General features: G+C 37.1%; 4 protein-coding genes across 7 annotated transcripts; all 4 read left to right on the top strand.

The window, feature by feature from the left end:
- Positions 1–36,330: 36,330 nt before the first annotated feature.
- LOC306855197 (extracellular sulfatase Sulf-2-like) lies at positions 36,331–41,454 on the top strand (the record flags this gene model as incomplete). Its single annotated transcript, XM_079393685.1, has 8 exons — positions 36,331–36,418; positions 36,804–37,043; positions 37,929–38,080; positions 38,550–38,719; positions 39,792–39,942; positions 40,507–40,682; positions 40,769–40,897; positions 41,394–41,454. Exons 2-8 carry the CDS (start codon positions 36,809–36,811, stop codon positions 41,452–41,454), a joined length of 1,074 nt encoding a protein of 357 aa, XP_079249811.1. The 5' UTR covers positions 36,331–36,418; positions 36,804–36,808.
- A 9,278-nt stretch (positions 41,455–50,732) lies between these two features.
- LOC306855171 (rho GTPase-activating protein 39-like) lies at positions 50,733–85,497 on the top strand. Its single transcript, XM_079393649.1, has 10 exons — positions 50,733–51,113; positions 61,157–61,624; positions 74,109–75,405; positions 79,064–79,688; positions 80,384–80,476; positions 82,450–82,523; positions 82,609–82,808; positions 83,623–83,714; positions 83,831–84,000; positions 84,105–85,497. Exons 1-10 carry the CDS (start codon positions 51,100–51,102, stop codon positions 84,297–84,299), a joined length of 3,228 nt encoding a protein of 1,075 aa, XP_079249775.1. The 5' UTR covers positions 50,733–51,099; the 3' UTR covers positions 84,300–85,497.
- Positions 85,498–86,007: 510 nt separating this feature from the next.
- On the top strand, positions 86,008–99,071 carry LOC306855174 (PHD finger protein 20-like). Its single transcript, XM_079393652.1, has 18 exons — positions 86,008–86,154; positions 89,529–89,622; positions 89,718–89,889; positions 90,626–90,710; positions 90,816–90,892; positions 90,992–91,496; positions 93,253–93,309; positions 93,394–93,537; positions 93,624–93,674; positions 93,759–94,169; positions 94,292–94,390; positions 94,532–94,713; positions 95,065–95,164; positions 95,334–95,538; positions 95,631–96,003; positions 96,862–97,015; positions 97,143–98,437; positions 98,805–99,071. The coding sequence occupies exons 2-17, from the start codon at positions 89,540–89,542 to the stop codon at positions 97,283–97,285; spliced, it is 2,841 nt and encodes a 946-aa protein (XP_079249778.1). The 5' UTR covers positions 86,008–86,154; positions 89,529–89,539; the 3' UTR covers positions 97,286–98,437; positions 98,805–99,071.
- A 219-nt stretch (positions 99,072–99,290) lies between these two features.
- On the top strand, positions 99,291–141,929 carry LOC306855185 (protein NDRG3-like). 4 transcript variants are annotated; one of them, XM_079393670.1, is made up of 17 exons: positions 99,298–99,407; positions 114,392–114,463; positions 118,416–118,448; positions 131,671–131,776; positions 131,855–131,975; positions 133,732–133,794; positions 134,030–134,090; positions 135,279–135,365; positions 135,486–135,542; positions 135,667–135,770; positions 135,855–135,920; positions 136,011–136,062; positions 136,149–136,196; positions 136,306–136,341; positions 136,475–136,526; positions 140,028–140,066; positions 140,885–141,929. In XM_079393670.1, exons 2-17 carry the CDS (start codon positions 114,407–114,409, stop codon positions 141,049–141,051), a joined length of 1,149 nt encoding a protein of 382 aa, XP_079249796.1. In that variant the 5' UTR covers positions 99,298–99,407; positions 114,392–114,406; the 3' UTR covers positions 141,052–141,929. The 4 variants fall into 4 exon arrangements, with proteins under 4 accessions (XP_079249797.1, XP_079249796.1, XP_079249799.1 ...); XM_079393671.1 differs by lacking the exon at positions 140,028–140,066 and having other exon boundaries at positions 99,291–99,407; positions 140,885–141,928; XM_079393672.1 differs by lacking the exons at positions 99,298–99,407; positions 114,392–114,463; positions 118,416–118,448 and adding an exon at positions 126,052–126,409.
- The last annotated feature ends 2,250 nt before the right edge of the window (positions 141,930–144,179 follow it).

Raw genomic sequence — 144,179 nt, 5'->3', positions numbered from 1 at the left:
ATTATTATTATTATTAGAAAAAGATTGAAGAGTTAGCTGTATCGTTGGCACTTGATCACAACGCAGACCTTTTGCAAACTCTTTATTTGATATTTAAATGAAATTTAGTCAGTTTTTTTTATGTTAATTTTCCCACAAAACAGAGAGAAAACTTTTGACGGCAATAGTTTCATTTTCATTAGAGATGCTGCCTGCAGCTACTGAGATATACTCTATGCATGGAAGGGGGTGGATGAGTGATTAGATGTCCTCTTCCTCCGATCGTTTGTGCCTCCGTGCAAATAAATAACCTGCGAACGCAAATAAACAGAGGCATCCATCATGAAAGCGTCCCAAAGACAGTGACTGATTTCTGTGCGAGGCTCCTGAGGGAACAGGATACGTGACATGGGCACTTTTATTGTGAGAAACGGCAGCTGCCAGTGCACCAGTATGCACATGAGTGACATTATCACTGAGATGCTCGAGATGCCTGCACTGGATGAGTGAGCAGGCAAGTGTGTGGTTTCTGCTGGTGTTTTGTTTATCGTTTCACGTAACGTGACTGTGTTGATGAACAACATGATTAGATGTTTTCTTTAAAAAAAGTGTGTCCTTGGGAATTAATATGGGCTTAAACATTGAGATTGTCGCAAAGAGACTACATGTTTTTCTAGTATGTGTGTGCTAAAGTCACAATTGCTAAGGTGTTCTGACTGAGTGTTCTTTTTACCACATGGACTATTAGGCATTTGGAAGAGTGTTCTGGGACATTGCTAGTGTGTTCTGGGTGTTGGTAAAGAGAGCAATAGTCGGATCCAGAAGCAAAAATCCCATTCATTTTGACAGGGAATGTGATTTTTAATGAAAACTTGTTAACTGTTCAACAGCAGAATTCCAGGTGAAAACTACATTACACATGATTTGCAATATAATAATGTTGAAAGAGTTGTGACATTTATCCCCTAAGTTGTTTCAAACCTGTATGAACTTTTTTTTTGTTCTTTTTCTTTTTTACACAAAAGAAGATATTTTGAAGAATCTTGATAATCAAACAGTTGCAGGTAGCCATCAACTTCCATTGTATTTTTTTCCCATGCTGTAGATGTCAGTGGGGAGCAGCAACTTGAAGGCAGTTTTATGTATATTGTCTTATACCTTTTGTCTTTTATCCAATTTTCAAATACTTCATATCAAAGTTTGTAATGTGATTCATCTCGTAGCTGGTTTGTTCATGGCTTATAACTCTGAATAGCCCTTTTTTTAAAAATCCCTATGGGACAAATCAATGAGGAAAAAATACTTTGTGAACCAAGGTCGCTGAAAAGTGGACAAGCACTGTTGCACTCTATAGCTAAGTTTTTGCCAAGTCGAAAGAGCCCACACTAAGTCTCATACATAATGGCCTCTTCATTGCAAATTTTTAAATAGTTTAATTATCCAAAATGTGAAAACTGTAAGATTAGAACAGCACATATCTTGTCAGTAAGCCACATAATAGAAAGTCTAGTCTAATTAACTTGATTTCTACTCAGCATCACTGCAAATTGTTGATTCCTGTATGAAAAAAATGTCACTTTGGTTGAAAGATTTAATTGAATTATAATTTAAATATTTATTCATTTAAATACATTTAAATATTTGTATTCATTTTTTAAACATTTGAATAATTCTATTATTAACTTACTTATTTACTCTTCTAAGTTCATCTGTATGCATCTAATTGTGTCCCACAATTTTTTTCACAGTTGTTTCTTTGAGCACTCAACTTTGCAGTTTGTTCGTTCCCCTGTTAACAGCCCTCTGCTCTCCAGTGCTTCTGATGCCAGCCCAATAAATACTGTCTCTGTACCCGGCGATCCAGTCCCCTGCCCTCCTGCTCTAAGATTGATCCCTTATCCCCACCCCTTCTTTTCTCTCGTCGCTGCCAGACCCGCAGCTTTAGAACCCATGTGAATAGGTGAAACTCTGAGGCTCCAACAGATGGCCAGAGCTGCCCTGATTCAGTCACACTGCTGCCGGATGAATACCAGCTCAGAGAGCCCAGAAAGAGTGGAAAAAACAGAGTTCGAGGAGAGCAAGAGAGTGATAGAGTTTCCCCCATGTGTGTGGGAGAATAAGGGGAAACAGGGATGTGTTAATATGCATGAGGGGAAGAGTAACTGAGAGAGCGAGGGAAAGGGAGACAACAAGAGAGAGGAGTGGATGATATTGAATTGTAGATTGAGGGACTTCTTTCCCTCCCGCCCTCTTTTATTTATCTGCTATGGAACCACGCCTCCTTCCTTTCACCTCTCCGTGTGTCTTTATCAGGGGACCGGCTATGAGAGAGCCCACTTGTACGGCTGGCAGAGGGGGAGTCGAGTCAGAGGTGGTCTGGCGAGGACCGAACAGGTGACGGATCATCATATCCCTGACTTTAACGTCTCCTGTAGTTGCTCTGTTCTTCAGGAGGGATTCAGAGGTGGGCATTAGTGAGGTACGTGCCTTTGTCCCTAATTATTGCTTTGTAGCACTACCTCTGTCAGACTGGCACCAGTAATGGATGCACAGGTATATTCCTCCATTGTTAAAGCAGATTATAATTTTCCATGCTCTCCAGATTGTAATAATTTTTCTTGAATGGTTATAAAATGCCTAAATTCATGTCTTTTAAAGCCCAAATCATTGGCATTGGGAGATTCAGATAGTTGTCTGTTGTGATTCTTGGATTTCTTTCCATTTATTAAACAATTTTGAATTTTGTTTCTTCTAGTCTTCTCAGACTCTTCGTGTTGGTGGCTTATAGTTCTTGGTTTTTCATATTTCAGATGTTTGTCCCTCATACTAGCAGTCGCTTACAATGCTTGAGTCGGGTTTGTGCGTGATTTTGGCCCTTTTAAGGGCTTTAACAAGAGTCTGTCGTCACCCTTTTAAAATACTACATGACTCACGTTACATTTTTGATGGTGAAGAACTGCTCTCTGGGTCAAGTAGGTCTCTGGAAGCAAGTGATGTTTGGAGGGATTCGCTGGCTAAAATATGCATCAGTGAGTGTGCGCTTGTGTTTGCTGTGTGAGGCTATGAGTTAATGACAAAGGTGATGGGGGCTGAGAGATCTGTGCCTTAGTCATTCATTATTTAATGTTCACTCTGTCTCCGCTCAGCCCCATAACAACTGGCCTCCTTTTTCCTCTTCTGCTGTCTGAACCAGAACTGTGGACCAGGTCCTATCAGACCTGTACAAATGAGTTCACATGGTCAGTGTCATATTTGCTTCTTTGATTAGTGACCTAGAAATAGTGCTGAATTAAAAAAAAAAAAATTCAGTTTACATCTTGAATCTCAGATTTAGTGGTCTCTGGTTTTTGGACCCTCTATACAATGCCTCCACTGCATATTCTTTCTTTTTTCAAAGATTTCATAAAAGTAGATCAGCAGTAACTTTAGAGCTGAGTGAAACTGCTCATTTGGGACCTCTGTCTGACAGCACAAAAAAAAAAAAAAGGAATTTGATCTCAATTTTCAAATTCCTGAGTGGGAGCTATTTAGGGTTCATTTGCATATGTCCGTCCTGGCCTCAATAGGTCTCTTGTATGTTGCGATGATTTTATCCAATTTACAAGTTAGAAACCACCTATTTTTGCATTCCTTTGTCTACATGTAACAATATAAGTTTCCATATGGTTGGTTTTGGCATGAAAGACCACATAATGGACTTATGTCATACAGTAGCTTCATTGATTTTATGTAAGGTACAACCCAGTGTCATGAGAAGTCACAATACTAACCAAAATGGTAAATGGATATACATTTCAAATTAAACTATGAAACCCCACTCCTAACCAAATCTTATATCTAACCATTATTGTAAAATCACTCTGATTATTTTTTTCTTGATTGTTCATAATTTTTTTCGTAAACTTATAGAGCCCAATGCATTACTGTTGTGATAGTCAGGCGGTTATTTGTTGTGATTCTTGGATTTCTTTCCATTTATTAAACCTTTTTAGGTTTATTTCTCCTAGTCTTCTCAAACTCTCATGTTGGTGTCGGGTTAAGTCATCATAATTGTACATCCCAACTTACGGTATAATATTTCACCATTTTTGTCAATTTCAAACTTAAACCTAACCATAATTTCTCACTCCTAACCAAATCTGTAATTTAACCATGATTGTAATTGGAAAACCCTATTAAAATTATGTTTTCGTATGATTCAGGTCACACAATATCATATGATTTTGTAATCACTTGTAATGAGTGTGTTAGCAGCGTTTGAGCTTGTAATTGACAGAAAGAACAGATTTGACACACATCAGTAAGGAATCATTGACTTTTCTCAAGGTTAAACCATCAAATCGCTGAGAAGTTGAGTTGTATTGGCACTTTTTAATCTCTAGAGTAAGTTCAGGTTTGATATTTAACCATAAATATTTTTTGATATTTTGAGAACGGAGTCGGATGTTGTGGTCAAATGAGCTCTGTAGATCGATAAATGCAAGACTTAAATAAAATGATGATAAACAGTGAACGAGGTTGTGCACACATTATTTATCTACTTATATATTATCACAAAAATGAGCAAGATTAAATGGGATGTGTAAAATGTTTTCTTTTTGTTTTCCTCATTTCTCTCAACATCTTTTATGAAAACCATCCACCACACCCCTGAACATCCGAGTGATTTTTTTTTTTTTTTTTATCAAAAAGTCTGGACGCTAGACAAATCTGAACCAGCCTAGAGCACGTCTATGTGAGACACAAGGTCTCATTTTCATGAGCAGCTGAGAGCAAAACAAGGCCTGATATGAATCTAAAGTATAATTTGAGCCTGGTGCCCACCGTCTTACATGTTAATGCTGACTGGAAGTCTTTGATGAGTGATTTGGAGTACAGCACCTCTGGCGGTGCCCTCTGAGGCAGTGAATGCATTACAGAGCTGTGCCAAGATACGGCAGGTGTCCAGCCGAGATCTGTAATTACATTCTGCCAAGGATATGGAGAACATCAATCTTAGATCCGAATCAGAATTTGTAATCAAATGCGCTTGTTATTTTATTTTTATTTCAGTCAAGATCAAAAGTGTATTTACTTCACTAATCAGATAACTGGTAAATGTTTTCAATTGCTTTTTGAATGATAATATGCCATTGCTATAATATTACCTGTTTCATTATTCATCACTCAGACTCCTCCCACTGTAGACCACACCTCTCTCCCAGAAGCCATGAACATTCAGCACTAGAATCCATCTCCCATCTCATATAACACAAACATCTGTCACAACAGCAGTAAGTGACTCATTGGTGCTTAGATGAAATGAGTATGTTGGAAAATGGATGTGGGAGTTTAGGTTTCAGGCGCCCTTGTAAGAGAGAGTTTAACCTCAAAATGAGACGTCGCTCCAAACCTGTATGACTTTCTTTATTTTGCAGATAACAAAAGATGTTGTGAAGAATGTTCCAGTTGTTTTTGTCCATGCAATGGAAGCCATTGGGCTTCAAAACATCATTAGACCCCCACTAAAGGGGTAGTTTACACAAAAATGAAAATTCTGTGATTAATTACTCACCCTCAAGTCGTTCCAAATACGTAAGATCTTCGCTCATCTTCGGAACACAAATTAAGATATTTTTGATTAAATCCGAGAGCTTTCTGACCCTGCATAGACGGCAATGCAACTGACATGTTCAAGGCCCAGAAAGGTAATAAGTACATTGTTAAAATAGTCTAATCTTAATTTTATAAAGCTGCAGGAATACTTTTTGTGCGCAAAGAAAACAAAATCAACGACTTGATTCAATGATTTCTTCTCTTCCGTGTTAGTCTCCGCTGTTTGTTCACAAGAGTACCACAAAGAAATGTCAAGTAACACATGGAATTAAACATGAAATTTTGAAGTAGAAAGATTGAAATAGTATTTTATTGCGAAACCAATAACCTTTTTTTTACAACTTAATTTGAAAAATCACTTTTTATAGTGAATGCTAATAAAGATACAAGACAGACTAATTTCTTTTACGAGGATGTAGGAACGTGCTTGGCCATTGACCATCTTCAGGTGTTTTGAATTGATTTTAGCAGGAATAGGGAAGCGGTGGAGGTAATAAGCAGCGATGTGATGTGGAAGTACTTGGGAAAGTTTAATAGAGGTGCTGCAGCATTCAGGATGAGCTGCCGAGGTTTGATTACATACCCTGGGAAACAATTGTGACAGTCATTGGGACTAATGGTGAACTGCACACCAAAGGAAATTACAGTGATCTTAAAGTGATCAGAAGCACTTACGGGCAAACAGAGACTCTGTATATGAGAATATATAGAGTTTTCCGAGTGATGTTATCGATATTCATTGAGTACTGTTTTTAAAACATTGTTCATATACTCGACATATAAAACTGTGTATTTTTGCTAATTTTTAAAATGCCCCCCCACCCCCCATTTTTGCCGTTCTCCTCAGTCACGTACCCTCAGGATTCTCCCAACTGAGTTTTATAGGGTCTCAGACTTCAGCTCACATCTATCCATTAGTCTCTCTGGCTTTCTCTCGCATGCTGTATCTATCTATCTCTCACTCCCTCAGGAGCTCAGCAGGCTTTGTGGCTGCTTATTAACTTTTATGGAAATATAGATTTCTGAAATTGGATTTTCCCAACTCACTAAAGAAAGCAGATTAGCTGGCTACTCTTACATGCACCAGTGTTTTTTTCTGGCCAGAAATTTAACTTGAATGTTTGAATGTGGACAATTAGTTTAGATGGCAGGTTTATCTGTCTCTTTCTAGTAGTTTTTTCCCCCTTCTCTTGTAGAATCAAATCACAATAGCCTGTGGAAGCTGTAAGTTTAGATGAGCACTTTGTCTTTATTTGTGAATGGGGATCAAACTCAGTGTTTGTTGTTCTCAAAACAAAAATTTACATGGACTGAGGGGCATTTTACATTACACAGTTATTGTGCATTTAAAAAATATATATATTGTGAACTTATTGTATATTTCTGGAATATACTTGCTTTATACTTTCACAGTTATCTTACACAGTTAAAATGAATACCACCCCCAGTACTGTTTATGAATGATTATATTATTTCTGTTCTATAACATATAACAATGCTGATGTAGACTGCAAATTACAATCAGACATCAGAGTCAATAATTACTGTTTAATCTATTAACAACCTGTCAAATGTTCAGTGTGGTGATTAGAAAGATACAAAATAGCTGTATAGAAACCCCCAAAAATCAGGGGGGCACTGCACTAACTCAAGGGAGCTTCTTCGTAGGCACACATCAAGATTTTAATTGGGTAAATGAAAGGCTTCTGGAATAGACTGAGAGAGATCTGGACCAGACGGAATCAAGCAAACATGGCCTGAGGGCCAGTCTGCACCAGAACTGATCTGAAATCACTGATAAAGCTCCCATTGCATAGGCTACATATTTCTCATAAATTAGAACTAATGAGTTGGTGATGTGCACATTTCTGACATTAATACTTAAAATTAAAACTTATTATTGGCCTTTTCCCAAGTTTTTATATCTGATACTGATATTTTACTGCCAATATATTACTGCACTATATTTTTTTTAAGGCATGGGTTATATTTAGAACATAAATTTGATACAAGGCCCAAGTTAAATGGTTTGTGTTATTAATTGCATTGTGTTGAGTTATTAATCAAACTAGGCCTACTCTGAAATATTGCAGAAAATATTCTAGTTTAGCTCAGCAAATAGTGTCCTAAATGTGTTTGTGTGCGAAAGTGCTTAATATTTAGATGTACGTCCTCCTGTATTGTCTCCTTAGTGTTACTTTCACTATAATTGCTTGTGGGTGGCAGCGCGGTTAAGCCTGATTTGGGACTGGATTGTTGCCTAGTTTCTGCACAGCCCCAGAACAGAAATAGAACTGGGCCTATTAGTTTTTATCTTGCCATGTATCCTGCAGTGAGTCAAACAAACAGCCCATTACACAGTTAGCTGTGCTCTGAGTAATGATGCACAGCCCTCATAAGAACCCAGGTTCAGGAGCATCTCTGCCCGTCATGTCATTTTGAGTCCTCGTTTATATTAAATGGCTGCCAGAGTCACTAATAGCCACCTAGACAGTGGGAGACAGAGAAGATCAGTAGCGCAGCATCCTGTGATCTCATGTCTTCATGAGTGTATGAAGTAATGCAGTTTTCATGAGCTTTCATGAGAGATCTGGCCTCTGGACATAATCAAGACCAAACCAAAGACTAATGCATTTTCTGTTCTGTGCATAATTACATCCATGTCTGGGGTGTTGATCTTGTGGTGGAGCGCTGACAAATCACACCCTAGAGGTTTAGCGCAATTTTAATGAATTGTAAGAATCGACATAGCTGTCCATCAGCAGATTTGAGGCTTTGATTACTTTGTGTACTAAAAGGCAAGGCAAGGCAAGGCAAGTTTATTTATATAGCACATTTCATACACAGTGGTAATTCAAAGTGCTTTACATAAAAGAAAGTGAAATAGACATTAAAATCAATAAAAACATGGAAATAAGAATAATAAAAACAAGGAATTTTAAAATGATATAGAAAATGATTTAAAATAAATTTAAAGAAAATGATTATACATAAAATGTATTGCAGTCAGTTCGGACATATAGCACAGTGCTCATTCAAATGCACAGTTAAACAGGTGAGTTTTGAGTCTTGATTTAAATGTAGCTAAAGGGCTTTTGCTTGGTTATATTACAGGAAGCAGATATATATTCAGTTATTCTGTTTGAGGCATGATCATATACTTCAAAAGAAAGTGTTTATACTTCACCTCTCGTCCCTTTTCAGGATCTTTTTTTAATTTGCCTTTGGAGCAGCAAGATAAAACAGCCTCTACTACCTGGAAGAAAGTGAAAAACTCTTCAAAGACATAGTGGAAATGTTGATATATATTTATTATTTTTTTTAGATGTCCAACAAGCTCTTGAAGTTTCTTATTCTTGCACATTATTGCATAAAATCCTTTGGTCTTCCTAAGTCTCTCCCCATAAAACCTTCCTATTTACATAATGGGCACAAGTAGTGGCTGACGAAAAGTTTCAAAGGGGATTTCTTTTGGCTCATGGGGGTGTATTTATTCTTAATGGAGTCAATTTTAAAAATCTGTAAAAATAATACTAATGTGTGATATTAGAATACATACTAAATAATTGTTTGTAAATTATAAATAAAAATTATAATAATGTAAACTTGAAAAGCCATAAGCTTGCATCTCATTTTTTTTTCTTTTTTTTTTCTTATTGGGGTCAGTAAAAAAAAAAAAAAATATATATATATATAAGTAAAAAAGATTTTTTATGTTTTTGAAAGCAGTCCCTTATATTACCCAAGGTTGCATCTATTTGGGTAAAAACAGTTATTTTGTTAAATATTGTAAAATTCTTATTTTAAAACTTTTAGATTTTTTAGCAGCTAGAACTCCATTCATCAGTGTCAAATGATCCTTCAGAATTCATTCTGATATGCTGATTAAGGAAAAAATCTTATGCTGTCATAATGTTAAAAACAGTTGTGCTGCTTTATTATTTTTGTGGAAACCTTTCTTCATTATTCTTTGATTAATAGGAAGTTAAAAAGAACAGCATTTATTTGAATTATTTAAATCTTTTCTTTTGTAACCTTGTAAATGTATTTACTGCCACTTTTGGTCAATTTAATGCATCCTTGCTGAATAAAAGTATTAATATCTTATAAAATCTTACTGAACCCAAACATTTGAATAGTAGTGTACATATTAAAAACCCCGATCTAGGCACACCAGGGAGATCCCCCCTGCAATCTAATTAGGAGTCAGATATTAGAACAGTGAGCTGTGTGCCGGGATAATTGATCCTTTCCACTAGATGCACACAAAACAAGCAGACAGCAGGAGATACCCAGCTTTGTCAACACTGGGCGATGTGCCTGCTTTTTAAAAAAGGCGCCCCAATGAAGCTACGTAGATTGTGCCAACAGACATCCCTCGCACAAAGGTACACCACATGCATCCAAGTGTGTATGGGGATGAATGAATAACCTCCTGTTTGAATGAGTGGGTTAGCCTGGCATGTCAGTGGGAAATCATATGCGCTTTTTCTTCCCGCACATTTTGGCTCTCATCAGAGAAACAGTCTGTCTCTCTCTCCTCCGGCAAAAACGCTCAAACCCTGATAATTACCCTCTTCCTTTGAGAGTTATCAAAATGGACAACTCTCCCGCTGCTTTGCTAATTACTTTAATAGGTTTAGATAGAGATTAGCAACAAACTAGAAGATGTGTGATGTTGATAGTAAGTGAATAATTCCTCTTAACTTTCTTTAATTTTAAAATTCAATCTTGTTTATTATATTTATACATTCTATCTTAAGTCTGCTGTATTTATGGTATCATCCATGTTGGGAATGGGACCACAGAACATCAGCTCATGAGCATTCAGGGTCATTAACTGACCCCTGTTGCTGTCCACTGACCCTAATGTCGAAGCCATGACTATGTGTCTGTAGAGTCATTCACAATTTATGGCCTGTTTTATAGAGGTTGGGTCAGACTCAGTCTCTCATCAAGTACCTTCAGCTTTGTGTAGCCCTTTCCACCCTGAAGCAGATTCCACCCGAGCCTCACAATTAGTAGTGGTAACCACCTGCGCTGGTCTATTTGTGAATGTAACGACCATTGTGATCAACAGGAAAGTAAATGGAGGGGAAAAGCAGTGGAAATTGTGGGAATGGTAATAGTCCTTTTTATGGATTACAGATTACGATCATCAAAGGGGCAGCTGAGAAGGTCCAGTCTCGCCACAGGGTAAAAGACGCATACACTGGCCCCAATGACAGCGTCATTAATGAAATGGGCTTTAGTGACGCCACATTAATGGCCAGTTATCAAATGGAGGGAAAAGGGGGGTATTGTAACCAGATACCACCATGTAATGATTAGGTACTGTATTAGCTAAATGTATATACAGTATGTGGGAACTGTGTAATACCACCTTGGGAAACTGCATATTTTCCCAACCTAGTTCCATTTTTGATTCATTGGCAGATGTTTTTTGTTTTTAAAACTAAAACAGTTTACATAGCATTTAAACGGATAGTTCGCCCAAAAATAAAAAAAATCTATCATTAGTTACTCACCCTCATGTCGTTCCAAACCCATAAAACCTTTGTTAATCTTCGGAACACAGATTAAGATATTTTTTATGAAATCCGAGAGCTTGCTTACCCTGCATAGACAGCAATGCAACTGACATGTTCAAGGCCCAAAAAGGTAGTAAGCACATCGTTAAAATAATCTATTTGACATCAGTGGTTCAACATAATTTTATGAAGCTATGAGAACTTTTTGTGTGCAAAGAAAACTATTTATTTTCTTCTGTGTCAGTATTCGACGCACGTTTACGACTGAATGTATGAATGAATGAATGAATATCTTTATTGTCATTGTACTATTACAACAAAATTTAATGCAATTGTTTGGGTGCATAGTGTAACGAGAAAAAAAAAATCAATAATCTCTAATAAATAGTCAGATGAGAGGATCTGCAACAGCATTACACACAGAAGACGTCTCACATTCAACAGTCGGTTACAAGACTCATAGGAGTACCACGACTACCTTTCTGGGCCTTGAACGTGTCAGTTGCTGTCTATGTAGGGTCAGAAAGCTCTCGAATTTCAGAAATATCTTAATTTGTCTCGAGTGAAGATGAACGAAGGTCTTACGGGTTTGCAACGACATGAGGGTGAGTAATTAATGATAGAAATTTCATTTTTGGGTGAACTATCCCTTTAAGGTGTACAGTTTATCCCTTCAGTGAAAATGGCCATTGATCTTGATGTTGCTAATGCCATGCTCTGTTGATCTACTGTTTGAGCAACTACTATGTTTGGAATGCTATGTTTATTAAGTTTTGACCTGCATGTCTTGTCATTGATTCTTGTGAATTAGCTTTAGAGGGGATTTTAGGATCAAAGGCATGGTAACATCAAAAAGATCATTAAACAGCTGTGACAGCAGGTGACCTGAGACTTAACTGTCACCTTGACATTCTTTTACCTGTATATTGTTCACAAGTTGTTGATTCTCATCTCTGATGTGTGGCTTACCAGTGAGATCTGTTGGAATTACTGGAATTAAAGGAGCCACTGACATTTATTCTTTAGTCAAAGTGACATTTATTTATTTATTTGTTTGTTTTGTGCTAATTCTGAGAGTAAATCTGTGGATTTAAATATGGTAAAATGTGTTAAATGGAGCTGAGAATAGTTTTATTGGTCGCTGAAATCATTATGAAAGTAACCACATTTTTTTAAGAAACCTACACAAAGCAGGCAGAGCATTTATAGAATTCTATGATTGACAGGAGGGTTTGAGTCTGAATAAATCTGTGGGTGCCAGTCATGGGTTGTTGGTGATATGATTAAAGAGATTCATGCACAATTAAAACACAATGTGACAGAAATGAGACGATGATTTTCTCCAGCTGTTTTATCAATTTGGCACTTGTGTCTGACAGTGGGTGATTTATTTTTGTTAAATGTGTGTTTATGGTTATGTGAGTGTGAGAAACTGCTTTCGATATGGACTACTCATTATTAGGTCCAAATTCAGCAGGACAGGAACGAATGATGATAAGAACTGTCCGGGAATGCATTTTTAGTACTTTCTTAATCAGAGGCTCTGATGTCATATTAAATAAACTATTTCCAGCGAGTTAGTTAAAGATGGTTCAAATTTATTCCACTTTGTGTAGCTTTTCAATTCTTAGCATTGTTTTGATGTGGTGTTCTTTTACTTATTGGGAAAAAATTCTTATTTATGACCTACAATACTTGAAAATTTCAAGGTCCATATTTCATAACTGTTTAATACTTCATTAGCTGTTTCTTTTCCCATATAGACAATCAAAGCAGTTTATGTCTGAAGATTTCTTATGAAGACTCAGGTCAGTGTGCTGGGCATCGGACCTTGTCTAATTCCTCTTTTTAAGTTCCCATCCATCCCTGCTGTTCTTAAAGCCCTTTGTTTGTTTTTGGCAATGAGGCCTGTAACATGTATAGATTTTGGAGGGGCTACCGCTAAGCCTGCTAATCTAACCACAAAGAGAAGGAAGGGAGAAGGAGACGAGGATTAGGATGAGGAAAGTCAGAAAGGGAAAATACCAACCAGCCGCACATCCCCAGGGACAATCTCCAACGAAGATTAGAAAATCCCCACAGTGGCCACACTGACAGTGGGAAGACCTTTCGAATTACTGCTAATGTTCATGTGCAGGAATCCACAGGGGTCAGAGATGTTGGATGTGATAATTACACTTTCTGCTGTGAAGAAAAGTGCTCCTTTGTAGGTAGAAGATAGGGTTAGTGAATGGTGGCAATTGGGTTTATTATGGTTTTGAAAATATACCTATTGTTTGTTTTTAGTTTTATTTCATTATTTATTTGGATTTACAATTCCAATTTAATTTGAGTTTTTGCATAGTTTAATTTCTTTACATTCTTGTGGTGAAAAGGGAATCTTTCATGCAACTGGTTTGTTCAAAATGTTGATAGGAACTAAATAAGTGACCATCTTTATGAGCGAGTCAACCAAATAATTTAAAAACACTTACTAATATAGAAACACCACTACTTTTTGTTGCTTAGAGATATGCAAAAGTTAATTTTTATAACAAAATACTTTTATTCAAATACCAAAAAAGTGCAATATACTCTCTTATTTTTTTTATGGCATTGTCATAAAATGTTTCTGCTATTTTTATTTGAGATTATTTGATTTGATTCGATTTTTCTCTTGTTGGACTTCGTTCTCTATTATAACTATTTTAATTTTAGTGAATTACATTTTATTTATTTTTTTATTGTTATGCTTGTTATTTCTGCTTGAGTCACTCACTGAGTGACCATAAAGATTTATGTGTTTCTTTGTATTCACCACTGAGCCAGTTTACTGAAATAAGAAACCAATATTGTCTGTAATCATCATTAAGTCAGGGCCATTACCCTTCCCCTCTCCCCCAAGGCATTTAGAGGAGACAAGAAAAATTTCAAGTAATTAAAAGCGAATGAATGACGTGAACTGGCATCCTGTAGCGTGGCAGAGAGCAGATTGTATGGAAAGCTGATACTAATCATTGGACACAAACAAACAAATCTTACTACAGACTCAAAGTAGATGTTTCACAGATAAAAACATAAAAATAAATGTTATGTCCTTGGATATGCTATTCCTGGTTTTATATGGATATATTCATAGTAGCCTACTTGTGGTTTTAATGTGATGAATATTTTGATGATCAGCATGGTCCTGCTCTTAGTTGCCCTTAAGGACCGAGGTACACTTCTCCTTCTACATTAGAATATGCAAATGAAGTAACTAGTAGTTTTCACTCAATCTCTTTCTTTTGTCAGAAGCGGATGAGTGGGACCAGTGCTCCCAGGAGTAATCCTAAAAGATTTTCCTGGTGGTTAGCAGTGGAAAAACACTTTGTTGCGGTTGAAACATTTACTAGTTGCTTAAGACCCAGATATACAGGTTCCACATGAAACCCTCAGAGGCTCAATCACAGCACTGCTGATAGTTTGTACAGTTGGGCCAAACAATTCCGAGGCAACCAGGGAATAGAATTCTCTTTTGCATTTGCTGGTTTAATCCAATATTGTGCTAACCATTTTTTTTTCTTTGGTGGGTTTGTCCCCCTTTTACTTCAACTCAAGCTCTATGAACTCCAAACATTCCCTGTGTGTTTAGGCCTGAATTGGATTTTGAATCCCAGATTTACCTCTTCGATCTCAGACTTTTGGACCCCACTGTATACGGCTCCTCTGTCCTTCTGTCACAGGACAGACGGAGGGTGGTAAAGTCACCAGGATGACCCCCACAAATATCCCCCACTGGCCACAGTGCTCAGGACCACCACGCTTGCCTAGTGAATGCCATATGGTTGCCGACAGATACGAAGGACGGGGACTGGATTCCTTTGCTCCTGATGGCAGGAGGACTGCACATATCATTTGTTAATCAGTCGCAGGTTAGACACTGCAATTAGTAAGGGCAACAACAATTATTAGTACCTAGGGCTCCTATCTAGTTTTTTGTGATATTTAGCCTTATAATAGCAACAGTGCACGCATTTCAAACCACATTCATTTAAATTCAGCTAAAAATAATTCTATAATGCATTTGAAGCCTTGCTTCTTTTTCCTTCCTTTTGTTCTTTGTTCTGAAAATTGTGTCAGTGTCATTTGTCTTTAGAGGAAGCACCAAAACATGGCTTTTGATCTGTGTGTTAGTAGCTGATTGCTACATTAACAAGCAGATGATTGTGATCATTAAGGGTTATTCTGACCTTTCTTTGGTGTTGTTTGAAGCTGAAACAGAAAAGGCTCATCATAAACTCAACTCGGATATCATTTAAAAGAAGCTCAACTAGATGAAAGTGATACATTTTTAAAACTTCTATGTGCTTATACAGAACTTCTATTAAATTAATATTCTGGATTTAAAATACAAATGACAACATTTTTTTGGCACCAAAAATTATTCCAACCAATAATTCCCTTGTTTTCTTTTCTTTTCTTTAAGAAAATTTAATTAACGGTGATTCAGTTAAAATGGAAGTGAATGGGGCAGAAAATTTAATAAGCACTTTTTGTTAATATTTTGTGGCTTTACTATAGAGTATTTTAGCATTTATTACCATTTTAAAGAAAAGTATAAATATATATAATATACATATTTGGTAATCCACATTATGCCACAGTGTTGCTGATTGCTCTTAATTTAAACCTGAAATACTAGAGAAAATAGGTACTTTAGCCATCCTCCGTCTATTGTTTCTCACTTGAGTTGAGTTGCTCTCTCATTAGGGCCCAAGCCAGTAAGGCGCAGGGCCCTATTGTTCTTCTAAGGATTATTAGGGCCCAAGCCAGTAAGGCGCAGGGCCCTATTGTTCTTCTAAGGATTATTATTAGGGCCCAAGCCAGTAAGGCGCAGGGCCCTATTGTTCCCCTAAGGATTATTATTTTTTTTTTTTTTTTTTTTTTTTTTATTATTTTTTATTTCGACTATCCGGGTACTTTTGGGGGCCTTAACGTGCCCGAAAACTCTCGAAAATTGGCACGCACATTGGAACCTGCGGCCATTAGGACGCCGCTGAGGCTGGGACCCGGGCGTGGCACAGGGGCTCTACGGCGCCCCCTGGAAAATTGTCAGAAAACTTGATGTATAGCTCACACATACTTGCACGTATTCATATGAAACTCGGTACACATATAGAACTCATTGAGCTGAACAACTTTCACGCTGCATGTCTTAGGCTCCGCCCAACAGGAAGTCGGCTATTCAGGGCTGTTTAAAAAGCGCATGCTCTGGAATTTGATATACTCCTCTGAGGATTTCCATACGATTGCCACCAAACTAGGTGAACATGATCTCAAGACATTGGGGACGCTAAATTGCGAAGATATTTTTGATATGTCGAACGGTTTGCCCGTGGCGAGGCGATGAAGTTATGGCGAAAAATGAGACCCAGGAAATGCCTAATAACGTCCACATACATTGTATGATGTAGATCAAACTTCAGTGATTTGTTCGTTGTATGATGCCGATCGGATAGATGTGACTATTATGACTGAAAGTTATAGCGCCACCAACTGGCTGCAGGAAGTGTGTCGTTTTCAAAATGCTTTGAATTCAGCATCTTCTTTTACCTCGATTTGCTTCAAACTTCACCAGAATAATGTCAAAACACGGCCGATGTAAAACTGTGAAGGGAATATTGATATCTAAAATTATGTTGCCATGGCAACGTGTCAAAGTTGAAAATTCGTTTCTGGTGATTTTGAGGCAGATAACATGTTTAGAATGTCATGAAACTCAACACACATATCAGTATTAATGATAGTTAGACACTGGAAAAAGCTCATAAACGGGCGTGGAAGAGACACTCTATAGCGCCACCTTTTGTCAAAAATGAGGGGGTTAGTTTTAGCTACAGACACCAAACTCGGTATATAAATTGTTCTAATTAATCCGGACAACTTTCTAATTTACAGTCATTAGCTACGACCAACAGGAAGTCGGCTATATTTATTTTAATGTGGGTTTTTTTTAAAAACGGGCTGTAAACAAATTAATACTCCTCCAAGCAGAAACACGGAAATCACACCAAACATTTTTTATCATGATGCCAAAATACTGAAGATGCTAAATTGCGGACGGATTTAGGATATCTTGAACGATGATTTAATGGCAATTTATTAAAGTTACAGTAAAAAAGATAATTTTTTTTTTTTTTATCTTTTAAGAGCAGCTTCCAAACACTTCATAAAAAATTACATACACAGAACAATACAGTCTGAGGATATGTGATTAATTTCATGAATTTACAATACACTATGCTTAGGAGAAAATTTAAAAACTATCAGAGAGCTCTTAGACTGCTGAGTGAGAGCTCCCTGCCAGCCTGCAGCTGAGTGAGGGGTGGGGGTGGGGTGGGGTGTGAGTGACTGTGTGAGTGACTGTGTGGATTGAGGAGCTGGGTGAGAGAGAGAAAGAGAGAGAGGGTCTGTTTTTTAAAATCTTTAAAAAATGCTTATAAATCATTAAATAAGGTCTCAATTCTTAACATTAGGAAATGCATTAATTAACGTGAACTAACAATGAAAAATATATTTTTACAGCATGTTAATTCTTCCATGATAGTATGAACTAACAAAGAACAATTTTTTTAAAGCATTTATTAATCTTTTTAATGTTAGAAAAATAGTCATGTTCAAAAGATAAACTTTAAAATGTAATAATATATTAACACATTTTGGAATTAATATTGATCAACATTAAATGGTATATAATTATTAATGTTTATATATATATAATGATAGCTACAGACACCAAACTCGGTACATAAATTGTTCTTATTAATCCGGACAACTTTCTAATTTACAGTCATTAGCTACGACCAACAGGAAGTCGGCTATATTTATTTTAATGTGGGTTTTGTTTTTAAACAGGCTGTAAACAAATTCATACTCCTCCAAACAGAAACACGTAAATCACACCAAACATTTTTTCTTATGATGCCAAAATACTGAAGATGCTAAATTGCGGACGGATTTAGGATATCTTGAACGATGATTTAATGGCAATTTATTAAAGTTACAGTAAAAAAGAGAAAACTTTTCTTTTCTTTTTTTCTTTTAAGAGCAGCTTCCAAACACTTCATAAAAAATTACATACACAGAACAATACAGTCTGAGGATATGTGATTAATTTCATGAATTTACAATACACTATGCTTAGGAGAAAATTTAAAAACTATCAGAGTTCTCCTGTCTCTGTGCTTCTAATGTTTGCGGTAGGTGACTGGGTGAGTGACTGACTGTGTGAGTTCAGTGAGTGTGGAGGGGGAGAGAGAGAGAGACAGGGTCTGTTTAAACATCTCAATAAAATCCTTAAAAAATGCTTATAAAGCATTAAAGGTTTTGATAACACTTTATAATTAAGTCTCATTTGTTAACAGTAGGGAATGCATTAATTAACATGAACTAACAATGAAATATATATTTTACAGTATGTTAATTCTTCATTGATAGTATGAACTTACAATGAACTAACAATGAACAAAATATTTTTTATATTAGAAAAATAGTCATGTTCAAAAGATAAAACTTTAAAATTTAATAATATATTAACACATTTTGGAATTGATTTTGATCAACATTAAATGGTATATATTTATTAATGATGTAAATTAACAACAGTTAAATAATGTTGTTTTTTAACATTGGTTAATTCACAAATAACATTAAATATTAACAATATATTTTTTACTTTATTAATTTGTGTTAGAAAAAAATTATTCATGTTAGTTAATGGAAAAATAAATCATTAAAAAATGCTTATAAATCATTAAAACCTTTGGTAACTATAATAATTTCTCATTTGTTAGCATTAGTAAATGCATTAACTAACATCAACTACCAATGAAAAATATATTTTCACAGAATTTAAAGTTTTATATGTTGTTCTGTGTGTGTGTGTGTTTCACAGAGTTGATGGTTTGGATTAACCCTTTAATTGCCGTATCCCTTAAAACCAAACTGCCAGAGGGTTACTGTAATGCGTGTGCTCGCTGGGCACCGTTTTATCGATGCCACCAGGGTGGCGTATGCTGACGGCTTGGGCCCGTCATCGCTGCTCGCAGCTATATTTTTTTTTATTTTTTTTTTTTTTTTTTTTTTTATTTTTTATTTCAATCATCCGGGCACTTTTGGGGGCCTTAACGTGCCCGAAAACTCTCGAAAATTGGCACGCACATTGGAACCTGCGGCCATTAGGACGCCGCTGAGGCTGGGACCCGGGCGTGGCACAGGGGCTCTACGGCGCCCCCTGGAAAATTGTCAGAAAACTTGATGTATAGCTCACACATACTTGCACGTATTCATATGAAACTCGGTACACATATAGAACTCATTGAGCTGAACAACTTTCACGCAGCATGTCTTAGGCTCCGCCCAACAGGAAGTCGGCTATTCAGGGCTGTTTAAAAAGCGCATGCTCTGGAATTTGATATACTCCTCTGAGGATTTCCATACGATTGCCACCAAACTCGGTGAACATGATCTCAGGACATTGGGGACGCTAAATTGCGAAGATATTTTTGATATGTCGAACGGTTTGCCCGTGGCGAGGCGATGAAGTTATGGCGAAAAATGAGACCCAGGAAATGCCTAATAACGTCCACATACATTGTATGATGTAGATCAAACTTCAGTGATTTGTTCTTTGTATGATGCCGATCGGATAGATGTGACTATTATGACTGAAAGTTATAGCGCCACCAACTGGCTGCAGGAAGTGTGTCGTTTTCAAAATGCTTTGAATTCAGCATCTTATTTTTACTCGATTTGCTTCAAACTTCACCAGAATAATGTCAAAACACGGCCGATGTAAAACTGTGAAGGGAAGATTGATATCTAAAATTATGTTGCCATGGCAACGTGTCAAAGTTGAAAATTCGTTTCTGGTGATTTTGAGGCAGATAACATGTTTAGAATGTCATGAAACTCAACACACATATGAGTATTAATGATAGTTAGACACTGGAAAAAGCTCATATACGGGCGTGGAAGAGGCACTCTATAGCGCCACCTTTTGTCAAAAATGAGGGGGTTAGTTTTAGCTACAGACCCCAAACTCGGTACATAAATTGTTCTAATTAATCCGGACAACTTTCTAATTTACAGTCATTAGCTACGACCAACAGGAAGTCGGCTATATTTATTTTAATGTGGGTTTTTTTTAAAAACGGGCTGTAAACAAATTAATACTCCTCCAAGCAGAAACACGGAAATCACACCAAACATTTTTTATCATGATGCCAAAATACTGAAGATGCTAAATTGCGGACGGATTTAGGATATCTTGAACGATGATTTAATGGCAATTTATTAAAGTTACAGTAAAAAAGATCATTTCTTTTTTTTTTTTATCTTTTAAGAGCAGCTTCCAAACACTTCATAAAAAATTACATACACAGAACAATACAGTCTGAGGATATGTGATTAATTTTATGAATTTACAATACACTATGCAGAGGAGAAAATTTGAAAACTATCAGAGAGTTAGACTTAGACTGCTTCTGAGTGAGAGATCCCTGTCAGCCTGCAGCTGAGTGAGGGGTGGGGGTGGGGTGGGGTGTGAGTGACTGTGTGAGTGACTGTGTGGATTGAGCCAGTGGGTGAGAGAGAGAAAGAGAGAGAGAGGGTCTGTTTTTTTAAATCTTTAAAAAATGCTTATAAATCATTAAAGATTTTGATAACACTTTATAATAAGGTCTCAATTCTTAACATTAGGAAATGCATTAATTAACGTGAACTAACAATGAAAAATATATTTTTACAGCATGTTAATTCTTCCATGATAGTATGAACTAACAAAGAACAATTTTTTTAAAGCATTTATTAATCTTTTTAATGTTAGAAAATTAGTCATGTTCAAAAGATAAACTTTAAAATGTAATAATATATAAACACATTTTGGAATTAATATTGATCAACATTAAATGGTATATAATTATTAATGATTATATATATATATATATATATATATATATATATATATATATATATATATATATATATATATATATATATATAATGATAGCTACAGACACCAAACTCGGTACATAAATTGTTCTTATTAATCCGGACAACTTTCTAATTTACAGTCATTAGCTACGACCAACAGGAAATCGGCTATTTTTTTTTTTTATGTGTTTTTTTTTTTTTTAAACGGGCTGTAAACAAATTCATACTCCTTCAAGCAGAAACCAAAAATTCACACCAAACATTTTTTCACATGCTTCCAAGATACTGAAGATGCTACATTGCGGACTGATTTAGGATATCTTGAACGGTGATTTAATGGCAATTTATTAAAGTTACAGTAAAAAAGAACACTTTTTTTTTTTATCTTTAAAGAGCAGCTTCCAAACACTTCATAAAAAATTACATACACAGAACAAGACAGTCTGAGATATGTGATTAATTTCATGAATTTACAATACACTATGGAGAGCAGAAAATTAAAACTATCAGAGTTCTCCTGTCTCTGTGCTTCTAATGTGTGCGGTGGGTGACTGGGTGGGTGACTGACTGTGTGAGTTCAGTGAGTGTGGAGGGGGAGAGAGAGAGAGAGAGAGAGAGAGGGTCTGTTTAAACTTCTCAATAAAATCCTTAAAAAATGCTTATAAAGCATTAAAGGTTTTGATAACACTTTATAATTAAGTCTCTTTTGTTAACAGTAGGGAATGCATTAATTAACATGAACTAACAATGAAAAATATATTTTTTACAGCATGTTAATTCTTCATTGATAGTATGAACTTACAATGAACAAAATATTTTTAATATTAGAAAAATAGTCATGTTCAAAAGATAAAACTTTAAAATGTAATAATATATTAACACATTTTGGAATTGATTTTGATCAACATTAAATGGTATATATTTATTAATGATGTAAATTAACAACAGTTAAATAATGTTGTTTTTAACATTGGTTAATTCACAAATAACATTAAATATTAACAATATATGTTTTACTTTATTCATTTGTGTTAGAATAAATTATTCATGTTAGTTAATGGAAAAATAAATCATTAAAAAATGCTTATAAATCATTAAAACCTTTGGTAACTATAATAATTTCTCATTTGTTAGCATTAGTAAATGCATTAACTAACATCAACTACCAATGAAAAATATATTTTCACAGAATTTAAAGTTTTATATGTTGTTCTGTGTGTGTGTGTTTCACAGAGTTGATGGTTTGGAATAACCCTTTAATTGCCGTATCCCTTAAAACCAAACTGCCAGAGGGTTACTGTAATGTGTGTGCTCGCTGGGCACCGTTTTATCGATGCCACCGGGGTGGCGTATGCTGACGGCTTGGGCCCGTCATCGCTGCTCGCAGCTATATTTAGGGCCCAAGCCAGTAAGGCGCAGGGCCCTATTGTTCTTCTAAGGATTATTATTTTTTTTTTTTTTTTTTTTTTTTTTTTTTTTTTTTTATTTCAATCATCCGGGCACTTTTGGGGGCCTTAACGTGCCCGAAAACTCTCGAAAATTGGCACGCACATTGGAACCTGCGGCCATTAGGACGCCGCTGAGGCTGGGACCCGGGCGTGGCACAGGGGCTCTACGGCGCCCCCTGGAAAATTGTCAGAAAACTTGATGTATAGCTCACACATACTTGCACGTATTCATATGAAACTCGGTACACATATAGAACTCATTGAGCTGAACAACTTCCGCGCAGCATGTCATAGGCTCCGCCCAACAGGAAGTCGGCTATTCAGGGCTGTTTAAAAAGCGCATGCTCTGGAATTTGATATACTCCTCTGAGGATTTCCATACGATTGCCACCAAACTCGGTGAACATGATCTCAAGACATTGGGGACGCTAAATTGCGAAGATATTTTTGATATGTCGAACGGTTTGCCCGTGGCGAGGCGATGAAGTTATGGCGAAAAATGAGACCCAGGAAATGCCTAATAACGTCCACATACATTGTATGATGTAGATCAAACTTCAGTGATTTGTTCTTTGTATGATGCCGATCGGATAGATGTGACTATTATGACTGAAAGTTATAGCGCCACCAACTGGCTGCAGGAAGTGTGTCGTTTTCAAAATGCTTTGAATTCAGCATCTTATTTTTACTCGATTTGCTTCAAACTTCACCAGAATAATGTCAAAACACGGCCGATGTAAAACTGTGAAGGGAAGATTGATATCTAAAATTATGTTGCCATGGCAACGTGTCAAAGTTGAAAATTCGTTTCTGGTGATTTTGAGGCAGATAACATGTTTAGAATGTCATGAAACTCAACACACATATGAGTATTAATGATAGTTAGACACTGGAAAAAGCTCATATACGGGCGTGGAAGAGGCACTCTATAGCGCCACCTTTTGTCAAAAATGAGGGGGTTAGTTTTAGCTACAGACCCCAAACTCGGTACATAAATTGTTCTAATTAATCCGGACAACTTTCTAATTTACAGTCATTAGCTACGACCAACAGGAAGTCGGCTATATTTATTTTAATGTGGGTTTTTTTTAAAAACGGGCTGTAAACAAATTAATACTCCTCCAAGCAGAAACACGGAAATCACACCAAACATTTTTTATCATGATGCCAAAATACTGAAGATGCTAAATTGCGGACGGATTTAGGATATCTTGAACGATGATTTAATGGCAATTTATTAAAGTTACAGTAAAAAAGATAATTTCTTTTTTTTTTTTATCTTTTAAGAGCAGCTTCCAAACACTTCATAAAAAATTACATACACAGAACAATACAGTCTGAGGATATGTGATTAATTTTATGAATTTACAATACACTATGCAGAGGAGAAAATTTTAAAACTATCAGAGAGTTAGACTTAGACTGCTTCTGAGTGAGAGGTCCTGTCAGCCTGCAGCTGAGTGAGGGGTGGGGGTGGGGTGGGGTGTGAGTGACTGTGTGAGTGACTGTGTGGATTGAGCCAGTGGGTGAGAGAGAGAAAGAGAGAGAGAGGGTCTGTTTTTTTAAATCTTTAAAAAATGCTTATAAATCATTAAAGATTTTGATAACACTTTATAATAAGGTCTCAATTCTTAACATTAGGAAATGCATTAATTAACGTGAACTAACAATGAAAAATATATTTTTACAGCATGTTAATTCTTCCATGATAGTATGAACTAACAAAGAACAATTTTTTTAAAGCATTTATTAATCTTTTTAATGTTAGAAAATTAGTCATGTTCAAAAGATAAACTTTAAAATGTAATAATATATAAACACATTTTGGAATTAATATTGATCAACATTAAATGGTATATAATTATTAATGATTATATATATAATGATAGCTACAGACACCAAACTCGGTACATAAATTGTTCTTATTAATCCGGACAACTTTCTAATTTACAGTCATTAGCTACGACCAACAGGAAATCGGCTATTTTTTTTTTTTATGTGTTTTTTTTTTTTTTAAACGGGCTGTAAACAAATTCATACTCCTTCAAGCAGAAACCAAAAATTCACACCAAACATTTTTTCACATGCTTCCAAGATACTGAAGATGCTACATTGTGGACTGATTTAGGATATCTTGAACGGTGATTTAATGGCAATTTATTAAAGTTACAGTAAAAAAGAACACTTTTTTTTTTTATCTTTAAAGAGCAGCTTCCAAACACTTCATAAAAAATTACATACACAGAACAAGACAGTCTGAGATATGTGATTAATTTCATGAATTTACAATACACTATGGAGAGCAGAAAATTAAAACTATCAGAGTTCTCCTGTCTCTGTGCTTCTAATGTGTGCGGTGGGTGACTGGGTGGGTGACTGACTGTGTGAGTTCAGTGAGTGTGGAGGGGGAGAGAGAGAGAGAGAGAGAGGGTCTGTTTAAACTTCTCAATAAAATCCTTAAAAAATGCTTATAAAGCATTAAAGATTTTGATAACACTTTATAATTAAGTCTCTTTTGTTAACAGTAGGGAATGCATTAATTAACATGAACTAACAATGAAAAATATATTTTTTACAGCATGTTAATTCTTCATTGATAGTATGAACTTACAATGAACAAAATATTTTTAATATTAGAAAAATAGTCATGTTCAAAAGATAAAACTTTAAAATGTAATAATATATTAACACATTTTGGAATTGATTTTGATAAACATTAAATGGTATATATTTATTAATGATGTAAATTAACAACAGTTAAATAATGTTGTTTTTAACATTGGTTAATTCACAAATAACATTAAATATTAACAATATATGTTTTACTTTATTCATTTGTGTTAGAATAAATTATTCATGTTAGTTAATGGAAAAATAAATCATTAAAAAATGCTTATAAATCATTAAAACCTTTGGTAACTATAATAATTTCTCATTTGTTAGCATTAGTAAATGCATTAACTAACATCAACTACCAATGAAAAATATATTTTCACAGAATTTAAAGTTTTATATGTTGTTCTGTGTGTGTGTGTTTCACAGAGTTGATGGTTTGGAATAACCCTTTAATTGCCGTATCCCTTAAAACCAAACTGCCAGAGGGTTACTGTAATGTGTGTGCTCGCTGGGCACCGTTTTATCGATGCCACCGGGATGGCGTATGCTGACGGCTTGGGCCCGTCATCGCTGCTCGCAGCTATATTGAATCATTGTTCCCCTATGAATTTTTTTTTTATTTCAACTATCCGGGGGGTTTTGGGGGCCTTAACGTGCCCGAAAACTCTTGAAAATTGGCATGCACGTTGGAACCTGCGGCCGTTAGGACGCCGCTGAGGCTGGGACCCGGGCGTGGCACAGGGGCTCTACGGCGCCCCCTGCAAAATTGTCAGAAAGCTTGATGTATAGCTCACACATACTTGCACGTATTCATATGAAACTCGGTACACATATAGAACTCATTGAGCTGAACAACTTTCACGCAGCATGTCATAGGCTCCGCCCAACAGGAAGTCGGCTATTCAGGGCTGTTTAAAAAGCGCATGCTCTGGAATTTGATATACTCCTCTGAGGATTTCCATACGATTGCCACCAAACTCGGTGAACATGATCTCAAGACATTGGGGACGCTAAATTGCGAAGATATATTTGATATGTCGAACGGTTTGCCCGTGGCGAGGCGATGAAGTTATGGCGAAAAATGAGACCCAGGAAATGCCTAATAACGTCCACATACATTGTATGATGTTGATCAAACTTCATTGATTTGTTCGTTTTATGATGCCGATCGGATAGAAGTGACTATTATGACTGAAAGTTATAGCGCCACCAACTGGCTGCAGGAAGTGTGTCGTTTTCAAAATGCTTTAAATTCAGCATCTTATTTTTACTCGATTTGCTTCAAACTTCACCAGAATAATGTCAAAACACGGCCGATGTAAAACTGTGAAGGGAATATTGATATCTAAAATTATGTTGCCATGGCAATGTGTCAAATTTGAAAATTCGTTTCTGGTGATTTTGAGGCAGATAACATGTTTAGAATGTCATGAAACTCAACACACATACCCATTTTAATGATAGTTAGACACTGGAAAAAGCTCATAAACGGACGTGGAAGAGGCACTCTATAGCGCCACCTTTTGTCAAAAATGGGGGGGTTAGTTTTAGCTACAGACACCAAACTCGGTACATAAATTGTTCTTATTAATCCGGACAACTTTCTAATTAACAGTCATTAGCTACGACCAACAGGACGTCGGCTATATTTATTTTAATGTGTTTTTTTTTTTTAAACGGGCTGTAAACAAATTCATACTCCTTCAAGCAGAAACACGTAAATCACACCAAACATTTTTTCTCATGATACCAAAATACTGAAGATGCTAAATTGCGGACGGATTTAGGATATCTTGAACGATGATTTAATGGCAATTTATTAAAGTTACAGTAAAAAAGAGAACTTTTTTTTTTTTTTTTTTTTTTTAAGAACAGCTTCCAAACACTTCATAAAAAATTACATACACAGAACAATACAGTCTGAGAATATGTGATTAATTTCATGAATTTACAATACACTATGCTTAGGAGAAAATTTTAAAACTATCAGAGAGTTGATATAATGCCTCTGAGTGAGAGCTCCCTGCCAGCCTGCAGCTGAGTGAGGGGTGGGGGTGGGGTGGGCTGTGAGTGACTGTGTGGATTGAGGCAGTGGGTGAGAGAAAGAAAGAGAGAGAGGGGGTCTGTTTTTTAAAATCTTTAAAAAATGCTTATAAATCATTAAAGATTTTGATGACACTTTATAATGAGGTCTCATTTCTTAACATTAGGAAATGCATTAATTAACGTGAACTAACAATGAAAAATATATTTTTACAGCATGTTAATTCTTCCATGATAGTATGAACTAACAAAGAACAATTTTTTTTAAAGCATTTATTAATCTTTTTAATGTTAGAAAAATAGTCATGTTCAAAAGATAAACTTTAAAATTTAATAATATATTAACACATTTTGGAATTAATATTGATCAACATTAAATGGTACATAATTATTAATGATTATATATATATAATGATAGCTACAGACACCAAACTCGGTACATAAATTGTTCTTATTAATCCGGACAACTTTCTAATTTACAGTCATTAGCTACGACCAACAGGAAGTCGGCTATATTTATTTTAATGTGTTTTTTTTTAAAAAAACGAGCTGTAAACAAATTCATACTCCTCCAAACAGAAACACGGAAATCACACCAAACATTTTTTCTCATGATGCCAAAATACTGAAGATGCTAAATTGCGGACGGATTTAGGATATCTTTAACGGTGTTTTAATGGCAATTTATTAAAGTTACAGAAAAAAGAGAAAACTTTTTTTTTTTATCTTTTAAGAGCAGCTTCCAAACACTTCATAAAAAATTACATACACAGAACAATACAGTCTCAGGATATGTGATTAATTTCATGAATTTACAATACACTATGCTTAGGAGAAAAATTTAAAACTTAGAGATCTCCTGTCACTGTACTTCTAATGTGTGCGGTAGGTGACTGGGTGAGTGACTGACTGTGTGAGTTCAGTGAGTGTAGAGGGGGAGAGAGAGAGAGAGAGATAGAGAGAGAGAGATAGATAGAGAGAGAGAGAGAGAGAGAGAGAGAGAGAGAGAGAGAGAGAGAGTGAGTCTGTTTAAACTTCTCAATAAAATCCTTAAAAAATGCTTATAAAGCATTACAGGTTTTGATAACACTTTATAATGAAGTCTCATTTGTTAACAGTAGGGAATGCATTAATTAACATGAACTAACAATGAAAAATATATTTTTTACAGCATGTTAATTCTTCATTGATAGTATGAACTTACAATGTTCTAACAATGAACAAAATATTTTTAATATTAGAAAAATAGTCATGCTCAAAAGATAAAACTTTAATTTTTTTTAATATTGATCACCATTAAATGGTATATAATTATTAATGATGTAAATTAACAACAGTTAAATAATGTTGTTTTTTAACATTGGTTAATTCACAAATAACATTAAATATTAACAATATATTTTTTACTTTATTTATTTGTGTTAGTAAAAATTATTCATGTTAGTTAATGGAAAAATAAATCATTAAAAAATGCTTATAAATCATTAACCTTTGGTAACTATAATAATTTCTCATTTGTTAACATTAGTAAATGCATTAACTAACATCAACTACCAATGAAAAATATATTTTGACAGAATTTAAAGTTTTATATGTTGTTCTGCGTGTCTGTGTTTCACAGAGTTGATGGTTTGGATTAACCCTTTAATTGCCGTATCCCTTAAAACCAAACTGCCAGAGGGTTACTGTATTGTGTGTGCTCGCTGGGCACCGTTTTTCGATGCCACCGGGGTGGCGTATGCACTGGCGGCTTGGGCCCGTCATCGCTGCTCGCAGCTATATTTATTTTTTTTTTTTTTTTTTTTATTTTTTTTATTTTTTTTTTTTTTTATTTCAATCATCCGGGCACTTTTGGGGGCCTTAACGTGCCCGAAAACTCTCGAAAATTGGCACGCACGTTGGAACCTGCGGCCATTAGGACGCCGCTGAGGCTGGGACCCGGGCGTGGCACAGGGGCTCTACGGCGCCCCCTGGAAAATTGTCAGAAAGCTTGATGTATAGCTCACACATACTTGCACGTATTCATATGAAACTCGGTACACATATAGAACTCATTGAGCCGAACAACTTTCACGCTGCATGTCTTAGGCTCCGCCCAACAGGAAGTCGGCTATTCAGGGCTGTTTAAAAAGCGCATGCTCTGGAATTTGATATACTCCTCTGAGGATTTCCATACGATTGCCACCAAACTCGGTGAACATGATCTCAAGACATTGGGGACGCTAAATTGCGAAGATATTTTTGATATGTCGAACGGTTTGCCCGTGGCGAGGCGATGAAGTTATGGCGAAAAATGAGACCCAGGAAATGCCTAATAACGTCCACATACATTGTATGATGTTGATCAAACTTCAGTGATTTGTTCGTTGTATGATGCCGATCGGATAGATGTGACTATAATGACTGAAAGTTATAGCGCCACCAACTGGCTGCAGGAAGTGTGTCGTTTTCAAAATGCTTTGAATTCAGCATCTTATTTTTACTCGATTTGCTTCAAACTTCACCAGAATAATGTCAAAACACGGCCGATGTAAAACTGTGAAGGCAATATTGATATCTAAACTTATGTTGCCATGGCAACGTGTCAAAGTTGAAAATTCGTTTCTGGTGATTTTGAGGCAGATAACATGTTTAGAATGTCATGAAACTCAACACACATATGAGTATTAATGATAGTTAGACACTGGAAAAAGCTCATAAACGGGCGTGGAAGAGGCACTCTATAGCGCCACCTTTTGTCAAAAATGGGGGGGTTAGTTTTAGCTACAGACACCAAACTTGGTACATAAATTGTTCTTATTAATCCGGACAACTTTCTAATTTACAGTCATTAGCTACGACCAACAGGAAGTCGGCTATATTTATTTTAATGTGGGTTTTTTTTTAAAACGGGCTGTAAACAAATTAATACTCCTCCAAGCAGAAACACGGAAATCACACGAAACATTTTTTATCATGATGCCAAAATACTGAAGATGCTAAATTGCGGACGGATTTAGGATATCTTGAACGATGATTTAATGGCAATTTATTAAAGTTACAGTAAAAAAGATAATTTTTATTTTTTTTTATCTTTTAAGAGCAGCTTCCAAACACTTCATAAAAAATTACATACACAGAACAATACAGTCTGAGAATATGTGATTAATTTCATGAATTTACAATACACTATGCTTAGGAGAAAATTTAAAAACTATCAGAGAGTTGATATAATGCTTCTGAGTGAGAGGTCCTGTCAGCCTGCAGCTGAGTGAGGGGTGGGGGTGGGGTGGGCTGTGAGTGACTGTGTGAGTGACTGTGTGGATTGAGGCAGTGGGTGAGAGAGAGAAAGAGAGAGAGAGGGTCTGTTTTTTTAAAATCTTTAAAAAATGCTTATAAATCATTAAAGATTTTGATAACACTTTATAATAAGGTCTCAATTCTTAACATTAGGAAATGCATTAATTAACGTGAACTAACAATGAAAAATATATTTTTACAGCATGTTAATTCTTCCATGATAGTATGAACTAACAAAGAACTTTTTTTTTAAAGCATTTATTAATCTTTTTAATGTTAGAAAAATAATCATGTTCAAAAGATTAACTTTAAAATGTAATAATATATAAACACATTTTGGAATTAATATTCATCAACATTAAATGGTATATAATTATTAATGATTATATATATATAATGATAGCTACAGACACCAAACTCGGTACATAAATTGTTCTTATTAATCCGGACAACTTTCTAATTTACAGTCATTAGCTACGACCAACAGGAAATCGGCTATTTTTTTTTTATGTGTTTTTTTTTTTTTTTAAACGGGCTGTAAACAAATTCATACTCCTCCCAAGCAGAAACCAACAATTCACACCAAACATTTTTTCACATGCTTCCAAGATACTGAAGATACTACATTGCGGACGGATTTAGGATATCTTGAACGGTGATTTAATGGCAATTTATTAAAGTCACAGTAAAAAATAACACTTTTCTTTTTTTTTATCTTTTAAGAGCAGCTTCAAAACACTTCATAAAAAATTACATACACAGAACAATACAGTCTGAGGATATGTTATTAATTCCATGAATTTACAATACACTATACAGAGGAGAACATTTTCAAACTTATCAGAGTTCTCCTGTCTCTGTGCTTCTAATGTGTGCGGTAGGTGACTGGGTGGGTGACTGACTGTGTGAGTTCAGTGAGTGTGGAGGGAGAGAGAGAGAGAGAGAGAGAGAGAGAGAGAGAGAGAGAGAGAGAGGGTCTGTTTAAACTTCTCAATAAAATCCTTAAAAAATGCTTATAAAGCATTAAAGGTTTTGATAACACTTTATAATTAAGTCTCATTTGTTAACAGTAGGGAATGCATTAATTAACATGAACTAACAATGAAAAATGTATTTTTTACAGCATGTTAATTCTTCATTGATAGTATGAACTTACAATGAACTAACAATGAACAAAATATTTTTAATATTAGAAAAATAGTCATGTTCAAAAAATAAAACTTTAAAATGTAATAATATATTAACACATTTTGGAATTGATTTTGATAAACATTAAATGGTATATATTTATTAATGATGTAAATTAACAACAGTTAAATAATGTTGTTTTTTAACATTGGTTAATTCACAAATAACATTAAATATTAACAATATATTTTTTACTTTATTAATTTGTGTTAGAAAAAAATATTCATGTTAGTTAATGGAAAAATAAATCATTAAAAAAAGCTTATAAATCATTAAAACCTTTGGTAACTATAATAATTTCTCATTTGTTAGCATTAGTAAATGCATTAACTAACATCAACTACCAATGAAAAATATATTTTCACAGAATTTAAAGTTTTATATGTTGTTCTGTGTGTGTGTGTTTCACTGAGTTGATGGTTTGGATTAACCCTTTAATTGCCGTATCCCTTAAAACCAAACTGCCAGAGGGTTACTGTGATGCTTGTGCTCGCTGGGCACCGTTTTATCGATGCCACCGGGGTGGCGTATGCTGACGGCTTGGGCCCGTCATCGCTGCTCGCAGCTATATTTTGCTCTTGTCAGCATAGTCGCGTGATGTGTCTCAGAGGGTTACATGTCAATGACGATTATGGGACTTAAGGTGTTGACTCTGACCACTCTAATTAGTTTAGATGTATGATTTAGAAGCTCTTTGTGTTCACACAGTGCTGACATGTAGCTTTTTGGCTGTTTATCATATTGCTGATCAAGGCAGAAACCACCAATTGCTTGTGATAATTGTATGTTCAATATTTGACGTAGGAAAATGCCCCTCTGCAACTGCTCACGCCATCATTAAAACTCACGAATCAATTGTTGTAGGTGCCATGGCCTATATGTTCCACTCCAAACGAGTAAGGAATGATGGATACTGATGTTGACCAAATCCGACGCAAGTCCGTTTGCCCACAGTCTAGCACAAAAGGGTCTGATGTACAGTATTCAACTGGAGAATCCACATATCCCCCCACCTCACTTTAAACTAGCTGGCAGATAAAGGTCTTCTCCATGAAAGAGGCTTGTCAGACCATTTGCATCTGAATGCCAACTGCTGTTGGCAAATTCAAGGAGACTTTGGAAAGTTTGCATACTGAATTGGAGGGTGGACGCAAATTCCCCAAGCCATGCCAGCATAGTTAAGAGGGCAGGAAGTAGACGGATGGTGGTACTTGAGAGGCCCAGGGCATGAACGTCGGGTCAAGTGCGCCCTATTTCACCTGTGTCCAATGGCTCTTTTTGGTTTCAGTTGTTCTGCTATGTTTAAGACCTTCCGTAAAAATCATTATTATGTTTGTCAATGAGACTGTCAGTAGTGCCTGCATTCTTACAGTTACTTTTCTTTGCTCTGATTTGTTTGATTGTTTGATGTTTATTGAAATCAACCTGCTTGTAAGACTTTTACACAGACACACACACACACACACACACACACACACAAATGCCAATTATGTCAATTATTTAGCAATTTAAAAGAAAAAAAAACTATAAATCTGTTAATATTAATCTTTATTTTTATTACCAGTAAAATTATATATTTTATGCCATTTAAAATAGTTGTACTTGTTTTAATTAGAAACCTTATACACTTATGCTAGGTTTATGCTTAAAAAAATAAAAAGGTGATAATAAACATGTGCCAGTGGGGTAAGACAAAATGAAATGAACTTGTATATCGGGATATTTGAATATTTTTGTAATGTTTTAGCTATATTTTGCTGTAATTTATATATTCAATCCTCTGTGGAACATTTTTAAGGTAATATTTTTTAATAATAATTTTAAAAATGTACTCTACATTTCATAACTAGCTCAAAATTGAGAAATGTTATTGCATTTTTCCCATACTTTTGAGTGAAATTTGATATGAATTTTAAAATTGGTTTTCTGAGGTCCAAATTGTTTTATTTTTTTCATTCTGGCATTCATTATATCCCTAGGTTTGCCACACCATATCATGTCATTTCAATTTACCATGCAAGCTGATCAAAATGCTGACAGCAGCAATAACAGGAGCTTTGCGCTAAAGGACAAGCTGGCATACAGAATGGTAGATCAGATACAGAATATCTGATACTGGCACAATTTTACCTCAAGCCCCTTGTCATAAATTATTCTCACTGGTGCAGCAGTAGTGAAGAGCCTGTAAAATCACACTAGATTGCTTGAAACGTATCTTTTCCATCACCATGCAAGTGTTTTAAAGAATCTGTAGCAATCAGTTTGTCGCAATTAACAATGTTAGCATTCCTTTTAAGGACGAAAACATCTCCTGTTTGTCCAGCTAAAGCTATTTAAGATTGAACTCTTTTCTCAAGCTGTTGTTTTTATCAATTGCCAGCAATGAGTCCTGGAGAGGGAGAAGGAGGAGAGGAGGGGGACCCGGGGTGAACAGAGCAGCCAAGAGAATTTAAAACAGGAGACCCCCAAGGTCAGACCTCATCCATTCCCCTGAGAGAGAACAAAGACGGAGGAGAGAACGGGAATTAACATGGGCTGAATGCAGCTGTGTGAGTGTTTGTGAGGGTATGAGAGGAGATGGTGGGAGAAATAGAAAGAGAAAGAATGACGAGAAGAGTGTAGATGCAGGACAGAAAGCTGTCAAGATATATAATAAGATTAAAAATACCCTTGGAGAATTTTTAGATGAGAAGCTCCAGGTATGAGCAGTGGGAGACCCTCAAGGCAACTCTTGCAGAAAGTTTTGTTTGATAGTTTGGAGGGTGAACTTTGTGCGATCACCTCTGCCCTGAAGACCGCAGGGTGCCTGGATCAACAGCACGCCTGGCCTTGACCACTCTGAGGTAAGATTATGAGACTGAGGAGGACGGGATGAATTTTAACCTCTGGAAATCACCAGAGGCTGTTGCAGCCTACGTGTTCTGAGCTTTAAGAAAATAAGCTAGCATGGAGCTTCATGAGAGTGATACTTCCATGTGGATTTGTGTTTCATGGGTTGACGCTGTGGGAGATGGGTTTCCTGTGGTCTCAAACAAACAGTAATTCCTATCTTAGCTCATGTTTCCTTCTGAATGTAACTCATCACAGTTGGTGGTGTGCTGGGTTAATGCTGTGTAAAGAAGCTACAAAATTCTCATTGTATTTGATTATCAGTTATCAGACTTTTTTGTTTGACCTCCGCAGAGGACAAAGAACAACTGCTGTGAGTTTTATTCAGTAATTCTGGTGTGTTACAGGTGGAGCGTTTTGACTGCAATTTACATCTTGTTATATGTGAAGTGCTGCTTTCACAGAGGAAAATGTCTCTCTTTGGCATTAGTGAATCACAAACAGTGGTCTATAATTGTGGTGTTTATAAAAGACAGCAATTTTACCTTTAACTTGCCAAATTAAGTGATTACACAATAAATCAGTGGTTTTCAGTTGGTTTGTTTTGATGGATATTTATGAGAAAACAGTTCAACATTTACGTAATTAAAATGCAATTAAACATAATTATGCATAAGATAGCAAAGCAAATATATTAATTTAAAAAATTCAACAGAATGCATTCTATATAATTTATATGTAACGTCAAAGGCTGTGTGATGAATTAAAATGTTTTTAATGACAATTATTCTGTCATTTGAAAACTTTTTAAATGTCAAGATTTATTGTAATTTCATGTATTTAGCCAAGGGTTTATTCCCTGGTAAATAACATTTTTAACAATTGTCACTTTTCTCATTCATGTTAATAATTGTGCATATTATTAATTTCTGGCTTATTTTTCTTTTTAAAATCCCAAAGCAAAACCAGATGCACATTCCTCACGATAGTCTCTTCTACCGCATTAACTGCCCCAACTCTGGCTGTGAGGTCAGTCTAAACATGCATCTATACATTTCCATAACTAATTTGTATCAGACATCACATACCCTACCTTTTCCAATCCATTAACACCCAACTGTCTTCTCTAATAATGACCCTTTCCTCTTCTAACCTTTGGCCCGTATCATTCACCCTCCTTTTGGCCTGTAGCCTGCTGTCATTAGCATCCACACCAGCTGCCATGTGTTCAACCGAGCCGATCGTTACACTTCAGGAATGAGACGATCTCTTTGCATCATTAATGATTAATTAATGCCAAGCGTCATAAATAAGATCATTTATATGGACAAGCTCCTCAGTTACTCTGCCAGTGGTGACCAAAACCCCAAAGGAATAGAAGTGGAGGGTCATTTGAGAAGGAGTGTGTGTGTATGTGCCACTGTCAGTAATGCCAGTTTAAGTTAATGCTATATATCTGTTTTTTTTCTTTTATTAATAGAAATGTCAAAATAACAGCATTTAACTGAAATAGAAATCTTTTGTAATATTATGTCTTTACTGTCACTTTTGATCTGTTTATTTATAAAAGTGTACTGTACTATGAAAACAAAATTTCCTCTCCAAGTCAAATAGACCATATATTGTGAAACCAAGCTGGTTTAATATTAAATGGACCTTGGGTGGTCCCTAAATAGTCCCAGTAAAAATTCCACTTAGTCTTGTTTTGTTCTCCAGGTTGAGAAGAAACTGTGATCTTGCTATCAAGAGTGGGAGGTGGAAGACAGGTTAAAGTCATGGCAGTTGGGTGGAGACCGGCCACCCTTCTCCTTGTCTTCATCCTGACGTTCTTCTGCCCCTCGGATGAAACCATGCACCTCTCTGGCCAGAGACTGCGGTCTCGTCTTCAGAGGGATCGCCGAAACGTTCGTCCAAACATCATTCTCATTCTTACTGATGACCAGGACATTGAACTCGGTGCGTTGCCCATCTGTGTTTCTCTGTATGTGGGTGTGTTTTGTGTTTGATTGTGAGTATGTGAGTTTATAGTATGATTTGCAATTCATTATCATATAATTTTATTCTTTTCTTAGCATAAGAGCATCTTACACACTCAGTCCAGTAGCATAGGCCAACTGCTGAGGTCCATTGTGCCAAACATGCTGTTTTTCTACTCGTTTTTTGGCACTTTAATCACTGAAGTGGCAACATAATGGCCTTGCTGCTGGTCTTTGTTCAGGTTTTTCATTCAAACCCTTTTAGGGAGGAAATTTATGGTCAAGCATCTGTTACATAAAACAATCTGGATCTCTGTCTCTCTCTTTTTTTTGAATCTACATATATTCCCCATTTTTCCCTAAAGGCTCAATGCAGGCCATGAACAAAACAAAGCGCGTAATGATGCAGGGAGGCACTCACTTCTCCAATGCATTTGCCACCACTCCGATGTGCTGCCCTTCTCGATCTTCCATCCTGACTGGGAAATATGTGCACAACCACCATACCTACACCAACAATGAGAACTGCTCATCACCGTCCTGGCAGGCCCACCATGAACCTCACACTTTTGCTGTTCACCTCAACAATTCAGGCTACAGGACGGGTAAGTAGGCAGTATGTATTTGTGTGCATTTTTCAACACTGAACTACATTCACAAACTGCTTTCGGTCAAAGCATTAGTTCATCCAAAAATGAAAATTTGCTGGAATTTTACTCACTCTTAGGCAATCCAAAATGCAGATGAGTTTTCTTCATCAGAACAGATGTGGAGAAGTGTATCATTACATCACTTTCTCAGCAATGAATCCTCTGCAGTGAATAGGTGCTGTCAGATTAAGAGTCCAAACAGCTAATTAAAAATATTTTAATAGTACAAAATGAATCCACATAACTCCAGTCCATCAATTAATGTCTTGTCAAACAAAAAACTGTTTATAAGAAATAAATCCATCATTATGGCATTTTAAATTGAAATGTTCTGGCCAAAATACCTAATTCATAACGCCTTCTACAATGAAAAAGACCTATTTGCTTAGAACTGTTTTCACTGTTTTCGCTTGTAAACGTTGCTTGATTGGTGAATATTTCTCTCCTGATCCAGACAAGCTGAATTTTTCACTGGAGAAAGCTGTATTTTGGATAGAGAACTCATATTTTAGCCAGAACCAACAGTTTGAAGATAAAAAATGTCTTGATGGATTTGTTTATTACAAAGATGGAGCTCTTCACTTCTCCATATATTGAGGAAATGGTGTCGAGTGGATTACTTGTAGACTATTGTAATGTTTTAACAGCTGTTTGGACTCTCATTCTGACGGTACTTATTCACTCATTGGTGAGCAAGTAGTGCAATGCTAAATTTCTCCAAATCTGTTCTTATGATTGAGTCATTTTTCAGCCACTTTTAATTTTGGGGTGAATTGTTCCTGTCTGACATTTTGTGCTTCTGGCATTTTCTGATCTCAAAATAATCGTTTCCTGTTACAGCCTTCTTTGGCAAGTACCTGAATGAGTACAATGGCTCTTATGTGCCTCCTGGTTGGAGAGAATGGGTAGCACTGGTGAAGAACTCTCGCTTCTACAACTACACACTGTGCCGGAACGGTATCCGAGAAAAGCATGGCACAGAGTATCCAAAGGTTGTCTGCTTTATCTTTTCAAAGAGCAAGACTGAACATTGTGTGATGAAACTAATGTATATTTCCTACAGTAGGGGATGTACTTCTGTCAGATCTGTTCTGCTCATTCACAATATTTACCCAACATATTAAGGGTTGCACAATGTATTAGCAAAATATCATATGTCGACCATATCAATTGCCCACAAAAATAATACTGTTTTCAACATTTATAATGATAATAAATGTTTCTTGAGCACCAAGTCAACATATTAGAATGAATTCTGAAGGATCATGTTGCACTGAAGACTGGAGTAATGACTTCTGAAAAATCAGCATTGCAATCACAGAAATAAATTATATCTTAAAATGTATAAAAATTAAAAACCTCAAATTTTCAATTGCAATAATATTTCACAATATTCCTGTTTTATTGTATTTTTGATCAAATGAATGCAGCCTTGGCAGACTAATGTTGTTTCTTTTTCAGGACTATCTCACTGATGTAATCACAAACGACAGCATCAATTACTTTCGTATGTCAAAGAGAATGTACCCACACAGGCCTGTGATGATGGTCCTGAGCCACGCTGCCCCTCATGGGCCGGAGGATGCAGCACCTCAGTACAGCAGCGCCTTCCCCAATGCATCTCAACACATGTAAGACTCTGTTTCTCTTCATCTTTCTTTCTCTCTCTCACACACACACACTAATTCTCAGTCTGCATGAACAGCTTTATGTGGTCTCATAAATCTCATTCAGTATAAATTTTTCAGTCTTCAGCACTTTATCAAATGTTCTCATGCCGTTCTCATGCCGTTTGTCACATAAAAATGTTTTATATGACCGCCCAATAAATAATGCTCAATTTATAGTACTGTAGCCACTACTCTCATTTCACACTAGCTACTTTTAATGAACCAACTCTTATGACTTACTTGGTCTTGGTTTATTGCAGGAACAGAGGTTTGATTTATGTATTCTGTGTACAGAAATTGTTTCCATAGCGCCTCCGGCAAATGAGTTTACATACTAGGCTCAAGAGAGATATACAGTGCAATTATTATAATATCATGATTATTCGTTGCATAAGTGTTCATTCTTAGGTCCCATTAGAGGTATAAACCCCATGGCTGGTGTATGTACTGTTATTTTTGTTTGCTTTGTGGTTTGCATTTGATTACTCTGCAACTTTTATATTTCATAAAAGTTCTACATTAGCATATGACTTTATTGAAACACAAGCCCAATTACAAGTTTACTGTTAATTTTTGTTTTATGATTATTTTTAGTTGCTCATTCTTAAAGCTGCAGCTGGTATGTGCATGCAACTTGCAACTGCAAATCGGATATTCACAAACCAAAAGATGACAATGCATTGGCTTATTAAAATATGAAACAGGACTTCAGAATTCAGCACAATATACTTCAGAATTCAGCACAATGCACAATTTTGCAACAATGACATTTTCAATCCGCAACACCATGATATTCCTCTGCAATGTTATTCAGCAGGTTTAGCACCATGAAGCAGCACACAATGCATTACACACAAAGCTTTGCCATTCACAGATGTTTTTACCCTCAAGATATGCACAGAAATTTGGACTGTGACTCCAAATTCCCTTGGCAACAATGTTAAGTTTTATTTATTGACTGTAAAGTGTATAAATTTTTTTTTAAATCTTTCAGTGTCACAGGTTTTAACAATTCTGAAAATGTCCCGCACAGAACCCCAAGCTACAACCATGCCCCAAACCCAGACAAGCACTGGATCCTGCGGTACACAGGACCCATGAAGCCTGTGCACATGCAGTTCACCAATATGTTGCACAGAAGGAGGCTGCAGACCCTGCTTTCAGTGGATGACAGCATTGAGAAGGTTACAGATCATGCTAACTTAACAATATAGCACATATGCAAAAAAAATTTCCATTGCTTGTATGTCTTTGGCATTGTGGCATTCTAAGAGTGCTGGCACTACACCATTAGTAGTGCAAATGTTTCAGTGTCTCTGCAGTTTCTGCAGTTTATATCATTACACTAGTAGGTGACTCACTGCAAGTGAGTCATTTGAATAATTTGTTCAAAAACAGATTTATTCAGAAACAAGAAGCAAGAAGTGACTGTCTTTATGAGTGAGTCAATAAATAATCACAGGAATAAATACTGCTTTAAAATATATTAATACAGAGCACGGCTATTTTAATTTATAATAATATTAAAATATATATTTTTTATAAATTAAAGGCATAAGCCACTTATTTCAAAAACATAAAAAAATCTTACCAACCAAAACTTGAATTGTAGTGTAAGTAATGTAAAGAATAATTGACGACGAGCCATAGAATTATTAGAAAATTGAGGTGGTAATGTAGAAAAAAGTAGAAATGTAAAAAAACTAAACTAGATATTGTAAAATGCTGTTCCTGTTTTTTCCCCACAGGTTTACAATATGTTGGTGGAAACTGGGGAGCTGGATAACACCTACATCATTTACATGTCTGATCATGGCTATCACATTGGCCAGTTTGGATTGGTCAAGGGCAAATCAATGCCATATGAATTTGACATTCGAATCCCCTTCTACTTGAGAGGCCCTAATGTGGATGCGGGTGCCATGTTAGTCAAAGATGTTAAGCTCACAACTTCACAGTGAAATGCTAAAAATAACACATTGTTGATTCCATGTTCGTGATCTCCTGCAGTAATCCTCACATGGTCCTGAACATTGACCTTGCCCCTACCTTACTGGACATGGCCGGAGTGGATATTCCCTTGGACATGGATGGCAAGTCCATCCTCAAGCTGTTAGAAAAAGAAAGACCAGTCAACAGGTACTCACTGAATTATGCCAGATAATTACACTTGTCTTCTGTAGAGCTGCATTTTAGCTGAATTGAATTTGTTCCATAATTGATGAATTTTGCAACTTTTGATGAATTTCTGAAAATTGATTAATTTTGGCCTTCTGTAGAGCAGCTTATAACTGAACGTTTTATAATTTATGAACTTTACACAGTGATTGAACTGAACTGAACCAGCGCTGAACTGACTTGAGCTGAATGACACTATTGTCTTTTTAGAGGTGCTTTACAGCAGAATTTGAATTGGTTTCATATTTAAAGAAGTTAATTGATTGTTATTTTCCTGTTTATTACTATGAAGTTGCTTTAAAACAATCTGTACTGTATAAAGCATTTTATATATATATATATATATATATATATATATATATATATATAAGTGATTTAAGCTACACAAACATGAACATTTAATTCTAACCATTCAAAATCCCAGACTTTTGTCTTCATATTCTTTCAGTTTTACCAGGTTTCATTCCTACAAGAAGGCGAAAGTGTGGAGGGATTCATTCCTGGTGGAGAGGGGGTGAGTACATTTGATCAGGCCAGATGAACCCATGCATTTTTAATTGATCGCCGTATCACAAACTCTTACACTGTATCGCTCCGACAAAAGATTTTTAACCCCAGAAATTGATTAGACATGGCTCCATTAGAGAGGCACCAGATGGCACACTGACATCGGACACATCTGCATGTTTCAAATAGGGGCTGTATCTAATTCTTTGCTGTTTTTGGGAGGCAACCTGATGTGATCTCTTTCCGATCTACAGCAAGCCTCTGCATAAGCTAGCAGATGGCAAAGAAGTGGAACAGAATTCGCTGCCAAAGTATCAACGGGTCAGAGACCTGTGTCAAAGAGCTGAATACCAGACACCCTGTGAGCAACCAGGCCAGGTAAATATGCACTTTCAATTACACTGCATATTCCCCTACTATTTCCAGTGATTTCCCTGCTGTTTAGTGCTTTCTAACTAACCGCTCCTCCTCTGTGCAGAAGTGGCAGTGCATTGAGGGTCCGACTGGCATGCCGAGGCTGTATAAGTGTAAAGGGATGGCAGGTCTCTATGCACCTCGTGCTTTGGGTCTGATGACTGCCAACAGGGGACAGATCAATGGAGCTCGTTCCACATCGTACCACTGTGATTGTGAGCCCACCACACCTGTCAAGAGGAAGAAGGCACTCACTAAAAAGAGTGAGTCATTCAATAGTTTCACACATTTGGTCCCGAGAGTGTCAGACTGTTCTTGCTTGGTTAGTGGTTAAATCGCAAGAAGGCTGTTTTTTTGTTTTCAGAAAATTTCCTATTATTATTTAAATTTTTTTGGTGGATGAATATAAGTGAATCAACATAGTTAAGTCAAAATGTAAAATGGTTAGTTCGAAGGTGGCTTATAATGCCTAAAGAAAGATCTGTTTGGGATCTGTTATTTCTCACCGAGACAATTGCTAATCTGGTGCAGGAAACCCTGGAAGTATGTGATTTGAAATGTATAGTTAATGGGTTAATTTCATGCTTTTAAGAGCTCCCCAAAAACAACATCTACTCTACTATACTAAAATTTGTTTTTATAAACCACCAATTAAAAGTTTGGTATCAGTAAGATTTTGTTTGTGTGTGTGAAGAAAGAAATTAATACGTTTCAGCAAGGATTAAACTGACCAAAAGTGACATTTATAATTTTACAAAAGATGTATCAGTTTCCACAAAAATATTAAGCAGCATTATTGTTTTCAACATTGAAAATAATAAGAAATATTTCTTGAGCACTAAATCAGCATATTTCTGAATGATTAAAATTAATTCTGAAGGATCATGAGACACTGAAGACTGGAGAAATGGCTGCTGAAATTTCAGCTTTGCCATCACATAAATTATATTTTAAAATGCATTCAGATAGAAAAGAGTTATTTTAGATAATTATATTGTACAATATTTATTCTCTTTGTAATATTTTCTTTTTTCTTTCTTTCTATGGGATAAAAAGGAAATATTACCACTATATATATATATATATATATATATATATGTATGCAAGCACCTATTCTTTTCGCTACAAATGTCTCCATCTGGTGGTTGAATATGTTCAAATGCATGCATAAATGATATTGGTGTGAGAGCAGTTTGAGAAATATTTCTATAGTAACGTTCTGTAAGCAATATGTCAATGTTAATTCCAGAGTTGAAGACCAAGAAGAGTTTGCCGCGTAATCGTTGGGCTCGTTCTGTCTCTTCTCACTTGGACTCAGATGTCTATACTCTGGACCTGGAGAAAGGCTACCAGCCCCTCAACCTCAACACCAGCCTCATGCTAGGCAGAAAGCAGGCAGTGTATGGAGAGAATGTAGAATATAGCGGAATGGGACCCACAGACAACAACTTCAACTCCCTCAAGCCACCTGCTGCTCTTAAAGTCACCTACAGGTACAACACAGATAGTCTATTATTGTGTATGACTACAATGAGTGATAATCTAATAACCATACCTTACTTATATAACCTTACTTGTTTTAAACCTAGATAGACAACTGAAAGATGAACTTTACTTTTTTGTTTAGATGCTCAATACTGATGAACGACACCGTCAGGTGTGATGGTGGATTATATAAATCTCTACAAGCATGGAAAGATCACAAACTACACATTGAGCATGAGGTACGATTATGAAGTTGTTCTTAAACAATTTGAATAAAAACAAACAACCATGATTTTACTATTAAATACTTTTTGCTCTTCGAATAGATAGAGACATTGCAGACCAAAATAAAGAATCTCAGAGAGGTGAAAGGACATCTAAAGCAGGTTCGACCGAAAGAGTGTGAATGCAACCAAAACATGTAAGCCTCCACCTTTACATAAAAAAGGTTTTCATGCTTTCATTAAGTGCTGGCTTGATCACACATTTGACATAATTGTTTAATGTTTTCTTTAAAGGTATCAACACAACAATAGGGCACTGTTCAAACTCAAATCAGGCCGGATGGATTCTGTCGAGTAGGTTTTCATTCATCATCTGTCAGAAAGCTGAAGGAAGGCACATTAACGCCTTATCACTAATGTTGCAATCTACAGTTGATAGTTGATTACTGTTGATAGTGAAGATATCTGTTCTTTTAATCTAGTAGAATGACCTCCAAAGATAAGAAACAGTGGCTGATGAAAGAGCAGAAACGCAGGAAAAAGCTGAGGAAGCTCCTGAAGCGTCTCCGTAATAATGACACTTGCAGCATGCCTGGCCTCACCTGCTTCACCCATGATAACCAGCACTGGCAGACCGCGCCCTTCTGGACAAGTACTGCAGAGCATAGGATTTCACATCAGTGTTTTTTCATACATCACACAAAACCGTATTTAATATGTTTGCCAAATTAATTAATGATGTGATTTCACTTATATTATCTTTTTGTGTTGTCAGTGGGTCCATTTTGTGCTTGCACCAGTGCCAACAATAACACTTACTGGTGTCTGAGGACTATCAATGAGACACACAACTTCCTATTTTGTGAGTTTGCCACTGGCTTCCTAGAGTATTTTGATCTGAACACAGACCCTTATCAGGTAGGTCTCTTTTAGACTTGAAATAATCATGGGGACTCCTCTATGGAGTCAATTTAATGCCACCTATATATGCAAAAGAATAAAGTTTTGCAAAAGAAAATAAAGTTTTGCAAAAGAAAAATAAAGATTGCAAAATAAAAATAAAGTATTGAGAGAAAAAATTCAGTTTTGCAAACAGAAATAAAGAATCACAACAATTAAGAAATAATTAATTGCAAAAATCAATGACGGTTGTAAAAGAAGCTAATGAACTTGGATCCTATTTTATCTCTGCAGCACATTTTCCATGCTCACACCTACTAATTCATTTACAACGCTCCATTTATTTTGCGTTTCAGTCAAGCATGAGGTCGCGATACCATTTTCCCTTTGCGCTTCACTTTTCTTAGCGTTTCACTTCATGGCACTGTTTTGACGTGGGGGTGGAGTCAAGAAACTGGGGCATGTTCAGAAGGCCTGGGCACGCCCACCACGAAGCCACGTCATTAGCTGGAGATGCAGATTGCAACAGGTTCGAAAGTTAGCATGGCAGAGCAGAGGCCTGTGGGTGGATTCCAGGTATGTAAAGTTGGTTGTTTCATTTTATTTCACTAACATTAAAATGTATGTTGTTTTGTTAACTAAATGTGATTACTATTAACGTCATCTGCCAAAGTTTAAGAAGTTAGAGATCAGTTACTCGCGCATGTGAACGAATATGCACGTGTTTATACTGTTGATGGATTATGTTGTTTACTTTTATTGATTATGATGTTCTTACACTACAAAGTAGGCAAAATATGTTATATTGTGTCTCTTCAAATAGCAAAACAGCTAAAACCAGGAAATGATTGCATTTTTCAGAAAATTGTCTGGTCACCCTAGTAACAAGCAATGTACTCCATCAATTATTACCTAGTGAAGGACAGGCTGATTTTGTCTACATTATGTTGTATGCATGAGTAGGCTTATGCCTAATAAAACCACCGCTTAAACTGATCTCTAACTTCTTAAACTTTGGCAAACGGCGTTAATAGTAATCACATTTAGTTAACAAAACAACATACATTTTAATGTTAGTGAAATAAAAGGAAACAATCAACTTTACATACCTGGAATCCACCTGCAGGTTTCTGCTCTGCCATGCTGACTTTCAAACCTGTTACGATCTGCGCTTCCAGATAATGACGTGGCTTCGCGGTGGGCGTGCCCAGGCCTTCTGAACATGCCCCAGTTTCTTGACTCCACCCCCAAGTCAAAACAGTTCCATGAAGTGAAACGCACAGAAAAGTGAAGCGCAAAGGGAAAATGGTATCGCGACCTCATGCTTGACTGAAACGTAAAATAAATGGAGCGTTGCAAATGAATTAGTAGGTGTGAGCATGGAAAATATGTGTTGCAGAGATAAAATAGGATCAAAGTTCATAAATAATTGCAAAAATTAAGATATAATTCAAGAAGCTTGTTTGCGCAAAACTTAATTTGTTCTCCCAGTACTTATTTTATTTTGCAATCTTTATTTTTGTTTGCAAAACTATTTTTTTTTGCTGAATACCTTATTTAACTTTATTCTTTTGCAGATATATGTGGCATTAAATTGACTCCATAGACCCCCATCATTTCCACTTTTGTTATTTTCTGTGCAGCTGATAAATGCTGTGAGCACACTTGATCATGATGCAGTGAATCACATGCACCAGCAGCTCATGAAACTGCGCAGCTGCAAAGGTCACAAAGAGTGCAATCAGGAGACAGGTGAGTCATGCCACGTGATGAATGTTTTGGCATTGATGTTGCATTTCAACATAATACCTGTAAACACAATCTATAACCCAATGACACATTATCTCTTATAGGTGGTAAAGAAAGAAACTCTTTGTACGATTACAGGTATGGCTTCATTCCTGTTTTAATGGCTAACTAAAATGGATTATTAATAAGTGTGTGTGTGTGTGTGTGTGTGTGTGTACAACTGTTCTGAAGTGATAAGTGGTAAGATTTTTTTTTAAAGACAGTAATTCATATATTCAGCAAGAGAACATGAAATTGACCAGTAACCGTAAAGACATTTATAATGTTACAAACTATTTCTATTTCATAAATAAAATAAAGCTCTTTCTATTCAGCAAAGTATCATGGTCTCCAAAAAATATGAAGCAGCACAACTGTTTTATTATCTGGAATAACTGGAATATAAATATTTCTTAAGCAACAATCAGCATATTAAAATAGTTTCTGAAGGATCACACTGAAGACTGGAGTAATGACTGCTGAACATTCAGCTTTGACATCACAGAAATAAATTATATTTTAAAATGTAATAAAATAGACCAGTTATTTCAAATTGTAATAATATTTCACAATATACTGTTTTTACTGTATTTTTGATCAAATAAATCCAACCTTGGTAAACTAAAGAAACCTTTAAAAAAATAATAATCTTGTGTGTTTGTGTTATCATTACAATAATTTTTAATTATTATAAAGTATATAACTATTAAATGTAATAATATTAATATATACTACTAATAAATAAAAATATCTACACACACACAGAGACACACACACATGCTTATATTTATTACTGTTATAAAGATTAGATATTTTTATCTCATCTATTTCTTATCTTTGTTGTGTGTGTTTGTGTTTTTGCTGGCGTGGGGTGCTGTGTGTGTGTGCGCTCCACATGCTTCAGGCCTCTTCATCGTCGAAAGAGGCCAAAAGTGAAGAAACCATCCTCCAAATCAATGTGAGTTTGTTGTACACACCATCTGCTTAATATAATTCAGCCAGCCAGTTATCAGCCCTAATCCTCAGTAGCCCTCTTCCCTCTGTCACACAGTGTATGTTCATGCTGTCCCTCGCCACATGAGCAGCTTTTTAATTTCTTCTGACATTCCTTTAGATGCGCACGTGACGACAAGAGTCCTACATTACTGATAAAAAAGTGTGCTAACATAATACAGAATGGTGCAGAGCGTCCCACTGCCATAATTACACATTGTCCTCATTTTGTACTTGACTTTCTTTTGTCTTTATGTTGTCCATATTCTGCTGAAACCTGAAGTTCCGTTCTCAGAACTAAGATTTGTTATTGTTTGTTTACTCAGGGGCCAAATTTGGGAAGGATGGGTAGGTTAGATCTGTCTCTACTATCCACTGTGAAGGATGCGCAGAGGTGAGGAATGTGAACCGATGAACTCCTGACCCAAGGACAGAAAGTAAACTCTGCAGTCGTCTAGCTATAATGAAGTGTGGAGTTGTATCGGTGTGACCATCTCAGTTTCTCTCTCAATGCAGTTCATTAATGTTTCTATTCACATTTTTTTGATTTGCTACATTTTTTGTGAACTTTTTAATGAAAGACTTCCATCATGAAAACTTTTTACCATAATGGGCTTCGATGGAGATAGGCAAATCTCTGTCCAATCAAGCATGTAACATTTTGTGGCTAAGATCGATCACCTTCACTGCTCTCATACAACGAGAAAACTCACATCGCTCATCATCAAGATATGAACCTGTCATCTATTTTTCAGTAAACGCACTACTTTATCATTTCTGTAAGACTGTGGGACTCTGATAATGTGTTAAACGCAGAGCCAGTGTGCTCTGACTTCTCTGCTGCTGTGGATATTGTAATATTACTCTCAAAGTGAAAACCCCAATGAAATGTCATAATACTTTACACATGTTGTGCTATAATGATGTTAATGTCACCTGCAACCTATGTGATTCTCTTCATGGAAATATTACTTTTTGAAACATGGTGCTACTGTAAGTTAACATTTGGAACTGAATGCTGCATAGTGTGTATTTGAATGTATGTGCAATTAATGTAAATATTAGAATATTTTTACCAGACTGAACATACGGGAGTTTGTCTCTGTGAAAGGAGAGCACCCTCAGTCTAACAAAGGTTTTACGTTTATTTGAATGCACTTATTAATAACATACTAAACAGTGTTTGAGTAGTGTGTCATAATAGTTATGAAATTTCAAATATTTGTGTAGTTGTCAACCAATTCCTTACTTTTTGCTGTTTTCCTTTGCCTTGAAATTTGGAAAACTATGAGGGTGTAGTAGTTGGTGAATAAAGTGTTAAATACCCATGTGTACTTTTTATATTCCCCATAAATACACTGAACAAAATTATAAAACAACACTTTTGTTTTTGCCCCCATTTTTCATGAGCTGAACTCAAAGATTTAAGACTTTTTCTATGTACACAAAAGGCCTATTTCTCTCAAATATTGTTCGCAAATCTGTCTAAATCTGTGTTAGTGAGCACTTCTCTTTTGCCGAGATAATCCATCCACCTCACAGGTGTGGCATATCAACATGCTGATTAGACAGAATGATTATTGCACAGGTGTGCCTTAGGCTGGCCACAATAAAAGGCCACTGTAAAATGTGCAGTTTTACTGTATTGGGGGGTCCGAAAACCAATCAGTATCTGGTGTGACCACCATTTGCCTCACGCGGTGTGACCACCATTTGCCTCACGCAGTGCAACACATCTCCTTCGCATAGAGTTGATCAGGTTGTCCACTCCTCTTCAATGGCTGTGCGAAGTTGCTGGATATTGGCAGGAACTGGAACACGCTGTCGTATACGCCGATCCAGAGCATCCCAAACATGTTCAATGGGTGACATGTCCGGTGAGTATGCTGGCCATGCAAGAACTGGGATGTTTTCAGCTTCCAGGAATTGTGTATTATCATGCTGCAACATGAGGTGATGGTCATGGATGAATGGCACAACAATGGGCCTCAGGATCTGATCACAGTATCTCTGTGCATTCAAAATGCCATCAATAAAATGCACCTGTGTTCGTTGTCCATAACATACGCCTGCCCATACCATAACCCCACCGCTACCATGGGCCACTCAATCCATAACATTGACATCAGCAAACCGCTCACCCAGACGACGCCATACACGCTGTCTGCCATCTGCCCTGTACAGTGAAAACCGTGATTCGTCCGTGAAGAGAACACCTCTCCAAAGTGCCAGATGCCATCGAATGTGAGCATTTGCCCATTCAAGTCAGTTACGATGACGAACTGCAGTCAGGTCAAGACCCCGATGAGGACGACCAGCATGCAGATGAGCTTCCCTGAGATGGTTTCTGACAGAAATTCTTTGGTTATGCAAACCGATTGTTACAGCAGCTGTCCGGGTGGATGGTCTCAGACGATCTTGGAGGTGAAGATGCTGGATGTGGAGGTCCTGGGCTGGTGTGGTTACACGTGGTCTGCGGTTGTGAGGCCGGTTGGATGTACTGTCAAGTTCTCTGAAATGCCTTTGGAGACGGCTTATAGTAGAGAAATTAACATTCAATTCACGGGCAACAGCTCTGGTGGACATTCCTGCAGTCAGCATGCCAATTGCACGCTTCCTCAAAACTTGCGACATCTGTGGCATTGTGCTGTGTGATAAAACTGCACATTTTAGAGTAGCCTTTTATTGTGGCCAGCCTAAGGCACACCTGTGCAATAATCATTCTGTCTAATCAGCATGTTGATATGCCACATCTGTGAGGTGGATGGATTATCTCGGCAAAGGAGAAGTGCTCACTAACACAGATTTAGACAAATTTGTGAACAATATTTGAGAGAAATAGGCCTTTTGGGTACATAGAAAAAGTCTTAGATCTTTGAGTTAAGATCATGAAAAATGGGGGCAAAAACAAAAGTGTTGTTTTATAATTTTGTTCAGTGAATATATATTTTTTTCTAGAAAGAACACAAAAACTTAAAAACAACTTAAACAGAAATTTGGTAAAACAACAACTAAAACCAGCCTAAAACTAGTTTACTGCTCTGTACCTCTCCGCCAGGTTGGCCTCGCTGTTGGCTGTTTAAACCAGTTATTTTGAGCAGTGTTATGAATTTTCTGACGCTATAGATTTCTGTGGGTGTGGATCTCTCTATAAATGGATTATATATGTGGATACTATTCTTACGACTTCTTTTACCCTGCTACCAAACTAAATAAATAAATCACATTTTACAGCCAGACTGACGGGAGGCCATTAGATAATCAGCTAAATCAGCTAAACACCAGCTAAATCTAGCTTGGCTAGGCTGGGAGACCAGATAGACAGCCTAAGCCTAAACCTAAACCATCATGCACACATTGTGTATTTTAAGCAGTGTAGCTGTAGCATCACTGAAAAACATTTCAGTGTGTGCTCCTCGTTTACAACATGTTACCTTGTTCGCCAGCAGGTGGCGCTATTTGAATAATCCGATATAAATCCCTTCAGGCAATCAAACATTTGAATCCAACTCAACCTGAATTTGCACCTGTCGTGTAGTATAATCCAACACCTAAACTCTCCAAAGCATGTAGTTGGTTTTACTAAAGTTGTTGGGCGTCACAATTACTCAGTGTATAGCAAACCGTTGTGACTCTATCTGTGTGTGTAGGGGGTGGAGAGAGAGAGAGAGAGAGAGAGGTGCCCACGAGACACCCCCAGCCACCCAGCTCACGCGCGCGCAGCAGCATTTGGGACTCTATGCACATCACGAAGCTCTCGCAGGACGTCCGACAGACCTAGGAGATAAAGTTTTACCGTCTTTACCCACTCACTTTATACTTTTGGTGGTATAACCGTACAATGTGAGGAGAATGGCTGGGACAAGGTAAGTTTCAGTCCTTTTTTTTTTTTAAAGAAAATTATGCAAGTTTTGACACGAAGGGTTAGCGCGGTGTCTCTTAAACGTTAGCCGCTCAACTAGTTTAGCTCTGTAATTGAATTATTACTTTACAGTATACTTCAAATTGCTATTTAAGTCGCCTATAAGACAGTATGAGGGAAAATATGGCGATTGTGTGAATGAAGCGATGATTTTCCCACGACTTCACGACTCACGAGGGTTCAGTCTTATGTGATATTTTGCTCAGTTTGCTGTCGTGTCATAAATCAGCATCTATGCTGGAGGCCAACTTATGTATTTGATTTGATTTAACTTCTACTGTAAACACTGGCTCACAGGAACCCGACGATCTTTGGCTGTTTGGACTAGTATTTCAATCACTGAAATCTCAGGCTGGTCTCATCTGATGCATGAAAAGGTTAAACTACTGCACAGTTCGCTGATCTTGACACATTTAATAAAACAGGTTTCACAACTTTGCCCGACATTAGTTTTTAAAATAGCAATATTTCCGTTTTTGACTTAATCACACCATTACCTCTTTTTAAGCTATATGTCAGATATTTAAATAAATAATTCAGGTACTTCATCCTGAAGGTCTTCTAATATTTCACTTGCTTTGAGTTCAATAACATCACACAGGCTCTGGTGAGACTTTTAAAAAAGTTTTGTACATAATTGTAAGTTAAATAATTTTGTTTACATTTTTTCAGCCACAACCATGATGTTTAGGAACCATCATTAAAAAAAATGTTTGGGATTGTTAGACAAATTAATTTTAGTCAACAAGGTGACATTTAATGTTTTTTATTAAATAGTTCAAGGTAATTGTGTGATTTTTCTTTCACAATCATATTAACGCCTTTTATGAAGATTTTTATTTTTATTTTATGAAGATATTTTTAGATAATTTCTGTCATTTTAAGAGTAGCAGGTCAGTGGCACCAGAGAAAAATTAGTAATCTGATACACAAATGCTAGGAAAAATATTTTGTCAGTATTGAATTATATTCTGTGTGGTTGTGGTGACAATTCAATAGATGCTGCTTAAAATTCGAAACCATCCTGTATGCTCAATTAATTCATACACTAAAGTGTGGGATTTGTCAATATTTATAATAAATATGTATGGCATAATGGCTCATTCTTTTTTAATCTGAGTGTGTTAACAAATGCACATATTGTTTTATAATTATCATTTATTATATTATAATTCCTTGATATGTAAACTATATTTTTTCGATTTTGTGTCCCATTTTGTTCCAATACAGAAAAATCAGTGTTGTATGAGATAGTGAATCTGGTCTAATTCAAAAGTGTTATATTCAAAGCTTCTTAATATCGGCTGATGGTTACAGGAAACCAACAGAACCCTCTTTGATATCCCACAAAACCTTTACTGTGGTTAGACACACTGAAGTCACATAATGTGAGCTGGGGACACATGTTGTGTTTACTGGTGCTGCACTGTCAGAAAGACACAGAGCATCTGTTAAGCACAGGCTTACAGATGTACGAATTAATTAAATTCATTAAATAAAAATGTAGTCGACCCTCTTTTTCCACCCTGAGCTTGATTATGACACAGATGCTGAAGTGTAAATAGATGAAAAGAGGTGGTTGAAAGACTTTAACTGTTTGATGTAACACACTACCAAGCTTTGATCAGCCATATTATTGATGGCTCTCTGTTCCTCTTTCCAAGTTCCGTGTTCAGAAGCTGAACAAGGGGCATGACATTAGACACTTGATGCTTTTTGAAGCCACGTCTCTGTACACTGAAGTTTGAAGCTTGTTTAAAATGCTTCAGATGGTGTTGTAGATTTGCACTACTCTCTAATGTGATTAGAGACCGTTGATGGGCACTTTTGTGGTCTGTTCCAGCTTTTCAGTTCCAGCTAGTGAGTGTAAATGTATGTTTTTGACAACCTGAGGTTTATCTTTGATCCAGAATGGGATCTCACAATAGGATGTTTTTCCCCTGTTTACATGTCTGGTACACAATAGTGTGCAGACAAAAGGGAGGACGTAGTATTGTGACAGCAGTTTAGCACCAGTGCTTTAACAAGACCTTTGAGCTCAATGTGAAAAGCATCCAATGGCTCATCTCCAGCGCTCTGCCTGAGGGTGTGCCTCGCAGGCCAATGAGTTGCTTTTCTGTTCCAGTTTTGTTTGTTTTTTAGTCAAGATGTAGTCAGATGATGATGCTTTTCTTTTGTATCAATGATACACAGTCAATCAGTGCGTCACAAATAGTTATGTGGTTTTTAAAATAATACAGTGAATTTCGGCTGTTATCTGTCACAGTTTCTTTTTGTTGGTCTGGCAAAGACATTGACACTGCATCACTTTTGAAGGTGCATTCATTTTAATAGAATTAAGCACAATTTTTTTTTTCAAAACAGACTAGTTGCCTTAAGTTGGCATTTTGTGGAAATTCATCCTATCCTATTGATTAGGACACAAACCCATTTTTGGGTTGAGTGATATTTTTTTTCTGGTGACGTATACGAGACTTTTGCAATCATTTAGTCCACTAAAAGCCCTTTCTTCCAGTCTGTCAAATTCACATTCAGAATGGCCTCCAATTAAAAACTGATGCATAGACCACATCCCCACCCTCTTTTTTTCCCATGTCCCTATTATAATATTATTTTGATATAGATCAAGCACAGATAAGCCACTGTTTACAAGTAAAAACAGTCCAAAACTGTTCTAAACAAATATGTTTGATGTGGGAGGACAAGAAGGGATGGATTTTTTCATCATTTCATTCAAAACCAGCCTGTATGCATGTTGACTGCTTTACCTGCCAGCATTAATGGGCCAACAAATAACTATAGGATTAACAGTCAAATTATTTGATCAGAGTCTTTTGAAACACATTTATTGTTATTAGTGCTATTTGAATTGTTTTATTGGTATTCTTATGTCTCATCTCCTGTGTTTGTTCAGCATGGGGCACTTAAAATGCAGCTGTTGACCCCACCTTGACAATTTACACCATTAATGTGCTAATCTTTTGCAAAACTTCAGGCCTTTTGGCAGAAAGCATTATTTTTATCTTGTCCTTACTAGGACCTCCCTACCAACAAACGATAACAACAACTCAATCAGTTGGGCATTCGGGGCTCCAATTCCCATCTCCTAGGAGCTCGCTTTGACAACATTGTCCTTTGAGGTGGTTAGGTGACCCCTGACCCTCCTCCCACCCAGTCACCCAGCATGACCCTCAACACTGAGAGAAAATTTGATGTGTTGAATTTGATATTTTTAAACACTCAGAGTAGATGGTAGAGTTTAACTTGTTGCCTGTATGACTCTTGCCGGATACGTTATGATAAAGTCATCATGTACAGCAGGAATGGTCAGCTCAGGGAACAGTTAATCTCTTTTTATCTTACTGAATCTTTACAGTTGCCTCTGTATTTCAGAATGAGATGTTCATTCAAAAGAAGTATTGATACTGACGTTGACAGCTGGTAGTAGACAAGCGACTCTGTATTTAAGCGCATATCTATGCTGCTAACTTCAGTGTGTATTACCCCCACACACATGTCCATTCACGTCTCACTGTTGCTGTCAGTTTGCTCGTTTGTCCTGAATAAGGCCTTTGGCGTTGTGTGTGAGCGCATGCCTGCAAGTCAGATTTGTCCCCTCTAGAAAGAGGATTTATTGTTTTGCTAACACAGTTGCTGTTTGGCAGTTACAGACTTCCCGCCTGGAACTTCCAGTTTCCGGCAGCAGTGTCCACTGAGACAGGAAGTAGATCAGCAGCAGTGTGGACAAAAAAGCCATATAGCACATATAGGCAATGCATCATCCCAATGAGGTCAACTTTTCTTTCTTTATTTAGAAAGAATTCCCGGAAAGGGGGTTGTAGTTCAGCATCTCAGACCCTTATCCTTACCCCAAAGCCACACACCCCCGTTAAAGCACGACTCTCATTCTGATTGGGCGCTGGTGTCGTGAGAGCTTTAATTGTAAAGGGGGTTGTTTCAAATGAATAGAGGCTGATGGTTGAGCTAACAATGCTCTCCATTGTCATGTGCCCATTATCCATTAGTAATGGGTGGAATTCTCACGTATTGTCATGCATATGATACTGACTTACTACAATTTGGTTAGACAAGTTTGATGCCCTCCTTCTCTGAACCACAATACTTGAGGACTAACTGCTTTAGCTATCATCGTCTCAGGAAAGGCAAGGGAAATTAGCCTTATGATTTCCACATTTACACCGCATACAAATTTTAAGATTCTAAAACAAAATGAATTTACTTTAATTATTTGAAAATTACTCGCTTAAATAAAAATGATAAAATAGGTGAATTTTTATTTCATGCCACCTTTAAACATGTTTAGATATTTTTGGCAAATAAGATTTATTTTTTTGCATAACTTTAGGAGTTTCAGCATCTCATGATTATAAACAAGAATTGTAGGTGAGTCATACCTGTATCTGTGGGTTTTCTAACATCGCACGTCTTGACAAGCTGTCAGTGTTCAAAAGTGTTCAACAACTTTCAGATCTGTACACACTGGAATCTGTGCCGCTGTATTAAAAGTTCAGTTGTCACTACCTGAATTTTTTCATTTGAAATGTTGTTTTTTATGTAAATTTGTAATGCAATTATCACTTCTGTAAATAACCAGCTGGAGTTACATCTGTGTCTAGCTGCAGTGTGTACTTGACCATTGAAATTCGCACTGAATAGATCTATTTAATTAATCCAGATATTATCATTTGGATTTAAATAAAACCTTAAATAGATTATATAAATACTTAAAATCAGGGCTCTAGACTCATTCTTCCCTCTGGTCGCACTTTTGCGACTAACTTTCTCAGTTGGTCGCACGAGCACATAATTTGGTCGCAATTATTATTATTTTTTTATATAACATTTGATTAATCATTGCATGCTGATGAACTTTCATCATAGTTTATAGTTATATGGTAACGAAAGTGTTCAGCATTCAACCCGTTTTTTTTAATCAGTATTATTTGTGATTTAAATTTTGTGAACAGGAATTCCTTTTTCATGCGCTTTCAAATTTGCGATCTTGGTGTCACGTTTTACAAGAAAAGATAATTGTCTGTTTTGCTTACATCTATACACCTTTCACTTTTTAAGACTAAAGCAAAAGATGGATTCATTGTTATTCTTAATTAAAAAGCACAACTACAAGAAAACAGTAGGCTGCAATGACAAACTGTCTTACATAATGTTTATTAGCGAAACGCATGGCATAGGACACATCACATGCTGTATTATATACCGACTAATAAATTACAGAATGTTTAGCAAACACTGAGGAATCAAATAAATAATATAAAAAAAATTAAGGAAAGCCTCCATAGCGTAACGTGAGGTAAACAGCAAAGATAAGTTTTTCAAAACAAAAAGAAAAGTAAAACTAAACTGGCTGTCACTGACAGGACTTGCATGTTTTTTTCTACAAGAATACCAGCATGTTTATCTTCTCTGGTTTAAGAAGTGGTCTTTTATTTTAGTTTGAAAACCAAATCCTCCGTTGCACTCAGTCCGCTGCGTGCACCTTCGCGACGCAGCGAGTATAAACCAGGTGCTGACGCAGCGAGTATACCATTAAACCAGGCTCTACACCTGAAGCACTCGTGCTGAAAGCGCCTCTCTTCACGTGATCAGTGACATCTAACTCCTGTATGAAGCAGACGCTTTGGAGCAGCGCAGACCATGCACTCGCAATTTGGTCACAGTCTAGAGCCCTGCTTTAAATACATGAAATTTCTTATTTAAAAATCTCAGTAAGAAACTTTCAAACAAACAGCTGCCATAGGTTGTATTTGTAACCATTTTTAGCTCTAGCTTGACCTAATTGACCACTTAAGAGCACCACCATAAAATAATGCTGAAGGGATAGGGATAGGCTTATTTTCTTATTTCTCATTCTATTGAATGCTGAATGCCAGTAGTTTTATGTTACTTTTAATGTAAATAAAAGTATTTTTCCATATCAAGTTCTGTTCAGTATGATTTAACCATGTCTATTTAATATTATTCTTCTCGTCTTTATCACAACCATTCCTGTAACCAGTCTGTTAACACAAGGCCAGCTATATCAGTCCTGATGAGTTACCCCCAAAGATAAATGAAGCCAGTATAGGTCTGTATAGCCAGGCAGAATAAAAGTGAAACAGATGGGAGCAGTTGTACCATGACCTCTGCTGATGGAGGCCTAGTCTGCTCTTTAAGATGTGTCAAACCAACCTGCACCTTTATTCATTACTGTGTATCAACCACATAGGAACTAAACCCTGTGTTTAGTATAGGATAAATGAAGCATTTGCATGCAACATGGAAGGAATAGAAGAAAAAGTATCCATCCATTTTCATTCAGCTATTGTCATTCAAATATGTGTGAGTACAGTTTATGCATCTAACTTTTCCTAGTATCACTGGAATGAGTTACCTTACTTAACAGAGCCACAGAATTCTTTTGACAGGTGCAGCAGTTTGTTTTTTGTTTGAATAAACGTGTGCACTGCACGCTCTTCTCTATTGAAGAGGCAGGGCAGTGTCCTTCCATGTGTGTTGTTTGTGGAGCTACGCCTATTGTTTGCTTATGTGTGTACTCAGCTGACACTTTGTGCATTTGTGTTTGAGAGTGACACAGCATGTTTTCTGTACTCAAATGCAACAAATTTAAATTAATTGTAGGCCATATGTTTGAAATAGTTTAAGAGGTGAATACTGATTTAAGGTTAAACAAATTGATACGTTTTAGTATATCAAAGCAAGTAAAAACTTTTTTCTTGCCACACCTCAGGAACTATATTTCAGGTAGTTACATAACCCCACCTGTCACACAATTTGCATGCCATTCCACCATATTGAATGACATTACATCACCTAAACCCCCTTTCATCGGTTATTATAAGGATATTCTTTTTTGGTAAATAATCCTTCACAGGAACAGTTTATTTGGAGTGGCTATGTTACGCACTTTCAGCTAGTAAGATTTCTAATAAGGTGTCTAAGTCAGAGGCAGGTTCTTTTTTTAAACACTTTGGCTTGGCATGGCCAAAGCTGTCAAGTGTCAAACTCAGAATAGTATGTTATTGTTTGGCCTGGCGTTCAACTTTATGAGGAGTAATTGGCAGCTAAAAGACTTTGGCACAGAGTTTTTTCTTACTTTAAGAGTGGTCTCGGGTAGTCTAAATCAGAAACACCTAAGGTGGAATTTCAAAATTGCGGGCTAAAAAAAAAAGCACTGAATAAAAACGGCATTTGGCCTCGTTTTGGAACAATGGATTTAGTCCATTATGTTTTTGTAATTCTTTGCTTGGAGACCAGCCATTTTACAGTTATTTTTAAACAATGGTGCAGATTTCTACACTTCAGGAATTTGAAAAATGATTTCATTGTTTTATGTATTAGGAAATTAATTGACATATTATTAGACACTTTCTAAAAATATTTCTCCATATAGAACTAGGGTTAAAAAGAGGGTGTCTCTTTTTGGTGGTGTTACTAAATGGATTTCTAGAATAACTGCTGGTAGAGAATAGCTTTTGTAGAACCTGAGTTAAGAGTTAATATTTTTAACTTGATAAATTTATTACAGATAGGAGGGTAACAGGATACCTACTTATTTTTGCACAAAAGGATATTCTATCATGAAAAAAAACCCATCAAACAACATGAATTCTTTCTATTATTAATTTTAGAGTTTTGATTTTATTCTGTTGAGTTTATTTTTATTAAAGGATGGAGTTTTTTCTCTATGCATGTCAAAAAAACTCAACTCTTATATATGTGCTTCTTGTGTATTTAACCAATAAATACCAAAGGAGACCATTCAACCACATGCCTGTCTGTTTGATTTTCACAGTGGTCTTGGCAGTCAACCCTAATGCTTTCTTATGCAACTTTTCACATTCTATCCATTTAATTTTTTCACATGTACGCAAATCTGTTTTCTTGATAATATAATGGCAAACATTTGAGTTTGATGAAGAGGAATTTAGTCTTGAGGATTCTTTTGCAGAAACCGAGACGGTGCGAATGAGTGAGAAAAAGGTGGGTGGAGTTCAGCTATCAACACACAAAGGCCTCCAGTTTAACTGCTCTTCAATTACACAGCTCCCACCCATAAAGCTCTTGATCTGGTTGCGAGAAATAGTTTGTGCAGAATATAGACACTACAGGACAGGATTCTTCGTGATCAGTAGCATTGCCAGCTTTACCCATAATTAATTTTTTCAAATTGTCAAATGTGCACGCACCCTTAGGATTAATGCATCAACACAAAACCAATGCATTTCCTCGGGTCAAACGCTGTTTCCCTCAAGGCAAGGCTCAAATATTTAATGGTGATAATGAAGGTAAAATTAAATGATTGGTATATTTGAGACAGATGGTGTCCCAGCATGTCTCTGCTGAGACTCAGTCAGGTCTGTTGCTTTGCATTTCCCAGCTTACCTGGCACCATTTGGTCTCTCATGGCCACTATATATCTACATTTGTTTTTATGAAGATGCAATGGTATATTAAAAGATTTGGCACTTGTTGCTTTTTCAAATGTAAAAACCAGAGTAATAAAGAGAGTTGGACTGCTTTGTGTTACATTTCGAGCACCTTTGAACAGGGGGGCTGACTATTTCTGATCCTGAGCCACAGCTTGAGTTGAAGCCCAGGGAACAAAAGGACATATGGCTGTGACAACGCGCAAGTACACTGTTCACTATCTGACCAGTGGTATAGAGGACACGTAGCAGGAGAGAAAGAACACACTTGTTGTGGTGTGGAAACTGGGCAAACGTTGAAATGCCTCACTGGAGTATCATCAGACCATGCTAAACAGCTGAAGAATTGATAGGATAATTTACAGTAGCTGTGTCTGCGCATCTATACATCTGAGACATCATATCGTCTCTTGTTATTTTCTAGTATGTAAGTGTCTGTTTAGTTTACTAAGGCTTAAACCACATAAGATAAATATCAGTATTTTGATTCTCAGATTGAGTCATAGCAAGCCGTTCGCTGGTTTAGGTGGCAGAAGTAATCTCGCCGCCCGGCTTCCCACATGACTTAAATTAGCACACTTAAGATTCTCTGCATTAGGAAAATAGATAAAAAGAAACATAATAGGTTTCTCAGAGGGGCAACATGACCCAAATTAGCTGCATTAGAGTATTTTTTGTTGTTTACGCCTCCCATCAGATGTCACTTTCTCCATGGAGTGTCCTGGTGTGATATAATTAATAGTATAATTGGAGATGTTCAGCATGGTCAGAATTTTTGTTACAAAGATTAAACGTGAATAGATTAAATGTTCACAGTAATATCAATAGTATGTACTTGGAAAACAAAAGGAATAAGTCTGCATGAAATTAAATTTTTCTATGATATAAGTCACTGTGCTTGGTTACAGGTTTTGTGTAATGTCAAGGGTCTGGTCAAACATGTTTTTAAACTTTCTACATCTTAGTGTCTATGTGTGTGATTCCAAGATGATTGCATGGTCTTTAGTCCCGCCTTTTTTCCAATCCTTCTGTAAATATTTTAACGTAGTGAGTCACGTGACACACTAAGATGACTTAAAGAGCTCAGACCATGACAAGCGCATCTACTACCAGATGGGAGACCTGACTTGTCTCCCGATGCCCTGTGTGTGTGTGTATGGGAATACATGCTTTCCAGCTCACAACTTTGTTTCCTCGGCTGTATCTGCAGATAGGATTAAGGGTGTGCTGAGCCAGCATTTCTGGGCATGCACTCTCACACATGGCGAATCTCTCCGTGGCTTTGGCCTAATTCCCTTGTTAACACATCCATCAGATTACATTTAAGAGATTGACCAAGAAGTACCGCCTTTAATTTATAACAGTGCAGCTGTGCCATTTTGTTGAGTTGATTTGATTTACTAGAATTCCAATGTACCATATTTTGTTTGGAAAACAATCACACAATAAATAAGTTTTGCTTTTTTGCATACTAAAATGAAATATTTAAATGATGATAATTCTCTCTCTTTCTCCTCAGCGCTGATTGGGTGGAAATCCTTGAGCCTCGTTCGCAAGAGCGCATGTACGTAAATCTGGCCACGGGGGAGTGTGGCTGGGACCCACCCACCGATGTGCCCGTCCGCCAGGCTGATGGCAACCAGTGGTGGGAGCTCTTTGACCTCCAGAGCAACAGGTTTTACTACTACAACTCTGCTGGCCGCATGACCGTGTGGCACAGACCTCAGGGTGCAGATATTGTCCCTCTGTCTCAGCTCCAGGCCATGAAACGCAGCACTGCGTCTGAGCGCAAGGCTGATGGAGGTACTAGGGAAAGGCAACATGGAACTCAGTCCACAGGGATTCAAGATAGACGCACCCCTCTACCACCTATGGAGCCCTACACTAAAGAGCCAGAATGTGCCGGCAAAGAGCCTAAACAACAAGAAATGGACAACAGACAGAAACCAGACATCCACAGCGTCGATAGCAGCAAAGACTCAATCAGGTAGGGCTCTAGGCTTTCTCCGCATGTTATCTTGAGTCTAGCCATTATGGTTCCTCAGAAATAACTGGCATTAACTAGAGACCAATTATCTTCAACTGCTGGAATATCAATCTGATTTTCCCTGAAATTAAAGAACCTTCTGGGCTCAACTGGCAGCACTTGTGGCATACTGTTGATTACAAAAAAAAAAAGAAAAAAAAAGTAAACTCAAATTCAATTAAAAAAAAAAAAAACAAGGTTACGTTGAAGCATGGAAGGAAATGGGGCCAATTTTGAATAAAACCAAAAAGTGATTTTAAATAATTTTTGCATTTGTAGGGATTATGCGTGGTTATTATGACAACAAAGTTGTAACACTGAAAAGCTTGAGCACACTTCATGGTAACACATGTTGTTAATGTTCTGTGGCTATACTATTGAATTTGTACTTTTTACAGATTGGTCCTATTCACGCTGAGCACATTTTTTTTAAAGTAAAGTAGGCAAAAGTGGGAATTTTAATCAACATTATGGCACAAATGCTCTCGATTGAGCTAACCATTTACTGAACCCAGAATATTCCTTTAGCATTTGTTGCTGCACTCATTGTGTTTGTCATGTAATCGTAAGGCAGTTATTTAGATAAATTGCTTCCAAATGTGAAAAGTTGATATTTCCTCATAACCCTTATTATCGAGTTCTTTATGAGAGTTAGTTTGTTTCTTCCCAGACCCATCAAACCACCGTCATAACCAGATTCCAGTCATGCCAGCTCTGTTTCACCTGGCACTGGGCTTTGTCTCTGTTATTTCAGTGCCTTATGCTTTATCCAACTACAATCCTTTGGCCATTCATTCTTTCCTAAAACAATCTCTGGGCCCACCAGATGAAAGCTGCTGGGGTCGGGGCCCTGGGAGAGCCAAACCATTGTGGTTCGAAAGTGGCTGGACTTTCCCTTTTTTCCGCAAAGAAAAGCGCTCTTGAGGCCATGGTATACATTATCCAGCATATACAGTGGTTCTTTCTATTTCAGGGAGATGTTTAGCAGGGCACTCGTTCTTTCAAATCCACCCATGGAAAAAGAGTTAATGGAGTCCAATATTTTAACTGCGGGATCCCACTGTAGCTTTGGAGGATTTTGAAATATTGTGGCTGCTTGTGGCACGAGCTACTTGGTGAGTGGTGAGTGCAGTGAAGAGCTGTCGTCTTTCTTTGCTTTAGACACGCATGACTGCTGTCTCTGAGAGGGCCAACATTTTTTACTTTTTTGTAAAACTAGAAGGGCAACAAATTTTTGACCTTTAGGTAAAACTAGAAGGCCAACAAACCACTCATCTCCCACCTCCTGGCCTCCAATGTGTTTCAAACCTCTCAAGCAACCGTACGGCTCTCTTGGGAACCCCACACGTCTAAGCCTCCTTACGGATGACTCACATTTTTCAAAGGTCATACGATGTGTCCAAAACAATGGACAGCTGTGTGTGAGAGAATCAGAGACCATAACTATAGCTTTATGAGTGCATTGTGCCTAATTTAGCAGTATGATAATATCTTAGTTGTTTTCAAATAACTTTTGTGGGTTGTGTGTAGGGCTGGGAGACACATTGAATATTCATGATACAGTATATGCCACTGTTCAAAAGATTTTTTATCTTTTGAAAGAAATTCATTTAATTCAGCAGGGATGTAAAAAAATGATCAAAAGTGACATTTATAATGTTACAAAAAAAGTATTTCAAATGAATGCTGTTTAACAAAAAAAAAAAAATCCTGAAAAATATGTCACGGTTTCCACAAAAATAATAAGCAGCAGGAATAAATTTTATTTTAAAATATATTCAAATTAGGGCTGTGTATTGGCAAGAATCTGGCGATACGATACGTATCACGAACAGGGGTTGCGATACGATATATTGCGATACTGTTAGCAAGGCGATATATTGGTATATTTCTTATTTTAGGAATAGGATATATATTTTTTAGTAAAGCTGTCACTAAGAACACACCACCAAATGCAAACGTTAGCAAAAAATAAATAAGTAAAAATAGTTTAACCAGAACACACCGCAGAACACACTGGGATCTGCATTTGCAATAAACAGTCCCTATAACATTCAACATTACCGAACCACTTTTTGTGCAGTACGAGTAAAGGGGGAAATATTCAAGTGCTTGCATGATTCTTTAGTTAAATGTATGTAGAAAATGTATTTTATAAAAAGATAAAAATATATATTTATAGACTCTACTTTAAAGGTTCACAGTTTAAGTTTACAATTGTGACATACAATGTCATAACATTTGATCTGAACAAAAAATGACATCTGCTTAATATCAATGAAAAATAAGTGCTTGCAGGATTCCTAAAGAAAAGAAAACAATTGTAAAACAATCAAATAAATACAGATGTTAAACATTCTCAGAACTTTTCAACTTGGATTTCACAGGTTTTTCAGTTTGTATTTATGTTTCGCGTGGAATCACCGAGACCGCGACGTGAGCACCGTCCCAACTGCACAAAACACTCCTGAATTACGAGAGAAAGCTGCAGCTGCACAACGACTCTACCGCCCGCCGCGCCCCGCGCAAAGGCTCTTCAACACGGGACGCGGCAAGCAGAAGAACCGAGGTTGCGCTCGCACCGCGGTCCCGGGGCGGACATTACCACAAAAGCCCAAATGGCGCCACACTTCAGCTTTGTACATCGAAACGAGAACTGGAACAATTCTTTCATCCTCCATTACTGGCAGCGAACTATATTAACGCTAACATTAGTGGAGTGCCCTGATGCTAGTATTTCCTGTCACTGTTTAAGTTCAGAGATGAAGACTAGCCAGGGCCGGCGCTCCGCACACGCACATCACGCACTGCGCGTAGGGCACCAAGTGCTTGGGGGGGGGCACCAAAAAATCTGGGTCGTGAAAATATCATCACAATATAGGCTACTAGTATAAATAACAAATAAAATATTTCTAGCATGTTAATATACAAAAGCAATACAAAAGTAATATAGGCCTAGACCAAATTAGTCGAGAAAAAGGTGAATCTCTGTGCCAGTCTCCCTCTGGTGCCCCGCCTTCCCCACCTCCCAGTGGTCTGTTCAATTATGCTTCAATCAATTTCAAATTTGGCCGACACCGACCTCAGACATGGCCTCGAAAAGGCACCAAGAGTCGGGGGCGGAAAAAAGAAGAGACAGCGGGATGATGCTCGCGCGTCGCTTGCAGGTAAGACAATGTTTTAAATAAAAATGTTAGTTTTGTGCGTGTAGTATGCATGTCCAGGGGCGTCGGCGCGTCCGCGTCGCTAGTAGTGCAAAAGATCCGGGGCTTTAGCCCTGCATGTTGAGTCTTTTATTTTAACGGGGTCCGGGGGTTTCTCCCCCGGGAAATTTTGAAACTTGGGCTGTTAAAGATGCAGTTTGTTTGAGAAGAAAGGAAGGCCAATCGTTGGGGTCCTCATCGTCATATTTTAATGACAAATAAAGCTAATTTTCCCCCTAGGTAGGCTATACGTTACAGATGTGTGTGCATATAGCTATTAGTGCAGAACGTTCCCTATTGTAATTTCTTCGCTTCAATATAATGCCTATCTGCCTCTTGGTAAGGTGAACTTTAGAAAAACCCTGCAACTGAACGTGATGTGATTTTGCCAAATTAGACCGCTTAGATAAAGTTTTTTCGTTGTTGTTCTATGCGGTCATTTTCAAGAGGTTCGGCCAAGGGCGACATCTGTTGGTGAAACTGAAATTAGAAAAAAAAAACCCACAATCTCAGTGTTTGTATATTTTCATATTCACAGAGTTGTCAAATTATTAGGGCTGGGAAAAGATTAATCTCGATTAATCGCATCCAAAATAAAAGTTTGTGTCTACATGATGTGCGTGTACTGTGTATAATTATTTTGTATATAGAAATTATATATACAAAATAATTATACAAAATTATATATACAAAATAATTATACAAAAATTTTTTTTCAAAGCTCAAACTCATCAAAACGTACCTGCGTTCATCAATGGGGCAGGAACGTTTAAGTGGTCTGGCTGTCATCAGCATCAATGGGGACGTGGCTCAGAAACTGTCATATGATGACCTGATAGCTGATTTTGCAGCTAGGAAATGTAGGCGTGTGCCTCTGTAGGGCCTCTGACAACTGATGGTAGTGAAAATGTTTAATATAGTTCTATAGAATAGCAGAATGGTCTCTTTATAGAGATGTAGTCCCTCTGTTGAGTAAATTCTACTGTGCAGTTATGTATGGTTATTTGCAGTTTAAAATGTGCACTTTAAAATTCATACTTCATAAAATTCATACACTTATACTGTTATTTGCACTTTAAACTTTTTTTGCACTTTTAACTTTCTGTGTTTACATTGTTCTGTTCCAATTATTTATTTGCAGCAGTTATTTTGGAAGTAAAGAGAACCTAACTAAGAAATTCTGAATGGTAGTTATTTCTTTGGTGGTGGTGGGGGGGGCACCGCCAAGCGTTTGTGCTTAGGGCACCCAAATGGCTAGCGCCGGCCCTGAGACTAGCGGTCGGCATATGAACTCAAAACGAAACAACTGCCATGAATCTTGTATGATTTTTAAAAAAAAAATTTTTTTAAATATCGATATTTCGTTTGGGAGAATCGATACAGTATCGCCAAACAAAATATCGCGCTACTAAAACAGCCTTGGTGAGGGTTATTTAAAAAAAAATAATAATAATAATCTTACCGACCTGTCATTTTGAGGGCAACAAAATCAGACTGCTTTTTATTTTTGTATTGTTGTTTATTGTTGTTGGATATAAATAATGTCATTTAATGTCATACAAAGCGTTGCATGTCTAGGTTATTTATACCTAAGCATTTTACTGTTTTTAATTCTCACACTATATACATTTGGTTTAGGGATGTGCAACAGCGATCGAGTACTCGGCCGTGACAGCGATGATCAATCATGAAAACGATGATTGTGGAAAAAAAATTCTGATTGGTTATAGCAGCACTTTGGGCGGCACCCTGAGCTCTGATTGTTTAGCTTGAAACAGCATGCGGTTCAACGTAGCTACAGACGTGAGAAGAGAGAGAAGCTTGGCTTTGAAGTCACGTAGTGATGTCTGGGTTAGCTACATACACATCTGATTAATCTAATATAGGATGCGTTGGGATATTAACATTTATTTATATGCAGCTGAATGCGCTGCATATTAACTTACCAGTGTTTAGTTTCATGCTCAAATGCAATGCCCGATATTGAGTTATTTGAGACGGTCATATTGCGTTTAGATGTTTCTTTTTCAAAAATACTGATCCTGTAAAAAAAATGTCGTACTTCGTATGGCTTCGAAAACACGCAGGCGATTTTAGTAATCACTTGATAATGTAGATGAAAATATAGCACAAACCTGCCAGAAACATTAATGACATAAGCATTATAATGAGAACTTTATAGAATGTGAATTGTGAAATCTATAGTGAATTCTGTCCTTGCCCATGTTTCAGTGCGCTGTTGAAAGCGTGTCAAGGCGGGAGCTCTCGCTCTCTCTCACTCGTGCACGCACGTAACTTAAAGCTCACTGGCATATGCATCCTTTTGTGCAGATACAAGTTGTAATGTTACGTTTATGTTATGTATCTAAGTTATCTAATTAATATCATAGGAAGTGTCATCGAACAGGTTTCAGTTTATTGGCATAAAGTCAGCTTCACCTCAGGCAGCTATTCTTTTTTAGATGCTTCTTTTTTAATATTGCGGCATCATAATCTAACATCTAATCATGTGTTCATGTTTTCATAGACATGTTTTCATGTAAAAATTTTATTTTTAACATTCATTTTCATAATAGTCTTCAGATATTTTCATTATCTCCATTACGGCCATGCCCCTCCCCCAGAGTACTCTTTTTTTTTTTTTTAAACCTATCGATGATCGAAATAAGAAATTGCCAAAAATGGCCATCCCTAATTTGGTTTTTGTGGAAGTTTAATTGAAATTGTTTCCTCTGCTGAAAAATATTGAGATATAGTTATATTCGCACAGCCCTAGCTGACTTGCAGAAATCATAACACAGGCATATATTTCTGGCTAATGAAGGTTTCAAATTATATTCTATGAAAAACAGATTATTTAGGTATATTCCACCCATGGAAAGAAGCTATTTTTGCTCTTACCGTCCATGTTTGCTTACACCAGAATAAAGCTGTATAATTATTATTGATCTGTTGTGGCACGTTCTTTTATTACTGTTTCATGCCTCAAGGGGAAGGAGTCTCCAATAACGATTTCTGTTGTTTGTCCATCTAAAAATAAAAGCTAGGGAGTGGTCATAAAATATCAGCCTGACAATGATCCAAACAGCACCATCTGTGTTATCATATGGCGTGTGTGGTACAAGCAGCTTCCCCTGATTGATGAACAAAGTACTAAATCTGGTGGTCATCACACCGCCCCTCCAAGACACAGTCATAGTACAGACAAGCAGAGTTCGACTCTAGTCAGAGAGAACTCTGTAAACATGCTAACTAACCCCTGTAAACAAACACTTGCACACTGGCACACACATACAATGTGGTCCTGTTTAAATGATGGATGGCTGGCTGGGACGGGGGTGTTTCTGTGAAAGTTATTAAGTGTGAAGAAACAGGAAGCTTACTTTTTCCACATCTGCACTAGAGATCACAAGGGTTTATTTAACAGTGTTTGTGTTATCTAGCATTCAGCCGTTTAGTAGGTTACCATGGCGAGAAGATTGGAGATTAGAGGACACCTCTGTGCTTCCTTTGCTGTGTGACGCAATGGTGTAACGTAACCCAGGGATGACCTGGGGAAGTTGTGAAGGGGTCATGAAATTCTTTTGTCCTGCAGGCGGACCCCAGGCCGAGTGGCTGCTATTGGAAGACAAGGGTTTTAGTTAAGCACGCCAATCCCTGAAGACCAGCTGTTAGGGTTTCCCATAGCATGAATTGGAGTAGGATCTGAGACATTAAATGAACACCCAGCCTAATACAACCTTGTCTTTGTGGACAAATGATTTAACAGACTTTGCTTTGAAGGAATTCAGTCAGATGTGAATAGTATTGATATTTAGAGTTAAAGACAGATACCTTGTGATTGTGTGCTTTTCAGACTGAAATTATTCAGGGATGCAGTTGATGATAACTGTGACAATGTTGCATGCCATAACATAGATAACATGTGTCATTATAATAATTGTATTTTTGGGGATTTCTCAGAAGAGGCTGGAAACCGCTGTGTAACGGCTTGGTTAGATACCAAAAGTGAAAGCTGTAAAAGAGAAACATGCCAGTCATGTGCTCATACTTTCACTTGTGTCATGCTCACAAGGTTTATTTGAATGTCTGGGAGTTAATAAATAGCTAAGATTGCAAAAGACTTTTCAAATGAATTATTAAGACATGGATATCTGATGCTATCGCTCATGTTTGGAGTGGAAAGGTCACCATTAATATCCCAAGGGAGTATCGCTACAGGGGCATCTCGTATTTCAGAAATCATTTGGCCTTTCTCATGCTTTTACCTTTAAATGGTCATAAACATTGAGATTCCTTAAAGACACACCAAAGCTACTCAGTCGGGCTCAGTTAAATCATTTGCACTCCATGTCACACATGTTTTGTGTGTTACCTCAGTCCTTTACTCTGAAAACTAGATTAGTGGCCTAACACAGATCGTCTATGAAAGTGGAGCAATTTCAACCGTCTTTTGTTTTATTTTAGTCGTGCCTTTGGTGTTGCTTAAAATACATTGAGAACAGACTGCTGCCTTGATCCGCTGGCTTCACTTTAAACACAGAGAGACGCAGAAAGTCTGGTGCAGGCCTAGAGATTCTCTAAACTGGAACAACCTTTTGATTTGCTGAATTTCTTTACCTTTATGGTTCTTCTAGTTGACCAAAACTGCGACTCTCAACTGACTTCTCAACCATATTAAAAGTATTCTAAACTAATTTTCAAATTTTTTGGCCACACTTTTGTGGGCGTGAGAGAAGAGGCGTTTTCCACAGCTGTAACCAGAGCTGTGAATTCTCATGCTATCTGATTTCATATCAACAGATGTAGATTAGTGCTGAGATTCCAGAGCCATCTCATTGTCCATATGCTGAGCCAGCCCCCCTTAGACTGCCTTTTATGGGGGTTACAGAGAGCCGAGTGTACAGCATTAGCTCGGTGTGAAACATACAATATAAATGTTTCAGAATAAACCATAGTATTTCTCAAAGTAAATCCAAGTACTGGGAGTATTGCAAAATTGTGTTGATGTCGTGGGACTCCTAGCGATTCCCACCCTGTTAGTGGTCTGGCTTTATTGCAATTAATAATTTGAATTATCTGCTTAAGTTGTTATTAAGTCTTTTGAGAGCAGGGTGTGGAAGGAGAGGATGGGCCGGTCACGTGTGCGGTATGTGAAGAAGCTAGACTCACTGGCTCAGTAATGAGAGGTGTTCAGCTGTCCACAAACAGCTGAGTCCTCTAGACCTTAGTACACATCAGGTTTTAGTCAAATTAATCATTTTGATGAAATAATATATGTGAAATAGAAAGAATGCATCCTTATTTCTAATACACATTCAGTACAGTTCAAAAGCATGGATTAGCAAGGATGCATTCAACTGATCAACATTCTGTTCTTTTGAACTCTCTATTCATCAACAAAATTAAATGCTTCAAAATTGAAAAAATAAGATATTTAAAATGTTAATATTTTAGAATAGTACTGTTTTGACTGTATTTTGATTAATGCTCTATCAAAAAAAAACAAAAAAAACTTACAGAACCCAGACTTTTGAATGGCATATATGAGTGTATGTTTATGTTGCTTAGCTTTTTGCATCTGTTGAGAAGATGATTGTCAACTCTGAGTCATGCTTCAGATTTTTGCTATAGGCCACATTTCCTCTTCCTGTCCACATGATGAATATAGCCCATTATGTCAGTTTTTTCCTCTTTAGTTGGGGAAGAGTTTTTAGACACATTGTCTTGATATGTTTTCCGATACTGATGGAAAGTCCAATGCATTCATAAATATAATGAGGTTAGACACATTTCACCCGGCAAAACTCTTAATCTCTTGCCTCTGCTAGGATTATTAGACACCAGACAGCCTGGGACAAATTGATCCTCCCTGACTAGTTAACCTTATTTTCCTCCTTGCCAAATTAAATTATCCAAAGCGGCTCTACAGGATTCTAACTCGCTTTCTAGTAATGCTGGCCTTCTTTTTCTTCATGACTGCATTAATAAAATGTGTGCTTGAACTGTGTCATCTGTAAATTGTCATAAGTACATAGGTTTAATGAATTAATAATCAATAAGATCTAAGTAATCTTGCCAAAGAAAAATGCTGAATTATTTTAACTTTTGAAAAGACATTTCTTTTGTGATACCTTGATATTTTAGGTTGTCTTTCGTTCAGTCTTTTTGGTAGCAGCCACACTCCCTACCCACAAGGATCTTATTATGGAATGTTATGGTAAGAAAACCATTGTCATGGCGCTTAACAACCACGCATTGTACCGCTATTTAAACAATCCCGATGACTTTGAGTGATCAGTGGAAGGAATGCCAACGTTGTGTCTAATACCAACCAAAGCAGCCTCCCATGACTTATCTCACTCTCTCTCAGTTTCTCTCTTCCTCTCTCATGTTACTTGTTTTTGTTCTTTTGTTCTTCACATTAATGGTCACACAGTACTTTTTTACAGAGAGTACGTTTAGGCCTAAATACAAAGGACACCTCGTGTGTTGGTGCTATACTCTAGTCATGGTTGCTGTAGTTATTTATTATTTTTTGGGAAAAATTAAAGAAATATTTTATAGATTTGGTCATTATTCAGTAAGCAAAAAATGCAAAAGTTTAATTTGCTTGCATAGTTATCTGCCAACATTAGATATGTTCAGATATCCATGTCTGTGTAAGCTAATTGATATATTGTATAATTGTTGACAAATTATTGTAATTATGTTATTCATTCAGGCCATGTTCTCATGTTAAATGAAGATTTGAAAGAGAGTTTCCCCTCATTTCTAGAAAAAAACTACTAGAAACTACTTGTGTTTTCAATCAGTATTGTCCATTTTAACACATTTAAATGTTTGGGGTCAGTATAGGGAATTAATAGTTTTATTCCGCAAGGATGCATTAATTTATCGAAAGTGTCGAAAGTATTAATTTATGTGAAAGTGTAATTTGAAAGTACAGACCTTTATAATGTTACAAAAGATTTCTATTACAAATAAATGCTGTCCTTTTTAACTTTCTGTTCATCAAGAAATTCTACAAAACGATAAGTAGCACAACACATGATAAAAAGAAATGTTTCTACTACTTGAAAAGCTGCTTTGAAACAACATGTATCATGAAATGCGCTATGCAAATAAACATGAATTGAATTTTTTGAGGCGCAAATCAGCGTATTTGCAGACTGGAGTAATGATGCTGAAAATTCAGCTTTGCCGTCAGTAATAAATTACATCTAAAAAATGTATTAAAATAGAAAGTAGTTATTTTAAATTGTAATAACGTCTCACAATATTACTGTTTTTTAGACTGTATTTTTGATCAAATATGCAGCCTTGTTGAGCATAGGAGACAAAATCTTTCCCACCTCAAACTTTTGAACAGTAGTGTACATGAAATTATTGTTTGCATTTCTGAAGAACGTATTACAAGTGAAACAGTAAATTTGGTGCTAAATTTATATCTGCATTGGTATTTTCTCTTTGTGCTGTGTAGTTTGTCCTTTGAACTCATACACAGTCATTCCCTGTGGCAGGAAATTGAGCTGCCTGCTTGCTCACATCGGCAGAACTCGTGAAACAACAACACATTGAATCTGTGGGCCTTACATAAACATCTCTTCTGGATGTTCAGTGTCACATCCTGGAGACCCAAATCTACATTAGTGTTTTTGGTGTTGCATACCCAACATTCAAGCAAACCAAAAATGTTATGTCATTGTGTCATGCCAGACGCAGAAGGCTGAATTTCACAGGAAAGAGCAGCTACTTGTTTACAGTCTTGTCTTTGGTGGGTAACACTTCTACAGCAACATCCCCTCCATCACCACCTTGAGAAAATCCACACCATCTAAACACTCACACTCTGTGAATCAAGTGTCAAGTCTCTCTATCAGTGTGACAGACTTTGAACATTGTTGATTGTCATGTTGTCACGTCAGACAGTCTTTACAATGGCCTTGGGGCTCTGCCAGATGGCTTGCTTCCAGTCTTCACATGTGCTGTACCTGTCTGGTATCTCAAATGGTTGTGTTTATCTTCAAATGTGTGAAATTATTGAGAAGAAAAGGGTCTAATTCTAATGGCAGAAAATGCCTCAGTGGACGGAAGAGTAGGGAAGTGCTTGCATCACAGCGATATACCTTTGTTGTTTTGAAATGCAACAGCTGATTATAACAGTCACTTCAGTGGTTGTAAAAGTGTTAACTTACAGTCTGATACAACTCTCTTAACTCTTACCACTTTGATGGGATATATCTGTTTTGTTTATATTAATGGAGAGGTGTAAGAGGAAGTGTTCATTTGAGAAGTGACTCATCAGAAATCCCCAGAGGAGGACGCTTAAGCGTTTTTATCAGAGGTTTTTTGGGGGTTTTATTGTGGTGTCCAGTTGTGTACATAAAAGCCCTGTGAAAGCATTTCACTCGTACACATCTTTCAATATAGGACAGAAATTAATCTCTTTACACAATAACGGTAAATCAAGTATTTAATTCTCTCTTAGCTTGATTTCTTATTATATTTGTATTATTAAGGATATGATTTTATGGTTAGGGATCATCTATATGTGAATGACTTTCTGTTTTTTTAACTAACACTTCTGTTCAGTTTTCACTATGTATTTGATAAACATTTGGCATCTAATTACTATTAAAATGCATATTGTTTTATTTTGGAGTTTAATAAGTAAAAATTAACCACTGTGGAGCAATTAGAAAGCCATGTTGGGCTGGGAATAGTGCTTTTAGTCTTAAGTATGAACCACTGTTTAGCACTGCTGAGGCTGTGGACATTGTTCGGTTTACAAGCAGCAGCAGATTGGCGTAGTGACAATAACATGTTGTTGGCAAACTCTCAAACAAGAACAATTAAAGGAACTGCATTCATTTTCACCACAAAACTGTTTTAAACTCAAACATTGTAGTGCTTTAAAATGTATTTCTGTTGAGCAATCATGGTTTTGTTTTCCTGACAATGGCACTGTGGGTGTTTAGACATTTTATACTTTTAACAGACCCTTAGTTTCCCTAAATTGCTGAGAATTTAGCTCAACTTGTCTGGATGATTAAGGCATGGGTGAAGATTGCAGCTTTGGACTTGTTAAAGGTGTCATAAAGATGATTGGTTTTGGCTTCATAGATTTGATTATTTGCTACCGCTTCTGTAGATTTGTGTTGCCTGTGCCTCATTTTCTTTCTGTATTTTTGGCCTTCTGTATATTGAAAAACTAAAATGCATTTTACTTCTTACAACAGGGAAGAGCAAAGAGACACATCTCAAAGGTGGCAGCCCTCTCCTGGATCCAAAGCCGCCATGTTGGTAAAGGTCAGCAGCATTGGCAGAAGCCAGACAAGAGGAACCAGCGGAACTGCTTCCCTTCATCTCCCACAGAGCAAAGCCAGTGACCATAGTGCCTGCACACTTAATCCTGGTAGTGTCAAATCTGTTTCAGGCTACATGCTGTCACCACAGGCTTACAAAACCACACCAGGAGGAAAAATAGCAGCAGACTCCAGGCAGGCCCACCACTTGAGGAAGGCGAGCAACGGCAGCTTCTGCCTGGTGACCCCTGAGGATTTGACAGCATCTCTACGGCCACTTTCTAACTCACCTAGGCCAATATCTCCTCAGTATGGAGCAACCGCACGCCTCTACGATGATCCATCATCTGATTGCCCCATTTACGATGAGCCTCCAGTAGATATGGAGGTTGAAGGTGCTCACTTACATAACGGCCCATCTAGACACAGTCTCCAGAAGATGAAGCTTCTCCAGCACCTGGGTCAATCTCACAGCAGTTCCAGACACAAGAGGAACCCATCAGACTATAGTCCAGCAGGCTTAGAGTGTATCAAGCACATGGTGAATGTAGACCCCAAGCAAGGGCTTCTTTCCATCTCACCAGTCCCCTCTCCCATCCCCTCTCCAACCTCTGCATCCGAATCTCTGCTTCTCCCGACAAGGGGGCTTCAGAAGGAGCCCGCCAGCCTGGAGAAGAAGCAGTCATGGAGGATCCTAGAAGCAAGTGTTCTCAGAGCCATGGAAGTGCACCACAGCCGGCAGGGCAGCCAAGGATCTCAGGACTATTCAACACCACCACCTCCCGCCATTAGCTATCAAGACTCAGGTTACTCAACCGGCCCATCTCCAAGTCTGCAGAGGAAAAGCAGGAGGAGGATGGGTGCCGGGGCCCAGGGCCGACCCGGATCTGTGGGCAGCACTGGGGAACTCACAGCCCTGAACGAGCGTCTGATGGAAGAGATGAGGGAGGCGGTTAGTCGCTCGAACACCATGCGAGAGACCAAAGCTAGTCTGGACTCTGAGATGTCGGAGAGCTCTTCCTCCCAGCGCACACACAGTGTGGGACGGTGCTCCTCCAGGGAGGACATTGCATCTAGCAGCAGGTCACTTAGCAGGACAAGTAACCTTCCCAGTATGGCATTCACACCTCTGGAGATTCCGGGACGACAGAAGAGGACTTATGAAAAGGTGGACACGCTTGAGAAGAGTATGACTTTGTCCTCACCTGAGATTACTGGACCCCCTTCACAGGTACTACATACAAGTTCAGTTTAATATTCCTTTGGTACAAATGGCTTGTTAACCCTTTAACAGTGAGGTTCAGTTCATTAACATTAGTTGGGTATCATGAATCAACAGTAATTTTACAGCAGTTTTTAATCTCGGTTAACGTGATAGTCCATCTAAACTGAAAATTATTTTTTACTCACAAAAAAAAAGAAGATATTTTTAAGACCTGTTTGTCTGAACAATGCAACTAAATGGGGTCCAAAACAACGAGCCCCACTGACATTGTATGGACAAAAAAAAACATATCTAAAATGAACAATAGTATATTTATAAATCAAATACATTAATGTTAACAAATAAAATCTTATTTAATAATAAAAAAAAAAGATTTAAAATCTTATTCTAAAATGTTACAGGTGACCTTCCGGTAAACTATTACTTTCTTATTATGAGCTTAAAATTTACAAGCCTATTTATTTTATAGAGATTTGCAGTTTCTTATAAAATATGTGTATGAACTTTTGGCACAGTCTATTTTCCACAGATCTTGAGTTTCAGCATCCTTAAAAACCAGACGTCGTATTTGTTTAATCTCCATGTGGGACTGTTGGGAGAGAGCTTGGTTTGGTTGAAGTTTTTCATGCCTGTCTGATTTTTTTCCCCATGGTCTTTATTAGAAACAGATTATTACTCTACCCATTATAACATAATACTGATGTAAAATATCAATCCTGTTATTTTATTCTAAATCATAAATTGCAATGAGGCAACAACATCTTTCTCTTGGGTCTTCAGCACTCCAGTCAGGCAAGTTAGAGGCTATTCCCCGGCTACACATGATTCTAGTTAAGGGCAATGATCACTCAAAGGAACGGTTACTGCCGCTCTGATCCGTAGCAAAGCTGTAATCTGTCCACCCTCAGTGATGAATTCTATCTGCATTGTTCCACAGCCAGGTGCCCAGAGGACTGTACTTTCTCAAATGCCTTCAAGAATTAACTACTTGGGTTTCGATCCAAATAAGCTCTGGAAACATGAAAGGGACTATTTTAAGGCTTTGAGACTTACAGGTGCACTATTTTAAGGCTTTGAGACTTACAGGTGCTGATCATTGCAAATGTTTTCTTTACCTATTTAAAAAGAGGTGATGATATCTACTCCCGTCGTGCCCACCCCTTCCCCTCCTGCCGTCCTCTCGTACGAATCCAGCAGTGGTCTGCCATGGTAATGGGTGAAATGCCAGAATGTAGCAGAGCTGCAAAACACGACGCCTATTGAGCAGGAAGGATGGCTACTGTGGCCCATATGGTAGCATTGCTGACACAGACGGGACAGTTGGGTCCCGGACAGGCGTGGTCACTGTACAGACCAATTGTGTGTCTGCGGTGCAGCCGATAGGGGTTTGGTACCTGCTGGGGATTGTTCCATAAACTGATGACATCATAGGTCACCTCATTCCCTGGTGTATAAGCCATTTCACCACACTGGCATTTCAATGTGCTAATTCCCCAATTATTGGCAGATGAGGTGAATAAACTGGAAAAAAAATCTGAAAAAAAGAAGTAATATACAACATACTTTTGTTAATTTAAATGGAGCCAAAATAAAATGAAATATAAATATTAGATGAAAAACCTTCAAGTTGTTCAAGTACTTAAATCACTTAAGCTGAAAAAAAAATTAAAGCTAAATATGTCTATATAAATATGATAAAAACATGTCACAAAATTGAGAATATAAACATAAAAAACAATTCAACATTAAAAAATTGCATTTAAATAATACTAAAACACAGTGGGTTTTTTTTTTCTAACCTGAACTTTGCCTTGCTTGAATAACCTCTATGAATTATGTCATTTTTACCCATATACAGTGCCCTCCAAAAGTATTGGAACAGTAAAGACAAAATTGCTCTGTTGGCTGTGGAGTCAAGACATTTACAAATATGATTAAAAGATGAATATGATACAAAACTACAGAATGTCACATCTGATGTGAGCATAAGTTGCCTCACAGGTCTTTCTAAGTGATCAGCTGTGTCCTGTTGCATTAATTCTTCAGATATTAAAAGCAGGGAATGTGTCGTATCAGTTATATCCATTACTTCTGCATTCTGAATCTTGCATTCGATGATGACACACACAGACCAGGATGAAGACGAGGGAGCTGACTTTGAGAGAAAATCAAGCAATTTGGATGCTAAAAGAAAAGAGGAAGTCAGTTAGAGCTATAGCAAAAACAAAGGGCATGGAGAAATCAAGAGTTTGGAAACCACCAGCGACACCAGCAACCAACAACGACCTGATCGGCTGAGAAAACAACAGTAGTTGATGACAGACAAATCATAAAAGCTGTGAAAATTAAACCTAAAACACATGTCTGTAAAATCACCAACAACTTCCAGAAAGTTGGGATGATGCTCTGACAATCTACTGTCTTCAGGAAACTTTGACACAGAATTACAGATGCTACACAGCAAGATGCAAACCTCTGACCAGCACCAAAAATAGAAAGGCAAGAGTAGAGTTTGCAAAAAAGCACAAAGGTGAGCCAGAAGAGTTTTAGAACTGTGTTTATGGACCGATGAGACAAAGATGAACCTTTATCTAAGTGATGGGAAAGCAAAAATGTGAAGAGAAAAAAGGGAACTGCAATGATCCAATATTATCCCTACCAATATTCAAGAAAATGCCACCAGATTCATTGGGAAGTGCTTCATATTGCATCAGGACAATGACCCAAAACACCTGCCAGTTCAGTCAAGGAATTTATAAGGGCAAAGAAATGGAAAGTCTTAGTTTGCCCAAGTCAATCTCCAGATTTAAATCCGATTGAACATGAATTTCACCAGCTGGAGAGGAGAGTAAAGGCACAAACTCCCCAAAACAAGCAACAATTGGAATTGGCTGCATCAAAGGCTGGGAAAAGCATTTCAAAGGATGAGACCAAGAGTCTGGTGATGTCAATGGATCTCAAACTCACTGCTGTGATTGTGTGCAAGGGATCTGCAACTAAATAATAGCTTTTAATCTTTTATATCTGCCTTATGTTCAACTGTCCCAATACTTATGCTCACATCAATGAGTGGGATGAACTCTAAAAGTGCTGTTCTTTTTATTTGGTAAAACATGTATGTGTTAAAACAGCTAATAATAAAATGTGACATTCTGTAATTTTGTCTCATATTCATCTTTTAATCATATTTGTAAATGTCTTGACTCCACAGCCAACAGAGCAATTTTGTCTTTACTGTTGCAATACTTATGGAGGGCACTGTATATAAAAGTATAAAAATGAGGTTGGCACATGTGTTGTGTCTGGTGTTTGTAACAGGAATAAAACTTTCAATATAGCGAGAGAGGCAATGACTGCATAAGGGACCTCCTTACAGGACATAATTCCTCTAGGGATCAAAATGAGGCCATTGCTGGATTTGCACTATTTTTTAGACATGGAAGGAGAAACGACTTACTGTAGAAGGACTTTTTATGTCAGCGATTGGTCCTGCTTCATCTATAGAGGATTGGAATTCTATATCTATAGTATTTGATGGAGTTTATAGTGTTTTTTGTGTGAATTTACAAGTTTAAGTGCTGAAGTACAAAAACAAAGTAGCTGTGTATAAATAGATGTTTTATGAATGCTTTTGTGTTTTCACCCTGTTTCTCTTCTCCTATAGGCGGGAACTCTGGAGCCAACGGTTCAGCTGGACAGTAGAAAGAAAGGTATGGTAGATAACCGTACGGGCTCACTCGGCCCTCATCGCCACGTAGCCAGCGACTCCAATTTGCAGGCAGGTGGTGGTGGAGCTTACCAGCTTTCCTATGCCACCCTCCGTCAACCCCCACCCCCAGATACCAACATGGCTGACTGGGCCAGCAAGCACCTGAACATGCACACCCAGGGCCTGTTCCGCCGCCGAGTTTCCATCGCCAACATGATGTCCTGGAACCGCGGCTCCATCAAGAAGCCTATGCTGATGACAAACGACCGCACTGTACGCAAAGAAGCCTGCGAGATGTTTAAGCTCGTCCAGGCGTACATGGGTGACCGGCCCTCACGGCTGGACCGGCGCCACGCTGCTCTCCTCATTGTCACCAAGTGCTGGGGCATGCAAGGCCTGAGGGACGAGCTCTATGTCCAACTCGTGAGGCAGACCACAGGCAACACAAGCCCACGCAGCCTGGCAGCAGGCTGGGAGCTCATGGCTGTGTGCCTTGCCTTCTTCGCTCCTTCACCCAAGTTCTGCTGCTACCTGGAAGGCTACATTCAGCGACACATGGAGCCAGCCAATGACAAGAAAAGTGAGTTTGTCAATAAATTTTTTAAAAAGACTTACACTAGGCTTATAGGGTGTGTGTTTTTTTTTCCAAATCAGCAAAAAGCTGTTTAGACAGGACACATTCTTGTGCTCTGAAACAACTGAATGAAACTGAAGGCCTCGAGACATTTTTAAAATATTTCTCGCCTTAAAAATGCAAAGAACACATCCTGTGTGAAAGACCTTAGGGGCCAACCTCAGACAGATCCATTACAAACACACCAACTCGATTACAAAATGGATTGCTATGGTCTAATAATAGGCTTTTTGTTCAAACAACATATTGACATGTAAAGCCACTTTTTGTATTGCTTTAGTTGTTTTTATATTTAATAATAATTTATATAAAGGCATTTATTCATTTTACAAAAGATTTAAATAAATGCTGTTCTTTTTAACTTTCTATTCATCCTGAAAAAAATGTTTTCAACATTGATAATAATAAAAAAAGTTTTTTTAGAACATCAGATCAGCATATTAGAATGCTTTGACATCACAGAAATAAATTACATTTTAAAATATATTAAAACAGAAACAGATATTTATTCCATAACAGCGTGTATACATGTAATGAATTTCTTTTTTTTTTTTTTTTACTATTTTAGTTATCAAATGACAACACCTTTTTATATATGGATTATTTAATAGGTTGTTTTGCTTTTTGTGTTTTCATTGCAGTAACCCAGTACATATTGGACCAGCAGGATATTAAGAAGAAGAACTCAAAGTCAAGGAAGAAGAGAAAACAGAACTCAGAGGATGAAACAGAAGGTAGGGGTATTTTTAAACGGGATGATTCCATATCTGAGACACTTTGGAACAATAAAAGAGTAAACTGACCTTTAAATTCACTTTGTTAACTTTGTTGAAGTTTAACGTAATGGATCAACCAGAGATTTACTGCACCACTATGAAATACACAGAAGGAGAATCATATGTTGGTATGCAGGCCTCTGTAGAGATATATTGAGTGATTTTCATTGTCATGTGTAGCTGCATCAATTATTTGCCATGTCAATAAAACGATGTTAATTAGCACGTTTGGGCAGGATGCATCACGTGTGCTTATCAGTAAATGACAGTGCCCCCATATGGTGATTCTCTGACCTTGTGACTGTTACCACAATGAGTGGTCCGGATGATCTCATCAAATTTCTGCCTACACATAACCATAGTATTGACCGCAGTGAGGATCCCTTACACTAGGTCTCACTGCCTGCAGGCATGGCATAACAGTGACTCACAGCCGCTGCTGCAGACCTATTCATGAGCCATCTCTAGTCACAAGCCCATTAGACCAGCACCAGCTACTGGCCACTTGAAGGAGCAGGATATGGCTCATATGCCTGGCCTGGCCTGCATTGTTTTTGAGTCACTTAGTTGGATCTGATGGGAAGATGTCCAGATGAGTGGGTCGACTTCACAGATACTGCTGCAGCTGGGTGTGAGTCACAATGGGGGATTCTTGAGGTTGGATCTGGTCTAAATTTGCAAGGCCGGCTCAGCTGAAGAGTTTATTGGGATGTTAAGTTGGAAGCCCTGATGACGGAGCCATTGTAAAACAGGAATTTACACATCTCCCTGACATAGGGAGTCACCACAAAGATCTGTGTGGTCTCATTTGTGGCCCCTGAATAGATTGTTGTTTCCTCTGGATTTCCTTCACTTTATTGTTGCCTTTCATTTCAAATGAGTGCAAGCTGTTGTTTCAAAGTCAGACCACCAGCACTTATTCAGTCATGCAAAATATCAGAATCAGTCTGCATGTATGAATGCAGCGGAATCTGTATGTTTACCCTGTAAATGAACTGTTTAGGTTCAGGAATCCAGGGGGAAAAAAAGAGATCAAGGGCAAATTTATCATGCACTATCTCTCATTAGACATAATTGCAGTCTGGTGCACGGAAATTAACAAGAGGTTGTGTCAACATGCATGTGTGTCACCTGTTTGCCATAAATCTGAAGAGGTGTCAAGTAGAGGCACATTCCAGAGAAGATGCTTTTTATTGCCGCACCGATTTTTACCATCTGGCTCCTTTAGTTAAGATTCGCAAAGCCTATATTAGAAATGCCCCCTATGGATTTTACTTTGGAGTTATGAAGCTCTCTTGAAACCAGAGGAATCCTTGTGGTTTCTCTAAAATGCTAAGCATAGGCTGCTATAAATTCTGCATTGCTGGATGTACAATAAATCCCAGTGATTCTACAAGCCTGGAGTTTGTTTTACAATCTGACATCAAGTGATTTCTGGGAATATCATTTATTTCCAACTAGTGGAAAATGTTCTGCGATGTGTACTTTTATAGTCCTAATGTCCTTGGCTCTTACATAACAGAAGTACTAGACAGCACATTGATGAAACGCAGCCTAGTAGAAAACCCTGTTTATTTCGTCTCCTCTAGTTCACATGTTGATCTGATGAGTCACTACAAACAGAATGTGCTGGCTGGATTTCATCCTCCACACTTTTGACACAACTAAATCGTCATTTTTCATTCATTGTTAAAAATCATTTTGAAGTGCTTCACTCCCCACGTGCTGCTGTGATCCCATGATCGTTGATTCCATGTCAACTATTATGGAGCAATTTAGCTGTTCCAGACAAAGAAAAGTGACTCAGTTCTCAAAGCCTTTACCTTGTAAAACAGGTTTTTGATGCATTAGATGTAAATCTGTCAGCGATTAGACTGTGCAGGTCCTGTGTCTAAGAATAGTAGTAATCACTCGTGTCTTTTTGCCTCCAGCTCTCCCCGTCAGCACATATGCCAAGTACTGCTACCGTAAGCTCCAGAAAGTGGCGGTCACTGGAGGGAAAAAGGTGAGTTTTGATCAAATACACTGAAGGAGAATCAGGTGTTTAAGAAAGAGAAAAATAAGTAGTGTTTTCTGTGTTTCCCATAAAGGGTCTGCGTAAGCCCAGTTTGGAGGAGGTAGACCACAGTCGGCGTGCCATCATGACCCCTTCCCTGTTTGGCAGCTCTCTAGAGGAAGTGATGGAGCGGCAGAGTGAACTCTTCCCAGACAGGAAGTTGCCATGGGTGCAAGTGCAGCTGTCTCAGTATGTGCTAGCTCTGGGCGGAGCGCAGACTGAAGGCATATTCAGGTAAAACCTGCTCAAATTCCTGCTAATTAGGCAGAATAGAAGAGCAGACTGTGTTTTACTATATGAGTGTGCTGACAAGTACATAATTTAAAATTGCGAAGCTACTAATTTTAACTAAATTTTTCATAATATGACTTTAGAACAGGTGTTTTCTAATAGCATAGCTTTTCCAGTCACAAGATAAATTTTGTAGCCTGTTAACAAGGAGCAGTGTGACTTGACAAAACACTAAACTAGCTTATTGACATATGCAGCTCATAGGTTCAAATATTAACATGCTAACTGAACTGATTCAATTCCACTGTTCAAATATTTGTAGGATTTTCCTTACTGTTTTTGAAAGAAGATTTATATTCACCAAGGCTGCATTTATGTGATCATAAATACAGTACAGTAATATTGTGAAATGCAATTTAATATAAATGTTTTCAAAAAACATTCATCCTTCAAAAAATCTAATATGTTCTTTCAGATGAATGAATTAAGAAAAGAGCAATTCTAATATGCTGATTTTGTGCTCAAGAAACATTTCCTGTCATTTTTGAAAATGTTTGAAAGCTGTTTAACATTTTTGTGTAAACCGTGCATTATTTTTATTTGTAATGGAAAGTATGTATAAATCAGGTTCTGGTTTTATTCAAAATTGGGACCAAAAATGTCTGCTTTTAAATATCTTAGGAATATTCTCTTCAAACTCTGTAAAACATGGGGCATACATTGTTCCTTAACTCACTATCACTTGCGCAGACTTAACTATGGTGTGTTGTCTCCCTCTGGTGGTCCTCGAGTGTAATGTTACAGTCTCGTCCTGCAGAGTTCCTGGTGACATTGATGAAGTTAATGCACTGAAGCTTCAGGTGGACCAGTGGAGGATTCCTGAAAATCTGTCAGACCCCAATGTTCCTGGTGAGTAACTATTCTCATGCATTTACAGCAATATTACATAGCCAAAGAAAATATGTACTGGCATTTCATTACCATACCAAAAATATTTAAACATCTATATCATTGTTTTTCCTCAGCCTCTCTGATCAAGCTGTGGTACCGTGAGCTGGAGGAGCCTCTCATCCCCATGAGTTTCTATAAGCAGTGTGTCAGTAACTATGATGTTCCTGTGGCAGCCATCAGCGTGGTGCAGTCGCTGCCTGAGATCAACCGACTGGTGCTGTGCTACTTCATCCACTTCCTGCAGGTATTCACAACACTCAACAAACACACACACAATAGACAGCAAATGCACAAAGATGTCTTTTGACTTATCGCACTGCTCTGACGCATTTCCCGTGTCTTCCTCAGGTTTTTGCTCAGCCTGCAAACGTTGCAGTCACTAAAATGGACGTGAACAACCTTGCTATGGTAATGGCTCCTAATTGCCTTCGGTGCCAATCGGACGACCCCCGTGTCATATTTGAGAACACCCGCAAAGAGATGTCTTTCTTGCGAATGCTCATTGTACATCTGGACACAAGCTTCATAGAGGGCATTGTTTAAAGTTCTTCCTATTTCTTATTAGCAGAACAGCAATCAGTGGTACACAACCAACCTGCTTACAAACACAGTCACAAATGACATTGTGGACAAAAATTAAAAACCTAGGACAAATGTACAATTTTAAAGATGATTGTGTTTTTTTTTTTTTTTGTTTTGTTTTTTTGAGTGGAAAACTCAAAACTGTTTCACTGTTACTTTCGTTAGTTAAGTGTGTTCTGTACAGTTTATTGAGATAAAGACTGTTGAAGTTGAAATTCAGTTCTTTGCATGCTCAAGAAAAGCATGGAAAAATGTAAATCTTCAGTTCCAATGGATTGTTAATGGTTTACATGTGTACATTGCAAGGGTCAACCTAAAAAATAACTTGCATGGATGCATTGCTTTGTGAGCACTCAAATGCAGTTTGCTTGTTTTGTATAGTAAGTCATAGTGTGAGAGGCATTAAGAAACCACTTGTTTTGTTCTCAGACAGTATCTTTGTGTATTTGTGGATTTAAAATAAAGAGATAATCTGTTATGTCGTGTACAGGACAAATGTATAAGTGTTCCTAGTTTGATCTGAAAACTTTTTAACTATAGAAAAGAGAAAAATAGGTTTAGTTAGGGTGTGAAAGTTTTCTATTTTATTTTATGTTTTGTTTTGTTTTGTTAACTATTATTATTCCCTGATAATCAGGAATGCCATTTTAATGCAAAATTGTCCCGAGTCTTGAAACGGCACATTTTTAGCTCCCATTGGAAATCTGCAGCCTCTAACATACCATTTAGATCTACTACTTTTGAGAGAGTTTGTAAATGAATATATTAAGTGATAATGGAATTAAATGCCATTATATGATGCCTGTGAAATAGCATTTGAAGAATTAAATCTTGGAAAAGAGTAAATAAAATTCACAACTTATCTAAAAAGACAGGTACCCTTTGTGTAATGTTCTTTTTGAGTTTTTGTTTGTAAATAAAGCTTGTAAATAATGCTGCTTATTTTACTGACGATACGTATAAATGGAACTGAGAGGTGGTGAGTTGTTGGAAAATAGATTTTAAAAATCAAAATACTTTTGTATTTAGTATTCTGTGCTATCGGCTGATCGTGTACGAGCAAAATATTCAATACACCTTTTGGATTGTGTATGTATTTTGTGTGAAATGGATGTTGAGGAATCTAATAAAGTTTGATAAAGATGTTACATTTATTTGTAAGAAAATATTGTAGAATGACTCTTTAAGCTATATATGTTTTTTCCTACATTATGTAAATACACTACTGTTCAAAAGTTTAGGGTATATTATTACAATTTAAAATAACTTTTCAATTTTAATATAATTTAAAATGCATTTTATTCCTGTGATGTCAAAGCTGAATTTACAGCATCATTACACCAGTTTTTAGTGTCCCATGATCCTTCAGAAATCATTCTAATATGGTCATTTGCTGCTCAAGAAACATATCTTGTGTCGAAAGCATTTGTGCATCTCAAACCGTCGAAACTATAATACAATTTTTCAGCATTCTCAGATGAACAGCCTTTATATGAAATATAAATCTTAAAAATATACATTTAACGCATCCTTGCTGAATAAAAGTATTACTTTCTTTAAAAAGCAAAATCGTACTGACCTCTCACTTTTTTAGAGGTAGTGTAATGTAATGTCTGTTTACCTCACAATGAAGCTACTAGAGGTCTTTATATAGACTCGGTGTTGACGCATGCGCGGTGGCGGTATTGTTCATACCGGTAGTCTGTGTGGAACACATTGGAAAATAGTAAGTGCGTGCCCAACGTGGTTACAATAAAAGAACCTTTAATAGATGCACGACGCGCCTTTATAGTTAAAGAGACGGATATCACAACAGGTAACTGATGTTTATAGCCTTTTATAATACTGTTTTCTCAATAGCAAGACTTTGGACGAGTACGGAATGTTTAAAGATGCTGTTTTAGAAAATTGAATGTGCAATTACAGATTTTAGGTGATGCAATCAAATAAATGTCGCAACTTGTGCGTCGGTCGGTAGATACATGTTGTGATTTACAGCTTGTATTTGTGGGAGTGGCGATGTACTCGCCCATTACTATCCATGTCATTATTTTCTTGGAGGGTGTGGAGCAGTCAGGAAGTTAATGTCTGCTTGTGTTTTCAGTAAGATGAATATTGATCCTGTAGGATTTCAAATAATCTTAAATGATGTTCTCTGTCTGCCTTTGGCTGTAGACAGGCAGAAATCTGTGATCTGGAAGTAGCAAGCAGTAGTGTAATATTGGAATATCTGGGATCTCTATTGTTTCCATTGTCAGGCATTTGGGGGCCCCTGATAAAATCATACTCTCACTTACATGACTACTCATGCAAGAGTAAATAACTAAATTAAATAGTGTTTTGTAATTTAAAATATTATGATTTATGTAATTTTGCAACAATTTAAATTGTCATTTTGATAGATCCATTCTTAATTTTTTTTGAATGTTTTTTAATACAAAAGGAATGTTGAATTTCAACTTCAACATTAAGGTTACGTAGAAATAAGAGGCTTAGCTAAGTAGGCTATTGATAATTGTTAAGTCTGTTCTTTGCAGTGTGTTTAGTGATATTTACTGCTTCTTTGCACCTACACTGTAAAGTTGAATGCTGTAGATCAGTGAAGTTAACTGGGGAAACATTTGCTGCTGCTTTGGCAGACCAAAAAAATAAAGTAAAAAAAGAAAATAATTATGATTAAAAATTATTTCAAATTAAACATTGTGATTGTTGTAATTACTGCGTATAGTTTTTCAACCGAATCACTAAAATTAATTTAATTGTTATTATTCAATTAGTCATTTTAACTATTTTAATAAAAATTTTGGTAATGTAGACTTGTAGCACGTAAAATAAATCTTTGGGTTTACTGTGAATCTCAAGCTGTATTTGATAAAGCTCTATTTAAAAGATACTTTATTTAACCCTCATCGGTAACTTGGATGTTATATTTTCCCTTTTTCATCTCATAATGTGTGTTTTCTTTTTATCCACTGTTTATAAATAGTTTGTCTGTGATTTACTGAATAGGATTTATTGTGTGAATAATATAGTAAGAAGTTGACCATTAAAGGAAAAGTAAAAAAAAATAGCTGAAAATGTACTCTCCCTCAGGCCATCCAAGATAAAGATGAGTTTTTTTCTTCATCAGAACAGATTTGGAGAAATTCAGCATTACAGGTACATCTCAAAAAATTTGAATATCGTGAAAAAGTTAATTTTTTCTTGTAACATTTCAAAAAGTGAAACTTTCATATATTTTAGATTCATTACATGTAAAGCAAAACATTTAAAAAAAATTGTTTTAATTTTGATGATTAGAGCTTACAGCTCATGAAAGTCAAAAATCAGTATATCAAAATATTAGAATATTTATATTTGAGTTTCAATAAATGACCATCCCTACAGTATAAATTCTGGGTATCTCTTGTTCTTTGAAACCACAATAATGGGGAAGACTGCTGACTTGGTAATGATCCAGAAGACGAACATTGACGCCCTCCAGAAAGAGGGTAAGTCACAGAGGGTCATTACTGAAAGGTGTGGCTGTTTACAGAGTGCTGTATCAAAGCATAGTAAACGCAAAGTTGACTGAAAGGAAGAATTTGGGTTGGAAAAGGTGCACAAGCAACAGGGATGACCGCAAGCTTGAGAATACTGTCAAGCAAAGCTGATTCAAACACTTGGGAGAGCTTCACAAGAAGTGGACTGAAGCTGGAGTCAGTGCATCAAGAGTCACCACGCTCAGACATCTTCAGGAAAAGGGCTACCAAGCCACTTCTGAACCAGAGACAACGTCAGAAGCGTCTTACCTGGGCTGTGGAGAAAAAGAACTGGACTGTTGCTCAGTGGTCCAAAGTCCTCTTTTCAGATGAAAGTAAATTTTGCATTTCATTTGGAAATCAAGGTCCCAGAGTCTGGAGGAAGAGTGGAGAGGCACAGAATCCATGTTGCTTGAAGTCCAGTGTGAAGTTTCAACAGTCAGTGATGATTTGGGCTGCCATGTCATCTGCTGGTGTTGGTCCACTGTGTTTTCTGAAGTCCACAGTCAACGCAGCCATCTACCAGGAAATTTTAGAGCACTTCATGCTTCCTACTGCTGACAAGCTTTATGGAGATGCTGATTTCATTTTCCAGCAGGATTTGGCACCTGCCCACACTGCCAAAGGTACCAAAAGCTGGTTCAATGACCATGGTGTTACTGTGCTTGATTGGCCAGCAAACTCTCCTGACCTGAACCCCATAGAGAATCTATGGGGTATTGTCAAGAGGAAGATGAGAGACACCAGACCCAACAATGCAGATGACCTGAAGGCCGCTATCAAAGCAACCTGGGCTTCCATTACACCTGAGCAGTGCCACAGGCTGATCACCTCCATGCCACGCCGCATTGATGCAGTAATTCATGCAAAAGGAGGCCCAACCAAGTATTGGGTGCATAGAAATGAACATACTTTTCAGAAGCCTGACATTTCTGTTTAAAATATATACATTTACATTACATTTATTCATTTAGCTGACGCTTCTATCCAAAGCGACTTACAATCGCTATATATGTCAGAGGTCGCACGCCTCTGGAGCAACTAGGGGTTAAGTGTCTTGCTCAGGGACACATTGGTGTCTCACAGTGGATTCGAACCCGGGTCTCTCACACCAAAGGCATGTGTCTTATCCACTGCGCCATCACCACCCCAAAATATCCTTTTTTTATTGATCTTATGTAATATTCAAATTTTCTGAGACACTGAATTTTGGGTTTTCATTATCTGTAAGCCATAATCATCAAAATTTCAAGAAATAAAGGCTTGAAATATTTCACTCTGTGTAATGAATCTATATAATATATGGGTTTCACTTTCTGAAATGAATGACAAAAAATATTGACATTTTTCATGATATTCTAATTTTTTGAGATGTACCTGTATATCACTTGCTCACCAATGGATCCTCTGAGGTGAATGGGTGCCGTCAGAATGAGAGTCCAAACAGCTGATAAAAACATTACAATAATCCAAACAAATCCAGTTTTTTAAAACGAATAAATGTATAAGGTAAATTACTAAAATGTAATTTTACTACATTTTTGAGAATTCTCTTTCTCTCATGTTAGCTCTCAAATGGTCTACTTGTAAAAACAGTAATGGCACTGACCTAATGTAAGATAATGATCACTGGGAAGTTACTAAAATGTGACTCTTTCATATTACTTAGTTGCTGACATTATGAGCAAAACGCCTCCTAACAGACGAGGAATTAAGTTTGAGGTGGGCGCTGCTCTTGAAGCACGGGACAGTCTGAAGAACTGGCAAGTGCCATTCTTTTAAAAACACTTTTTTTTTTCTTAGCCTTTCTCTCACTCTGTTTTTATAGCAAGCTCTCTCGGTGTGGTTTCACTCCCAGGTATGTTGCCAACATTGAGAAGATTGACTATGAGAACGAGAAGATCTTAATCCACTATCGCCAGTGGAGCCATCGCTACGATGAGTGGTTTGACTGGGCCAGTCCGTACCTGAGGCCCGTTGAGAGGGTTCAGCTGAGGAGAGAGGGACGGCAGGAAGACAGCTTTATCCCTGTGAGTCACAATCTGTGCTCTTTAAAAATCCCAGTATATGAAAGCTAATCTAGGATCAGCCTCATGTATAAGTCTGTTTACTGAGATGTGAAAGTGATGCTGCATCAGTCCTGTTGTCATTTTAGCTGATTATTACTGTGTGAATCATACAAGCAAATCCTAATTAACCAATATACAGTATTTTACAGATACTAGTCCAGCTGGTAATCAACCATTGCTCAATCATCTGTTTTCTATTTTAATATATCTTAAAATGTAACTTATTTCTGATCATTTTTCAGTGTTGCACGATTTTTTAGAAATCATATGCTGATAAACATTTGCTGAAAACTGCTGCTTAATATAATATTTATGGAAACTAGCCTATATTATATTTTTCATGATTCTTTGATGGATTAAAATAGAAATATTCTGTAAAATTTTAAATGTCTTTACTGTTACTTTTGATCAGTTTAATGCATCATTGCAGAGAAAAAAGTATCAATTTCTGTCAAAAAAATATTTGTTTATATTAGTTATGTGGTGCAACCAACATGCAGAAACATGGACAAAAAAACAAAACAAAACCGTAAACAGTATCATAGGACCCCTACATACCACCATGACTATGGATCAAGGTCAATAAATCCCTTACCAATCAGATAATCTGACCCTAAGTTCTCATTGGTTGAGCCACATTTAAAGCCATTAAAAAGGAATTCAGTTAATTCTGTTTTCATTCATACTTTTTTTGCAGGGATTTCATGTGAATGACAAAGTTCTTGCCAGTTGGTCCGATTGTCGATTTTATCCTGCAAAAGTCTTGGCCGTCAATAAAGATAGTAAGTAGTTTCCATAGTCATTGCATTAAACAGGTGTGTTAAATGAACAGATTCTTATCCAAATTTAAATGTAGTGATTCATATTTGATTTTATTTATCCTGCAGCATCCTACACGGTTAAGTTCTATGATGGTGTCATCCAAACAGTCAAAGGAATCCATGTGAAGCCCTTCACCAAAGAGGTTTATTTTGCATTTGTATCCCATTCATGTTGCACCTCTATTTCAGTACTCGTTTTGGCCTTCTCTCCCTTTACTCATTCTCTCATTCTCATTAAATAGAGAAGGAAACTAACTGCTAAAAATGAAGAGAAGCCCATAGTAAAAAAGACAGAAAAGGACAAGAAAATGCAGGAAGTGAATGAGGTCAATGGCGATAAACAAGCAGCAGGGCAAACTGACCGTGTTCCTGAGGAAGAGGCGAATGAGAGCTCAGATTTGGATGGAGAAGTTGAACAGAAGAAAAGCAATGGGAATGGGACATGCCTTGAAGTGGGAGATATAAGCATAAAGGAGGAATATGAGGAGAGGTGCTTGGAGCAAATAGGGCAGCACAATTACAGTAAGTCATATATGAAGAAGGTCTCAGGGCCTGAGGAGAAAGAAGAGGAAGCCGCAGTGAACATGGAGAAATCTGTGGTGTTTGACACGGGTATGAACTTTATTGAGGGGATGGTAAAGAGAAATGAAACAGAGGAAGCAGAAGTTCACGTGGAACAAAAAAAGGAGGAAATCAAAGGAAAGTGTGTTCCTCATGACAGAAAATCACGGAGACAGCGCATAAGAAGTACGTACAACTTAGATAAAAAAAATTTGACAGTAGGCAAGTGATTTTTAGGTTGATTTTCCTGGAAAATATAAATACTTCGAAAGTTGTTGTCCTTACCAACCCTACCTGGCAACAGTGGCTCAACCAATAATGTGAACTTGGGGGTGGGGCTATTGGATTGTCTGCTTAGTGGCAGGGTTTGTGTTTGGGAAACCAGTCGGAAAACCATCATTATTAACTCCATGTGTTTGGCTGCACGGATAATCAAAATAAAATTTAAATTGCAATATGACTTAGAGCAATTATCAAATCACAAAGGGTGCGATATCTGTGCAATACATGTGGCATGTGTTTCAGAGTGAAGGGCAGCACTGTGTTCTTTTACACACAAGCAGGTCATGATTCAGTGTTTTTCGGGTCTCAGTGTGCAGTAAATGCTGCTCCACACACACTGATCTCTGCATCTGCTCTGAGATTGGGTAGCATATAACAGGAATTTGTGATCCATCTTCCCAAAATTGCAATTAGAAGCTTTAAGGGCCCTTTGCTGTAACCATGTCCTATACAGTTGTTTTGATAAAAGGAAACAAGATACATTTCTAGTTTCAGCATTACTATTCTCCAGACATTCCGCTTTAAATACAATAAGTATCAGTTGTATACAAAGAGACCAACATTTGGTTTTCAAGAACTGAAAATGGGTAATATTTAACAATCTGAAAATATAACCTCATTGAGATCCCCATATCTCCAGGACTGAGCGATCTAGGGCCTTGAAAATTAAGATTCCAAAAAAAAAAAAGTTTATTAAGAAATAGAATCTAAAATTATATGGCGAGATTTATAATACTTCTTGAGTTATAGGCATGCAAACTGTGGAAAAAGAATATTTATGGCACTCAGAAATGTATGTTCAATGCAGTTGTTTTGACAGAAGGAAACAAGATGCATCTCTAGTTTCAACATTATTTGTTCTTCAAACATTCCTCTTTAGAAGAAAGGAAGTATCATATTTATGCAAAGTGACCCACATTTGGTTTTTGACCATTGAAAATGTGTACAATTTAATGATTTAACGATTTTTACTTGCATATTGAGATCCCAATATCTCTGGAACCGAACCATATAGGGCCTTAAAAATGAAGATGCCAAAAGGAAAGTTTGTCAAGACCCAATATTTAAAAGGGCATTAAGAAATCTTTAATACTTCATGAGTTATAGGCATGCAAACCTTGGGGGAAAAAAACTTGAAAAGTGCCGTTTCCTCATTTCTTAATTGTCACCATTGTCACACATCGCAACAAAGATAGCTAAAGTCAACATATTTTTACCAATACACCTACCAATCTCTGTGTAAAAATAACTTTATGATGCTGCCCCTGTAATTTGGCTCTGAATCTCAGATGAAAATTGCCATTTTGACCCCCCTCTACAAAACAGTGGATTACTCAGTAAATGTTCATCCATGACAATTAATATTTTGGCTTTCATCACGTTTATCTTTCTTCAGAAAAAATATTAGCAAGGTCAAAAATTTGAGCCTGAGAAGTTTCTGAAATTTGGTTGATTTGAGACTGAATGATTCGACACTTTACCTATAGTAAAATATTATATATTGTATTATATAATATATTATATTTTATTTAAAAAATATATGATTTGATTTAAAAAAAAAAAAAAATGTAATGTTTAAAATAATTATCTTTTTAACTTGACATTGTGTTGTGTTTGTCATGATAGCTGTACATTTTCATTTTAATTGTATTTTTTCTAGGGAAGAGGAGACTTTCAATGGCACGAAGGAGCTCCAAAAAAAGCAAGACTGATTCAGGTTTGATTATGTGATTGTTACGTAAAAATGTGTTTACCGATGCCATAATGTTAGATTTCCTCATTATTTATCTCTTTCCTCCAGAAAAAAGTTTACATAATGATTGCAAGCCCACATTTGCATCCACCAATCAAGGAAAAGGATCAGACCCTTTACATCTAACGCAATCATCCAATGAAACAGCAGTACCTAAGGCTCAATGCCAATCAGAAACCTTTAAGCCTACAGGTGAGATCTCATCTGTACAACACATATATGCTGAAATAACACCTCGTTCATTATGATCAATGTTTTTTTTTCTTTTTTTTTTGTAGCAGTCAGAAAACAAGCTTTCCGCAACCCCAACCGATTCAGCAGAGAGCCATGTGAGTAATGATCAAATTCACAGATTCATGATTCATCACAATGATCTTGAATTATTGACTGAATGTATCATCTAATTATCTCAGTATACAGAGTCATCAGAAACCAGCCTCCACCGGTGCTCTCTATCAACTTGGACCATAATCCATATAAATGCAGCGCTCCTGGCTGTGCGAAGTCTTTCCGCAAAGCAAAACTCCTGCACTATCATATGAAGTACTACCATGGAGATGACCGTCTGCTTGAACTGGACCAGACCAGGGCAATGGATAATCACACCACACTTAATAATCAGGGTAGCCCTAAGAAGAGGTGCATTACATCGCATGAGTTTGCGCAGATGACTGTGAAGAGACGCTCTCTAGTTCCCCCTGTTGTCAGTGCACAGAGTTACCAACGGTGGCCTTCACAGAAGAACAAGACCAGAGACAATCAGCTAGACAGCAACATGCATAGATACTTCAACAAGGAAAGAGACAAGAGGTTTATGGAAATGGGTATGGCTGGTGGCTAGAATTTAAATAGTATTTCACTGAAAACATGTGGGATTTATAGTGTTATTCCTTGTTTTTCTTTGAAACATGACATAATCTAAGCTTGTTTTTTTTTTCCTTTGTAGAAGGTGTGAAGGAACGTGACAGGCTAAAAGAAAAACAAACTAGAGACTTCCTGCGAATAAAGTTGAAGGAAAAGAAAAAGATGAGAAAAACCACATCAGGTGAAGAAAATTGGCTTCTATTTACCCACAATGCAATGTGGTATTGAAGCGTTGTTTTCTGAGTGATGATGAATCTTTATTCCTTTATATCAGATTTTTCCCCCCTCATAACTCAAGTAATTTTTGGTCGTATGTTTCCAGATGAGGATAGCATTTCTGACTGGTCCTCTGACAGCTGTGGATGGAGTGAAGATGAAATGGGGGCAGATTTGGAAGTCATTGCCTCACCTCTCAGCTGTAGCTCTGTTGCCTCCACTACAGGAAGTCGGGAAACTGTCCGCTGTGTGTGTGAAGTGGAAGAGGAAAATGACTTCATGTTACAGGTGATCATTAATTTGGCCCGTACAATGCCATTCAACGGTTAGAGGTCAGTGTTGTTTTTTTTAAAGATGGGAATAATTTTATTCAGCAAGGATGCATTAAATTGGTCTTGGAATTCTATTCTATAATAGATAGATATTGATAATAACAGGAAATTTTTCTTGAACACCAAGTCAGCATATCAGAATGATTTCTGAAGGATCATGTGACACTGAAGACTGGAGTAATGGTGCTGAAAATTCAGCTTTGCCATCACAAGAATAAATTACATTTTTAAAATATATTAAATTTTTTTCATTTTTCTCTCTTAATTAACAACCATCATGTTTGCTGCTTTTTCTCTTGCACCCCAGTGTGAAGAGTGTCTGTACTGGCAGCATGGAACCTGTATGGGCCTCCTGGAAGAGAATGTTCCAGAACGATACGCTTGCTTCATTTGCCGGGATTCTCCAGGTTTGGCAGTGATGCATGTTTTAGTGTTAATTTCTGAATGTAACCCTAATTTAGAGCTTAGGTTGAGTAGTGACTTAGCTTTTTGTCAATTCCTATTTTCATGCTGGGAAATCTTCATCATTTTCAGTTTAATTTCAGTTTACCGGTGTATTTGTTTGTGTGCATCCAGGGCAGATCAGAGGTCAGAGACAGAGCCTGCGGTACTGGTATGACAGGGACTGGCTTAGCACCGGCCATATGTACGGCCTCTCTTTCCTGGAGAACTACTCCCATCAGAACAGCAAGAAGATTGCAGCCACTCATCAGCTGTTAGGGGACGTTCAGCATGTGGTGGAAGTCCTCAATGGCCTGCAGCTCAAAATCAGTGTGCTACAGTGAGTGATCCTGCTTTATCTCTGTTTGAACCCATAAGACAAATGTTATTTGAAAGGCCTCATGAAAAGGGTGTAATACCATTTTACTGCAGGAGCCAAAGTCACCCAGACCTCAAGTTGTGGCAGCAGCCATGGAAGTTGACTGAGAAATCCAGGATGAAAAGCATGGCTCTTCCAGACACAAAAACAGTTTCTGCATCAGCATCCTTAGAAGCCATTCAACGTAAAGAGCCCTTGACTTCATCCTTCCAGGATTACATCAGCAGTGAGCATTGCTACCAAAAGCCACAAACACTATACCAGGTATTGGAGCCGAGGCTGGTGCTGAAGCCACGGGTGGAGTCAGTGCTGGAAGACAGATTGCACAACACTGAGACAGTGCTGAAGAATGAACAACACTATAATGGAGAGATCCAACCAGCTCTACTGAAGACATCTAGTACTCAGCTTTTGAACCATAGCAAGGTAAGGGTCACATCAAATGAGGTTAATATGACGTTAATATCACTGACCAATACTGTGCAATAGGAATAGAAATATGCCATTTTTTCTGTGTAATGATGTGGATATGTGTTGTTGTTAAGGTCCAAAATGACAGAAATGCACAATAAGAGTATCATAAAAATAGTCAATCAAAATCTAGAGTTTTGTGTGATGACCAGATGGAAATTTGTCCATAACAATATGGCTCATTTAGACCGAGCAGGTTTGATGTCAATCATCAAGGTTTTATTTTGAGCTATTCCTTTAATGATTTACAGCTAACTTTGTACTTAGTGTACTTTAAAATGTGTCTGTTCAAAAGTTTGGGGTCAAGATTTTTTAAAAGATATTAATATTTTAATTCAGCAATGACACGTTAAATTGATATTAAATTGATCAAACATTACAGACATTTATAATGTCTTCAATTAAACAGTTTTTTAACTATCGTTGATCAAAGAATCCCCAAAAAAAGTATTACGGTTCCCACAATAGTAAGCAGCAAAATTGTTTCGAACATTGATAATAAGAAATGTTTCTTGAGCACCAAATTGGTATGTTAGAATGATTTCTGAAGGATCATGTGACACTGAAGACTGGAGTAATAGCTGGTAAAAATTCAGTTTTGCCATCACAGGAATAAAATCCCTTTTAAAACATATTAGTTATTTAATTTAAAGTAATTGCATTTTTTTGATTAAATAAATGCAGCCTTGGTGAGCACAACACTTTAAAAAATCTTACCAGCAAAAATCTTACCAACCTCAAACCTTTGAACGGCAGTGTAGACTGACTGTTTTATGTTTTGGTGACTGGTGAATGTTACTTTATTGCACGTAGGATGCAGGAGAGAAGTGTGAGGTGGGTGCTGATGGAGGTGGGTTTAAGGGCGGAGCTCAGCAGCAGCAGTGGAGGATCAATCTGCTGGAGCATATCGAGACTGTACAAGAAGAGGTTACTCACAGGATGGACTTCATCGAAAGGGAGCTTGATGGTGTGTCAGAGGGTTTCAGAGGGCTGGATTTATGTTTTGCTATTTTTCATGCGGTGATTTGTATTATGGGAATGTTTCATGTATACTATAACTATATATTGATTCCTAAACATTGTTCCTTTTTCAGTGCTTGAAAACTGGCTGGACTGCACGGGTGAGCTGGAGCCTCCAGAGCCGCTGGACCGTCTCCCTGAACTCAAGCACAGCATCAAACAGCTGCTGAATGAAATGGGAAAGGTGCAGCAGATCGCTCTAACTTGTGCCACATGAGGGCGTCCGGGCATATTTCACTACCATCACAGGATTACCTCAGCTTGATACATTCCTTAACCAGGCCAGGAACCAAAGAGCCTAAAGAATAAACTGAGAACATGTGAAACTGAACATGCTGTTTGTTATTACAGAGTCTGTGATTCAGACTGTGGATGTGGAATTAAGACTGTATTTTACAAAACTTTATCACCTCACTTATCCTTTTCACAACAAATGTAATCTGCTTTTCATCCTTTGTTTCACAAAAAGGAAACATACAACAAAATATGTTGCTAAAAAGTTTACAAGATATGTCTTTGGCATTTAACAATGCACAGCATGCACCAATTTCTAATATTTTTACACTAAGTCATTAGGAAATTTAACACATGCAAATACCAGAAAACATATTTTTTCTTTCCAGAGATTTTTGGTTATTTAGAGTTATGTTTAAGCTAAAAACCTACTTGAAGAGTCAAAAACAGATCCATCCTGTGCTCTTTAAAAGGCTGGTAATCCTTAAAAGGGACATCAGATGCCCATTTTCCACAAGTTAGTATGATTGTTTAGGGTCTTTATGAAATGTCTGTAACATACTTTGTTTAAAATTCCTCAATGGTCGTGTAAAACAGCACCCTTTTTTACCTTGTCCAAAACCGCTCTGTTGACACCAACCCATCACGGTGTATGTCTCATCAAATGATAGCAAGCTACTGATCACTTCTCTCTTTTTTGTGAATCGCTACCTCGTACTCTGTATATGGCTCGGAGGTGGTCTTATACAAATAGCTAGCTATCTATGCAGAAACTGGCTGCAAATTGAAACAGCTCATTGCTTGTCAGTTTCAGACTCAGACAGCTCATAACAAACTGGCTAGGCGTTTTCTTCTCAACTTTTCTGAGCTGGCAGATATGCCAGAAACCTAACTAAATGCAAAAAAATATAAAAAAGAAGTGAAAATGTCATCCGATGTCCCCTTAACCTCTATTTAAGAGGTTGGGTTTGAAGTAAAATACACAATGAAACAGTTGATTGTGTTCTACATTGTATTTAAAGGATCAAATGTTTAGAATGTTAAAAGGTTTTTTGAACATTGCATATTTATTTCTGAACAACTGTGAAAATAATTACTGTAATCATCAGTAGTTTGCTAGTCCTTTAACCTTCATGCAGCAAATGTGACCCTGGACCACAAAACCAGTCTTAAGTCCCTGGGGTATATTTATAGCAATAGCCAAAAATACATTGTATGGGTCAAAATTATTGATTTTTCTTTTATGCCAAAAATCATTAGGATATTAAGAAGAGATCATGTTCCATGAAGATATTGAGTAAATTTCTTACCATAAATATATCAAAATTTCATTTTTGATTAGTAATATGCATTGCTAAGAACTTCATTTCGACAACTTTAAAGGCGATTTTCTCAATATTTAGATTTTCAAATAGTTGTATCTCGGCCAAATATTGTCCGATCCTAACAAACCATACATCAATTTCGAAAAATTTACACTTAAGACTGGTTTTGTGGTCCAGGGTCACAAATGTGATCAGTGTCAACACTTCCTTATGGATTAGCCATAAAATCTTAGATTTTTAACAAAAGACTAAACCGCATAAAAACAATCCGGATGCATTTCAGTATTGGAATTCTAATTATTCAATGAAATATTAAATATATGCATATTGGTTATTATCTTGATTAGCATTTAATGTGTATATTCAAAGTCTGTCATTATGTACACAACAGTATTCCCCTTTATGATGGAGATTGGCTTGTTACAATAAAAGCACGTTGTATGTATACAGTATGTGTAGCCTATACTTGGTCTGCTGTGTGATTTTATTTAGAATCAGAATGAGCTTTACTGCCAAGTATATTTACACGCACAAGATATTTGAAAAAATAATATATATATAAAGTGACTTGATATCATAGATAACCTCACGAGGGCGATAAATCGCGTATGAGGGGGGTCTTCCAAACGCGTCGAGTGTAATGTGGGTAGCCCATAAGACCCCGCCCACCGAGTGACGGAGAAACACGGCTGGAGGAGCCTGCGAGCCTCCGTTCACTTCAACATCTTTGTGGTGGATTTTCAAGAGTCAGCTTCAAATACTGTACCTCAAGACTGACTGGTGAGTTAATTGCCTAATTTTAGAACTAAACTAGTACGATTTGTTGTAGGAATATGAAAAAAAAAAAAAAAAAAACCCGATGGGAATTATGTGACAATTTATAGTGATAGTATTGGTTATCTTCTCTACAGGAACAATGTAATTCTATTTAAAATGGCTCCATGTTTCTAAACTGCCAGGAGCCACAATAACGTCGATTTCCAACACAACAGCCGCTGAATAAGACAGAAATGGGGAAAAAACGCACGCACATTTTGATTTATTATAGATCGATTTTTTTATCCTTATCTCACACATCCTACACCATAGAAACTTTGTACATCATTAGATGTGATGGTTTTTAATTCAGCGCATTTTAGTCCATTCGTCGCTGCAGATGTTTCATAGTTTTCATAGATGGTTCTTCTCATGTAGATAAAGAGGGCCAGCTGCATCCTACATTCAGTCTCTTCAATATGATTTGTCTTTGTCTACAATATATATAGCAGTTAAAATGAAAGAACGTTTTGCTGTTGTAGTGTATCTGAATTTATGCTTTTCCTAAATTATTTACGTCGGTCTAACTTTGATTTGTGATGGCATCAAGTCCTGTTTCTTCATTTTAACCCTTATGTATAACATTCCCGTATTTTTCAATAGATTAGCCCTTCTAATATGACGCCTATATTTCAAAGACGTACTATAAAGTGACAGATTTTTGGGGTAACAGTTAGTTTCGATCGTATATGACACAACTTCCGGCGTGACAAATGACATTGTCCTCGGTCACCTGCTCATGGGAAGGTCGCAATGCTGAGGATGTGCTCGCAGGTGTGCGGTTTAAGACAGGGTGCACTACACACTGTTGATACAACAAACGGACACCACTAACCTGTTGTCATCAACACAGGGCTCCAAAGAGACCCCTCAGAGTCTTTTCACTGAAATCTGTTTGTCGTACATACATTGACAGTGTTTGTTATTATAGTATACAGTCAGCTTTAACAGACCAGCCTGTTTATTTCAATAGAAATCCTAGTATCACCCTGGTTCACAAACAGGCATTTCACATGGGAAATTTTATATTTTGTTAGATGCAATTAATGATGAGACACTGCTCACGTGAAAAGCTAGTTTTTTGTTGTTTTGCTAGTTTTTATGGAAAGTTAACGACTGAGTTAAGACCTTTCTTGTTCATTACCATCCCCAAATAATCAGTGCATCACACAGGAAATGTACTTCATGTGAATCAGAATGCTTCTTATTCTGATTTCAGACTTTAAAAGCGAATGCATTAGCTCATTTAATTTTAAATACACTTTAAAGTCTCTGTTTTCATTTCCCTTGTTTTTAAAAATGTTCAATTGGTGTGTTTCCTATTGTTTGAAACATTAAGTTAACATTTTTACTTCTCTATGAAGTACATTTTTTATATGTAAAGCTAGAGAGAGAGAGTTGGTGTGTTCCTATGAGTAGATAGATAGATGTCAGGGAATCCTGGGGCTCCTGGGAGCAGCAAGCTTTAATTAAGCTATGCTTCAGTTCAATTGAGTGTGCTCACAATCTCAATAACCCTGCTGATCTGGACTGTGGACTGGCATGAGGGCAAATGAGTATAGCCCATATTACTATGGTATATATCCATCTTGGTATATAGTGCATTAGACTACAGTTGTTGCCCTTTAATGGTCTCTTGTGTCCTTTTTGGGGTTGTGATCACTAAAAACTATTGATGAGCAGGAAAGAGGTTTTTAATTTTAAGAAAATGTAACATTGCGAGTAAAACATCTCTTAAAGATACTAAGCAGTAATGTCCCTCTGCAGTCCTCAGCATCTTCTGTAAAGCACCTGGTGCAGGTGGAGCAATATCACAGGTGTCAGGCTGTTGGTTGTGTGATGTGGACAGATTCCAAGCTGCTCCTCCAGCCTTTCTTTCACTGCGTGTGCAAGACCAAAGGGACAGTCTGTAGTCCTTAATGAGCTATTTGAAAGCAGATTTTGATACCAAGCAAAATTTGTCAAATAAAATCGGCTTAATGCACTTTTTTTGTAATATGAGTTTATCTAATATGTAAGATATTTTGTTAAATATATTTGTTTAATGGAAATGCCCTTTTTAGTAAAAAATCTGAATATTATTGGAATATATCATGATGCAGAATGCTATTTCCATATACCATGGTATTTACACTACCGTTCAGAAGTTTAAGATTAAAGTGTAAAATAGTTTGTAAAGAAATTGTTACTTTTATACAGCAACAATGCATTTAATTGATAAAAAGTGAAGTAAAGAGAAGACATCTAATGTTTAAAAAAAGAATTCTACTTCAACTAAATGCTGTTCTTTTGAATGCTGTCCTGTTCATCAGTGAATCCTGGAGAAAATAAAAAAATGTAATGGTTTCCACAACAATATTAAGTGAGTAATAGCTGCTGAAAATTCAGCTTTGACTTTACAGAAGTAAATTGCACTTTTTAAATTAGAATGGAAAACAGTACTTTTAAATTGTAATAATTTATAATTCGTTACTTTTATGTTAGTAATTTGTTTTTACTCTATTTTTGATACAGACTTTTTCTGTCAAAAACATGAATATATCGCACCGACTCCAAATATTTTAATGGTAGTGTTCATAGTATTCCAAGGTCTTTTAAACAAAAACTTTGGTACTGTTTGCATTAAAATAATACGTTTTTTATTTAGTAAAATTGGAGGTAGTTACTTAACCTTACAGACTGGAGCGTTTACTGAAAAACAGGTTGGTTGTTTTACATAGAACAACTGCTGCATAGTGAATGGCATATTTGATGTTCTGGAGCATTTGTTCCCATGAGTGTCCTTCTTTAAGTGCATTCTAGTGAAGAGAGAACGGCTCGTAAACAAACGTCAGTCTGATTTGTTTAGCGATTCAGTAGTGGGATTTTAAAGGCTTTCAGTAGATCTATTGCACTGCTCTCTCCCTGCTTCAACCTTTATTTGTCCAAAACACTGTGAAACTGGTTTCGGCATAGGGCGCCTGTTGTTAGCATGACTGAAGCTTTGTGAGTTCCCTGTGACCTTAATTTTTAGATTCTGCTGTTGCTATGTGGTGCACTTGCTTTTTTTTCATTTTCAGATGTGCACGTTGTTAATCAGCTCAAACCCATCTAATATCTGACCTACCAAAGCAAATCATCCCTGTGCTGGATCTCAGAGCTCTCTTAATCAATTTCACCAGTTCGAGTTTGTCTTATTAGCATTTAAGGTCATTCGTTGTGGCTTGTCGCATGGACCATGTGGGTTTCATGTGGTTGTCCTGGACCGTGGCCAGCCCACTAAAACCTGTGTCTTTGGTTTTGTGCCATATCTCCTACTTTTTCCTCCCCCCATTTTCACCTTGACAGCTGTGCTTCTGCCTGATGGCTCAATATCAGGCCGGCCTGCTGAGATCTCGGTCAATTCCATCAAAATGATCATCAGATTTCACACTGACCTTGCACTTTTTCAGATCACAGTAGAGGCTCTTATTTTAATTGCTCAGTGTGTCTTCATGCAGTTCTTGAATTTTAATCCTGAGCAATAGTTTGCACTGGATCCCTAAGGAGTCAGGCCTCTTAAAAGCAAAACATATAACAATCCTTTTGTAAGCACAACAGTATTAGTTCTGCTTTTACAAAAAATGTTTTTTACATGAGCCTGAATGTGAAAGTTTAGTGCCTTATTAGCTTTTTGCCCTAAAATCCCTATTGTGTTATTAACAGTATAAGTAGTACTACCACTCAAAAGTTCAGGGTCAGTAAGATTTTTTTTTTAAATTAATTATTTTTTTTTTATAGCAAGAACGCATTAAAGCGGATATGCATTTTTTACAATTATTTTATAATGTTACCTGTGGTGTGCTTATAATCTTAGTATGTTTTTTTTTTCGTTCAAATTTAGAAATAAATAGTGATTTACTACCCTAAATTTAGCCCTCTGATTTGAGCACTCAGTCTGCTGTGAGACTTCAATATAAACACCCACTGCTATGATTGACTTTGCATATGAAATGAGCATTACATGTGTAACACCCTCTAAAACTTTCACTTTGTTTTTACTGTAACAGCTGTTAAGATTAATATTAGGGGTGCTCCGATGGATCAGGTACCGATCATTATCGGCCGATAATCGCTTGGGGATGTTTGATCGGCGGTCTCTAAAAACGCCGATCTAAAAAAAAAACGATGTCAAGCTGATGACGTGCCTGCTTTGAGAGATTTGGCATGACGCAGCGGCACCGTCTCAGTCTCTGTTTGGCGAGGGTGAAATAATTATAATGCTGTAGGTGAGGTACAATTCATATTTCTTCATTAAATAACTTATAAAGTAATTTGAAAACCTTATGTGAAACGTAATTTCACAAACAGCGTGAGTGAATCACCGCGCACGCTTTCTCTTTCCTTCTCAAAATGCGCAAACAGCTTCAAATCAAATCGCGTCTGCACTATAAGCGAGTTGCACACTGAACAGTTGACAGGAATTGTCACTTGCACAATCGAGGCAGGGTCGCGTCATCACTATAGTTTATAAATTGCATTTCTTTTTAATTCTTGCCAATGTTTAAACCATTCAGCGCACGCACACACACTCACACATAACGCCAGGATCACAGCTGTATGAGGTGCGTATTTTTTCCACGCTCATCATAGCGGATTAGAGCGTTCACACTGCACACTGCTGCGGTCCGGCTTTCCAGGAGCGGTGCTTCTGCAGCAGTGCAGAGATCGTTTCCACTGCACTCGCTGAATTAAAGTAACAGCACATTGTTTGCAGTAAATATGAACATGGATTGACACGAAAATGCAGTAATAACACCATAAATGCATATAATTAAAGTCTACTTTGTTTCACAGTTAACACATTGGGCTTTTTAGCTAGGTTTAAAGGGAAAGAGCACTTTTAGATAAACAAGGCAATAATAAATGGTACTCGTGGAGGTAGAAAAACAAAGTTCTTTATGAACCGCAGGATTGCTTGTAATAAAGATTTAAATGCAAAAGGAAAGGCAGTTGAGCTGACTGTTTCTGTCAATGGTAAGTTTGTGATAACGTAAGAAAAGTAGTTTAAGGCCTGGTTTCACAGACAGGGTTTAGACTAAGCCAGGATTAGGCCATAGTTCAATTAGGACATTTAAGTAATTTTTATAAACATACTTCGAAAAAAAAAACATTACTGGTGTCAGGGGCATAAATTTCGTGGGATAATATACAGTACATAAAATTTCTCAAGAGCAGTTTTTGAAGGGGACACAAGTAACAGCTAAATTTGTTCTTGTAAGGATATACACAGAGGAAAGCTACTACTATTAGTGTAGCAGGGAGACTAAGGCGTTATTTTAATGACAAATGTCGAGACCGCATTGTAGCGCGAAAGCAAATTAAAATAATGCGTGAGCGGGCTCTCAGAAACACGTTGCTCTCGCATAGAGAAAATAATCACTTCATCCGATTTTTAAGTGAATAAAATAGCCAATTGACAGCCTTACTTACTAGAGTTCGACAACTATTGAGACTTATTATCTCTTGACTTGTATGTGTGATATAAAAGAGGAAAGCATTTGGACCAAAGCACTGTGAGGCAAAGGAGGGGGAGACTCAAAATGTTGAAACTTAAAACACATTTTTGACCCGTTTGCGTTTGTGTTGTTTTACTACTTACACAATTATTTTAAGTATAAAACATTATTTATAATACACAGCGTGCTTTTTAAATCATATTTTTAGGGGGAACAACCCTCAGATGGGGGGGGGGGGGGGTCTTATTCATTTTTAATATTCTATTTCTTGAGGTTTTATAATTTTTTTGCACTAAAAAGTCTTTTTTTTCCTAAAGGTAGGACTACTATTTTGATTGTTGGATAGATATGAGTTGTTCAGAACACACCTACATGATTACATATGATGATGATGCACCCTAAACTATTGACCCCAAACTTTAAACTGTGTATATTGCCTAAACACGAATCCTCTCCGACCACCAGCTTTCAAATTAAAATCTAACTGCCACTTTTCATGGCCCAGTCAACTGATAAACAAAAGTAAGTCCTGCCCTACTTTGTTGTCTTGTTGATTGTCCTGTTTCACTCTGAAATACAAACACATACCTTGGTCAAAGACCTTGTTAAGGCATTTTACAAAACTTTTTAGGGTTAATGGATCAATTTAAGATAGAAGTAAAGAGTCATGTTGTTCAGATGAGAATCTAACTTGTTTCTTGAGCACATTCCCCGGCCCTGCTGAAGACAGGTGGGATTTCCCTTTAGACTGTGCTGCTAATGCAGGTTCTCTTAAATACATTTAGCTCTGGCTCCACATTTACATTTTATTTATGGCTCTGTGAGCTGTTGCAGAAAGTCATTTACCCAGCTCGCATCTTGTCCGGATAGGTGGGAAATTTATGTCATTCTCAAACCAGATTCATTTGTTAACATCCATCTAATGCAGCCCATGCTTTGCTTCGTGCATCTTTGGGGGATCTGGCACCCTTACGAGGGTTACTGTGATAAATTATGAATTATTTCCTTTATGAAAGAATGTAAATGAAATATATAGAATATAAATGATTATATATTTGCTTGATTATACATTTTAGAGATGGATTAAAAATTAAACATCCATCTGTTTGACTTGAACCTATTTTAAATCCTTGTGCTTTCAGCACACAAACAGAGGCCACAGTTTCTAAGAATTCAATCACATCTCTTCAAAGTCATGTGATGTATTTGTGAACTCAAAAACAGACCAGAGACATTTGCATTCTGTAATAGGATTGTTTTGATGCCACATATGTCCCCAAATAAACGTAAAACATTACTAGGGTAGGTTTACATGCTGTCTACAAAAAAACATACAGTAAGAATAAGCATGCTAACCTCTTGAATTCATGGTGCCTGGGAAGACTTTTTTTTAAGTATTTTTATCTAGGAGCTTGCAAAGACTTAAATTAGAAAAACATTGTATTGGTAACATATTGGTTATTGCCCCCCCCCCCCCCTGTATATTTAAATGTGCATGCTTCTTTACTATACTTCTACTTTTAGAATACTTTTGATATACATTTTTTAGCAAATTTTAAAACGAATATCCATTTTTCATTGCATCCCTTATTGTAATGCATCATCAATAGTGGTTCGCTGCTGTAAGTTAGGATGGATTGTTTTCAGCTGTGAACTTTATACTGATGCTCACTAAAAGCTCCTGTGTGAAACTGCCTTGAAAATGTAAGTGTGTGTATGGAAGGCATAAGATGCTTTTACTGATGATGCCAACAAATGGTAAGCTTTAAATCAATACAGTGAGTGGCTTCCTGTTCTAATAAGGTTAAATACTGTGACTCTTCAGGAATAATGCACTCCTTTCAAAGCATTCTGGGAACTCTAAGAAGGGTTTCGCTATAGCCTGTATTATACAGGTATATGAAATGAAAGACAGTTTGATTGTGTGTGCAAGCTTAAGAGAGTTTTCTGAGAACACTTCTAGAAAAGGCAGACAAGTCCTCATATACCCTTATATGTATGCAAGTCCTCACTTCTCCAGAAATGACAGCAAGGAAGTGGCTTAATGTATAAGGCAAAAGCCAAAGTATGATGGATGCGATTCTGGGAGCCTGTGACGGTGTGCGTCAGCATGCAGGGTGTCCCTCAGCCTTTAGTGTATGAAACGAGAGAGATGGAAGTCCTTTTTTGGCAGAGAGTCTAGTGAATTGGCTGCACTCTGCCACAACAAGAGCTTTTGGTGTACGTGTCTCCCTGTCACGTACACAACTGCTTATGAGGGGTTTCCCTTAATTCAGTTAGTGATAGGCTCTGTCCCAAATGGCACCCTAAACCCTCACGGTCTTCCTCAGAGTCCACACTTTCGTGATGTAATGCCACTTTGACTGCCGGGTAGAAGTCGGCTGCGTAACTCGCAGGCTTGCGAGCTCAGTAGAAGTATGCATCGAGGGCGCATAGCGGCCACAAAGGGGGCGCTCGCGAGCACCCTTCTGAACGCTAAAATGATGAATGGGACACCCTACGGTCTCGTGGACTTAACGGATACGTGCATGCAGTGGCCATTGTAAGTCCTCAAGACCGAAAGTGCACATGAAGTGTGCCATTTGGGACAGGGCCATAGAGGGAGCCACAGAGATGGAGACCAAAGCAGAAGTACAGCTTGATGACATTACCTTTAAAGGGCACCTATTATGCCCCTTTTTACAATGTAATATAAGTCTCAGGTGTCCCCAGAATGTGTCTGTGAAGTTTCAGCTCAAAATACCACACAGATCATTTATTATATCATTTTGAAAATGCCTATTTTGAGTGGAAGCAGAAACACTCTGTATTAGAACATGTCTCTTTAAATGCAAATGAGCTGCTGCTCCCTGCCCTATTTTCCAGAATAGAGAAGTGCCTTCACAGCCTGTAACTGCCAAAAAAGCATCTATTTGGTTTTGATTATCATGTCTATCGCACTGAAATCACGCCTTTTAAAGCCATATTAGTTTAAACTTCTGATAGACGTTTTCTGAGTGCAAACATCCGTAGCACGCGTACAGAAAGTGGCTGCAGTACTAAAGTACAGAGTACTAAAGTTCTCTTTCACACACGAGTTTATGTTAAAAACACACACAAGTTAAAAAACAGTCGGTTATGTTTATGAAGGTAAACAAATCTCTGGGAAAGAAATTGCATGTTTATATTAGATCTGTGTATTAAGTGACATCAGCATAATATACAGTACCTATACTGCTGTCTATGCTATTAATATGACCCAAAGAATAAATAAAAGCAGAGAATCACTTACTGCTCTGGACTGAATAACGTCTATAGCCTTAAAAAGAAGATATTTATTACTTGAATGCTGCTTTTAAATGCTCTAGCCTGAAGATAAACAGGGCAGATTGTGTGCGGCTCACTCAGGGCGGTGTCTCGGCTAGATTACGGCAGTGTCAATCGATCAATAGTAGGTGGGGCTTGTAAATTGTGATGTCACACTTTACGGATTCTGTGATCAGCTTGCTCTGAGATGCTGCTAATGATATATGGAGATTTAAAAAAAAAAAAAGAGCAGGTTGATTTTTATCATTATAGAGTGGTTGTGTGCACACACACATTTATGTCCAAACAACATGTGAAAGTGAATTTTGCATAATAGGTGCGGCTATTGTGTCCCTCAGCTTCCCACTCTCTTTGAGGGAGATTGAGAGAACATGATTGGACTGGTTTAAATTCAACATATGAGGATGCATGGAAGTGGTCTGTGGTGATGCCTGAGCATCAGAATGACCTTCCACGTTAAAAAGAGGTTGAATAGTAACCAATTTATGAAGCATGTGCTGTTGATGTTACTGCATGATTTGAGTTCTGTTACAAACTTGATTTTCACCACAGGGGGACTTTAAGTATTATTTATTTATTTGTTAAATATATTTAGGTTCATTTTTCAGAAGGCAAAAAACCCATTGTTTTCTGTATGTGAATACTTTGGCTCTCCAGAATGTTGGATGTTCCTGTTAATAAATGATTCACCAAAGTTTATTGAAGTCAGTTGTGTGACGCCAACTGGACAGAACTTAACCTATGCAGAAGAGAGGGCACAGACCATCTGTCCACATCTGTGGACACTCCTTACTGTTGACTCATGGGCTGTTTATAGCTTCAAGGTGAAAAAGAGAGTGTGAGAAAGAGAGAGAGAGATAGATGGGCAGACAAGAGTAGAAGTGCTTTGTGATGGCCATCAATCTTTCAGCAGTGTTTGCTGACAGCATTCGTGCCAGCTCCTCTTGTTATTTCACTTAGTATATGTTTGCAGGTGTGTGTAAGAGGTTATCAGATGTGTGGGGGCACAATTTCTAGACATCCTCCAAGGAATAGTTCCAAATAAATCAACATGTGAAGACATCTGTACAAGGAAAAATTATGAATATAATATATAAATCTCTATCTAAAAATGCAAAAACATTCTGTAATGTTGTAGGGCTAAATAATATCTTTAGTAATTAATATTACATAATTGTTAAATAATTAAATTATTATTAAAATTGAACTTTAAAATAAAAAAGTACTGATTTATCTTATATTCCAGGTTATATGCACCTAAACATCAAGATGAAATACAAATTGCCCATGCATTAATGCACGTTTTTGGTCTTATTGTGAATGATTTATTAGTGCATGTTATTAAGGTTGCTATACAATATTAAACTTAGAATGGTCTGTGTTACAGCCAAGATTTTTTTTTTCCATTATATAACGCATTTACTCAGGAATAGCATCTTTTGGAAATATGTGTTGCAAACATTATTCCTATTGACTTGTGGCATACAGTCGACTATTTAAAATAATCCAGATGCATTTCTCCATAAACGTCTTATAAGAATGAAGAGAGATGAATGGAAAAGGCCCTCAAGGGTGTACAAGGTTGTGTGTGGGTGGGCTGATGTGTCCTATAGGGCCTCCTTATCCATATGTGACTTATTAACAGGGTTTGGGGAGCGTGACTAGTGAACATGCTTCCAGCAATATTATAGTGAAACAGTTTAATGAAAATTTAAATACAGATGATTACTCTTAGCTTGTCGGGGCTAAAAGATGATTTTTTGAAAACAATTTAGCTGTGCAATTGATTCAGCAATGCTCTATTTGACTCCTAGCTCTCATTTGATCTGGTATTTTTTTGTTCGCAGCTGTGTAGATACACATTTGCACGGACAAATCTGAGTGAAATAGGAGGCAGGAACCCTGGGAAGTGTTTTTACATGAGTCACATTTCTTCGGACGGCATAGTTATGCAATACACATGGGAAGATGGTGAATCAGGATTTTTGCTGTGGGTTTACTTACAGTAAAGTTTACAATTATACTCAGAAAAGCCCTGATGTCATGTGAGGAATAAAGTAAATGAAGAACTGTGGTGTCTGAGAGTCTCAGTTAATGCCTCGGTCTGCTGTTCTGAGTCTTCATTACTCCTTCCCATCCCTTCAGGATCCCTCTCTGAAAATAAACATCAGCCCTTTTGTTTCTATGGCAACAGTTTTACACTTCACTGAATGCTCAACTAGAGTGGGTGAAAACTGAAGATGACATTGATTGCAGTCGATAGTTTTGATGAGGAAGTTAATTTGGGTTAGTGAAGCAAGACATATGACATTAATCTCTGCAGTGTTCTAATATGTGTATGACTCTGTTTGATAATTCCAGCTGGAGTCTTACTGGATTACAATCAGATGCCATGATTGCAGTTTGGCCTTTGCCCTCGGCCTAGTTTCATGAACCGTGTGCGGAAGTGGAGAGCAATACGGCAAATCTTTACAGACACACTGAACATTTGTTGTTTTCTTTTTGTGTTACTCCTTGTTTAAATATTATTTAATGCCCTTCATCCGGATTTGCTGCTGGGATTGCGGAGATATCCACCCCTGAGCTTTCACTTCTTAATTTGTACTAGTAGTTTCCTTGCTTTTTACGTAATACAAGTTTGCTTTCATGCTGCTGTGGTCTTTCATTGATGAAAGGCACTGACCTTTTGGAATAAGAGAAGCTGCTTTACAACTTTTACAACTATTTTGAACTATTTTACTCATTATTGTATGTGCAGCTTTTTATGAATATGCTTTATTTGAAGACATGGATTTTTATACTTTTAAAAACTTATTTGTCAAACCAAATATCAAATTGAAACAAAGTACTAAAAGCAAAAAGTTGTTTGAAAATGTTGAAATGTTCACAGAATGGAAAATGTAACCTAAATATTCGGGCTGGGTAAAAAATATTGAATTCTCGATTTAATTGATTCTCATTTTTAAGGAACAGTATCGATTCTTAAATCCCAAGAATCGATTGGTCTGGCTTGTTTTCACGTAATGAACAGAACATTGTAGCGCCCATCGTATCCAAAAAATCACAATAAGCTTTGTATTTTGTTACTTTTGATATGAAACAAAGTGTTAGATTTCAAGTTCTGTACATTTTATTATAGTATTCAAACAATAAATACCGTTTTGGTGCTTAATTTGGAGTGACAGATTGCTGTAGCGCCACACAGAGAAGCGGCAGCGCAAAATACACGTTAACTTACCGTCTCCTCCGCTGTAACTAGTTACAGCACAAAATAAACAGGAATCAACATCCTAAGGTAGGCTATGTTAAAAAAAAGAGTACTTGCCAGAATCCGCATCTTGTCTTATGTAATCGCTCAATCAGTGTTTCAGCCGCGCAAAGACGTCAATATAACGGCTTGTTAACAATGTTACGCAACGCCACATTTACCTCAGAAAGAACATATTTGGTACATAAACACATTAGTTAGCTAGAAAAATTATACTAGAGGAGCATTTTGCTAAATATATGTACCATAATATATTCATTATAATTTTTACTGTTCTTCAATGTTTAATTTGTTTGAATAAATCCGTCAGGTTGTTATGACAGCCACCATTTACATGTTTATGTTTTAAAGGTGCCATGGAATGCATTGATAAAATATTTTAAATTGTTCTCTGATATCTACATAGAAGGTATGTGGCTTAGGTAAGGGCAAAAATTCTCCAGAAACGGTTTTAAATGTCCATTTACAACCCTAGCATTTCTCTCTAGAATGAAATGGTCTGTTATTCCCTTATTTGGAAGGGTCATGAATAATAATGTTGAGCTCTGCTCTTATTGGCTGTTTCACAGTGCAGCTCATTTCAGTAGCTCACAGGAAGGAAACACAGGGAAAATATATATTTCAGTACTTTCTGGCGCAGTTATATCGTTGGGTAATTATACTGTAAATAAAATGCGGGCATCAGGGAGCCGCTATTAATATGCTGGGCATTGAAACTGCTTTGGAATGCATGATTGCTTTTTACTTTCACTTTCGCGATCGCACTTACTCTGTTTATACTATGGAGCGGCAGTACTTACCACACATTTTACAAGATGCTTGTCAGTGGTGCTCAGGATCTGTAAATCATTCGCCATCATCCTCAGTCATCTCTCCTTACTCTGTTTATATGGTAAGTGAAATCTTATGTACTGTAATGTAACAGGCTACCGCTAGCAAGCAGCTAACCATGTCCCTTTAGTGGCTCGCGTTATTTTATTAGAACGCGTTATTTGTTTTCCGTGCCTTTCTAATTACAGACACCAACCCATCCTTGCAATTCACATCCCCTGCACAGCCTGGAACATAAAATTTATTTCCATGATCTGCCATTTTCGCTGTTGTCCTCTCTGGTTTCTTCACAATACCGGAACTTCCAGTCCCGCCATGGCCTCCCGAGTTCCCAGTCCCGCCAGGGCCTCCCGAGTCCCCAGTCCTGCCATGGCCTCCCGAGTCCCCTGTCCCGCCATGGCTCCCGGAACGGGCACCGCTCTGGAGGCCTGTAGCCCTGCCCCCTGATCCCTGGAGGCCTCCAGAGGGGGCGTAATGTCAGACAGTGTCTCGTGTTTCCCCTCCTCTCGTGCCCATATTTGGTGTTCCTGTCCTCGTTCCCTTTAGTTATCAGTTCATTAGTTCCAGGTGTGTTGTTAACTATCTAGTTTAGTCTGTCCTTTATAAGCCCTGTGTTTCCCTGCCTCTGTGTGCTGTCTGAAAGTGTCATTCTGTGTTCGTCTTGCCTGTACTCCACGTCTCACGAAGGATTACCGTTTGTGAAGAACTTCTTGTCTTCTCGTTCCCTTCCTCGGACGAAGCGTGACAACAGCAAAGACATTTATAAGTTTTATATTTGAAGTGCTGTTATTTTCAGCTTTCTGTTCATCAAAGAATCCTGAAAAAAATGTATCACAGTTTTCGCAACAATATTAAGCAGTTTTCAACACCGATATTAATGGTAGAATGATTTCTCTAGGATCATGTGACACTGAAGAATTTCAGTGAAAAAAGTTTTTAAAGTGTAATAATATTGCGCAATACTATTGTTTTTACTGTATTTTTCATGTAGCTCTGGTGAACATAGAGACTCCTTTAAAAAATATTTAAAAAATCTATGGCTGAATCTTAATTTAAATGTTTTAAAACTGCATGTCGTCATATCAGGTCTGGCTAATCTGATGGTAGGCCTATTTCCTATGTATCAGTCACGTTTGGTCCCGTCCCAAGGTCAGGATGATTGTGACAGTTGACAGATGAAGCGAGTGGAAGTGGGTTAAGCCACGTCAGCATGTCATTCCACTATACAACATGAGCTCAGCAGATCTCTCTTGGCACCTCATTCATACCAACTGTCACATCTCTGTAGCATCTATGTCAGTGTTTTATCCTATTCGTATGCAAGCCAAAAATTTGATCATACATAATATTTCTGTTGGTCTCACCTTGAATAAACATTGAACAATATCATAAAGTATGGCTTTGTTTGCTTAGTCACAGCTGTCTGTGCAAATAATCATTCCTGTCTCAGTCCTTGTAATGAAAACAGGAAGCGATTTTGCTGCAAGAATGATAAATAGAAACTGATTATTTAAATACATTGTGCATGTTTGCTTATTGTTCAGCCTTGAGAATGTTAATCGCAGACCGGAATCATGCAACATTTATATATTAGCTAGCTAGCAAACTATACCCTTTCATCAAAACATCACTGTTCCCAAGGCAACTAAAAGAGCAGATTTAATTGTACAGACATTTCCTTTGGTGCTCAGCTTTCATTACCTACTTTGTTTACTGAGTGTGTGTGTAACTAAAGGCTGTTGATCCCCAATCTCAGGTCTTCCAGGTTAATTAAAAATAAAAAGGGTGACTACACTTACGGTTGATTACAAGTGAGGAAATTATTAGAACTCTGCTAAATGCCTTGCAAAGCGTGTTTTATTAATAGAAATTCAATACAAGGCCTCTGTATTCACTTGGTGAGGTCTGTTGCAAATGTGACGCGGTGTGAGATTTGTCTGGCAAAGTTGGACTTTAGTAGACTAAATTAGATTCAATTGAAACCATGTACACATTGATTTTTATTTATAATAAGAAATAGTTGATCATGACGTGAGTGTTTCCCAAATGTTCATATTTTTTTGTAGTGCAGACAGACAGAGATGGATGAGCTACAAGATGTTCAGCTGACTGAGATCAAGCCTCTGCTGACCTACAAGGTAAGATAAACCAGAAACATCCGGCTCATATGCAGATACACACACTAGCATGCTTGCATACTTATACATTAACAAGCTATACAGGTGCATCTAAAACAATTAGAATATCGTGAAAAAGTTCTTTTTGTTTGGTCACTTATTTCAAAAAGGGAAACTTTCATATTTTCTAGATTTATTACATGTGAAGTAAAACATTTCAAAAATAATTTCACAGAATCAAAGCTGCTTGAAGTCCAGTGTGAAGTTTCTGAAGTCAGTGATGATTTGGGGTGCTGTGACGTCTGCTGGTGTTGGTCCATTGTGTTTTATCAAGTCCAAAGTCAATGCTCTTGCAAATGCCATGTTTTATATACCCTAGACGTAAAAAGTTTTTTAATATAAATTTTAGAATAATAGTACATAAATGATGGAACTTGAGATATGGTAATATAAACAATTAAAAAAATTATTCTTTCAGGTACTGAGACAAAATCTTATTAATTTATTTACTTGCCTTGCAAATATGTGGTGGCAAAAAAATTAAATAAATAATAATAATAATTTAAGCTGACCAATTCTTGACCAAAATAATAAACAAGCAATAATAGCTAGAAATCATACAACTATAACATAACTCTATTGCAGGTTTTTTGTTTTGTAATTTCCAACCCAATCTTCAAATATTACAGTCAATTTTTATAAATCTTATATGTCTTAGATATTTAGTTTAAATCAGCAGAATTTGCAGCCAGACCTTGAGTCGTTGTTGATATATATACCAATAAATGTATGAGGAGCAAAAAAAAGCCTATAGACACCACAGAGCTCATCACTAGTTACACAGTGTAAACCTCACATCAAGTCTCAGAACTCATGTTATACGTCTATGCCACATGAAAACACTCTCACACACGTCTTCCCTCAATGGCTCCTTGTGTTCGAGATCTGGGATTTTCTGTATCCGAAGCAAAGTTCCTCTCTACCCCTGTGTCTGTCTTTACTTCATCGAACTGAATAATTCATGTGGGAGTTACTGTAGCAAGAGAAATGAATGGAGATGGAAAAGAGGTGGATGGGGTGGAATATTAGTGAAATGGTTTAAAGAGAAAGAGGAAAAGTGGAAGAACAAAATTGAAAGGACAGGGGTAGAAAAAGATAGGATGAGTGGGGTTGAGGTGCAAAAAAATTCTGCACAATTAAAGATATTTGTCTTCTCCAGAGCAATTATTATTCCTCCTGCAGCCCCTGTTGGCAGGAATTTGCATCACGGGATCTGCAGGGTTTGTCAGTTTAAATTTTACCATACTTCTTTGCCACACAGCATCCATATCAGAAACACTAAAAATAGAAATGTAAATGCCATACACCCATTAACGTTGAGCAAGGCTGCCAGTATAATTCACAAGGCGAGGGACAAATGTTTTATGGGTGGCTTCCTCCCCCTTGGGACTAATGAATGGCATAAAGCATAGAGCAGGGGTTTGCAGACTGGGTTTTCAGACAGAGACCCCTCAGGAAGAGGTTTATTTATATATATATATATATTCCTGGTTTCTACATTTAACAGAACACAAATAGAAGGTAGAAAAAGGTAGTGTCAACTAAATAGAAAATATTTGTAATGTCTATTTTTATATTTTGAGATAATGTTTAGACAAGGGGTTATTATAGTTAACTAAAACAGAAAGTAAAACTAAAACCATAAAAAAAACATTTTCTTAAACATTAACTGAAATAAAATATATTTCAACTACAGGTCCTTTTCAAAAAATTAGCATATTGTGATAAAGTTCATTATTTTCTGTAATGTACTGATAAACATTAGACTTTCATATATTTTGGATTAATTACAACACAACTGAAGTAGTTCAAGCCTTTTATTGTTTTAATATTGATGATTTTGGCATACAGCTCATGAAAACCCAAAATTCCTATCTCAAAAAATTAGCATATTTCATCCGACCAATAAAAGAAAAGTGTTTTTAATACAAAAAAAGTCAACCTTCAAATAATTATGTTCAGTTATGCACTCAATACTTGGTCGGGAATCCTTTTGCAGAAATGACTGCTTCAATGCGGCGTGGCATGGAGGCAATCAGCCTGTGGCACTGCTGAGGTGTTATGGAGGCCCAGGATGCTTCGATAGCGGCCTTAAGCTCATCCAGAGTGTTGGGTCTTGCGTCTCTCAACTTTCTCTTCACAATATCCCACAGATTCTCTATGGGGTTCAGGTCAGGAGAGTTGGCAGGCCAATTGAGCACAGTAATACCATGGTCAGTAAACCATTTACCAGTGGTTTTGGCACTGTGAGCAGGTGCCAGGTCGTGCTGAAAAATGAAATCTTCATCTCCATAAAGCTTTTCAGCAGATGGAAGCATGAAGTGCTCTAAAATCTCCTGATAGCTAGCTGCATTGACCCTGCCCTTGATAAAACACAGTGGACCAACACCAGCAGCTGACATGGCACCCCAGACCATCACTGACTGTGGGTACTTGACACTGGACTTCAGGCATTTTGGCATTTCCCTCTCCCCAGTCTTCCTCCAGACTCTGGCACCTTGATTTCCGAATGACATGCAAAATTCGCAGTGCTGCTTCTCTGTAGCCCAGGTCAGGCGCTTCTGCCGCTGTTTCTGGTTCAAAAGTGGCTTGAGCTGGGGAATGCGGCACCTGTAGCCCATTTCCTGCACACGCCTGTACACGGTGGCTCTGGATGTTTCTACTCCAGACTCCGTCCACTGCTCCCGCAGGTCCCCCAAGGTCTGGAATCGGTCCTTCTCCACAATCTTCCTCAGGGTCCGGTCACCTCTTCTCGTTGTGCTGCGTTTTCTGCCACACTTTTTCCTTCCCACAGACTTCCCACTGAGGTGCCTTGATACAGCACTCTGGGAACAGCCTATTCGTTCAGAAATTTCTTTCTGTGTCTTACCCTCTTGCTTGAGGGTGTCAATGATGGCCTTCTGGACAGCAGTCAGGTCGGCAGTCTTACCCATGATTGCGGTTTTGAGTAATGAACCAGGCTGGGAGTTTTTAAAAGCCTCAGGAATCTTTTGCAGGTGTTTAGAGTTAATTAGTTGATTCAGATGATTAGGTTAATAGCTCGTTTAGAGAACCTTTTCAAGATATGCTAATTTTTTGAGATAGGAATTTTGGGTTTTCATGAGCTGTATGCCAAAATTATCAATATTAAAGCAATAAAAGGCTTGAACTACTTCAGTTGTGTTGTAATGAATCTAAAATATATGAAAGTCTAATGTTTATCAGTACATTACAGAAAATAATGAACTTTATCACAATATGCTAATTTTTTTAAAAGGACCTGTAGTTTCCAAGGCAGCATTTCTCATTTTAACTCTGTTTAACTTGATGTACTTAAATAATTAAACCTAAAATGAAAATTGATCAAAACTATGCTGATATATACCTACATTTAAAAAGAAACTACTAAAAATGACAAAAACCGAATAAAATGACTAAAGCTTTAACTAAAATGAAAATGGAAAATGGTTACATTACAGTTGCAGGTGGGTAATTTAATGTTGGGACTTTATCATGTATAAGTTGTTTCAAACCTGCTGTTTTTTTGTTAGTTTTTCTTGAAATTTGATAGAGTTATGCAGTTCTTGCACACAGCAGCAGTTTATAATGACATACAAATCATCCATTCACTTCGTGCACAAACTCCAAGTCTTAGTTTTCCACTTTGCAATAAAAAATAACAGCATACAGGTTTGAAATGGCATGACAACAAGTTAATTATGACAGAATTTAGATTTTTTTGATGAACCATCCTTTAAATGATTGAACTGGAGTGACTCCCTGACCTCTCACTCCACCTGGTGGTGTCAATATAAAGAGCAGCACAAGCTGAATAGAGAATAATTGATGATATGATCAGAACTGAACATTGTTAAACATTTTCATGCAAGTCAGTGAGTATAGAATAATCAAATATCATCTCTTTCTCCTACAGAATTCTCAAAACTTCCAAGACTTTGACTGTCAGGTAAGATAAGACTTATAAATATTTCCTGAGTGGGTGAGATAAAATGAGTTATTCTTAAACGCTCAGTAAGGTGTGCTAAAACAGTCAAGTGGTATGATATGAGTATTTTAAGTTGTTCAGCCTTCATATTTTAATATCAGAAGTGATATTTTGGGAAAAACGTAATATTTTGATGTTAATAAACCTGAATATGAGAATAAGATTTGATGTTACCGGGTACTCTACCTTTATCTCTCCAGGACTTTCTAAATCAGCTCCAACGGCCATAAACTGATTTTGTTTAGTTGAAATAAATCCATTTAAAAGGAAATAAGATGATCCTGGTGTTGTAATATGAGAAGGCACTCTATATTTAATGCAGCTTCCTGTAAAACATATTTGGATTATCCAGACTGATCATTATCCATTCTGCTGAGTAATGGATGATATGATTGAGGTTGACATCTTTATATATATATGTATGTATGTAGGTATGTATGTATATACATATATTATTATTATTATTATTATTATTATTTAGTCATTTAGCAGACGCTTTTATCCAAAGCGACTTACAAATGAGGACAACAGAAGCAATCAATTGTAGTATTAAAACAACTAAAAACAGATCCAAAACTAAAAGCTAAAACTTTATAAATACTACCTATACACATTTTAAAAATAAAAATGACAAATGCATACAACAAAATATCAAAACTTAACATTTAAATGAAAAAAATAAAATAAAATAAAGCTAAAAACAATTCAAAATGATTGAATAATAATGATTCTAACATAACGCTAAACCAAACACCAAAAAACCAACAACTATATATGTATATGTACAACCACACACATACATACATACATAAATACATATACAAACACATTTATAAATTCAATATATATATATATATATATATATATATATATATATATATATATATATATATAAAATTTCATTTCCATTTAGTTTGTTGAAGTATTAAAATAACTCAAATTAATTCAAACTAAAACTTAATAAAAGCACCATACAGACATAATAAATTCAGACATTATTTAACTAAAATTAAAATAGATAACAAATACAAATCACGACAGTGTAGTTTTTCAGTAATCCTAAGAAATAACACTACCAAACACACATGCTAAAAACAACAACTTAATTACACAGTTAGAAATGGTTATAAAAACTGAAACAGAAGTGAAACCAGTAGTAGAAAAGAGGAGAAATAAAAAGTGATACTTATATCCTTTGGCGGTGTCCCAGCCCGGTGCAGTCACACGGTTGAGTCGATGGTCTTTACACTCTTCGGTCATCACACGAGGAGGCCTTCACACGACAACTGCCGCAGTAAACTAAGCTTTTTTTTATAACGTTACCCATCTAACAAAATACTAACTGAACTTAGCTGGACACTCCTTATTTTTCACAACAAATGGCCAAGTAAGCGCAGACACTGACAAGATACTCGAGACAGACCGAGACCAAACGCGATACGTCTCCACACAGTAAACAAAACAAGCGTTTCCTAGCAACGACAACTGCGCTAAACACTAATAAGACAAGTACATACACTTACGAGCTACTTTTAACTTCCGCTGATAAAGACTGCTTCTCTCAAAGAGTATTTCTTTACACTGTTTTCTGCTGGCGCTTGAACAAACTTTCCTTACTTTTCCACAACAAATAGAATTTGTGAGGCTCGTCTCCTATTCTTCTTGCTAATGAGTGGTTTGCATCTTCTGGTGTAGCCTCTGTACTTTTGTTCATGAAGTCTTCTGCGAACAGTAGATTGTGATGCCTTCACTCCTGCCCTCTGGAGGTTGTTGCTGATGTCACTAACAGTTGTTTTAGGGTCTTTCTTTACAGCTGTCACAATGTTTCTGTCCTCAACTGCAGATGTTTTCCTTGATCTACCCGTTCGAGGTGTGTTACTTAGTACACCAGTGGTTTCTTTCTTCCTCATTAGATTCCAAATGGTTGTACTTGCTATTGCCAGTGTTTGTGCAATGGTTTGATTGATTGTTCATCTTCTCTCAGCTTCACAATTGCTAATTTTTTACCCATAGACACCTCTCTGGTTTTCATGTTGGTTACACATCTAACTAACTATAAATGCAGTCTGCACGGATCTGAAACTGAGCGCAGACATTCAGTGCTATTTATTGTTTGAATGATCAATTAATAGGACACACCAGGGCAACAAAACACACCTGTCAGTCACATGTTCCAATACTTTTGGTAACATGAAAAATGGGTGGGTTCAAACAAAAGGTGCTATCTTCTAAGTTGTGTATCAGATCCAGATGAAAATACCTGTAAATAAAAGCTGAAATGTTAATCTCTCATCTCATATTCATCTTTTGATGTGAAACCCAAATGTTTTCAGTCTACAGCAAAAATAAAGGAATTGGCCTTACTGTTCCAATACTTTTGGAGGGCACTGTGCATCTACACACACACACACATTTTTAGTTCACAAGTTTTTTATGTCTCTTTAGCAGTAAGAAAACCATTCTTTGTCAATCACATCCTCCTTTTTCAGTGCAGGGGTCTCAGATGAGCTAAATATAGCACCTGCAGCTGGTGACGTGATCATGCTGAGACTCACGCTTGACCTGCTTTACATTATAGTGAGTTTAGATTTCCTTACTCAGCAAGCCTCTGTACAGCAGCTCACACATATTAAGTGTGAGTCCAATGATGGGCTGACACCAGGCCAACCAATCCAATCTCACTCTAGCACTGAGTGCTGCAGAACACGTACATGTGTGTGAGGTGGATCAGGTCTGACTGCTCTCTGCTGGTTAACAGAGGTAATGCAGACTATTTTTCACAACACCATCCAATAAAGCAGCGCATGAAAGACAGTAGATAAAAGTGAAATAATCTGTTGTCCTTTTAATAGCATACAGTAAATCATTGGTCTTAAACTCAATTCCTGGAGGGCCACAGCTCTGCACAGTTTAGCTCCAACCCTAATCAAACACACCTGATCCAGCTAATCAAGCTCTTCAGGATCACTGCGGCCCTCCAGGAATTGAGTTTGAGACCACTGCAGTAAATGGTTTGCCAGTGCTTATAGTTTTTTAAAGTGAAAGTCAGATTGAACACTTATGTTTACCAATTCTATCTGATATGGCTTTGTGCAAAGCAATTCGTTGGACAAATTAGGAAGGCGACAGTTTATACTTTTTTGGTGATTTACATTTTTATTACACCTAACGTTTATGTCCCAAATGTTGTTATAAGTTTCAACATTTTAAATTTCATTTGTTTTGTTTTTTTCTTTTAGGGCTGCCATTAACGACTATTTTTATTTCGATTAATCTATTGACTAATTTATCGATTAATCGATTAATCTAAAAGATTAATTTCCCACAAAAAATCAACAATTTTATTTAAGAATATTTTATTAAACTATATTTCATTAAACCAAATGAAATCCAAATTTCTATTAAATTCTTTTTTAAAGCAAAAGTAAAGTGCAACATAGAGTGCAAGAAGCAAGTGTCCATCTCAGTCCAAATCACTGAAATCAAAGTTCAGTATTATAGTGTAAGAATGACAACATATCCACGTGTTCTAGTCTACTAATAATACAATTATAATAAAAAAAAAAAAACACACTTTTTAAAGGAGTATTTAACAGAAATATTATTTACCAGAATTTATTTAGGAGAAAACTGTAAATGTGCAGTATTTCTTAAAAAAAAGAAAGAAAAAAAATACTTTTTTTTTTTTTTTAATAAAATCAATTAATTGGAGATGCTTTTGGTTACTAAAATTTAATGGAACCATTAAAATGGAATCCAGAAAATAATGGAAAACAGAATTTGATAAAGATAAAACTGTAAAACTCAATTAATTAGACAGGCTTTTGATTAATACGATTTAAATTAACCATTAAAACGGAGTATAGAAAAATGAAAATGGAAAAAAAAAATGAATTTGGAAATAAAACTGATTTTTTAGGGCCCTATAATATTTATTTATTTATTTTTATAAATTGTTTTGGTATTAAAGATAGATGTACGTGAACAATAGCCTTTTAAATGACTTCAAATACATATATAATAGCAATGCTGCAATAATAATTAGTTCATATAAAGTATCAAAAGTAAGAAATCATATGGTTTTATTGAACAAAACTGTTAAAATACATAATGTATAATAAACAATAGAGCTAATATACATTACGCATTACAACAAAGACCTGCAGAGGGCGCCAACGACCTGGCGATTGTTGATACAGCGCATATAGCTACTGTATTACAACTGCATCGCATATAATTATTTAATTCAATCGTAGCGTTTGTGAATTCACAATTATGCTTAATTTTGATTTTTAAATGGGTTTAATAAATCATGCCACTTCCGGTATTTTGCCGGTTTGTCGACACGGGCAAAATGAAGTCAAGGATTTTTAATCAAATAGTTGAATAAAATTGACGAATCGCGACAGCCCTACTTTCTTTTGTTAAGACTGCATTGCCTTCATTGTTTAGTTAATGTTACTTCTTAAATCATTGTTTTTTGGATAGATCCAATCATTTTATACTTAACAAATGTCCAGTCTAAATCTATAAAAAAAAATATAATTCAATTATTATATGTTAAAACTATTAAAAAAGTGATAATGCAAAGAATGCTGTTTTTTTAAAGAAATTTTTTAAAAAGTTGCAAAATTCTTCTTTGGATTTTATGTGAATTTTCTAATTTATATACATGTAATTTTAGATTTGTTTGTGCTCTCTCTCTCTCTCTCTCTATATATATATATATGTACGTACCTATACGTGTGTGTGTGTATACAGTGCTTAACAAATTTATTAGCCCATCTGTCATAATAAATAGAGTTGTTTAAATAGACTTGTTTAAAACTAAAAATTGTATTGTCATTTATTAGGCAAATAACAAACTGAAACAACTAAATAGTCTTTATTCACACATAATAACCAAAACAAATTAATATTACCTTTTTTTTTTTTGGTCTTGATAACAGCTTGCATTCTTGCTGGCATTGTTTTTATGTACTTTTCCACAGTCTCTGTTGTTATTGACTTCCAAATAGTTTCTAGTTGTTCCCAAAGACATGCTTTTGATGAAACTTGTGTGCGATCTATCTTCGAATCCATTAAATCCCAACAATAATTATATTTTAGCATTAGTAGTGCTACTGTGACTAAAGAACTTACACATACTGGTAAAGTAAAGTAAAGTCGTGACGTATTGTCAAGTATGGTGACCCATACTCGAAATTGGTGCTCTGCGTTTAACCCATCCAAGTGCACACACACAGCAGTGAGTAGTGAACAAATGCACACACACACACACACACACCGTGAACACACACCCGGAGCAGTGGGCAGCCATGCTGCGGCGCCCGGGGAGCAATTGGGGGTTCGGTGCCTTGCTCAAGGGCACCTCAGTCGTGGTATTGAGGGTGGAGAGTGCGCTGTACATTCACTCCCCCCACCTACAATCCCTGCCGGCCGGGGTCTCGAACCCGCAACCTTTCGATTACGAGTCCGACTCTCTAACCATTAGGCCCGCAACCTTTCGATTATGAGTCCGACTCTCTAACCATTAGGCCACGACTGGTGTGGATTAACCATCACAGAAACATAAAAAATGATTTTGGTAATCACCAATACTGTTAGTTTAGGACAGCTGATGTGGCAAAAACCTTATCTAATAAATTTGTTAAGCACTGTATGTGTGTGTTTGTATTTTTATATATAAGGCCCCTGTTGGAGACCCTGTTTTTCCCCATGCTTTTAGCCAATTATAATAGCTAAAGCATCTGTGTGAATACTGCAAGTCATCACGACAGCTTCATCATTATTCAGAGACAATTTTGTCCCATAGAGGGCATCAGAGGCTCAGAATAAGCAAAGCCATATCCTTGACTCCAAAACAGTCTCATTAATTTACTAGAAGACATTCAAAATAATCTCAAATAGCAACAAACCACTTCCCAGGCGAAGTGGTTTGTTTATTTAGAGCATTATTTAATCTCTGATCCCCAGTTGTGACCTTCTTTCAGTCTCAGCCATCAAATAGTGATCTAAAAATGTAACCCAAATTTCTACAATCATATTGACCTCTCTCCCTTACTGTGTACGTTTTATTTCTATTATGAATTGCATGTTGTTGATTCTCAAGTTTCTTGGTAGTCAATCTTGACAGGCCTTCAGGAGTGTGTCTGTCTGTTTTGCCCTCTGGTCTGTGCATGCTTGCCTGAAGGTCACTTTGGTGCGGTGACTAACACAATCTGATTTATTATTGAAAATGCAGGTCCATCAGTATGTAATAAAACCATGTTACTTCTTAACCTTTGGGTACTTTTCTGTATGATTTTTTGTATGCAATAGATAGCAAGAGCAGTTTGTATATTTTGTTCTGTCTGTTGCATTATGCAGTATAAGTTATCTGAATAATGCATTGTAGCTTATCGCCTGATACATTAATACAAAACACAGTGTTGTATTCCAATCCACAAATGCTGAATTCCTTTGCCAGCTCCAGTTGTGTGCTTCTCAGATTGTGTTTGTCTATAGTGGCCCCTGAGGAACGACAAAGAGGCTTATTGAATGAAAAACAACGTTTCAGCCTCGTCTACTGATAAATGGAAGTAAGGCAGATCAATAACCTCTCAGAGACCAAGAGCTATAGAGAGACTGCGCATATGATATCACACTGCACCTCTGCTGGGTCACAGACGTGCAAACTGTTCTTCTGAAACCGTGGTAATTTATTGCAGTGGTAGAAAATGAAGAAATATACATTACTGTATATCCAAGGAAAGTGATAATAGGTTTAGTTCTTGTCGTTACACTGATTTGATAGCTTATTTGACTGGTGTATTGTAAATCAGTGATTTTCAACTGGTGAGTCACAATCTATAAAGGTGTACATATATATGTATATTTCAATACATAGTGTACGTGCTCGTGTGTGTGCACAATCTAAACAGGGACATTTCATAGATATTGTTTTTCTATATCTAGTTATAAATGCTATAACCTAACCCTAACAGAAAACTTGTTTACTTTATTTTTATACTCTTTTTACAATTGAAAATGTCCCTGTTTGAAGGTTTTGACATTTAGCTCACTTTTGGGTGCAAATTTAAGAATTTTTATTTTGAATATTCACACATTTATTTAAACATTTTTATATGTATATTGTTGTTATTATTCTTATATAATATTCAATATAAAATGTTTGATGTAAAAAATAAAGTATGTCCAATCAGTCTGTAAGGTATTTTGTCAATTTCATCTGTCATTTGACATCCAGAAATATAAAGAAACTGTAAGGAGATTTTGTATAGTTATGTATAATAATCAGTTGTTTTTGTTGTCTTAATTGTTTGCCAAATCAATTCAAATCAAACTGGGGAAAAATTGCTGAATCGGAGAAGTGAACTGGTTGACCCCACCCAAAAATAAATAATGAAGTGCAGTGGAGAGCATCATTCCTTCCTCGCCCTCTCGATGTCTGCCCCACCCCTCTCATCCCTGCTCCTGCCACCTCCCGCCCACCTGACTCCCTCTCGTCCAATCAGAGCGGTGCTCTTTTAGCACTGCCGTATGCATGAGCAAAACCGCAGTCACTTCTTTCTCCTCCTCACTCTATCTGCATCTCAACCATCTCTCCCTCTCTCTCTCTCTCTCTCTCTCTCTCTCTCTCTCTCTCTCTCTCTCTCTCTCTCTCTGAAAACATACCTCCTCTCTTCATTTATCTCACTCTCCCTCTCTCTCCTCTTCTGTCTCCCCTCCCTCTTGGATCTCTGCCTAGCTACTGCTCTCCCTGTCGGTTCTCCTCCATCCCTCCTTCAGCCACTCTGTGTTTCTCTCGTGGATCCTCCCATCTCTTCCTGTCTCCTCTCTGAAGCTGTCACGGTCTCGTGTGTGGAAACATGTCAACCGTTCTGGATGTGGATCAGAATGCATGCACTGGAGATGCAGTGGTGAGTGTGTATGTAAGAAAGACAGCTTCAACTGAAAGCCGAGACTGATTCCTTACTCCTGATTTCGGAGTGTTTTAGCGTTGATATTCTTGCATGTGCATGCATGTCATGGTTGATGTGTGAGCTAGTATACGTGATTCTTTTCAATGAGGGATGTGTTTTCATGCATTAGTCATGCGAGTCATGCACCTCTCGGCTTGTTTACTTACCACAGATTAAACCAGTCTGGGACTAAACTGTTAGTTACAAAGATCTTCAGTTCAGGAGTTTCAAATGTACAGGATGTATATTAAAATGATATATTGGTGAACACAAGGAATTGTCTGGCTTTTAAATATGGCACACATCCCAATGATCACCAAGCGGTCTAATAGGTCAAGCACATCAAGGACATTTGGAGCACTTAAAAAAGCATTACTGGCAGGGTGTGGTAGTGAGTATATACTGTGTGTGTTTCTAGTATGGATGTTGTGTATTAGCATCTGTGAGTGAGTGTGTGTGTGTGTGTGTGTGGGGGCATGTGTAATAGTGGTCTGTCATCAAGTTTGTGCTGTGTCATGGCTCCCAGGCTTGTGGTGTGTGATTGATGCTATTAGCTAGGAAGCAGGAGCGGGGGTTGGGGGGGGGGGGGGGGGGCAAAGGCTGAGACTGTTGGCTTGTATTCATTCATTCACCTTGGCTTAGCCTCTGTTTCTAAAGAGAAAGCTGCTTTGATTGTCCTTTCCCCATGTTTGAATGTCAGCACACAAGGATGTAACCACATATTCAGGACATGAGGGTACTAGATATAATTATTTAAGAATCAACCATTTAAAAACCCATATTTGTCCAATAGTAATTTGAAAATTGGGCAAAAGTTGTCTCCTTCAATGTCAGTGGTTGTTATAGCACTGTTTGGGTGTAAGAAACATGTTTACCTAGTTGAAAAGACCAGGCTTCTTTAACTAGACAAACCATAAATGTCTTTGGTTTTCACCAAGACTATGCTGGTTGATCAGCATATTTTGATTGTGACAAGCAGGCTGTAGATATTGCAGTGCTCTCTTGTCTGATTTTCTCTTTTGAAGAGCACAGAGAGGAAGATGATGCAAGCGTTTGATATCAGATCATATTTTAGGGCGTTTATGGTTTGCAATTAATACGTTTTAGAGTTTAGATCAGCTCCTGCTGCCGATTGTTGACCTAGTCAGGGATCATGATGACCCATCATTGTTTGTCCCTTTGAATTAGTCTTCTTTTTTCAGGCTCATTCTTATTCTGCTCCTCTTTCCAGATTCTCCCACACTTTCTAGACCCACATGCAGAGTGTAAATGTGTGTGTGTGTCTAGAAGATTGAGAGTGTGTTTGGCAGAGCGAACAGGAGAGACTTTTTTTAAAACGTTAGATTTCAGACTCTCCCACTCTCTGTCCTTGATCATTCATGTCCTCAAGAACTGAAAATTTTCAGATTTGTTCCAAAGCAACCAGTTTTAAGTCACGCACCAGTCAGTCATTCAGATAAGCATTTTTATCATTCCCTGTACAGAGATGCAAGTATTATATTAAAGACCATAAAATCATGTGACAGTTTTATTTTCCCATATTGATGTATTTGATAGTGAAGCATTGAAGTCTGAATGGGACATATTTAATGAATGCCAAATTTTAGTTATATCAGAGATATGGATTTACCTGCTAGTCAGTTGCAGGTGGTAATAAGTGGTGTGACACTCTCAAGATAGCATTTGATTGGACAAAATCTGTGCAGTGCAGGATGAGTCATCAGTATTTTTGGTTTGTCTTCCTGTAAGAGAAGGACTGTTCATTTTCTGTATATATATATATATAAATTTTGTTAATGTTAAAGTTGTGATGAAACGGAAATAGCAACAGAGATTCTCTTCCATATAGTTACTAATATATCAGTGAATCAGATATAAGTTCAATATTCTTTATTGAACTGAATGCAAACTTGCAGACATTAAGAAAGGTGTGGAGTATAACCGGACTAAATGATTAAATGAAGTCCGACTTACATTGAGAAGTCTGCCCTTTTCACCGGAAGATCCAGTCATGACTTCTTAATTAAAAATAAATATAGCATTTTTTTATGCTTGGATTAATTGTTAACAATGAGATCTATAACATGCATTTCAAAACGAGATAAATTTCCATTTCATCCCAAATTCAACAAATGAGAGGCCCATACTATTAAAGAATAGCCTTTCACAATTATGTGCCGCTTATTCACATAAAGAGCTTCAGAACAGAGGCTAATTTTTCTAATCTCAGGACTCCTTGAGTGTCCCTCTGCTGTGACTCATTCTATTATTGATGCAGAAGAAGCTGTGATGCGCACAATTCTCTCTCACACACAAGTGCTCCCTTACGTGTCTGTATATATATTTTTTATTATACTCCAACCTTGTGACGTCAGTATATACATCACTGAACATGACACTCCACCCAGGACCACCAAGAGACTTTCTGTCCCTGTGCCCTTTGTATGTATTATTCATTCATTAGTTCTTCTTCAAGGAATCTCTCCTCTTGTAGAGGAATCTCTCTGCTTTTTCAGGCATATGACTTGGTTTAGGCCTGAAAATTGGATTTAAAGGATCATATGGCAAGGAAAGGCACCATCTTGCATAGCCAGAATTTTGGTTTATGGCAATTTGCACCTTTTCTGGATAGACTGTAGGAGGAGATCACCTGGCTAATCAGTTTGCTTTGTTTTTACATTTCACCTAGGGGTGGGGTTATTTGAAATATATTATTTAAAACAATAGACAGACTCACACTGTAAAAATGGAAGAAAATGCATAGAATTTAATGAGAATATCTGTCAGTACAAATTGTGATACACAGCTTCTACATGCACTACATGTTACTGTACATGCATCAAAATAACTAAATAAATCAATCAATAATAAAATTAAAATAATAGCTAGTAACCTCTCAGGAGTTGAAGACATTTTGCTTTTTATTTTTTGTGCAATGTGACTTAGTTCAGTAACTGTTGAGACTCAGAGCTTTGCTCTGATTGAAAAGCAGAAAAGCACTCTCTGTATCTCTTGTGAGGGCTGCATTCTGTTACAGTTCTGCAAAGTCATGGTGTTGTGTTTAGCCAATCACATGGCAGCAACTCAGTGCATTTAGGCATCTAGATGTGGTGAAGACGACTTGCTGAAGTTCAAACCGAGCATCAGAATGGAGAAGAAAGAGGATTTAAGTGACTTTGAACGTGGAATGGTTGTTGGCACCAGACGGGCTGGTCTGAGTATTTAAAAAACTGCTGATCTACTGGAATTTTCACGCACAACCATCTCTAGGGTTTACAGAGAATGGTCCGAAAAAGAGAAAATATCCAGTGAGCGGCAGTTGTGTGGACGAAAATGCCTTGTTGATGTCAGAGGTCAGTGGAGAATGGGCAAACTGGTTAGAGATGATCTGGTTAGAGAAAGGCAACAGTAACTCAAATAAGCACTCGTTACAACCAAGGTATGCAGAAAACCATCTCTGAACGCACAACACGTCGAACCCTGAGGCAGATGGGCTACAGCAGCAGAAGACCACACCGGGTGCCGCTCCTGTCAGCTAAGACCAGGAAACGGAGGCTACAATTCGCACAGGCTCACCAAAATTGGACAATAAAACGTTGCCTGGTCTCGACTTCTGTTGGAACATTCAGATGGTAGGGTCAGAATTTGGCGTAAAGAACATGAAAGCATGGATCCATCCTGCCTTGTCTCAACAGTTCAGGCTGGTGGTGGTGGTGTAATGGTGTGGGGGATATTTTCTTGGCACAATTTGGGCACCTTAGTACCAATTGAGCATTGTTTAAACGCCACAGCCCACCTGAGTATTGTTGCTGACCATGTCCATCCCTTTATGACTACAGTGTGCCCATCTTCTGATGGCTAATTCCAGCAGGATAATACACCATGTCACAAAGCTCAAATCATCTCGGACTGGTTTCTTGAACATGACAATGAGTTCACTTTACTCAAATGGCCTCCACAGTCACCAGATCTCAATCCAATAGAGCACCTTTGGGATGTGGTGGAACGGGAGATTCGCATCATGGATGTGCAGCCGACAAATCTGCAGCAACTGCGTGATGCTATCATGTCAATATGGACCAAAATCTCTGAGGAATGTTTCCAACACCTTGTTGAATCTATGCCACGAAGAATTAAGGCAGTTCTGAAGGCAAAAGGGGGTCCAACCCGGTACTAGCAAGGTGTATCTAATAAAGTGGTCAGTAATTTATTCCTGTGATGGCAAGGCTGAAGTTTCATCAGCCAATACTACAGTCAAGTCTAATATTCTAATCTGCTGATTTGGTGCTCTGGTAACTTTTCTTATTATCAATAAAAAAACAAAAAAAAGTTGTGCAGCTTAATATTTTTGTTGAAACCATGATTATTTTTATGGGATTCTTTGAACAGAAAGGTTAGACAAACAGCATTTATTTAAAATAGATTTTTTTTTTTTGTAGCATTATAAATTCCATAATTGTCTCTTTTGGTCAATTTAATGCATCCTTGCATTTATTTTTTTTAAACCTGATTTTTACTGAGCCCAAACTTTTGAATGGTAGTGTAGAGAGTATGTATGTTTGCTTTTATACTTAATGGCAGGATAGAAAGCTACAATATTGCTGCACTAATTGGGGTGTTGGAAGGATGTATTATGGATTTTGGATTTATTATTAAACAGATTAGGATTGTCATGACTGGAGTGAAATTAAAGAATAAGAAGTCCATGGTTCATTCTTTCAACATTTATGTATACTCATCCAGAGCTTTGATGCTCTAATATTTAGATGACTAACTTGCATAAAGCCAATAGTATTAATCTAGGCAATGAATATTAATCATGATGATTTCACTAATCTTTAATTATTAATTGAATGCCCAGGGATTCTCTATATTAACCGTCCACCCAAATCAGTGTACAATGCATTGAAAAAACATTTCTAAAGCACATAGCCTTAATGCAAGAGCAATGATGTGTGGTGGAACTGAATCGTGACTCTGTGCAGCTGCTTGACCTTCCCTCTAGATCTTTCTATTGATCCCGCAGCCATCTGCTTGAGTCGCCTCATGGGAGATATCACTTGCTACACAAATACATGCTTCCTGAAAGCAGCCGCACCAACACTCCACTAACTTAGCAGCATAGTAAATCCTCAAGCATTTCTGGCATCTTGAGGAGGTTTTGGGGAGAGATTTTATTGTATATATTTGTGTATTTGAACTGTTGTTCTTTGTTCCAGGAGCATGACATTGAGACGCCCCACGGTGTGCTCCATGTGACCATGAGAGGAAGCCCTAAAGGCAACCGTCCTGTCATTCTGACCTATCATGACATCGGCCTCAACCGTATGTGGAAAAAATGAAGTAACAGATCAATTTTATACTTGAGTATGATGACGGTGATGGTGTTTGGTTGGTTTTTAGACAAGTCCTGCTTCAACACACTGTTCAACTTTGAGGACATGATGGAGATCACTCAGCACTTTGCCGTTGTGCTTGTGGACGCCCCTGGCCAGCAGGACGGAGCACCCCCATTTCCCACAGGGTGAGTGTCACGTCTTCATAGCCAATGTGGCAGTATTGTCATTAAACATATTGACTGCATCCGAAATCGCATACTCGTACTTCTTTTGGATAAGTAATTACTTTGCCACTATTAAAGTACTATATAAATAGGGTTGCCAACCGTTTCCGTATAATACGGAATCGTCCTGTATATAAGGCATCAAAGAAGCACTCCGTATGAAAGCCATACGGAAGGCAGTTTGTCCCATATTTAAGGCTTATGCCGTATGACCACCTAGACCATACAAATAACAAGCTCTAAACTGAAAATGAATCATTATTTTTTATGTCCGCATTTTGACTTTAGCAAGAGAGTTTGGGCGAATGCAAACAGCGTGATTATTTTTCATGAGTCCAACATCCGACCACACAAAAAACTTGCATTTTACCTGAGGGAAGACATTTTCTCTATTGTGGGTAATGTTAAAAATATATAACTTCCAGCGTATTCTTAACCTTGAATCTCATTTTTAAAACACAAAATGACCAACCACCAAAAGCAGCCCATATTAATTCTATAAGTTCTCTTTAATTAAAAAAAATATGCATTTTCATATATACTGTAGTACGCCTACTGTGTATACTTACACACACACATAGATATAGCCTATATATATTTTTAAAACAAGTTTGGGATCACAAAGATATTTTATATTTTTAAAGAAGATTCTTATGCTCATCAAGACTGCATTTATTTGATCAAAAATACTTCAATAATAATAAATAATAATTTTGTGAAACATTATTGCAATTTAACATAACAGCTTTCTATTTTAAAATAATTTAATATATAACTTATTCCTGTGTGAAGCAATGCTAAATATTCAGCATCATTACTCCAGTCTTCGGTGTCAGATGATCCTTCAGAAATCATTCTAATATGCTGATTTATAATCCATGTTTGATTATAAATGTTGTTGTGCAGCATTATATATTTTGGGACCTGTGATATTTTTTCAGGATATTTTGATAAAATGTTTAAAAGAACAGTATTTATTCAAAATATAAATTTTGTGTTACAATATATACTACTATGGGGTCAGTGAATGTCTTTTTTCCTTTTGTTTTTTGTTTTTTTTAAAGAAACTTTTAGAATACATTTATTCAGCAAGGATGTGTTAAATGGATAAAAAGTGATAAAGACTTAAATTGTTAGGAAATATTTCTATTTTGAATACATGCTGTTCTTTTAACCTGTTTATTCATCAAAGAATCTTGAAAAAAGTATTACAGGTTCCAAAACAATATGAAGCAGCACAACAGTTTCAACGCTGATGATGAATCAGCATATGTAATGTAATGGCAGATGAAAATTCAACTCTGCATCACAGAAATAAATAATATTTTAAAGTATATTAAGATAGGAAAACAATATTAGAATTTGCAATAATATTTCACAATATTACAATTTTTTTCTGTATTTATATCAAATAAAAACAGCCTTTAAGAGACTAATGTGTCCCTTATTCTGTCCCTTATTTTTCTATGAAAAACCACAATTGTCCCTTATTTTCCTTTTCTGAAGTTGGCAACCCTAAATATAAATGTTTGCGCTATGAATGCAATCAGGATGTACCACAGTCACCATGATGTCATTGTCATGTGACCTACCAGAATCAGTTGTATCACTTCACTTCATACGACCGTATGCCGTTCACAAATTCACTCCCATGGCCTCATGGGATAGTCTAAATGCTGTGATGCATGCTTGATTTTTGATATCTGTTGCCCTTCAGTTACCAGTACCCCACCATGGATGAGCTGGCAGAGATGTTGCCCTCAGTCCTGACTCAGCTAAAGTGAGTAACAAAGTCACGGCGGTCCATTAGCAATAAATCAAACTCTACCACATCAGTTAGTGAGGTCTGTCTATGTGCAGGACAGAACAGGACATCTCTGCATCTGTAAGACTCAGCCTGGCAGAACTGCACATAATGGCAGTTTGTCATGGATTGAATAAATTACAGTATTTCTCTGACGAAATATTGCAGTTGTTGAAAGTGACATAGGATGTGGTTGTGTTTCCGTTTGCAGGGTGAACAGCGTGATTGGCATTGGTGTGGGAGCAGGAGCGTACATCTTAACCCGCTTTGCTGTGAGTTCTGACATTTTTCAGCTTTTCATTTTGCATAACTTTAATTTTGTTGTCTTAAACCATTGACTGTGCCTCTCTCTGTCTCTGTCTCACTCATTCTTTCTTTCTTTATTATGGGACTGAAACCCCTAAATTAGCATTCTGTGGGTTTACAGGATACCGAATTCCCTCCAAAACCCGTCGCCATAACCATAGCAACATTTTGGCGTCTCTGTTGTAAACAAGGAACATGGATGCCAACAGTTTAACCCATTTGCCATTAGCGTAGAAGAAATAATAACTACTTAACTACTTAATGTGACTGTAAAGTTACAGTTTGCAAATTAGGTACCTCTACAGGGCTCAGCAAAAAGGTTGTTTTTTTTCTGCTGTCTCAGGTCAAGTTCAAATTTGACTATTCCTGCATTTTCACCAGCCCATTACAAATATTTTTAATAACATTTTTTGAAGTGTAAATAAATATTTTTAATTACATAAATACTTAATTAAAAAAACTATTTATAATTACTTTTAATATAATAATAATAATAATAACTGAATTCATCTTATTTTAATTAAATTACATTTTTGCAAATCTTAATTGAACACTACATACATTTTTAGTGCAAGTTTTTCATCTTTTCACAAAAAGATTTTTAATAGTTTGTGAACAATAAAACCACTAAAATGGTGCATATTTAACTGCATGTACATGGCCTATATCAAACAGCTATATCACATATTTTTATATCATCCCCACCTGCCGTTTTCAGAGTCAAAATAGGGCCGCAAAACCGCATTGCCCCCAGAGGCTGTGAATGCAGGACTGATATAGTACTGCATGCACTGCAGCCTCAAGCATCTGGGGCTATTGATCAAAGTCGAAATATCTCTGACACACTCACAAGCCTAATATAGTCAGCGTTTCTTTTTATGCAAGGCAATACATAATACCCCTTCTCTTTTCTCATTTACTCATTGCTAAGAGCCCTGTGTCATTTCCTGTGCCTTGCTCTCTCATCCTCTATGCACATGTGTGTGACACACTGAAAGATTAATGTCAGTGACCGACAGCAGCAGTGTGTGCTGAAGAGAGATGCTTTGAGTCCAGCTGCTAAATGCTCCTCTTCTGCCGTGACTACATGCATTTTTAAATCACTCTCCCCATGTCATCCTCATTAAAGACTAAACCCTTTGTTCTGTCTGCAGCTCAATCAGCCATCCCTTGTGGAGGGGCTGGTTTTGATCAATGTGGACCCCTGCGCTGAGGGCTGGATTGACTGGGCTGCTTCTAAGGTGAGTAAACAATTTGAACAAACAGAAGATGATTCTACAATTCTATAATTCTATATCTGAATGTTTACTGATTTATTTAATGGTATTAACCACATCAATATTATTCTGATTTCCTTCTAGCTCACTGGGTGGACTAGCAATCTAGTGGACACTGTGATGGCTCATCACTTCAGCACTGTGAGTGAACCCCTTTGACTTTACATCAATCAATCCCAAAATGCTTTGTGAGCACCATGAGAGCCAGTTAGCTTTTATTTCTCATTAAACACAATGTTTTTCTTTTGTTATTCTGATCAATTAGGAGGAGCTGACTGACAACCAAGAACTGATTCAGACGTACCGCCTGCACATTGCCCAGGACATCAACCAGGACAACCTGGCCCTCTTCTGTGGCTCATATAATGCGTGAGTGACATTTCATTAAAAATGTATATATTGATTATAACCTATGATGAAAAACCTTCTAAATTATGTGTTTGTTTATAACAGGCGTCAAGACCTTGGAATCGAAAGGCCAGTTGTCGGACTCAATGAGAATACAGTGAAAACATTGACGTAAGATTTATTCATTTATTTTTATTTTATTTTTTTTATGTATATATAATCTTGGTGTATTGTTTTGGATCACTGCCTGTCCCTGTACAGATGCCCTGCTCTTCTGGTAGTTGGAGACACTTCCCCTGCTGTGGAGGCTGTGGTAAGTTTTTAAGTACAAGGTCATTTTGGTTTTTTTGTTGCTCTGCCCTTCACTATTTTAAGTCTGTTGAATATTTTACATTACAGGTTGAATGCAACTCAAGGTTAAATCCAACAAAGACCACTTTGCTGAAGGTAAGATGAAGTTGATATTTAGCAAAACCCTGAATCTTTAACTTCAGCATTTAACTATTTAAATCTCTTTCTCACTATACATTATTTGTATTCTCTCTCTCTCTGTCAGATGGCTGACTGTGGCGGTCTGCCTCAGGTTGTTCAGGTTAGTCTTCCATCTTTATTTCTTGCTATTGAACACCATATTAAAAACCTGCACCCCTACTGTTATATTTACAAACGTATGCATGTGATATGAAAGTATAAACCAGTGTAAATGACCTCTAGTCTCCCAACAGCCTGGAAAGCTGGCCGAAGCCTTCAAATACTTTGTACAGGGAATGGGATACAGTGAGTATTTTTCAGTTTACCTCAACGTTTGGCACTTTTAACTTGTGAATCTGTCTTGAGATATTTGTTGAATCTGCTGTGCAATCTGGGTCAGCTTTCTCCATAAACATGCATCTGTTTATCTGGGTTTCTTAGATGCTAGGCTATGCTAATTAGCAATTCAGCACAACACTATGACTAATGGGCATCTTTTATTAAGACAAATCCGGCTCAGGGAGTCTGTCTTTGGTTTGTTCTTTCTTTCTTTCTTTTTACCGCACACACAACTCAGCAAGTCTTCCCACACTGTGTTTTGATTAGTTTTCCTTCCAAAGTACAGACGTGCGCGACATCACAATGCGCTCTGAATGAGCCATCCAACACATATTTGTTGACAGATTTTGGCGCTCCAGTAAAGCGCTCGATGTGCTGCCAGCACTCTGTGTGAAAATATGTCACCCTCTCTCTGACCCTGTACCTCCCCCTCCAAAGATACTTGCTGTTTCATTTCTGCGCTGTTGTATAGTCCTTGTTCCAATCAGACAGGAATTTACGTCATGTCAGAAGTCGGACCAAAACGGTTGCTTTTCAAGAGCATAATGCTTGTAACATTCATCACAAGCTTTTGAATTAAGTTGTCAACGCTCTAGAGAGTTTTCAAAGGGGTCATGCCATGAAGAATCCAAGGGGTTTTTCAGACCTGTAGATTGTTTGCTTTGTTCCAAAACAGGGACTTTAATTTGTTACAATTTTGCATTTTCTTTTTGGTTCGGTGCACTTTCACAAGGCAACACTGCAAAGTGTACCAGACTGTGTTTATGCAGGTCACATGTGAGCAAAACAGTCCTCTTATTGGTCAGAAGTTTACATTCCTCTACATCAGTGAGGACATATACAGTGGGGGGAATTTATTTGAGCCCCTGCTGATTTGGTACATTTGCACGCTGAACAAAGAAATTATTAGTCTATAATTTATTGGTAGGTTTATTTGAACCGTGAGAGACAGAATAACAACAACAAAAAAATCCAGAAGAACACATTTCAGAAAATGTATCAATTAATTTGCATTTTAATGAGTGAAATAAGTATTTGACCCCTTCGCAAAACATGACTTAGTACTTGGTGGCAAAACCCTTGTTGGCAATCACAGAGATCAGACATTTCTTGTAGTTGGCCACCAGGTTTTCACACATCTCAGGAGGGATTTTGTCCCACTCCTCTTTGCAGATCCTCTCAAAGTAATTAAGGTTTCGAGGCTGATGTTTGGCAACTCGAACCTTCAGCTCCCTCCACAGATTTTCTATGGGATTAAGGTCTGGAGACTGGCTAGGCCACTCCAGGACCTTAATGTGCTTCTTCCTGAGCCACTCCTTTGTTGCCTTGGCCGTGTGTTTTGGGTCATTGTCCAATGCCCTGGCCCTGACAGTACATGGCTCCATCCATCGTCCCTTTGATGCGGTGCAGTTGTCCTGTCTCCTTAGCAGAAAAACACCCCCAAAGCATAATGTTTCCACCTCTATGTTTGACGGTGGGGATGGTGATCTTGGGGTCATAGGCAGTATTCCTCCTCCTCCAAACATGGGGAGTTGAGTTGATGCCAAAGAGCTCAATTTTGGTCTCATCTGACCACAAAACTTTCACCCAGTTCTCCTCTGAATCATTCAGATGTTCATTGGCAAACTTCAGATGGGCCTGTACATGGGCTTTCTTGAGCAGGGGGATCTTGTGTATTTCAGTCCTTCACGGCATAGTGTTACCAATTGTTTTCTTAGTAACTATGGTCCCAGCTGCCTTGAGATCATTGACGAGATGCTCGAGATGCTCGAGATTGACGAGATGATTGACAAGGTGAGATCTTGCATGGAGCCCCAGACCGAGGAAGACTGACAGTTAGTTTGTGTTTCTTCCATTTGTGAATAAACGCATCAACTGTTGTCACCTTCTCACCAAGCTGCTTGGCAATGGTCTTGTAGCCCATTCCAGCCTTGTGTAGGTCTACAATCTTGTCCCTGACATCCTTGGACAGCTCTTTATCAGTGGTGTTCTGAAAAGAGGAGGAAACGTTTTTTTCTTTCTTCAAAGTAAAAAAAAAAAAATCTAATGTAAATTCATGTCCCAGTCACATTTTCTTGGTTAAACAAACATTACTTACACTATCAGAAAAAGAAAAAATACATATATTTGTACATTAACAATGTAATCTATATTCTATTTATTAAAGCCAAGTATGAACCTCATTGTAGGTTAGTATTTTTTAAGCATTTTACTTTTTTTTTTTCCAAAATAATAACTCAAGGCAGTAACAATTTAAACAATATATTTTATTTGTGAACTTATGTTCAGCTATTTTATTTTAATAGTTAACTTTTAACTTTTTTAATTCTTCAGGTCATCAAAGCTCGTTAAATATTGATCAAAGACATGGAGATTTACTTTAAATTAAGGTGATTACTCACTAAAAACCCCCACAGATCAAGTTTTCAGGTCATTTCTAATCTTATTTTGATGTAACAATGTGGTTATGTCTAAGTATGAGAGTTGTTTACTTACCTTTTGTATTTGTCTTCCCATTAATGCCATTATGATGTTCATTCAGACTGATTTGCGAATGCGTACGAACACAAGAGGGGGGATTTGTCTCATGAACCAATGACAGCCGAACATAACCAGTCATATCCAATCATATCGCAATGGAGGCATTGCCTCCTTTCATGTGACTTCCCCCATTCATTCTTAATTACCCCCCTACCAAACTCACTGCATTCTTTGGGGGTTTGCTAAAACTCAGTGGGCTCAGGGGAGGCGAGAGACGCCTTTACCTGCTGGTGTCACTGGACAATGTTTGATTTACTATTTATTAAAATGAGTGATTTATACACTTTTTAATGTTGTATTTTGTTATATTGGCATTGCTTTATTTTTCTATGATTTTTTTTCCCTCAATATTTTGAAGAGGCACTGCCTCCCTACAAGGCGGGCTATTTGCACCTAGTGTAATTAGACACTCCTTTTTTGGAATGAACAAATTATGAAAAGTTCATCATGGGGGCAGCAGTCATATCTGGAGGTCCCAGACAATGAAAACACGATTAAAAGTTAGAGTGAAGGTTACGAAGGTTATGAAGAATCTAATTAGCTTAGCCCTTTAATTAGTTTGGTGCCAAAAATATTCATAATCATCTGAGGATATATTAGAGCATGTTTTTTGCTTCTTGATTCCCTCTGTAGGTGAAGAGCCACAAATGCAGGATGAGGCTCAGGTAGTTAAATGTCAAGGCAGGAAAAGATTAGCAATTTTTTAATCCCTGCAGAGAAGCCATTAAAACATAGCTGTAGACACATGCGAGATTTACAGCTGCGATTCGTAGGGCCGAGGTCGTAACTTGCAGTAAAACACAGATGTCCCCGACCACAGTCAGTATTTGAACAGTATCTGGCCTGTTTTCACTGAAAGCATTTCCATCAAATATCTGTATAGAGATCTTATTTTTCTCTCTGTTTCCCTTCAAATTTTGCACACAGTTCCTCATGTTTTGCTCAGCCATCTGAGCTCTGAATCAGGTACCCGGGATGTAATTTGGCTGATGTATACATGCTTGCATGGCTCACCTCTGTGATTGTTTTTAGACACATTCGCATGTAGATGTTTGACATGGTAATATTTAGTGCTCGACCGATATGGGTTTTTCAATGGCCTTTGCACATCTCCAGAAAGTTGGGTGGTAAATATCTGATATTTTTATTGAAAATATATATTTTTTTTTTTAAACACAATTTGAGTTTAAAAACATATGCCTATTTTACATCTAAAGAAGCTGTTGTTAGATTTTAAAACTATATAGTGATACAATACCACTGTTACATGGCCAGGTCAGCATATCGGTCTGTCACTACAATTACTAAAAAGTTCCAGCAGACATATTGTACGATATGTAGACCTTGTTTTATTTATTTCTTAATTTGTAAAAGTTTTAGTTTTTAAATATTACTTAACTAAATGCTATTTTAAATGTTACCTTGAATGTGGCTTTACTTTTTTATTTGATTTAATTCCTATTAGAATTTTTTTACATTATGATATTTGTTTGTATTCTTATTAATAATATTTTTGCAGTTTGTTACACATTTTCCAAAAGGTATGTGTTGTTTGTATATGTCTTTGCTTGTCGTTTGGTAGGTCTAAATTTTGTCAGAAATGCTTCTGTGTGCACATTTATAATCTGTGTAGGCAGACACGAGACGAACTTGTGATTATCTATTATTACATTCTTGGTTTGGTTTCCTCTTGCATGATGCTTTTTCTTTCGTTTTGCTTGCCACCCCTGATTATACTGAAGACTGCAATAATCACATTCTCATATCTCTCTCCCATCTCACAGTACCAGCAGCTGGCATGACCCGCCTGTCTCGGTCCCGATCCTCCTCGTCCAGCATCACATCCATGGACGGCTCACGCAACCGCAACCTGAACAGCCCTCTGGACGGGCCCAACTCTGGAGTCCTGGACAACCAGGCCAGGCCACAAACAATGGAGGTGTCCTGCTAAAGCCTGAGGCTCAGAATCTGCTGTCTGCTGTCGTTTCACCCCTCACCTCCTGTTATTCGTGTCAGATTCTCACTTGTTTCTAAAGCCTTTAATAGTGAGGCAGGGGAAGCTTGAATGAAATGTATGACCATACTGAAGGTATGCATATTGAATATATACATGTTAATATACACTAGTCAAATTTTAAGTCATAAAAGCAGATAAAATTAAAGACTAATATATTTACACATGAAAGATCTTCCACCAAGCTTTTTTTTTATATATATATTAGCATTACATTTTTGATTGTTAGAGTGAAAAAGTTCCACTCTCAATTAAATGAAAAACACATGCATTAAAATTTTCGTTTTTGTTTTATGGTGTGACCTGTGACCTCTCTTGTGCTGTTATCTTGCTACACTGTGTGATATTGTCGTGTTCTGTCATTGAATCCACTTTTCTGTTCATCCTATGAATGTAATGAATGTTCAAGAACTGACTTTTGTTGTATTTATATTAAAACCTGATAGGTTAAACTAAAAGCCGTCAGCTATTAGGTGATAAATGCTTCTGAAGACTGTGGATGACTCACCAGACAAAAGAAGTGGAAAATCATTCTTTTTTTATTTTAATATTTGTTTCTTTTTTTAATACTTAAGGCCATCGCTCTTTTAAATATTCAAAACAAAAGTAGCAAGGACTTAGTATGACTTAAATCGTGTTTTTTCTTTTGTACAATTGCTCCCTTACCATTTTTAACATAATTATTCTTAATCAAATCATAAATTGATGTACACATGGAATGACAGCTTTCATAGACATGAATACAAGTATGATATAGTGTCTGACAAAGTCACTGTCCACTGATTCTCAATTACTAAATAAAGTTAGATCATGGAAAATAAGACTCTTCGTGCATTTTTCCCTGTTTAAATACTAAACATTTATAACTGCTTTACTTTTGCTTTCAAAATAGTTGTATTATTTTCAGAATCACTGAAGAAACAATTTTTCAACGGTAAAGGAGATGAAAGATTATCGAGTCGCAAAGTTTCCAACCACAAATGTACTTTTTTGACACTCGCAATGAGCAACCAAGATCCTCAGGGTGTGGTTGGACTATTTTTAACAACCTCTTAAAATAATGAAAAGTGCACATTACGGTGCCAAGAAAGCATTAGAAGCTCAAATTTATTGCATGCACACAAAATTGTCTTTATAATTGATATGGCATATGCTTACCTTTCATATGTACTGAATGTACAATCTACATATCTAAATCAAATTTATTTTAATTGAATTAACTGCATCTTGCACACTTTATAGCAGTTTACTTCTGACTGTAGAACGATTATAGATTTTGAAACGTAATAGAACAGGAAACTTCATTTGCATATTGGTTTGTTCACTGCAACTCCTACACAAGAGATCACACAAGTCAATTCACACGCATGACAGACGATAAAGGTCGCATCAACACTGTTGGGCATTCTGTAGTGCTGGGATCTCTATAGTGGATGCTCTTTTAATATGGCCTACTGCGTATTGTTGGCCAAGAAAATCAACTTGTAATTTCAGCATATTTTCGCACAGAGTTGAATAAACTGAGTAAAGTAAGTATTTTTGTATTTTTCTACGGCCTGGTTAAATGTTTAGAAGATTTTTTATAGTTTTATAGAAGAAAGTTTTATTTATTTAGTCTACTTTTTATTTTGATTTTATTTTAAATTTTTATTTCTTTCTTCATTTTTATTATTTAGTTAATTTTCTGTGTGTGTTGTTTTCTAGACTTGTTTTGATACGTGGCTTTGTTGTTATTTATTCTATATATTTTTTTTATTTATTATGATTCTTTATTTATTTTCTTTATTCTCCAGAAGATATGTGTTTTTTCTTCTTCGTTCAGCTTGAATGTAAAAGGTCAAGAAGCTTACACACATACACACACTTATAAGCTTTTTGACTATACAGTGTTGTTTCCTCAGTTGTGTTTTCAGGTGGGCTTCTGTGCATAAATCTTTCAGACATGGTCATAAAATAAACATGGGTTGTCTAACAAGCAGACCCTGGCGTCGATCTTCTGTTCACAGACTGGAGGACCTCGTCTTGATGTCTGATGAATGTATGGACACGATTATGCAATTAAACTTCCATATACAAACAGCTTTACTCAGTTAACTTTTACTATGTATTTCGTAGTAATTTATCATTAATGTTGTTTGTGTATAATTAGCCATCTCCTGCGTCTGTTTTACTTTAGCATCAGGAAATCACATGCACATGGCAGTGGCCTTGTGTAACTTTCCACCCCACAGGTCTGATGAACACGCTATATTTTTAGGAGACAGACTGAACATTATATCAGAGTAAGTAAAGATAAAAGTATGTAAGTGTTAAGCCCGAGACACACTGCATGATTTTCGGCTGTCCCAGATGAAAGATTGGCATCGTGAAACAATCATGGCAATCTTTCGTCTGGGACAGCTGAAAATCCTGCAGTGTGTCTCGGGCTTTAGCTACAGTGAATGCAGGGTTTTTAATGGGTTTGCTTCTGTTGCAGGGATGAAGACATGTTGATGGTTTATTCTACAACAACTGGCACAGAGTTTTTCATTCCTCACACCTACGTTTCCAAAGTGCATAATGGGTTAGTCACATTCAAAAAGTTTTTTACACAGTTAAGGAAATAAGTGAATGCTAAAGGCATTAGACTTTTTACGCTCATGAGAGAAATGGGTTTCAGTCTGGCCTGCGTGTTCTCTCCCCTTACTTTTCTTCTGTTATTGTATCTATCATTAAAAATGGTGATAAGAGAAAAGCATATGCAGAGAGTGTAATGTGATGTCATCAGATCATAATTATGGATTGAATTGAATCATATCGTACCATGTGATCACCGATGATTGAGAGATTTAGGAAACTGTGTAATTATGTCCTTTAATAACTTTTTTCGGGGTTTTGTCTATTTGAATAAAGGTGGCTGTTTGAAGGGATCACAAGAAGAAATGCAGAACAACTTCTTATGCTGCCTCCAAACTACTCTGGATGTTTTCTAATTCGAGAAAGCCAGTCATGCCCTGGTTAGTCTGCTCCCCAAAAGTAGCAAATTTTTGATTGCCCTCTTTTGTATTAAAAATTATGTCTATTTC

Source organism: Barbus barbus, assembly GCF_936440315.1.
Source record: "Barbus barbus genome assembly, chromosome: 35".
Lineage (NCBI taxonomy): Eukaryota > Metazoa > Chordata > Actinopteri > Cypriniformes > Cyprinidae > Barbus > Barbus barbus.
Note: the sequence above shows the minus strand (reverse complement) of the source record. Positions and strands in the feature narration are given on the sequence as shown.

Excerpts from the sequence above, each read along its gene's own strand:
- LOC306855185 (XM_079393670.1), top strand. The coding sequence starts at position 114,407 with ATGGATGAGCTACAAGATGTTCAGCTGACTGAGATCAAGCCTCTGCTG. Across the intron at positions 131,777-131,854 it reads TCATGACATCGGCCTCAACC|ACAAGTCCTGCTTCAACACA; the intron begins GTATGTGGAAAA and ends GTTGGTTTTTAG. Across the intron at positions 133,795-134,029 it reads TCAGTCCTGACTCAGCTAAA|GGTGAACAGCGTGATTGGCA; the intron begins GTGAGTAACAAA and ends TTCCGTTTGCAG.
- LOC306855171 (XM_079393649.1), top strand. Across the intron at positions 75,406-79,063 it reads TTACTGGACCCCCTTCACAG|GCGGGAACTCTGGAGCCAAC; the intron begins GTACTACATACA and ends CTTCTCCTATAG. Across the intron at positions 79,689-80,383 it reads GCCAGCCAATGACAAGAAAA|TAACCCAGTACATATTGGAC; the intron begins GTGAGTTTGTCA and ends TTTTCATTGCAG.
- LOC306855174 (XM_079393652.1), top strand. The coding sequence starts at position 89,540 with ATGAGCAAAACGCCTCCTAACAGACGAGGAATTAAGTTTGAGGTGGGC. Across the intron at positions 90,711-90,815 it reads CTTGGCCGTCAATAAAGATA|CATCCTACACGGTTAAGTTC; the intron begins GTAAGTAGTTTC and ends TTTATCCTGCAG. Across the intron at positions 91,497-93,252 it reads ACGGAGACAGCGCATAAGAA|GGAAGAGGAGACTTTCAATG; the intron begins GTACGTACAACT and ends TATTTTTTCTAG.